Below are 144,179 nucleotides of genomic sequence, written 5' to 3'. Positions count from 1 at the left end.
GGGACTCGCCTACTTCCTGTTGAGCAACCTGTAAACGGCCCTGCGCGGTGGCGGGGAGCTCCCTGGCGCCAAAGCGCTCCTCACAACGATGCATTAGCTCCTTATAGGGGAAAATTTCCCTCCCTTCAGTTATTACTGCATAAAAATCTGACGCTTTTCCAACCAAACACCAAACCAACCCATCGGCGCGCTAATCATCTGACCAGTTTTGCATCCTGTCGTAGCGCTAAAACTTGCCCCGGAAAAACTGGCCAATTGCTACGACCGTCAAACTGCAAGTTTTTAGGTATCCGGGTAATCACATCCCGATTAATCGGAGTAGCAGGGTTTTGTGTAGTTGCAGGCGGGATTGCAACAGGAAGGCTCGGTATAACAGGCTGGTTGTTGAGCGCCAGAGTAGCCGGCTGATTCGGTATTATCGGTTGGCTGATGCGTACCAACGTAGCAGACTTATTTGGTATGCTAAGTTGGTTAACGGGCGCCAGGTTAGCAGGCTGATTGTCTATGCTTGGTTGGTTGATGGGCGCTAACGTAGCAGGCTGACTGTGCATGCTAGGTTGCTAAATAGACGCCAACATAGCAGGCCGACTGTGCATGCTAGGTTGGTAAATAGACGCCAACGTCGAAGGCCGACTGTGCATGCTAGGTTGGTGAATAGACGCCAACGTAGCAGGCTGACTGTGCATGCTAGGTTGGTAAATAGACGCCAACGTAGCAGGCTGATTATGCATGATAGACTGGTTTATCGGTACCTGGGGTGTTGTAAACAGGGGCAATGGCTCCCTCATTCTCATCTGAAGCTCTTCCCAGCAAGCCGTGATATCCGCCTCCAAGTCGGATATCTGGGAAGCAAGCTCGGCCTTTACTCGATCCTGAGCGTCAGGCCCCTCCTTTTGGACAGGCATACTTACCCCCCACCTTTCGTGTGAGTCAACTGATCCACCTAATAACAATCGCCCCATCCCCTCATGGGTTTCTTCATCTTCCTCTAGCATACTTGCAAATAACCTTGGATTAGGACGGAAGTCCAACAACCGCATATCCTCTCGATCCAGAGGCCGCCGAATAATTATTCCCAATGAGTCTGGGGACAGGTTCCCAGCAATTTCCCTAAAATGTATAATTCCCTTAGCCAATATTGGCCCCACCCCCGGAAAGATGTCAATATGTGGGGAGGGTCAAAATTTACTCGTTTTAATTGTGGCCCCGGTGAGCGACTCTTGCTGCCCACGCAACTCATCATTGCCACTTTATTTAATTAAAATTAAAAAATACTTCGAAAAAATAAAATTCCAATCAGCGTAGTACTGGACGACAATTAACATAAAATTGCTCACTAATAAACGATAAATAAAATCGCTACCGCTGTTGTTCCTATAAATAATCAATAAAAAAATGCAAATAACAAACACGTCGCTTTAACTTGACGTTAAGCACCAATTTCTCGGGACCCAGTTTACATTCGCAATAACACTGATATAAAAAAAATTGCCAAGGACAAAACTCGTGCCCGTAAACTTCTATTTCCTCGGACTTTACCGATACATCAGCAATTTACACTGCTATATAAAGCAGTCAACCAAACACGTTTATCATGAGCTGCTGCGCACAGAATTCGCGCTAACTAATAACGGGAAAATTGCTAATAAGAAAAAACACGTGGCCGTCCGTTGATTACACAGGCAATGAAACTGTTACAAACAGCATTGGGCAATTGTGGCTTGTAATTGTGTTCCTTATATTATAAATGATGAATATATACAGAAAACACACAAGCTGGGTTCATTACATGTCCATTTAATTTAGTTATTATCTCAACACAACTTATAAATGATTACATAATTGTAATACAATCTTTGGAATAACTATGATAAACAGCTTATTCAAAGCGTCTAAGAGATATCACAAAGGCGTCGCAAAGTTGTCAAAGCCCTGAAATAACAATAACAATAACAATATTCTACAATAATACAAATTGATACAGACTTACAGTAACATTTAAGTATATTATCATAAATAAATACTATGTTATTTATACATATCTAGTGGTAGTTAATATAAGGTCTCGCTATATTGTAGCACAATACCACGAAAACTTACAATAGATCGACAACTTACAATAGATCGAACAAGCATTATATTCCCAATGCTAATCATCAAAATAATAAAAGATACAAATCTGAACTTTATAAAAAAATACATCCAATAACATGACATACCAATTGTGGATTGCCTCCTATGACAGCTTATGAGACCCCAGTCTTGACTGCAGATGATGCCCAGTGCTGTGACTGCAATATTAGCTCATAGGTGCAAGCATACAGAAAAGAAGGTGATCTCTGTTATGACTTTTAAATATAAAGAATTATGCTGCCATCATAAACAATACCAAGGTCAATGAAAACAACCATATTTAACTGATAAATACAATACCGACAAAAGCACTATTCAATGGCCATCTAAACTAGCATATTACTAATAAATTTACATAGTTAAAATACAACATACCTTTATATAAACAGAATAAAAGTGAGGAACAACTGCTTCAACCAATATGGATGACTGCTTTCCCGCAAATCGCGCTGAATGCTGCGCTTGCTTATATACACTCATTATAATCTATTAGGGTTACACCCAACTAGTTAAAGTTAAACCGGTTACACATTCCCCCCCTTTGAAAATGACGTCCCGTCATAGTCATAATGTATCTATAATCAGTTCTTTATTTTGTTCATTGTCAACATATAAAACATAGTTCAAGTGCTACAGCATACGCACTTAACATTCAAATATACATGTACACAATAATTATAGATAAAACCTGAAAAACGAAAATAATCAGTAATTATTTTATAATAAATACAGATGCAGCATCAATGTACCTGTCTATCTGCAACAAATTTACAATACATTATAACATCACGGTTGAATACAGCACCTAAACAATTATTCAATCTCTCCACCTCTCTGAGAGAATTGTGTCCTCACAAATATCTAAAAATCATAAAAATTGTTAAAATACCTTTATACAAATTTTCATATGACATTCACTTCATGATAGCCTGAATTATCTTTCTAGCAATTTCACCCTCCATATTCTGTAAAATTCCAGAAGACATTAATACTTCTAAAGCATAGAATCCATTATCAAATGGTCTGTTAACAATACTAAGCATATGAAAATCCTCATATTTTGTTGGTTGTTTCCTTTGCCGTTCTGACTTTCTAACAGGTTGTAGGGGTAATTTTCTTCTTTTCTTTTGAGATGTATTATTAAAATCTAATTCGTTAACTTCAGTGTCCTGATTCATGTCCTGCTCCGTTGTGTCAACACCTGGCTCCAGGTTTTCATTCCCAGCTTCTGGGATAACCTCGCCACTTCCAACTTCTTCGTTCGCCTCATCTGTACTTCTACCAGCTTCTCCAGCTGGACGGTCATTCCTAATCTCACTTTCCACCCTCTCCGTTCCACTAACTTCTTCGACAGTGGGTATGTTCTGAATATGTACATCACTCACATCTTTGCAAGCGGGTATGGGCTGAGTTTGTTCCACATCACTCGAGTCCAATATTCTGTTGCTGTACCTCTCCTCGAGTCTGTAGCCGTCCCCACATATACTTGTTCTTGGAACATGTATGTAACTCATACACTCATCAAAACTGTCACTATTTGACTGTTCATTTTGTTCATTTACAACAATCCCGAATGCATCTTTATTTATTCCTGTATAAATCCCTGCTTGCTCAATCTGAATCACCTCCTGTATAGGCTCCTTTTGCACATCTTCCCAATTTCTCACTGCAAATAAATGATTCCTGTGAAGAGTTTTCATCGCACCACTTTCTATACCTTTCAGCCTGAATACAGGGATATCCTCGCGCGGTTTTTCTGTTATGACATAAAGTTCTTCTTCATATTTGTCAGCAAGTTTATGTTTCCCTTCACGATGAGCCATTATCTTCACCAGGACAAGATCTCCTACTACAACCTTGGCTCCTCTTACTTTAAGGTCATATGAATGTTTCTGCTTTTCCATTGCCTTTGAAATATAACTTTCTACAATTTCTCTTGTCGTTTTAATCCTATCTTTCAAATCTTCAATATTTTCCTGACTTGTCTTATTACATGATTGTTCTTGTGATCTTTCAAATTTAGCATCAATAGGCAATTTAGGTTTCCTTCCAAACATTAATTCAAAAGGTGAAAATTTTGTTGATTCATAAGGCGTACAATTGTAGGAATAAACTAATGAGTTAATGTATTTCTGCCAGTTACTTTTCTGTTCGTTTTCCAAACTTCCCAGCATGTCTAGTAGAGTTCTATTAAACCTTTCTGGCCCGGCATTATCCTGTGGATGGTATACAGATGTATGTGTTTTCTTCATGTTGGTGATATTACAAAGTTCTTTGATTAAATCAGATTCAAAGTTTGCGCCTTGTTCAGAATGGAGTCTTGTTGGGATACCGTAATAAATGATAAAATTGTTGTAGAAAGCTTCTGCTGTCGTCTTGGCTGTCTGGTTTCTGGTCGGAATAGCTAGTCTAGCGTACTTGGTAAAGTGATCTTTAATAACTAATATGCTGTTGAATTCTCCTTTTGCTGGTTCTAATGAGAGATAGTCAAAACAAACAAGCTTTATTGGGTAGGTTGTGTGTACGTTTACCAGAGGTGCTCTTGTGTTAGTTGCTGTTTTCCTTCTTAAACATCTGTCACACTTAGACACATATTGCTCTACTTCTGAAGACATTCCTGGCCAAAAAATGACCTTTAAAATCTCAGCTTTATTCGCTTCAGGGATAACTAATTGTTCAATATGTACACCTTCAACTTGAATATCTCTAAACAAAATACCTCTTTTGATCTTCAAATGTATAAAAATCTTCTTCATGTTAATATCTTGCTTACTATATATATGTTTTGGTAGCATCTTATCTATCACTGCTCTTCTCCATTTGTCGACGGTAGGGTCAGATCTCTGTGCTCTCGGAATTTCACGCATTTCTATCTGTGCCAAAGGTTGTCCGAAATTGTTCGCTATGTGAACTACATTCAAAGAAAGACATGGAAAAGTCTAAAAATAATATTCAAAACTTTGAAGGGAATTGCATATAGCTTTAACTACATTATTATCAATTACTACATGATTGTTGGAGTCTGCATCTTTTCCTTGAGGATATCTACTTAAAGCATCAGCATCTGTGTTTTTCACGCCTGGTCTGTAAAAGATATAAAAATTATACTCTCCAAGTGCTGCTGCCCATCTTTGTCCTGTGGCATCTAGTTTAGCTGAAGTTAGAATATAAGTTAGTGGATTATTATCTGTGTACACTGTAAAATGACTATGTTATAAATATTCTGAAAATCTCTCCGTAATGGCCCACTTCAACGCTAAAAATTCTAGTTTAAATGCGGAATAATTCTTTTCTGACTTTGTTAGTTGTCGGCTGGCATATGCTATCACTCTCTTCCTTTTGTCATCTTGTTGTTGGTATAATACTGCCCCTAATCCTTGTGTTGACGCATCTGTGTGAAGCTCAAAAGGTTTCTGAAAATCAGGATATGCTAAAATAGGTGGAGATGTAAGAATTATTTTCAATTTATCAAAGATCTGCTGGTTTTCTTCTGTCCATGTCCATTCTTTGGCATCTTTCTTCTGCTGTGCTGTCTTGCCTGTGGGGTGTGGAATTAGTTCCGAAAGAGGTTTTGTAATTTTACTGAAATCTTTTATAAATCGCCTGTAGTAACCTGCAAATGCTAAAAAAGAATGAAGTTCACTAGGGTTTTGAGGTTTTGGCCAATTTCGTATCTTCTCAATCTTCTCGGGATTATGTTCTATGCCTTCGTTGCTCACAATGTGACCTAAAAAGTTAACACGTTGTTTAAAAAATTGACATTTTTCAGGACACAGTTTCAAGTAACACTCCTGCAATCTAGAAAGAACTAATTCTAACCGTTCTCAATGATCAGACACGGTGCGGCTGAAAATAATCAGGTCATCTAAAAAAATAACACAAATTTTCATATCAAAATCACCTAAACACTCCTGCATTAGTCTTTGATAAGTAGCGGGACTGTTGCATAACCCAAAAGCCATCTGGTTAAATTCAAAGAAACCGAGTGGCCCCACTGTAAATCCGGTGCGTTCCTTGTGTTCTTCTAGAATTTCTACTTGGTGATATCCTGCTTTCATATCGAGGGTTGTAAAGTACTTGGCCCCTTCTAAGCAGTCAAATATTTCTTCTGTTCTTGGTAAGGCAAATGAATCTTTGATGGTTCTGTCAATTTACATACGGTAGTCCACACAAAGTCTCAGTTTTCCATTCTTCTTTCTTACAAGGACTATGTTGGATGAAAAGGGAGATTTAGATGGTCTAATGATGTTGCAGGCTAGTAGTTGTTCTATATGTTGTCTTACTTCATTGATCATTCCAGGGGGAATTCTTCTGTGTCTCTGCTTAAATGGCTTTTCATCATGCAAATCTATTCTGTGTTTGATTGATGTACAGTTTCCAGTATCTGTGTCGCTCGTAGAGAAAATGCTCCTGTGTTTCATTAACGGATTAGTTAATGCTCGTTTTTGTTCAGAATCTAAAATGTTATCTTCATCAATGCTGAGTTCCTTTACTATATTCTTTTTGTGATGTCTAGATTTTCTTCCTCTAATCCGTCAAGTACTTCTGCTGTGACTTCTACTGGATGTAGCTCACATAGTATAGCCATCGGTGCCAAACATACTGTGTTGGTAGATAGATTGGTCAATGTGACGGTTAAACTCTTCTTCCCAGACATAACTAATGCTGGACTGACTTCTACAGTACTGGGTAGATTACTCTCTGTACATTCCTGAATGAGAGCTGATGTGACTGGATAATCCATTTCTTTGTCTGTGTAGGCTTGTACTGTCACTGTTTCATTTGGTTTTATGATCACTTGGTGTGGCACTCCGTTTCTGACGATAGCTATTTAGTTGTTGTTCTGTTTTAATTTCTTCTCTCTGAGTACTATGCTTCTAAAACATAGATACCATGGTACATGCAGATCTGGCTTCTGTAAGAACCGTTCTCCTAAATTTCCTTTACATTTACTTAAAAGTTCCGATAATACATTAGTTCCTAAAATAACAGGTGTTCGTGCTGAATAAGCTATAACCGGTTCAATCAAAAATAAACATGGCTGATTTTCAGACTTTGGAATACTTTCAACTGTTAAATCTGCTTCAATAAAACCTAAGTAGGGCAATGTCTGTCCATCAGCACATTCCACATGTAAAATTTCTGTCAGAGGCTGTAACTTGATTTCTTTAAAGTTATTGGTGTAGAATGAGTTGGAAATCACACTCAGCTGCCTGTATCCAATAGTGCTTGGGATTCAATGTTGTTGATGGATATGCTTGCTTCGTTGGATTCTCCTACTGATTTGGGATCTTTAGATGAAGAACCCGCATTCGATCCCTCAATAAGAGCACTTACTCTTTTAAATTTCTGTTTCCGTATTTTCCCTTCTGCATATCATTGGGACAGTCTCTCGCAAAATGACCCCGATCACCGCATGCATAACATGGTCCTCTAAAATTGTTACTACCAAGTGGTCTGGTAGGTCTGTACATCCCTCTTCCTCCTCTTTGTAGTGGTGGTTGTTGAAATCTGCATCTTCTTATAACTCTGCCTACATAGTAGTTGGGATTGGTGTTTCCTTTCTGAAGGTCTTCTATCTGCCTATTCAACTCATGAACCATGGCCTTGTATTCGTTGATTTCTGACTTTTTTTCTTTTTCTGGCTTCTGGGCAACATTGCAGGTCCTTTTCTTGTCTGTCATTTGAAGATCCCTTTCTAGTCTTCTTAACTCTATCTTAAATCGATCATAATCATCAGTAGTGTCATACTTGTACTGGGCGATGTGTTTCAAGTCTAACTTCAGCCATTGAAATAGAACTTGTTTTAGGATCTCATCATTTCCTCGCTTGATTGCCTTCAATTCTATCGTTCGGGCAAAGAGATCTTCTAGTCTTGAAGCATATGCAGTCACTTCTTCTGCGCTTTGAGTACATGAGTAGAACTTTCGCATCACAGACTCTTGGGACTCTATGTTACCATAAGTGCTCTCGAGCTTATTCAGCACTTCGTGTAGAGATGCACCTGGTCCTAATCTTCGTAAAATATCACCTGCTGAACCTTTCACCGATCTTCTCAGTCCCAGCATAATCTGCTTCTCTGTAAATGTTCTTTGCTGTCATCAGTGCATGTATTTCGTATCTAAAGGCATCCCAGGTTGCTTCCCCTTTGTTGTCTTCTCCAGAGAATGCTGAAAACTTGGGGAAATGGTAGGTCCCTGTTTCTGGATAACTTGAAAATCTTGGCATGGAATACTCAAATGGACTCACCATAGGTTTCCTCTCCTCCTCAGTTTTCTTGGTCAGTCCTCTCAACAATCGACCTATGTCTTCTCCACCGTCTATCCGAGGATCCGTGTTCAATTCTTTGAGGGCATCTAGCAGCTTCTGTTCCTTGTCTGTAAGTGTACGCTCTTGTTCACCTCCACCACTTGCTAGTCCACTCTTCTCCGATTCATCTTCTTCCTGTGACCTACTAGCCATTATTTCTAAATCTAATAACTAATGAAGAAACAGACTGTAATATAAAATTAAAATTATATAAACAATATAAAACTGTGTTACAAAATACACAAATTAATTTCTGGAAACCTGCAGCTATACAATTGTGAAAACAATGTTCATACTTAATTCATATCCACACTGCTGACAGCTGGTAAGAATAATTAAGTTTAAAATAAAACTGCAAAACTGCAAATAATACACTTAATGAGTTATAAACTCACACAAATTGTGTACTTTCTGAAAATAAAATGTCAAGGTCAAATAGTTGTCAACAATTTTCTGACAAGGTCACCATGTACATGTCAATGAAATGTCAAAACCAAAACGAAAAATACTAAGCAAGTGAATCTTTCAGCACGATTGAAAATTAACTACCTGTTAACTTAATAGCTGTGTGATTTGAATGCTGGTCACCACCTCCAGACAAACAACACCTCTGAAATAAACTAGTTGGCCACTGAAAAGTACTGCAATAACACAAAACCAATCAAATATACCCTGTATGTAAGGTTTTCAATATGATGGCAACATTACGAAGTATTTAAGAATAGTATAGTTGCTTCAAATAGTTAACTAAATAGACTTGTTAGTTAAAGAAACCATCACCAAGGAGTATGTTTAAAAATTGCTAAGGTATCATGCAATTGTGACACTTTCCCAATTAATTGTTTAATAAAATAATTTCTTCCCCATGATATTTAAAAAATTGCAGTTATAAACAAAGTTTTAAAACAACAACAAATTATTTACAGCATATGGACCACAAAGGATTGTTTACAATTAAATAAAGTCAACTGCAATTTAATAAATACTGGCCTTCCACTATTGGTACTCACAAATACAAATGTGTTTTTCAATCACACGGAAATGTCAATGTCACACGCTCCAGTCACTTTGCAGGCACTGATGTTCTACTCGCTCCCAAAGATCGCTCGTCGCTCCAAACAAATGATCGCTTGTTGCTCCCAATGATCGCTCAGAATGCCACCTGGATTGCTTCACTGCACACGCCAACTGCTCCGACCACTGGCTACCGAATAAGCTGTACGTCCTCCATACAACCAAAGATTTTCCACAATCTTTAACAATTATCAATACTCATTTATTTATTTATTTTTTAATTTAATGTTCAGTTCTTTAATGAGAGAAATCTAAAATTGAACCACGTTGGGCGCCATTTGTGGCTTGTAATTGTGTTCCTTATATTATAAATGATGAATATATACAGAAAACACACAAGCTGGGTTCATTACATGTCCATTTAATTCAGTTTTCTCTCAACACTATAACTTATAAATGATTACATAATTGTAATACAATCTTTGGAATAACTATGATACACAGCTTATTCAAAGCGTCTCAGAGATATCACAAAGGCGTCGTAAAGTTGTCAAAGCCCTGAAATAACAATAACAATAACAATATTCTACAATAATAAAATTTGATACAGACTTACAGTAACATTTAAGTATATTATCATTAATAAATACTATGTTATTCATACATATCTAGTGGTCGTTAATATAAGGTCTCGCTATATTGTAGCACAATACCACGAAAACTTACAATAGATCGACAACTTACAATAGATCGATCTAGCATTATATTCCCAATGCTAATCATCAAAATAATAAAAAGATACAAATCTGAACTTTATAAAAAAAACATCCAATAACATGACATGCCAATTGTGGATTGGCCTCCTATGACAGCTTATGACCCCAGTCTTGACTGCAGATGATGCCCAGTGCTGTGACTGCAATATTAGCTCATAGGTGCAAGCATACAGAAAAGAAAGTGACCTCTGTTTTGACTTTTAAATATAAAGAATTATGCTGCCATCATAAACAATACCAAGGTCAATGAAAACAACCATATTTAACTGCTAAATACAATACCGACAAAAGCACTTTTCAATGGCCATCTAGACTAGCATATTACTAATAAATTTACATAGTTAAAATACAACATACCTTTATATAACAGAATAAAAGTGAGGAACAACTGCTTCAACCAATATGGATGACTGCTTTCCCGCAAATCGTGCTGAATGCTGCGCTTGCTTATATACACTCATTATAATCTATTAGGGTTACACCCAACTAGTTAAAGTTAAACCGGTTACACAATCACGTTTTTTTAAACAAATATTTCGCCAACTGATAACACGGCAGGCGAATGAGAACAATTAAAAAAAAATATGATGCCGTCTGTTTTTACACACGACTAAAATAGACGAAAAATGCGTGCAACTGTTAAATTATAGAAATAACGTTTTGTTTTAAAACGAACATAGAACTTTAAATTAAATTCGATGCGACGGTCCAAACTAAATTTCACGATGCCCATTTATTTGCAACAAAGTTATATATAGAACTAGCCTAACCGTTAAACACAATGTTCACTTAAGCCCATCCGTACTACCATTGTAGTGTTTTTCCCGGTTAGCTATTCATGGGTTTTACTACAACAACAACAATCACTAGCAACGACAATATACTAGACTACTCACATGGGCATCGACTGGAATCCTAGTCAGGATGGCACCAAACGTCCTCGTCGTCTTCGAGGGAACTCGTCGGCTTCACGCGTCGGCTCGTCGGGTAGACACTCGTCGGCTACGGCTCGTCCACGTCACGGAATGGCACTTTACTTCTGGGAATGACCTTCCAGGGAAATACGTGTCATTGACACAATCAAAGGAAAACACTTACAACTCACAGACTCACATACACAGTCACAGACTCACTTATACTTTCTGGGAATGTCCCTCCAAGGAAATACGTATTGAACACACATAAAATACAATATAATACAATATAACCTATACACAGGCTCACAATTTCACACACAATACTCACATAGGCTCATAGGCACATAAACACATCTACTCACCTCAACGTCCCGTGCACAAGAGACCGTACTATCTCGTGCTGCCCAGCATGCACTATACCGATTTGTCGCTGGTTCCCAGTCACGAGGTATGTGCGCGTTTTTTAGGCCGGGCAACGGCACAACAGAACTAACATCGCAAAATTCAAGAATTATCGAATATGCAGATATGACGATCTTATTCACAGTTTTTTTATGTTGTGTTACCTATTTAGAATGTGTAACGCAATCTTTTTAGCGGTATTTCATATTTTATGTTTAATGAAGTCTATATTACCATTCCGTCGTGGCAATACATGAGTCACATAATGGATAATTAAATGCCAAATAGTGCCGGCCTATACAACTTGATATTAAAAGCCGTCTAATGTGTGCATATAAGCTGTGCTTATTCCAAATAACCAACGGGATCTAGTTGGTTAAATAACGAAGAATCCGACACTATAAATAAGTAAAGTTCATCTCGAAAACGACCCAATGGTCAATTATATATTACAGCAAATGCATATTGGAGAACGTGAACCACAATGTAATGGGGTTACGTAATGTAATAATGTACCCTTTATAAATTGACCGATAGATTGTAATGCGTGTATATTTCGATACATTACATTATTTCGATAAATAATATTGACAGAACGTCATAAGCGCCATATCCACGCCCCCTCCCCGGAAAGTATTGAATATACAACGATCTTACAGGTAACGCGACACGTCCATAAACTTGTTTTGGAAGGAAGCTTAAATAACACTGAAATCGTATCATTTCAGTAGTTTGTGTAACACACATTATTTTATGCATAAAAAGTGTCTAAAACAAATAAAATTCAACGAAGTGGTCGATGCGTTCCACTTGATCTTCATGAACACTAAATAGCAGAACTTTTTCCACGGCAAATGTATCAAAGCGAACAAATTTCGATTTAATCGAATAATCGTATGCAAATCTTGCATGGCATTAGCTCGGTAAATTCTGTTTTATTTGTTGGAAAATAGATAAACAATGTGACATTTTATTTGCTTGGTACAATTGAACTTGTATCGTGCTTAATCAGAGTGGCATCAACAACGAGTGTGGTATTTAATATGGATGCGCAGTTTTTTGAAAGTACATGAGTCTTCAACGCTGATGGAATATACTATTAAACGGAAAAGAAATATAACATGTTTAATACATTGCAAATTTACGTTTCATTTATATGATATCCAACACAAATGCCTTAGGGAAAGGTAACCTTACTCAAACACTAGACGTAAGTATACAACCTGTTCAGTTATATGGTCATGTCAGTAATGTATTTTTATTTTCAGATGGCGATTTCAACCGCAATAAAAGCACTATTTTTACTACAAGGTAATGTTGACACTCTGAACGAAGTGAAATACTCAGTTATTATATTTGTTTTTCCACTTTATTTTATTTTGAATAACTTTGGTAATGACAGCGTTATTTTATCGACTAAAGGCAAATAAGTTTTTTTTGTGTTCACATATGGTCTTAATGCTAATACATTTCAGTGGCAAGTCTTGGTTTGAGCGGTATTGAACTGCGTCGATTAGAAAATAAGACGTTCGAAGGCTTCAAGTGCATTTCGAACAACGATATTATTATACAGTTTATAAACAATACTTCGAATGAAACACATACATTTGCAGAGTGCTCAACTGATTTGAAAGGATGCTATTTGACCGAACAATCTCTTGGAAATAAATATTCAGTGTTTTATACTGGAAGCGGAGGAAAAGTTTATATCAACACGTTTGTGGACAAATCACATGGGTCATATAAGTGTTGTGAAAAGTACGATAGCCAGTTGTGTTTTAGCACGCAATTTGTAACAGAAAACACAACAACTAAAAACTCAGACTGGGACATTCCTAAGCAAATAAACTTCAGTTTAGGTTGGCACTTATTTTATATAACTTTATATAAATGTCGTATTGTAAATGCAGTTAAATTTTACCCATACACACCCTGATAAATATTTGCTTTTTATATTCGCACTTACTCTTAATAAGGAGACAAATCGACAGCACATTACGTATAGATCAACGTTTGCAAGTATAACTAATTGTTTACCTGCGAGATTATATATTTTGGCAACTATACCAATGCATCACAGTTTAAGATTTTAGTTCTTATGCGTGTTCCAATACTTTTATCTTTACAGATCCAACTGCACAACAATCAAAAGAAGGCTATGCAGTCATAGTTGCACTTTCGACAATTCTTTGCATTTCGTTCGTGATTAATGTAGCATTTGTGTGCCATCAGATAAGGAAGAAAGGTAATTCATTTGTTATATTAAATTTCAATTACCGGTAAATTTCCGATATTGGAATCTCGAAATTAATAGCTCCGAATGTTCTTTTACTAGACAATTTATTGCCTAAAAATTTCCATTTGAAATGCCTGTGGAATACGAAGGCCGGCCTGTAAATACACATTAGAAAAACACAGACACATTTCTATTTATATATTGTTTGAGTTTAATGTTACAGTATATATATATATATATATATATATAAATATATATATATATATATATATATATATATATATATATATATATATATATATATATATATATATATATATATATTTATTTATATATATATAAATTTATCTATCAAATATAATCAATATATATATTAGTTATATTTGAATGATAAACATCTTTTCAGGATGCATTACGCTAGAAAAGCTCGGGTGCCCTAAAAGCAAGATATGTTTATATTAATGACGTGACAGTAATAATAGTTATTTGTATTATTAATATGTGTATGTCTGATGAAATACTGCCTTTTTACTACACCATAAATAACGATGTAATGCTTGCAGAGGTTCTTGCGTGATATACAACCATTCTACGCACTTGCAAACTTTTACATTTATGAGTTGCGATATGAAAAAAGTAATGACATTTAAGACGATATATCGTCTCTTTGCGCTAGTGTAAAATCGGTATAAGTAAGTGAAATGTATATGAATGGAGTCACTGTTTACAAATAAACGCTGACTTGAAGTTCGAATTCATTTTTAAGAATGTATAAATATTTGACAGTATAATAATAGTACATATTTCATTACACTATAACGACAACCATTTGACTACGCTTGCTATTACACGCAAGTACATGTAATCAACACATTAACTTAGAGCGGTAGATGTCCTTAATGCACAGCCGATAACACACACGCAAATGCATTCATTTACAAATGCTCTTGCTAAATAAAATAGACAATTTATGCCTTTGCACATTAATACAAAGTTGCCAACTATTTTGTACAATTGTCGATTTATACAATTATTTTGTTTTTTAATTGTTGTATAGGTGATTCTTATATGAATCCACTATCAGCACAGAGAATTAAAAGGTTCCTAAAATTATCAACCGCCATAAAAAACAGGTGCTTAATTATCGATTTTTTTTTAAATTTTTTTGTTATTTTTGCTATGGTTATATTTATGTCTTGTATGTTCCTTTACTCAGTTCTACCTGAACACGATAGATGGACACAGCTTAATTTAATAAGTTAAATTAAAAAAATATAGCTTGCTTTTTTCTATAAACTAAGAATGGACTCAAGTGTGTTTTATGTTAAAATAAGCATGAGCCTTAGAATTTCGGAGGATTATAAACTAACAGCTCTAAACGCGCTCAATCAAACTGATTACAAGTACAGGTTCCAGGATCAAGTGACTGTGCGGGGCTCACAATTGAACGTTAATGCATGTAAACACACAGATTTGTGTTCAAATAATTGTTTAAAAAAATTTCTTAAGAATTTTAACTAGTGCATAAAAGACAGTTTTTATGCTGCTTATGGCACAGTGAAATACATCAGAGTTACTTTATTTAATAAGCCTGTGTTACTGGCCAAAAATTATATGTGTAACGCATTTATGTACACGGGTATGCTGCACGCAACGTGAAATTTCGGCACCGAGTTCAGACGTTTGCAATGATTTTTTCTTCAATCTAAAGATATCGACACAGACGGCAAGAAAAACTGCATTATATGCACTCAATAATTTTGCTAATGTTGATAAATAACTTGAGATATTTGCAAAAATATTCTTCTTAACGGTGGGTTTATATTCTGTCCAGGCCGTGTTTAAACCCATGTGAACCCCGTGTATCCTGCATCCTGAGTACGGTTCCTGAAAACTATACAAAAGCAAAAAAACATAATAAATAAATATTGTTTTGTTATGATTAGATACCACGATTGCATAAGAAATGCAACAGTTGGGCGAATAATAGATACATTAAATGTTCATGTATTGCCTGTAACAACACGGAGAAGACAAATAACAAGAGCACCGCCTTGCGGGTGAAGACCGCTCATCTATTTTTTTTTAAAGGTGAAGGGACTCTCAATTTCAATCACAAAGGAGGGAGGGGTGGAGTGAAGAGGGGTGTATAGTGTGAGGGTGTGGACATTTATAACATTATCTTCCAAAAATGCGGAAAAAAATGCAAAAAAAAAAAAAAACATTGGGGGGGATGGGGGGGCGGGGGTATAGTGTGAGGGTGTGGTGGTCATTCTTGGGTGCGATGGTTGGACGGTATTTCAAAAATAAAATAATAAAAATAAATATTTGTGTTTTTTAACCTTTAAAAAAAATGGGGGGGGGGTGGGGTGGGGGGATATAGTGTGAGGGTGTCATTTGTGAGATGATCTTAAAAACAAAATTAGGGGGGGGGGATTCGGGGGGGGGAGGGGGGAGGGCACGGGGGATGGTTTGGGTGGAGTCTATTGTGGTATGTCAGGTAAGAGTAGTTTTGTCAAAGTATCAATCAAATCTAATCATAAATAAAGAAGTTATGGCAATTTTAGCAAAATTTAATAATTTGACCTTGAGAGTCAAGGTCATTCAAAGGTCAAGGTAAAATTCAAGTTGCCAGGTACAGTAACCTCATGATAGCATGAAAGTATTTGAAGTTTGAAAGCACAAGCCTTGATACTTTAGAAGTAAAGTGGATCGAAACACAAAATTTAACCATATATTCAAAGTTACTAAGTCAAAAAAGGGCCATAATTCGGTAAAAATGACAACCAGAGTTATGCAACTTGTCCCTTTACTGTCCCCTTATGATAGTTTGCGAGTGTTCCAAGTATGAAAGCAATATCTATGATAGTTTAGGGGTAAAGTGGACCAAAACACAAAATTTTCTAAGTATAAAGGGCCCATAATTCCGTCCAAATGCCAGTTAGAGTTACATAACTTTGCCTTCACAGTCCCCTTATGATAGTTAATAAGTGTTGCAAGTATGAAAGGAATAGCTTTGATAATGTAGGAATAAAGTGGACCTAAACACAAAACTTAACCAAATGTTCAATTTTCTAAGTATAAAAAGGGCACATAATTCTGTCAAAATGCCAGTCAGAGTTACATAACTTTGCCTGCACAGTCCCCTTATGATAGTTAGTAAGTGTTGCAAGGATGAAAGCAATAGCTTTGATACTTAAGGAATAAAATGGACCTAAACACAAAACTTTACCAAAATTTTCAATTTTCTAAGTAAAACAAGGGCACATAATTCTGTCAAAATGCACGCCAGAGTTATCTATCTTTGCCTTCCCAGGCCCCTCATGATAGTAAGTAAGTGTACCAAGTTTGAATGCAATAGCATTGATACTTTCTGAGAAAAGTGGACCTAAACGCAAAACTTAACCGGGCGCCAACGCCGACGCCGACGCCAATGTGATGACAATAGCTCATAATTTTTTTCAAAAAATAGATGAGCTAAAAATTGCAAAAAAACACAAACATCATACACTTGTTCTTGAATAGTTTCGTGTATCGGAGAGAAAAGATACGGCAACTGCTCGAGAAAGGATCAGTAGATTCTTATTTAAAAAACAGCATAATAAAAATAAGATAGAATAAGAGCTGTCTCCATAGGATGACATATGCCCCCGATTTTGATAGAATTAATGAGCATTTTTCGAAACCTTAACGCATTTTTCGAAACCTAAACGCGGACCCTAAGTTCAAGGTCAAGGTAAAAGGGTCAAAATTTGTGTGCGTATGGAAAGGCCTTGTCCATTTACACATGCATACCAAATATGAATGTTACATCTGAAGCGACATAGATGTTATGAGCATTTTTCGAAATCTAAACGCAACTTCTGACGGACAGACAGATGGACCGACGGACGGACGGACGACAGACAGACGGACAGTGCGATCAGTATATGCCCTTCTTCGGGGGCATAAAAATACGAGCTTTTGATGTGGAACTCGCACGCTCAGGACTTCAGATGATTGTTATCAAATCACTTTCTCTCATTCCTACTCATCAATACTCCTGATCGCATGTTAAAAAAGATTTTTTTGTTTCATAAACATTATCCTTGAAGATCTTGAATGAAAGACGCGGCATACGTGATAGCTGGGTTGAAGTACGCCCTGTACATTCGGCAGGTGAGTTAAATGTAAACCTTATAAGTCGTGTTTATTTTTGCTTTAATAGTCAAATTTTTGCGTAACATTCATCATATATTTAGTGTTGTAGCATTTTTATTAAAATATTTTTGAAATTTATTTGGAAGTAACACCAACTATTTCTTCTAATCTATTCTAAACATTTATATGCATTGATAGTAGAAAACAAGAATAAAAACATGTTGTAAACTACTTTATGTTTAATTCTACTTTTGTCTTGCAGATTTCAAATTGCTGATGAAATTGTCTGATATTAGAGTGACACAGCTGGTAAGAGACAATTGAATTGGTCATCTGAAACGCATGTTTTCTTTAATACTCCACTGACAAACCATTAAATATTTTAATCACGTCGTAAACCTTTATTTCATTACTGAGTTAAACATACCGTTAGTGGTTAAGTATTTGAGATTGTATTGTGTTCCTTTAAGTAAACGTGTGAACGCACATAGTGAGACTATTGGGTGGCATTCAGAACTATAAAGATCGTAATTCGGGATGCATATATATTATAATAAAATTAACAATTGAATGTTCTCTGCATTGTAATATGTATTTAAAACACTTATCTCTTTGAACAAACTTCGCAAATGGTTCAATAATTAATTGGCAAAACAGCATTATTTATTTTGTTTGTGGTGTGCATGCTGATACTGAGAGAGATTTAAGACAGCAAAGACTTGTTGCATAACAATCAGAATTGCATAGCATAATTCTTCGTATATCATTGCTTTATCTATCTGCGTCTATTTATTAGCAATGTTATTTGATTTTGTCAAAAGCAGTTTTTGTTGATAATGAAAATATAATCACCAATTTACAAAATTGAACTTTTACAGTCAATCTTTTTGCTGCGTGGGAGAGGTACGATGCAGTTTTATTTAACTGATTATGTGCATGATTAATCTTGTTAAAGTATTGAACAGGACATTTTTGTTAAAGATCGATTTAACATAATTTGAACAATGCATGAGAACTGCACACTTTGCTATGGTTATGATGATTTACATTAAACAAACGTATTGCCAGTTAGGTTTACATCAAAACACGATGATTGTAATGCGGGTCACGAAATAAAACACTAAACCATGCACCATGTGTCCACCAATTTAAACGTTTATTTGTTTTCCTTTACAGAATATCTAAAACATTTTACACGAAAAGTTTGACAGGTAAGACGTATGGAAATATTCATTTATTCGAATTATTATTTGTATGCTATTACTGTTGACATTCACCAAACATTACTGCTTACGAGCGAGCTATTCACTGGTACAAAATGAACCGTGTATTCATCCTAAGCGTGGTCTGATGAGTTAAAAAAAATACATAATTGTATGCACTTAATATGCTCTTATACGACTGGATGTTAAACCGAATCAAACTGCCCTGATAGTTATAAGACTATTTAAGCATTAAGTCACAACGGCGGGGAATACGATCAATAACATAACAGTTTCTTAAGAGACGAACTTACATACACAAAAAAGTAAGTTAGAAATTATAATGGAATGGATAAGTAAGTAACCAAAACTTATTAAACAAAAGTCTTATGTAAATAGCAGTTTGACGAATCAAAACAGGGGATAAGGAAGTTTTCACAACATTTTGTTTTTATTCACAACCTTTTAACATACTCAGTAAAAGTTCAATAATGAACTATTTACCAGTAACGATAGCAATCAACATTAAATAAGTTTCCTGTCATAAATTAGACATGTATCCGAAAAACTTGGATGCCCACACCCCACAAAGATTGCACTTTTGTACCAAAAGGTAAAGTTGAAAAAGCACATGCGTGTTGCTATTCTTGTAAAGTCCCATTATGATAGCAGCAGCTTTTTGAGATTCGCGCGATACGCGTTAACATAATTCTTTGGCAAAAAAAGCAATCGCTGCAACAAAATTTGAATTCATTAACACGATTACTTTTTAGTTACGCGCATCACACATATAGCTATATACTAATATATGTATTGGGCCATGGAGAACGAGCTAGAGTAGATCGAAAGTGGAGGATGCAATTTCAATTTTAACTAACAAATATAATTTTTGTTATGCATTTGTAGTCCTATTGATTACATATAAGTATTTAATAGATAGGAAAGGCTTGATTAAAAAAGAAAGATACAAATGTCTTCCATGCGTGTATTGGTTGTGATGTAAAGAATTTATAATAAGTTAGAATGCAAGCTACTATTTTAGACGTAGATATGTATCCCTTAAGGAATTGCCAAATCATTTTAATACAGATAAATGTTCTTTTACCAAATCATATTTTTAAAATGAATGAATAAGAGTCTCCTGCTAAAGAATTTTTAATTTTGTGTTTTTTTTAACAGCAAAGCCAAAACGTAAATTTAGCATATTGAATTTATATCTGAAAGCAATGAACATAAATTCGGATAATATTTTCCCGAATATCATAATATTGAGAGATAATTTGACACTTTTTTCTGTTGATATGAAATAAGATCGAAGATGATCACGAGGAGCGCTTGCTTTATCATCACGTAATAGGTTTTATAAGAATCATCTGAACGATAAAATGTTGGTAATTAACGCAATACAAACTATTAGCTGTTAATTATTTGTATGCTTACACCAATTTATGTAAAATTTGTATGTGGTGATGTATATCTTTTAAATATTTACTTTGTCCTTTTAATCTGCGCACAGCATATACACGTGAGTCAAATTAACGTTAAACAATTTAAAATGAGACCGGCCTTATTCCTTCACATTGAATGAGTACTTTATGTGACATCATAAGTATTGTGTATAGTCTGTATTATTTAGTGCGGTAATATCACACATCTTATATAAAAAACACTGTATTCAAGCTAACGAAATATGATAACGTTCAATGTATTTATCAATTTAATTATGAAGAGTTTGTTAAAAAGCCCATTTTGCTCGTACCTATAGCTTTATTCATGGCATATTCTTATACGTGTTTATAGTTTTATGAGATAAAATTAGTGATTGCAGTGGGAACATTTATTTTATTTCTATACATAGTCGAAACGTGTAAACGTGTAGATTAACAATACAGTTTAAATTAAAAAAATAGTTGTGCTGATAATAATCACTATCTCATGCATTAGTCCAGCTGCGCTGATCATCTTCATGTTTTCATTTTACGTCGATAATTTGATGTTCATTTATAATGAATTCGATCAAACATTTTGTCTATTTAATTTTTAAAGATTAGCTGACATTATACTAATATCATACATTGATCACAATGAACTCGCTCAAACATTTTATTGGTTTAATTCTATCAGAGTAGCTGATAGTATACACTGGTAATATACATAAACATTATTGCGAAAGGAAATGGCATGTCCACGGTTGTCAAGTCAGTTGGGTCGGGCTTTAATCAATATTGTATTTTCTCTCCTTTGCTCACGCAGAAGCACGGCGGTGGTGAAGTATCAATCATGTTGGGGAACGTAAATTGCTTATCGATAACAAAACGTCATCTTTAATTTTTGTAAATTCTTTTTGTTCCCGTGCTTTATGTTTGACACTTGGATTTTCATGTGTATCAATTTAGGTTGATATTTGCCTTTAAATTTCTTCATATACATACTCGCAGAAATAGGAATGGGATTATTGTGTGTATTACAAAAGAATTAGTGGAAAGTATGACTAGTAAAAATTGTTATGATACAGTTATGTTGTTAAAACTTTTCCGCATATGTTTTAATACCTCAGATGATATTTATATATGTGCATCTAAAATGTGGGATCATCAGACGCATTATTAAACTTATAAAATGCATGCATGCTTGCGATTTTAGAGTATAATATTACTTTTTATCTGAATTTGCTCAATTTTTGTTGCCGGCGATCTCAAACTTAAATGCTGCACAACAAGCCATTATATTGTACAATCGATTGAACAATAATGTATGCGATGTCGCTAATTACTGCCAATGTAATTCCTCTGTTATGGCCTGAGAATATAATTCTCTTCTATATCATGGAGGAAAATTACTAGATATAGGTTTATCGGTATTTGTATGTATTGTTTGTCGCAGGCACATTTTTTATGCCCCCGGATCGAATGATAGGGAGTATATTGTTTTTGGCCTGTCTATCTGTCTGTCATTCTGTGGAAAACTTAAACATTGGTTAAACTTTTGCAATAACTTTTGCAATATTGAAGATAGCAACTTGATATTTGGCATGCATGTGTATCTCAGGCAGCTGCACATTTTGAGTGGTAAAAGGTCAAGGTCATCCTTCAAGGTCAAAAGTCAAATGTATGGCTTCAAAGCGGCGCAGTAGGGGGCATTGTGTTTCTGACAAACACATCTGTTGTTTTTGTATGATGTAAATTTTGAGGTCAATATCTCAGATACCATACAAGATTTCAACATGAAACTTTATGGGTGTATTGATATCAATAAGGAGAATTGCCACTGAGGACAATTGCCTTGCACAAGAATCAAAACCCTTTACTTTCCTAAATGAGAGTAATTGCCTTTTGTTGTTCTTGTAGGATGTAACTTTTCATGGCTATATCTCAGATACGATACAAGATGTCATCATGAAACTTCATGGGTGTATAGAATGAGGAGAATGAAATGCATAAAATAATAAGCCTGTTATGGTAATACCATATATCAAGGGATTTACACCAATCCATAAACACAGTTTATTGGTGTAGAATAAAAATGTGCTTGTTACAATAAGGGTCCCTGTTCAATATTGTTTATTGTTTAATTTATTCTTATTCCGTTTTCAAAATTTCCCTAGTGACATCGCAGACTTTCCTGGTAGTGTTTATGTTAGAATGTTTATAGTTTTGATACAACTGCTAAAGTCTGTGTTGGTACAAATATCAGTTTTAATATTACAATATAACAAAGAGGTCAGTGAACTTAGGCTGGCATTTCAAAGTCAATAGTCCTTTAAAGGAACATATATGTAACCAGTTGTTCAATAACATCACCTTCCACCCACATTTTTTGCGACAGTTTACATACGGCTAAGAAGTCATTCACAGTTTGTTTCATTTTCTATTTTCAGATCCACAACATGTTGTATGTGAAAATATTCCTCACAAAGTACTCAGAAAACAAAGAAGAATTAATCTGAAGTTAACAAAATCGAACCGATATTTTATATATCACTAAGTCCTCTTGTTATGAATAAGATATAACTACAGGTCCAACTCAATTTTATGGCAAATTTATACAAAAAGCATTCACAAGCATTTGAGTTGTTTATAGACATGATGTGGTTTTGTGCAATCATGTGTGATTTGTTTACGGCCTTGCACTTCAGAATGTTCTTCCTTTTAGTATTTTTGGCTTAAATTTAATACCAACATGAAGTTACGATTTTAAACTGCATGTAATTGGTTGTTTTGATAATTAGGCTTTTTTTAATCCGTTATACATATACCAGGCAACTTTAATTATTCTATTCCTCATGTCTTTGGATTGACTCGGCTACCATTGTTAGAGTGAGAAAAAGGTACAATAGTGAACAAGTTGTGATGATAATAATTTTATCATTAAATTATGTGAATCACAGTTTTAAGTTTCAACCAAGGCTAATACTTTAGATATGAGCTTAATAAAATTAAAACATTTGCATAAAGTTATGCGACTTTGGCTTTACATAAACATATTTGGTGACAGCTTTTTGTCTGGCAGCCCGCATAAATTCACATTTATTTGAAATAAAAAACGCCAAAAGTACCAGAAGGACAGAATAAATGTAATAAACAAACAAAAACAAAACAGACTGTGCAGACATTGGGCCTCCCTCAAGGAAACGGTGGCGTGCATAACTGTGGCTGAAGTTAAGAATGCAATTAAATGCTTAAAACGTAATAAAGCGGCTGGTAATGATTTTATTTTAAATGAATATTTTGTTGAAAGTATGGATATTTTATCCAACCATTTGTGTGATATATTTAAAAGCATTTTAGTTTCTGGCTTTTTTCCCGACCAGTGGACGGAAGGCATTATCATCCCTTTGCATAAAAAAGGTTCTGTCGACGATGTCAGTAATTATAGAGGGATAACACTTGTTAGTTGTTTTGCTAAGTTGTTTACAACCATTTTAAACAAACGTATTGAATTGTTCTGTACCGAAAATCATAAAATTTCGGATGCACAATTCGGATTTAGAAAAGGTTGTTCAACTGTTGATGCTATTTATATAATGATGCCTGTTGTGCAACATGTTTTATATGAAAACAAACGTTTGTATGTTGTTTACGTCGATATACTTAAATGTTTTGATAGTATATATCGTAATGCGTTATGGTTAAAAATGTACAAATCTGGTATTAAAGGTAAATTATTAAGAATAATTAAGAATATGTATGAAACTGTTAAATGTTGTGTTAAGTCGTGTACATCATACTCTGAATACTTTAGTTTTGCTGTCGGTCTAAGACAAGGAGTGGACTGTCTCCGATTCTTTTTTCACTGTTTGAGAGAAGATTTGGAACTTTGTTTACAACATAGCAACCTGTCTGGCTTAAATATAGACGACATAACCTTAATTTTATTGTTATTTGCAGATGACATGGTCATTTTAGGCAAATCGCCATAAGAATTACAGAACCATCTAGATAAACATTACCAGTATTGTAATTCATGGGGGCTCAATGTGAATACTGCAAAAACAAAAATAATGGTATTTCGCAAAAGGGGTAAAATTCGAGATAATGAAAAATGAACATATAATGGACAGAATATAGAAATCGTCGATAATTTTAATTATTTCGGCACTGTTATTAACTACACTGGTAGTTTCACTTTAAATCAAGAACATTTGGTTGGAAAAGCTCTAAAGGCGATGCATATTTTACTCTATAAATGTAAGCAGCATGAACTTAAGCCAAAATTATTTTGTCAGTTGTTTGATTCTATTGTTGGGTCTATTTGTTGCTATGCCTCTGAAATATGGGGTTTTAATAAATCAAAAGAAATCAAACGCATTCATTTAAAATTTTGCAAAAGATTGTTGAATGTAAATATAAATACATGTAATACTTTATTATATGGTGAGTTAGACAGATACCCGCTGTATGTGAAAAGATATGTACGAATTGTTAAATATTGGTTAAAAATTGTTAACAGTAAAAATATTATTATACAAACTGTATATATCAAAACATTGAATGATTGTATTAAAGGATGCACAAATTGGGTTGCAAATGTTAAACAATTGTTAAATGAATACGGATTTTCCCATGTGTTTGAAACTGCAAATATAACTAATAGTAGTTCTTTTTTATGTGAATTTAAATGCAGACTTATTGACACCGCTAAGCAGGAATGGTTTGAAAATATGAATAGAAGTTCTGTTCTAGATATGTATAGAATTTTTAAAACCTCTCTTGAATATGAGAACTACTTGGATTTTATGCCTAAAAATCTACGTGTATACTTTGTTAAATTAAGGGCTTCGGCCCACCCGTTGAGAATTCAGACCGGAAGGTACTCACGCGACAATATCCCTCGTGAGGAACGGTATTGCCTTTGTTGTAATCGACGGGACATAGAGGATGAATTCCATTGTATTTGTGTTTGTGCATGTTTTCGTTTACTACGGCAAAAAAACATTAAACGTATTTATTACATGAACCCATCTGTTGTAACAGTCTGTCACATTTTTGCATTGATAATATGCGAATTGTTCAATTGTTCTTCTGGTGTTGTACTTTGACACGTGACATTGTTTAATTTATAAATATATGCATTAAAGACGATGTACATATGTATACGTGTGAATAAACTGTCTTCTGTTCTGTTCTGTTCATAACCCCACCCCCTATGTATCTCGTGTCGAGTGTATATACCGTTCATGATTATTGCGACTTTTATGATAATTATTGTGTATTTCCGCATGTGCATTGGGACACAGTATTTGGTGAAGGAATGGATAGTTGTACATTTGAACGATGCCATGGAGATGGCGTTTTCAGGATGCCTGTGAGGAAGTAGAATATTAAAATCCATGATGAAGAAACTGAATTTACCCATCATAATATGTAAATATATTTTTTTATTCAATATAAGACATACAATGTATACATGCATATGTAACTCACTGGGATTTTATAAGGGAATATCCCTCAATATTCCCTGTTAATGTTGCAAAATAAAGAAAAATATGCGATTTATTTCTCATTTTATTGCCCATAAATTTCATTCTGACAAACTTTTCAAAATACAGTTGTTGATTTTTGCAAGCACTGCATAAATTTACGCACTTAAATCTTCATAATTTTACATAGAAATCGAAGAACTATGCAAAAGCTGTCCCAAGCACTGCGTAAATTTACGAACTAATTTATTAAAAAAGTCATGCGGAAGTTTGAATTTCACAAATACAATATTTTTTCAAAGTATCTTTCAACATAAGCCTTGAGTACGCACTTAAATGAACATCAAAATACCAGATAATTTTACAAACGATGCAAGGTAATAGAATAAACATTCCCGAGCACTGCGTACATTTACGAACTAATTTATGACAAAATTATAGCTTCAAATTCAAATATACGACACTTTTAACTACAATATATGATCTTTCTGCATAAGTCAAGCTCTTCGTAAATTTACGCACTTTAATTCAAATAAAAACCCTGGAAATTTCTCAAGTGGCAGTGCGTAAATTTACGAACTAATTTATGGCAAAAGATAGCAATATTATAGTTTGAAATTCAAATATACAACGCTTTTAACTAAAATATATGATCTTTCTGCATAAGTCAAGCTCTTCGTAAATTTACGCACTTAAATCAAAATAAAAACCCTGGCAATTTCTCCAATGGAAGTGCGTAAATTTACGAACTAATTTATGGCAAAAGATAGCAATATTAGTTTGAAATTCAAATATACGACACTTTTGACTCAAATATATGATCTTTCTGCATAAGTCATGCTCTTCGTAAATTTACGCACTTAAATCCAAATAAAAACCCTGGCAATATTTCAAATAGAAGTGCGTAAATTTACGAACTAATTGAGGGCAAAAATAGCAATATTATAGAAATTCAAATATACAACACTTTTAACTAAAATATATGATCTTTCTATGATATTTCTGCATCAATCAAGCTCTTCGTAAATTTACGCACTTAAATCCAAATAAAAACCCTGGACATTTTTCAAGTGGCAGTGCGTAAATTTACGAACTAATTTATGGCAAAAAATAACAATATTATTGTTTGAAATTCAAATATACGACACTTTTAACTCAAACATGTGATATTTCTGCATCAGCCAAGCTCTTTGTAAATTTACGCACTTAGATCCAAATAAACCCCTGGCAATGCTCCAGTGGAAGTGCGTAAATTTACGAACTAATTTATGGCAAAAGATAGCAATACATGTTTTATAGTTTGAAATTAAAATATAGCCTTGCGTAAATTTACGCACTTAAATGAACATCAAAATACCAGATAATTTTACAAACAATTCAAGGTAATAGAAAAAATCCCAAGTACTGCGTAAATTTACTAACTAATTTATGACAAAAGATAGCAATATTATAGTTTGAAATTCAAATATACGACACTTTTAACAGCTAATTATTTGGTAAAAAGATCAGTTATTATCCCCACGCTTATCTCCGCTGTCCGTCCGTCCTGGTCACTATCTCCTCCTACACTATTAGCACTAGCACCTTGAAAATTACACACTTTGAGCATATGTGCGATGGTGATAGCGACGGAATATTGATCTGATCCCTGGGTCAAAAGTTATGGGGGTTGGGTGGAGCCAGCCGGATCAGAGATTTTCAGACGTCATACTAAAAAAGTTTTGCCAGAGCATAAAGTGAATCGCAGTCTTTACAAATTGTCCATATTGTATAACGTACACAAATAATACTCAAACTGTTATGTGGGCAGAACTTGACAGAGTAAATCATTACCAGTACAAATTTGCTATCACATTAAATACACAGAATCAACACTCAGAATGTTCATAACTAAATTACAAACGTTTCACCAATAATTGCACATTTCTTAGCAGTCATACAAATATTCAATCATCTCTATTATTTCTAATTAACATATGCTCAGATATTTATAACAAGAGCACTGCCTAGCGGTCGCAGACCGCTCATTTATTTTTAATTTTAAAGGCAAGGGGGTCTATCTCAATACTTCAATCAAATGGGGGTGGAGAGGGGTGTATAGTGAGGGGGTATGGTCATTTACGGTATTACATTCTCTTTCAAAATAGAAAACAAATATATCTTCTTTTTTTTGGGGGGGGGGGGGATTATTGGGTTGGATAGTTGGTAAGTCTTTCAAAATTAAAATACTAACAAGAGCACCGCATAACGGGTGCCACGCTCGGCTGCGAAAACTTGTCAGCATTGTTTTTGTTTTTGTTTTTTAAGGTCACAGTGACCTTGACTTTGACCTAGTGACCCAAAATGGGTGTGGCGTGTAGAAGTAATCAAGGTGCATCTACATATGAAGTTTCAAAGTTGTAGATGGAAGCACTGTGATGATAGAGGCAAAGTTAAAGTTTTATATTAGAGGTCACAGTGACCTTGACCTTCGACCTAGTGACCCAAAAATGGGCGTGGCGTGGTAAACACATCAAGGTGCATGCACTTATGAAGTTTAAAAGTTGTAGGTGGAAGCATTTTGATTTTAGAGCCAACGTTAAGGTTTTAGCACGACGCCTACGGGGGACGGCTGACGGCGGATGACGAGCTGGCTATGACAATACCTCGGGTTTTCTCCGAAAACAGCTGAGCTAAAAATAAATATTTGTGTTTCTTTTTAACCACGTTTAAAACAATAAAAAATGTGGGGGGTGAGAGGGGGTATAGTGTGGTTTGGGGTCATTTATAAGTTGATCTTACAAAAATAAGAAAAAAATGGAAAAAACAAATTTGGGGGGGAGGGGGATTCCGGGGTGGGGGATGGTTTAGGTGGAGTCTATTGTGGTATGTCAGGTAAGAGTTGTTTTGTCAAAGTATGAATCAGACCTTATCATAAATAAAGAAGTTATGACAATTTTAGCCAAATTCAATACTTTGATCTTGAGACAAGGTCATTCAAAGGTCAAGGTAAAATTCAACTTGCCAGGTACAATACCCTCATAATAGTATGAAAGTATTTGAAGTTTGAAAGCAATAGCCCTTATACTTCAGAAGTAAAGTGGATCTAAACGCAAAATATAACAAAACATTCAAAGTTACAAAGTCAAACAAGAGATGTGTTTGTCAGAAATACAATGCCACCTACTATGCCGCTTTGATTAAAAAAAATATCCCTTGAAAACATATTACTTTCCTTGTGAAAATGATCTGTGCCGCCCAAATGATACATAGAAATCATCTCCCTTTAAAGCTTGTTACTTCACTTGGATGTTTTTTGTTTACCTTTGACCTTGAAGGATGACCTTGACCTTTCACCACTCAAAATGTGCACCTCCATGAGATACACATGCATGCCAAATATCAAATTGCTATCTTCAATAATGCAAAAGTTATGAGCAATGTTAAAGTTTTTGGACAGACGGACAGACAGAGGGACGGACGGACAATTCAACTGATATATGCCACCCTACCGGGGGCATAAAAAGGACCATAATTCCATCAAAATGCCAACCAGAGTAATGCAACCTGTCCTTTACAGTCCGTTTCCGACCGCCCATTGGACCATTTTCAAAATAATGTTTGTTAACCAAGAAATATAAAAGATGTGGCCTTGGCGAATGTTCCAAGTAGCTATGATACTTTAGGAGTAAAGTGCACCAAAACACAAAACTTAACAACATTTTCAATTTTCTAAGTAAAAGGGGCCATAATTCTATCAAAATGCCAGTAAGAGTTACATAACTTTGTCTGCACAGTCCCCTTATGATAGTTAGCAAGTGTTCTGAAAGCAATAGCTATGCTAGTTAAGGAATAAAGTGGACCTAAACACAAAACTTAAACAAATTTTGAATTGTCTAAGTATTAAAGGGGCCTTTTCACAGATTTTGGCATTTTTTAACTTATTCATTAAATGCTCTATATCGATAAATAAAAACATTGGATCGTAAAAGCTCCAGTAAAAAATCAAGAATAAAATTAAAAAAAGGAAAAGAACATTGCCCGGACCAGGTTTCGAACCAGTGACCCCTGGAGTCCTGCCAGAGTCCTGAAGTAAAAACGCTCTAGCCTACTGAGCTATTCCGCCGAGTACATACACGTGAAGTATTTTATACCTTATATAAGCAATCTGCGTAGTTTCACAAAATTTAACGACAAAAACAGAACTCTCCAAATTATTCAATCGTTTCGCGTTGCAACGCTTTATAATTTTTAGGTTTTAAAATCGTCAAAAGATGCATATAATGGCTATATTAGACCATGGTAAATGTTCAGTATTACTGTTTCCTCACAAATATCATAACTAAAACGAAAATTTGCGAATCTGAAACAGCTTTTTTCAATTTTGTCAATTTACCAAAGCGTGAAAAGATCCCTTTAAAGGGCCATAATTCTGTCAAAATGCCAGTCCGAGTTACATAACTTTGCCTCCACAGTCCCCTTATGGAAGTTATTACATGTGTAAGTATGGAAAGTATGAAAGCAATAAGTTCGATACTTTAGGAATAAAGTGGACCTAAACACAAAACTTAACAAAATTTTCAATTTTCTAAGTATAAAAAGGTCACATAATTCTGTAAAAATGCCAATGCAAGAGTTATCTTACTTTAACTGCCCAGTCCCCTCATGATAGTTAGTAAGTGCACCATGTTTAAATCCAATAGCTTTGATACTTTATGAGAAAAGAGGACCTAAACACATACCTTAAACGGATGCAGACGCCGACGCTAAGGTGATGACATTAGCTCATATTGTTTTTCAAAAAATAGATGAGCTAAAATACAATGATTTACATACAAAGCGTTCACAGTACACAAAATATCTACCTCCACCAAATGAAATGCACTTTGTTGTTAAAATCTTAACATGTCTGCAGGGGCAAGTGGTATGGAAGGCCTAACCTGTTGAATCTCATTTTGCCAACAAAGGTGATCCGCTTCTGCTTTTCCTGAGGAACAGTATTGTGTTGTTACCCCATCATCATTCAATGCTGCAGCTGTAAACAGCAGTGAAAATAAGTTCTCTTTAATAGAGGACAGCTTGCTATGTCCTCTTCTGAGCCGTCATTTGAGAGCTTCCCTGGGGTGGATTCCTCCTACTCCTAGGCTAAACTTACAGTGTCCTCTTCTGTCGCCACCATCTCCACTTCACTATCGTCAGAAAGATCCATGTTGTTCTTATCAACAGCAGAAACTATTGACAATAGAAGCAATAAAAGGATATGTTATTTAATGACATGCATATTAGTTTCTGTGTATGTATACCAATCATGCACATTAATAATCTTCATGCAAAATTTTACAATTTAGCCTTAATAATTATACAAAACCCTACATGTGATTACCCTTCAATTCTCCAGTTAAACCAGTTTACCTTCACTTAAATGTTTGTTGTTAGGAACTTGTCAAGATTGGCAAAGCTTTCAACAAAACAATCGTTCATCATTTTAAAAAGTAAGGGATAGTATTATCAACACACGAACTTAGTCAATTACCTCTAAAATTCAAAACTTTAACAATTGGCAAAATAAGCCTTGGTTGTACACAAAAATGTCATTAACATGTAAAATCACTTATTGTTACATGTAATTCAAGCATTTACCATTTAATTGTACTTCTACAAAGAGTATTTATATAATTTGGACCTCATATTTAGCCATTATTATTTATAAGCTGCTGACTGTAAAGTATCTGATGTCCTTTTTTTAATAGATCTGATCTACACAAATATTTCTTGAAGCACGCCAATACACATTAAATTTAATTTGGCAAGAGATTCATACAAGGGTACTTAAAGTAACAAAAATCAAAATAAAATACACATATAGCAATTTAACAAACATTTCTATATACTTGTATTTTGAATGTAAAACAGTTTAATATGTTTGACCAAAGATGGACCACTTTTTTAAGAATGGCAAAAAGTTATCCTTTCCTTCATTCATGTAGTTTTCCATGTCCACAAGAAAACAACTTGTTTCAACTTCAATCCGAAACATGCCCAAGCACACATACTGTAACGACATCTCTGACGCTGTACATACATTTCATAATTACCTAAAAGTTTGACAAAAATAGTAATGATGTAAAATGTTGACCTTGCTAACCTACCATTTTGTTGCTGAACATAACAATAATATTGCTGTATGTTATTTAGTTACATAAATAACCCTTTATCAGTGTCATACAGTTGATAAAAAACATTTTTGCAATTTAGTAATATTTCGGTACCTGAGCGAGCATACCTTGTTGTATTTATTATTGAAATCCTGATGTGTTTGTGGCCAATTCATATGCTTATATACAAAATAATCAATACATTCATTTTTTAAACCAATACATTTCATCATTTGAACCGTTTTAACACTGCAATATTGAGGTTTTACTGGGTCAAAAAAGCTGTCGCCACCACATGTATATTTGTTTGCTTGAAATAAGTTTGAGCCAATGTTTTGACAATAACAATAACATTAACCCTTTCCCTCTCTGAAGCAATTTTGGGAAAATTTCCCGAATGAATTTTTTTTCTGAATGGCAGCCTTCGGTATCCGGACAATCGCTCCCACGGACAATCGCTCCTACGCAAATTTTCACAAGGCGGACAGTCGCTCCAACGTTGTTTTGACAACCCGGACAGACGCTCCTACATTATTTTGACAACCCGGACAGTCACTCCTACATAGTTGTAACACCATGGCGATTGGTAATAAGTTATATATCCTACAATTAGATGCGAAACCTTAGAACATAGTATACACCGATCAAAGCCTAACACCTATAATTAGCCGACAATTAAATGAACATTTTAATTAATAAATGTAAATATGAGCTAATTTCCTTTCTGTACATTCGTGTGCAAAATAGAATGAATACAAGTTAAATAAAGAACAACATTTCAACTTTTCATGCGTGTTTTTATGTTTTATTCCATTCGCAAAATTGGCACTTATTCCAATAGATGTAATGTATTAACGGTTGTCCGGGGTGTCCATATAACGTAAGAACGAATGTCAAAATAATGTAGGATCGACAGTCCGGGTTGTCAAAATAATGTAGGAGCGACTGCCCGGGTTGTCAAAATAATGTAGGAGCGACTGTCCGCCTTGTCAAAATTAGCGAAGGAGCGATTGTCCGTGAGAGCGATTGTCCGAGATTCGCAGCCTTCAGACGTTACCCTATGCATGCAACCTAAAAATCATAATGATAATTAAACACTATTCTCATTGACATTTTTATGTTGAAATTTGGAACAGTGTACATATTCGACATCGTTTTCGAATATTACGTTGAGCACACAATTGTCGTACTGCCACCTAAGCGATATAGGGACACTTTTAGTCGGCAATATTACGACAGTTTTCCAATAAGGTGGATAGAGCGTACGAAAGAATAACAAAGTAAATAAAGAGCAATTATTTATTGCTTTAATGGTACCATTTGCTTTGTGCTTTAGACAGCTAAACATAAATAAGTTTTTTCATAATCAGTGTTCCTTTAGCCTTGCAGTGGTGATCAAATTTTGCACCTTAGGACAATAGACGAGTTAACGCGTGACGTCACACGCACCTGTAAAGTTTAGACTCCGCCCACTGGTTGGCAAAAAGAGGTGGAATTCATATAAGCGCATATAGAAAAGGTTGACATAATCATCGTTTTTATTGATAATCATGAACTGTATCAAATATAATTTTACTATTTATGTCTGAATAAAACATAAGCATGCGTGGAAATTCATTTTTGGATTGCTTATATTGTTGTTATTATTAGTTTTTACTAAAAACGAGCTCTGGAGTGGAACACTATCTACGAGCTCGGTATGTGGTTACCACAAAAATCTCTACTCAACACGTCCATTTTAGATACAAAATTTCAGAAATGGAAATTCTTAACAATAAATTAAATTTAATGAAAGAACACAAATAAGGATGAAAACAAACAACAAATAGATCGCTTTTTGTTCGCAACATATAGTAACTGATTTTAACCTTAATATATCTGTACAAACTAACCTTGATACACAACAAATAAATTCATAAATCTAATTGTTTTTTTTAAATTGTGCACACCAATTTTGACACTTTTGTTTCAGCATTTATAACCTGGTGTTTATTTGCACCGTTTTTCGTCACAAGCATATTAACTCGTTATGATCGGAGACTGCCCAGACAATTACACAGAAAACATGCCGGTGTCATAAACATAGGGACCTATACTTTAATTGGGTCCCTGCATAGACCACATGCGGCAGACTTTATGATACCTCCATGCCATCTCTTGGCATATTGAGCAGTCATATTGAGCAAGCCAAATATTAAAGCCAAAATACGTAACATTTGCTTTAATAAATAATTTAACATATTAAAAAAAGAAGATATTTGTCCGAAACGGATTAAAGGAACATGTGTATTTATATGTTAGCCAGTTTAATCATAATAATACAGTGCTTTATAACTTTAAATTTAAACTATTGTGCAATATTACTGCTACACAATTGATGTATTTAATGCGGGTACCGGCAAATGTAAACTCGGCAATTTAGTGTAAAGATTGTACGTTCTTGCAGTGCATGTAACACCATCATGAAACCAAGCAATCACAATGGGTAAACAATATTTGCGTAAAATAAATTAAATAAATATATATATATATTTATCATAAAATGCTAGATTGTTACATGTATCACTCCTTATTACTTGTTTAGAGATTTCAATATACATGCAAAGACAGTTCAATTTGCACAAGATGCAGGTTTTATTTCCATTTGTATATTAAAATTTATTAATATTGTAATTCAATGGAAACGAAACGAATATTCATTCAATGGAAAAGAAAATTACCACAACATTTAACGATTGGAATGTTTCCGTTTTGTATGGCTTTGTTTTATAATTGATTAAATGCGCCTCTTATAATACACTTTCGATCGCTGATGAACAATAACAATATCCACACCGTTTATAGTTATAATCAAATTAATATGATTATAGGTGCTACCTAATTTACGGGCAAAAGCTTTTTAAGTTTTTTTGATAACCATTTATTTTTTTAAATAAATATATGGACATGATTGTGTTCAAAATATTATAATTTTTGCAATAATTAAGTAATGCATCCAAAAAAATCAATCTTAAAACGAGTAACATGTTCCAAGCAGGGCTCGAAATTAACACTCGCACACTCGCAAAATGCGAGTGAAAAATACCGATTGCGAGTTAAGTTTTAAGCTACTAGAATTTTTTTGCGAGTGAAGAGATAGTGAAAAAAAAGAGTTATATTGATAAATGCGCTCGACGTTGTGAATGGTAAACCGCAGGTCAATTAATAGAACGTCCGCATACCCATATGCGGAAGCTCGCACCTTGTATGTAGACTGGTATACTTATAGCACATATATGCGGATGGTATTGGTACAAAGATAATGAAAAAGTCGATTATCTACACATGTTCACTATAAAAGATAAAAAACCTGTACAGTCATTTCGTCGAAGCTAAAAATAAATAGTTTCTTTTTGCCCACAGATTGAAATAACAATACGAAATATAAAGCAAAGTTAACCGTTGAGTTGAGAGAAAAAAACGGAAATTAAATTCTTCCACGAAAACAGTGAAAAAGTGGAAAAAGAACTTCATATATAACACCAAAACTTGTGGTTGATATCATATTTTATTTAGTTTTAATAGTACTAAACTAATGTCCAAACTTGCTTTTATTTATGTTTCCAGCAAAATTTGCAAGAATGTTTTTGATTTTGCGAGCTGGTATTTAAGCTGCTCGCAATGTTTTGCTAGTAGAAAGAAAAGTTAAATTCGAGCCATGCCAAGCTTAAAATTCTAGCATCTTATTTTTTTTTTGTTTTCTAGCCATAGGAATTTATAGCTGGTTCGGTGTCTGTGGTATAGTGGACGGGGTGTCTGCTAACTGGCTTAGTCACTGGGAGGTCTCTGTATTGATCCCTTAAGTGGGAGCATTCTTTAGATAACCCTAAAGACATACTATGGCGTACCATTTGGGTTGAAAGTCAAGAAGACCTACAAGGTAAAAAGAGAAATGTACGTCGAAGTACAATAATTGTACGTCGACATAAATATAAAATACACTTCGAAGTATATATTTGTACATCAAATTACCATTTGTACTTCGACATACATGTTTGTACTTCGACGTACACATTTCTTAACAGCCAATCAAAACACTATTCTCTTGAGTCGCTTTTCCTTCAGATTTATTTATAATAAATGTTTAAAATCTCTTTTTTAATTGAGGACAAAATGAATAAAAATATCAGAATGGCAAAAAAAAAAAAAACGTATAGAAGTTTCAAGTATTTAATGCATTGAAATAGATTATATACAAATTTGAAGAAGATTCAATTGTTGCCTTTTAAATATTAAAATTATTCAGCATATGGTGAGTATTTATTGATCATGCGGGCGGAGTATCACGACCGTCCAGCGCATTACTGTGTAGGAAATTCCCAACGGTAACCAAACAGTTACCAAGCATTAACGGGATAAATAATGTTTAATAACCTCCCCGTTGGTCGTATTTTGTGATAACCATAACTTGCATAAGTCAGAGGTTAATTCCGCCACATCAGGTCAATAAATACGCACAATATCTATGAGTTAGCGGTCGATAGTCGCACAATTTGGTATAAATTATAATAATAATTATGTTTAATAAATACGCACAATATCTATGAGTAAGCGGTCGATAGTCGCATAATTCGGTATAAATAATAATAATAATATTGTTCAATGTCAAATATCTCTAAAAGCAACAGATGTAAGGTGTCGAAGTACATTTCTCGTTCTACCTAGTAGGTCTTGTAGACTTTCGACGTCATGGTACGTCATATAGACACTAAGTACTGGTCATGTCCAGGAAACAGTTTGTTTCATCAAATGTCTCAATTCAACTTGACAGCTTGCTAAAGCAGTTGCATTTAGCATACAGTACACTGATTGAACATAATAAAAATCATGTGATGTGTCAAATCAATTTTGATTGACAAATTTGACAGGATTTTTTTAATCGAATACGTTTTAGACTGTCAAATAACACACACTACGTATTGAAAGCCATACCTGGAGCTTTCGTCTGTATATCACTGACTTCATCAGAAGAATGATTTCTACTGTTGGGAAACGTTAACACCACTAATTGTCTTCTTATTTATTATCAATGTATAATTATGTGTAACAGCATAACAACATACTTGTTTCGCAATTAAAATATTTAATAAATACAGGTATTGTCGCGGTTTTTGCGCGTTAATGTAACGCCGCCGTAACGCCGCGCCAATTTATGTAACGTTGTTTTATAAGTAACGTCATATCCTATTATTATGTTATTGTTAGTTGAATTAAAGGAACGAACCTGAACACAACGTGTTATAACTTACATCGTCTTTATATTTTGGTGCCGTGACGATTACACTAGAAGAACGATGAATTTACAGAAGTTACGATCAAACAGGGGAGGTACTAAACGCACAATCGCTATTTTGCTTGAAAAAATCGACGAAAAGTAAGAGAATGGAACGCGGATAGAAATCAACTCACTTCTGAAAACTTTGGAGACAAAAGTGGAAATGCTAGAGACACTTAACGAAAAAATCTTATCAAACACTGAAACTGACGGAATCGAAGATGAAATTGTGGAAACAGAAATTTACATGTAGCGTCAGAAAGGCATTTTTTTATTTGCAACACATATACAAGTGTTATATATCATTGGAAAGATCTCACTGAGACAAACACAATGGTACCACTGGTTTTAAATTAGACCAAACCTGAAGAGAGTTATGGCCCTTTGAAATTTTGCGAACATTAATTTTGTCTGCCAGATTATGGTGCATACAATTGTCTTACACCATCGTAAAGGTCTCAATGAAAGGAATACAATGATTACTCAAAATTACTGTAATTTCAATGTATAAACACTCTATATTGAGTAATTGCTATTTAAGGCACTTTATTCTTTGTGTAAATTGTGTAACTGTAGTAAAAAAGACACACGAACACAGATCCACCACAGTAATTCATCAAGCTTTATTTTCTAACACTGTTACACATTATATTACAGCAAACGTTAATAAATAATATTAATGCCACTTTTCTCAAAATCTACGAGAATAACTAACACCTAGTTGCATTTACTATCAACAAAGTAAAAAAAACTGCGCCCCAAGCTTTTCGGCCAGCATTGATGACTTATTAACATTTCCCAACAATTCAATGAACAGTAAGGACATCAACTAAAACATTTAACAGCTTATTTCTTGTTTGCTCACATACTTAACATTATTAAAATTAACATCAAGCCTTGATGACTACATCTCCCTCTCGATAATCATCACCAAGCTGAATAGAATAGACCGCCTGATCATCAGCATAAATGACATTGAACCAGGCAGGATATCCAGGAACCTGAAAAATAGCACAAACATGTTTTAAGTATGTTTTATATCAATATAAAGTATATTTATGAAAGTTGTATTTATGTTATTAGTATAATGTTGTATACAATAAGTTGTACTGTTCATTTTTTATTAATTAAGGTCGCAATGGTCAAGTGGATATGGTGTCCACCCTGTGAACGAGAGGTCATTCTGAAGATCTTTCTACTGAATCCAAGTACTGGTCTTTCCCAGGAAACCGACTCAAGACTTAGCCGAAAGCTGTTGATGCAATCAAGCTAAAATAAATTGGTTAAAACTAACTGTAATGGTGCATTTTTGACGTTGACGTATTAAAACAAGTTCAATGTATAGCTTTCAAGAAATAACATAAAATACCCATGCACATTTGTCATATACCTGTGATATGACTTTCCCTTTGTACCATTTCGCCTGCTCATCTTCTATCCACTTATGCTCAATGTCATGGCCCACCAAAAAGTGTTCGCTTTCTGGTGGGGTTTCGTAGCTTTGACCAATTAACGTTATAACGTTTTCTTTTAATAGTTCTATTGAAAGTTGCTGTCTTTTTCCGTCCACTATTTTTGAAAAGGCATATACATCTTTTTTGTTACATTTTTGTTTAAACACGTCTTTTCTAAATCTCAGTTGTGATTTTAGGGCATTTTCCTTTTCTTTTACGCTGTTAATTTCTTTAAGTTCTTTTTCCACTTGCCCTGGCGTTTGCCACAGCCCAAAGAACAACATTTCGCTTGTTGTTTTTTCAAGTTTTTGTACTCTATTCCTTTCTTGTGTTTCTTTTTTCTTAAAATCTTCTTCTTGCTTTTCAATTCTTTTTTTTTAATATTGATTTCGCTCTTTCTTTAAAACGCTGTCTTTCTTTAGATGCTTCTTTTCTGCTTTCTAATATTATTTGATTTATATTTTCCTGTTCATGCAGCCATTCATTTGTTTTATTTAAAGAAAATGTTATTTGGGCCTCCATAGCAAGTGTTGATATGTTGGGCTTTGCTGACAAAATGTGGTCGACAAGTGAAAACACACGTTCGGGAAATTTATTGTGTTTGTCAACGCTTAAAGTTTCATTTTGATTAAGGTTTTCATGAACACCACCAGGTAAATGATCGCCGTATTGGTGTTGAATCAATTTAGCCAACGCAGGAATTATCACAGATAGAATCAAAATCACATTGTCATCATTTTCACTTGGTTGCAACAGTTTTTCAAGCATGTTGTCAGTTTTAATTTCAACCTCTTTAAATGGGAATAATTTTCCAGCAATAAAATCTTCTAAGTTGTTTACAATGTCATTCAAAAAAGTTAAAAGTTCAAGATATTTATTGTTCATTGCGGATATTGTGATATCTTTGCTTTCGATGATTCGCCATAAAGGGGTTGTTATAAATTTTGATATTAAACCAAGAGCTTTACATCCACTTACAAAAAACGGTGTCTGCAAATCTTGTAAAACGCTTTGTAAAAGACCATTTGTGCAGCTCGTTTTGGTTAAATATTCTATCATTTTTTCTTTCAAAAAGTAAACATGGCCAGCATTTGTAAATAAAATATTAAAACGATTTCCACGCAAAGGTTGTAGGGGCAAAGACAGCATATTATTTTCTTTCAAAAAGTCACAAATAAAAGTTTTAAATCCTTGGTAACAGCCATTGTTTTGGTCTCCTCTGCGTGCGAAAGCTTTGCATGCTGTTAGAACAGTCCTGACAGTACCGGAATTACCTTGTTTTGAAAAACTTGTATTATAAATAGGAACTTCATTTTCAAAAAAACTTCTTTCAACCTCATATAAAGCTTTTTGAGAAACATCGGCCATATGCACTAGGGTATGCAGTCCACAAAAGAAATTGTTCATATGACTTAAAGCTTGTTGTGATTCTTCATTCATTTTTTCATAATTCTTATAAACTAATGGTAAAATTTCATTCCTATATTCCTTCAGCAAAGTATTAAATTTGGTTTCAGTTGCTGCCCTATCACTCATAGTATTTTTTATGTTGGTTAAAATTTTTGCCGAAGTTATCTCTTCAGTTTTACTAACTAAATCAATGTCCGAAAGAATTTCCTTAAATGTTTCCAGAGTATCATGCGATGATTTTGTTGCCATGTCTCTAAGGCCTAACAGACGATAATTTCCTTCAGAGTCCCTTGTTCCAAATGCCCCCCATTTTTGTCCATATTTGGAAGCCTCGTCAGTGTGCAATGTCGTATTTATATTGGCTGAAGTTTCAGAAATTTGTCGCCTTGCAATTACAGAACGTTCTATAGACCAATTGTTTACTGTTCGTGATGTTGGTAATTTGTGTGGCTCTTTACCTAACAGCTGACAAACAGCTTTAATGACGTTTGACACATTTTCACAAGAAACCTGAGAGTCTAAAAGAGCATAAACACAAGCATGCAGCTCCGGAATATATGTATTGCTTGTTTCATCAAAAAAATCAGCATCATGTATACTTTGTAAATGTTTAATTTCAGATTTGAGTTCATATATTTCTGTTTGTAGTTGTTTAATTTCAATATCTTTACATTTAAGCGCTCCTTTACGGTTACAATTTTCAACTTTCATAATCAGGTCATCATTTGAGTTATCAACATTACTCCTTTCACATAGCTTAATAGTTTTTTCACGCCAGTAGCTTTCACGATTTGCAGTTCTTTTCAGATTTTTCTTGTTCATTTCCAACTTTGCATCCATTAAAACACTTTTTTCCGTTAGAACATCTTTCTTTAATATCACCCCACTGAGTTCTTCTTTTAATTCATTATTTTTTATTTTCAAGATAGACACTTCTGATGCCAGTTTGTCACTTACGGATTTATATACCATGGCTTCACTAGTAGAACTAGAAGCGCATTCAGATGGTGTTGGACAGTCATCAATGGTATTATTTATTGTGTCCGGGAACTGGTACATGTCATTTAGGAATTTATCAAGATTTTGTGTCCCTTTTACTCGGTGTTTACTTTTGTTTAAGTGCTGGAATTTTTGGAATAGTCTTGACAGATCTTTGTGCAGTGTGTTAAAGGATGCTTTACAACCGATTTCAATCAAATAATGGCACGCTACATTCACAGACTTCTCTTTTATTAATTCAATTATTTTTTTGTGACTTGGTTTGTCAGCTGCATCCATGTTGAGCAATGTACCTGAAAAATCAATTAATTGATACAAATCAATACTTACTGGATGTTTAATACCATGAACTGATATACGCATACTCCATAGATGTCAACTGGTGAACTGCCAACCTCAACTGGAACTGTCAACCTGTATGGAACAACAATATAAACAAACTTAAACAAAGAAAAACAAAAAAGTCGAAAGAAACAGATTAAAATATGTGAACTGAACAAAATAAAACACAAAATTGTTGACACATTTTGACATGCAAGTATGCACATGCAGCATAAAAAATGACACAAACATATGACAATTGCAGACTCAGTCTCAACGTAAAAGTCATCAGAAATCAATTTAAATTTACTTATTAAAATTTATCATCAATCATTTATTTACATGGTTAAAACATTTCAAAATATAAATGTGTATTATTCTTCTATAATAACCTCGTAAATATGTTACATTATACCATTTCGAAGTGAATATTTAAGTGAATATATCATTGTTGTTGACATATCCGAATTCAAAAACACATTTCGGGAGAAATTCGGATGACTTCCGGTTTAGTTTTGTTAACGACCTTAACCTTTAAAATACCCGCGCAATGACATGCGCAGCGGAAATGAACTTTTTCTTAAGTTGTTTTGTATAGAAAAATGGCAAATTTCTTCATTTCCGTAAAAATATCAATGCCACAACCAAGTCAAAGGGCAAAAATACCTGTTTTTCCACCAACTAAAACCTATTTTTACGATTTAAATCGAGTAAATATTATTATTTTGCAACTTTTTTATCAGCGCTAGGTGCGCACAGAAGCAGACTATCGAATGACGTCACAGGATTTCCCAGGAATTTTAAATCTCGTGTAAAAAGCGTTGTTTAGTGACATCATGTCAGGCATCAAAATGGCTTCCTCAAACCCGGAAGCAAAATAAATCTTGCTTTTTCGTGAAAGATTGACGTCATATTTGATCACAGTAATGAACCAAAACTAACAAAACCTAGAAATCAACTTTCATTTAAAATACTAAAAAGAAATAAAACTTAAAAACTTACCTTTGACTGTCTGAGATTATCCTATCAAAAATACCGGTTTAACATTACAGTAGAAGCGAAACAAAATGGCGTCCAAATCGTTTCCGACGCTATTACATGACTGATTTACGCATGAAATTAGACACACTTATCGCCGAGCGTGATCAACGGGATACGAGCATAGGGAGTCAGCAGCCGACATTTCATCCCATGGATACGCAGCGTGGGCGAGGGGATACGGGTTTAGGAGGTCAACAGACGACATTTCATCCCTTAGCACAGCGTGATCAACGGGATACGAGCATAAGGAGTCAGCAGCCGACATTTCATCCAATGGATACGCAGCGTGGTCGAGGGGATACGGGTTTAGGAGGTCAACAGACGACATTTCATCCCTTGGATGCACAGCGTGATCAAGCGGATACGAGGTTGGAAATTCAACAGACGACATTTCATCCCGACGATACACCAACTACACTGAAGAACAGAAATACACATGCGTTACGTAATCCAGTCGACACCATTCATCTGACAGGTATAAATTCTAATTCTTCCCAATTTCATAGATTACCTAAATTGTCCTTACCCACATTCAACGGTGATATTCTACAGTGGCAGTCTTTCTGGGATTCCTTTGAGTCCTCGGTCCATTTTAATATCAACTTGTCCAACGTCCAGAAGTTTAGTTATTTGAAGTCACAGTTGGACGGTAGCGCCGCGCGGACGATTGAGGGATTTGCACTTACCAACGGGAACTATATGCAAGCTGTAGATTTACTCAGGGAAAGGTTCGGTAAAACTCACAATATTATAAATGCGTATATGCAAGGATTGTTAGAAACACCATCGCCCAGTAACAATTTACAGAGCTTGAGAATTTTCCAAGATAAGATGGAGGCATATATCCGTGGGCTTGAATCGCTAGGACAGAGCCAGGACACATACGGGACATTGTTTGTACCAGTTATTATTGGGAAGCTTCCGGCGGAAATACGACGAAATTTGGTTCGTGATCATGGAGATGCAAATTGGATTCAAAGTGATCTTAGACGGGCGATTAGTTAAGAAATCAATATTATAGAAGCGGGAATGCCACAGGGACATAGCAGTGAAATGTACACATTTGACGCTACAGCCTCATTTTATACAGGAACGAAGCCTAAAAGGATGAACGGACGTCAGAGACCTAGCAACGCAGTCCATTCTACACGAACACGAAAAGATGAGGTGAAATGTGTATTTTGCGACGACAGCCATTCTACAACGGAATGTGAAAAGATCACAAGCGTAGACGAAAGGCGGAGGATAGTCAAAGGGAAACAACTGTGTTTTAATTGTCTAGGAACCCATTTTGTTGCTCAGTGTACGTCAAACGGAAGATGCCGTAAATGCAAGCGAAAACATCATACGAGCATATGTGACCGGATATCCGAATCTGCGTCCCGCAATTCCACGTCCGAAAACCCTTCCCATGATGCTTCAGTGCTACACACTACTACAAAAGTACAGACTGGAGTTTTATTGAAAACAGCGCAAGCCACAGTAAGTTATAATTTCAACGATGCTGAAGCTAACATTCTGTTTGATGAAGGTGCCCAAAGATCATTTATAACCAAAGAGCTGGCCAAGAAATTGAACATTGTCCCTGATTCAACAGAAGAAATGAGCATATCTTCGTTTGGAAGCACAACGAACCAAGTTCAGCACATAGACAACGCTACTATATACCTACACGCAGAGGAAAGTAAGAAAATTCCTCTTAAAGTCCTGATTGTCCCACTCATTGCCACGCCCATGAACACTAGATTACGAAATGCTGCATCCAACTTGCTTTATTTGCGAGGATTGAAACTTGCCCACCCTATTACAGACGGCTGTAATTTTGAGATTTCTCTATTAATCGGAGCAGACCATAACTGGAATGTGGTAGAAGATGACGTTATACGCGGAGACGGGCCTACAGCAGTAAAGTCCAAGATCGGATATCTTCTTTCTGGCCCCTTACACAGCAATTATCCCAATAGACCAATGAACACTGTCCTAAATGTCATGATATGATACCCCAGTCCCACAAATCTGAAGAAATGTCGCTTGAACGGTTCTGGAATTTAGAGAGTATTGGAATACGCGCAGCCGAGAAAGATGAAACAGCCATTGAATATTTTCAATATTACCAAGACAACTTCATATCGTTTTCCGATGGCAAGTACTGTGCAAAATTACCATGGAAACAGGATCACCCATCGTTACCAAGCAACTACGGTGTCACGAAGAGAAGGACTGAAGTCACTATCAAGCGTTTTAGTGAAGACCCCTTCATCTTACAGAAGTACGCACAGATTATAGAAGAGCAAGAGAGACGAGGCTTTATCGAGAAGGTCGCAGAAGATTCCCAACCGTCCCAGCAAGTCCATTATATACCCCACCATGGCGTCAAGAAAGATTCCCTCACTACACCCATCCGATTGGTGTACGACTGCAGCTGTCGACAAGCACGTGAATCCCCGAGCCTAAACGACTGCCTTGAATCTACCCCACCTATCCTCAATGACTTGTATTGTGCTGTTTTGTACTGTTTGGGCAATCGGTCACTTGCCTTAAATAAAGGACCAACTAATTGTTTTTAATGAAAATTCAATACTGCTCCAGCAGCTGGAGTTTCACTTCTTTATATTGACAGCTATACTCCTGAGATTTCGAACACACCAGTACGCCATAGTCACAGATATAGAGAAAGCGTTTTTGAACGTGAGATTACACGAAAACGACCGAGATTCGACGAGATTTTTCTGGCTAAGTAACCCCATCGGCCATGAAAGCCCATTAATCACCTACAGGTTTAAAGCTGTATTGTTTGGGGCAACTTGCTCGCCATTTATACTGAACGCCGTCCTTCTGAAACATCTACAGACGAATTCCCATGTCAGCGCTGCAGATACATTGAAAAGAGACCTGTATGTAGACAATGTTTTGTCGAGCTTTGCGCACGTGATGGAAGCATAAACCTACTTCCGGGAAGCACGCGATTTGATGACTACAGCCGGATTTAATCTGCGGTCATGGATGTCAAATAGTCCCCGTCTTAGAGAACTCGCGGAAGCAGAAGGTTGCCTAGACAACGACACAATCACCAAAGTCCTGGGTATGCGTTGGCATGCAGTTTCAGATGATTTGTCATATGCACCACGTGATATACCTGCCATAGAGAACGTTACTAAGAGATCCATCCTTCAATACTCCTCCCGCATATATGACCCTCTTGGACTGCTGAGTCCAGTGACCGTGCGTGCCAAGATTTTGATGCAAGAGATATGGAAAGAGAAAATTGATTGGGACATCTCACTTTCGAGCAATTTTCAAGAGAAATGAAAATCACTTGCAGAAGATTTCAACGAAGTGACTACGATTTCCTTCCCCCGACGATATTTTCATCATGCAGACGACAAACATACCTCCCACCATGAAGCAGACGATCCCCCCATAATGCACGTATTTGTCGATGCCAGCATTCAAGCTTACGGAGCAGTAGCCTACCTTTGTAAAGGGAGAGAATCTTCGTTAGTTATGGCGAAGAACAGAGTTGCTCCATTAAAAACGCTCACACTTCCGCAGTTAGAACTAATGGCTGCTTTGATTGGCGCTCGTCTTTCTTCACACATACAAGGAATACTCTCTACAAAAGATGTGGTCTTCTGGTGCGACAGTCAAATCGTGCTACATTGGTTGAAAACAAATAAACCACTAAAACGGTTTATTTCAAACAGAGTGAGAGAAATAAATGACCTATCTGCGACATACAACTGGAAATACTGCCCAACTTACGACAATCCTGCAGATCTACTTACCCGTGAAATTCCAGCGTCACAGTTCATGAACAATACCTTATGGAATAGTGGACCGATGTGGATAGCTGATGAACAGAAGTGGCCGCATTGGGACCAACAAGAACAAGCAGCGGCAAACGAACAGATGACATCAGATGAGCAGACGACCTGTAAAACAACAGTTGTGACCACGGTACACAATTAATCTAGTCCTCAACATGGATTACACCTAATCATAGACATGAACCGGTACAACCGTTACAACAAACTACTGAGAGTACTTGCATACGTGCTAAGATTCGTGAAGAACTGCAGATCCCCAAAAACTGAAAGATACCAAGAGGATCGTTAACCGTGCGTGAACTCCATGCAGCAGAGACGAAAGTGATTCAAAACTGCCAAGCTACAGCGTTTCACGAAAAATACAAAACATGAGATCCCCGTCATCAGCACGACTTACCCTAGTGAAACAGTTACGACTTTTCCATGACGCGGATTTGTCCGATGTGGTGGGCGAATACATAATGAACCGTTGGATGACCAGACGAAATTTCCGTTCCTGTTGCCTCGACGACATTCTGTAACACGACTGATAGTACATCACGTCCATAAAAATCAACACCATGCCGGAATAAACGCAACAGTTACGCATATCAGGCAAAAGTTCTGGATCCCGGCTATACGTCAATGCGTTAAATCGGTACTACAAAAATGCACCACCTGCCTGAAAACGTCTGGAAAATCCTATGGAACGCCTGAACCGCCTCCACTTCCAAAGATTAGAGTTCAAGATGCCCCACTCTTCACAGTGACTGGTGTAGATTTCACTGGGGCCCTTTACGTTAAGGAGAAATCCGGAAGTGAATCCATGGCATACGTCTGTTTGTTCACGTGCGCTTGTACACGCGCTGTACATCTTGAAGTGGTTCCGAACCTTTCGGAAGAATCTTTCCTCAACGCATTCCGAAGGTTTTCCAGCCGGAAATCGTTACCAACAACAATGATTTCGGAAAATGCGACTACGTATATGGCAGCAGCTTCTCATCTAAAGAAATTGTTCCAGTCCCCCTCCCTACAAGAAACGCTACGTAACCAGGGCACAGAATGGAGATTTATACCGAAACGAGCACCGTGGTATGGCGGATGGTGGGAGAGACTGATTGGCTTAACCAAAACTTCCATGAAGAAGACACTTGGACGTGCTTACGTTAGTCTTGAATCACTTCAAACTATCGTAACGGAAATTGAGGCTACGATGAATGATAGACCAATAACCCATGTATCGACCAGCATTGACGATCCAGAGCCCCTGACCCCGGCGCATCTTTTATACGGCCGGAGAGTGACGACCCTTCCATATCCCGACAATTCTGACGATTCTACTATGATTCCAACCCTAGACCATTCCCAGATCAACAAAAGAGCTAAGTTACAAGCTCACATCATAAGTCAGTTCCAAAAGAGGTGGAAGTTCGAGTACCTGACGGGTCTTCGTGAATATCATAGGGCGACCGGCAACAATACACAGAGCATTCGATTAGGCGACGTGGTTCAAATCCAAGATGACTCCCCGAGGATACGTTGGAAACTCGCAGTTGTTGAAGAGTTGCTTACCGGAAATGACGGGTTAACACGTGCCGCCAAAATACGCACGTGTAATGGACACACAACTAGGCCAATCGTAAAACTCTATCCGTTAGAAGTGCTATGTGGAAGCGAAACCGAGAGAAACTAGTGATGAACATTGTGATTAAACATGTGACAAACAGCGCGATAAACAGTTGATAAACAATGTGCTTAATATGTGATTGTTACAAATGTGATACAAAGTGAACTTTCAAAGACAGTGCAATCTATTCTGGGGTTTAGGTGATTTATCGATACTTTGGCAGTAATTGAGATAATTATTTTGACTAATAATTTGTTCTTCATGTATTTTTGTTGGATTAACATTTTTGATCAGACTCATTGATATATGTTGCCTAATCATTTTGAGGCCCCCAGAATGTCGCGGTTTTGGCGCGTTAACGTAACGCCGCCGTAACGCCGCGCCAATTTATGTAACGTTGTTTTAAAAGTAACGTCATATCCTATTATTATGTTATTGTTAGTTGAATTAAAGGAACGAACCTGAACACAACGTGTTATTACTTACATCGTCTTTATAGGTATCTTGCAGGTTTCTAATTTTCTTTCGCAAACTATTGTTGAAAAGTTTAAATTTTGTCGACACTTAAAACTAGCCATTTTGTAGCAATTCTACAATCACAGTCTAAACTGCATACACTTAGCTCTATAGTTACAAGTTGAATGCAAATATTAGAATGCATCATGTTATATCATCCATATTTTTTTATTTAAACATTTAAATATATACAGTACATATATAAATTGGTATGTGGTATTGTGTGGAGATACAAAACCCTTCACATCATTTATTTGCACATAAAATAATAGTTACAAAATAAGTAATCCTAAAACACTGTCATCAACCGACAGTACATGAATATTTACGTACTAGTATATGAAATTACAAAGTGGTGTTATTGTATTACCTTTTACAAAATTAACATTGCTGGTTTTGTACTTGCCATAAAACATGTATCATGGATTAACAAGTAACAACAAATGTATTTATTACACAATAGAACGGAAATCATATTAATTGCATTATGCATTTACTAAACAAGCTTTTTGCTACTGTTTAGAATTAAACTATCTTACTAAAAACTTAGTGCTTTTACATACTTGTGGTAAGTTTTGTATTACTAGTTTGCCATTTATTGGCAGACACTTGTCGATATACAGACAAAATTTGCATGGGAACTTTCATATTTTTTCAGCATAATTGCCTTCAAATTGTTAATTTAACAACCCTTTGACATTGTTTGCACATCTGATCTTATTATACCATAGCTGATTTGTGTTTATAGATAGACATAAATAGACTTTTCAAAGTTCTATAAAAGTTCACACATGTTCCATCCAAGTAAACCAACAGAACCAATAAAGATCACCACAGACAATAACTGTGTGTATAGCTTGGAAATTTTGATAGTTCAGGAACCCGTCCTTTGTTGATTTCTGTAAACCAAAACTGTCAGTATTGCTGGATAGAATGGCTTGTATGATGCGCAGCTCTTGCCTTCGCAGAACAGCTTCTAAAAACGGAAAACCAACAAATATCTTAAAATTTGATCAATAATGAAGACCATTTATAAATGTCTTGTTTTTTGTTGATTTCGAATCTGGAAGATTTTTTACGCAAGATTGTGGTACGAAAATCCAACGGTATCGGATTTTGTGGTTTTAGCCTAAACTAATCATAGTGATATGTAACCTTTCGGGATATCGGTAAAGTGCGAGCAGACGAGGTGTAAATACGTTAAAAATTAAAGCTAAAAGACTAAACAGTTAGATCGGAATATCTTTAAATTTTGTTAATAAATGTGTTTCTGGTGGATAACAACGACAACTTACCAGAATATTGGTCATGATCACACGTAAAACTTCTTTCTGAGAACAATGGAAAATGTGTCACAAATTCTGACAAATAAACAGTAGGGTGTCGTTATTGAAATACCGCGAGAATACTGGAAGAATAGAGGTGCCAACTATAATGTTTAAAACAAATAATTTTTTAACAAGCGTTTGTGATTTGTCAGGATAATAATAACAATAAGATTTCGAAAAGATCAAAGCAAATAAATTCGAAAGAAATCTGAGATTCGGCAATATATTAAAGACGGGTTATGTTCACCTAAATTGTGTTTTGTAAAGACTGTCACTATATGTAGTGAACCAGTCTTCGGCTGAAGATGAGTATTCAGGGGAGATAATTGAGTAATGACTTAATTCTGGAACGGTTGCGAAGAAAAACAAATAATGTGAGAATATTTAGTGCAATTCGCTACACAAATATGATGTCATTGATATAATTTTTCCTGAAGTATGTATTTACATGTGATTTAGCATATGTCAAAGTGTTTTTGATTAGTTCAAGGTCATAAATAGCATCGCGAAAATATATGTCGCGTGGCAAAATTGTTTGAGACGTCTCCCTATATGGTATTTTTATGTAATTTTATGGTCTAAATTTCCATATGTATGAAAGGTCAACGCCCGCTTCGCGGGCTTTTGCCCGTAATTTATGTTTTATAAGTTTTGAAATATCATTTTTTAAAGTCTTACTATTAAAAAGAATACGGCTTACTTATTGTTTTGTTGTGTGGTATTGTCAGTATTTAGTCTTCCTACCACGTTTACTCTGATGCTTATAACTAATTTGTATTTTTATAAAGAGGAAATTATATATATGAATTTACATTTATTAGTACTAAATATGATATATTTGCACTATTGTTTAAGAGTTGTAATGTTTATTTCGGATTTTTTATCGTTTAATTGACTAAACAAAAGCCTTTTATACATGTTTTACGTGACTGTAAATAGTGTTTTTGCCAACCAGTCAGTGCGCATGCGCGGAAAATCCCGAATGTAAACAATAACAATTAACTCGTCTATATACGACGCATTGCAACTCTCAGCAACCCTTAGGGTTATAAAGCTGAGTGAGAGCTGAATTATAATATGCAACTATAAAACAAGTATCTCTTAACCTTTATTTATATGCAGAAAGTAAAAAATAAAATAAAAACCATAAGTGCATACCGAAATCAGCCGACCGACGCCATTTTAAAATCCTGGATTGAAACCGCCCATGTAGACATTTTGGTCAAGGCGGTCCAGACCATAACGGTCTGTCTGCAAACGGTCCAATAAAAATAATAAAAAGGACGTAAAGGATTGTTTTGTAGCATGAAGTCGTTTAAACCTTTTGCATAACTTTTTAAAGTGGCTTTCTGCCTTGGACAGAAGCGGCAAGGTCGCTAGACAACTCGCCCCATTTCCAACTCGCCCCAAGTCAACTCGCCCCAAAAATAGGACAAGTCTGATTGATTGATTGATTAATTCGTGCATATGTATATATGTCATACAAGTACAGATCATACAATACATTCAATTTATAACATTTAACAATTGGAAAATAATTATCACAGGTTTGGGATCACAATGCATTGTTAATCACATTTTGGATATCGCAGACAAAGTTAATCAGTTAAATTCAGTTACAAGTAACTAGTCATTATATTTGGCAGAGACATGAAATAAAAAGAAGTTACAAGATGTTGAAATCATGGCATGATATATATATACCACAGGATGTCCCATGAAAGTTTTGCAACTTATTTTTTAATGGGGTCCTATATATGGGTGGCAAAGGTTCAAAAATGGTGGGTTGAAAGGACGTTCTTTAGGATTGTTTTTACGAAATTCCGCTTTGGAAATCTGAAAATCGTTGGTTGGTTTGGAGTACTGTAGACATATTGAAGTGGCACAAAAAAGTGGTACAAAGCTTTAAATAAGTTGTGTGTTTTTAGAATTATCGATTTGTTTTATGTAATTTCAATTTATTCAGGTATCTTGAGGTTTCTTTAATTTTATAATAATAAAGGACTATTGGATATCGGCACATTTGATTCATGTCATACTTTCCTTCATATTAATAAAAAGAAGCAAAGGCTTAGATCATATCGACAATTAAAGATTCCCAGGTTTAATTACTCAAGAATAAAGGGATTATCGTTATAAAAGAGACCGATCAATTAACAACATAATGGACACGTACATTACAGCGGGCGGGTGATGACAACCAACAATACACGTGTCATAACCGCGAAAGCGTGATTACCTTGCTTTGTGGTAAAGATATTCTCAACTATACAGGTATTGAAATGAAAACAAAAGTGAAAAAAGGTCTTTGCCGAAATTACATTTTTGCCAAAAATTGCCTCTGATATAGATATGGTCCTCTTAATGATTTTGCAAATATCATTGTTTTCTGATTAAGCTCGTGTACTTTGAAGTGATTCTTTATTGACACCACTCTACTTAACATTACGTCTCATTACTACATGATTAAGCTCGTTAACTTTGAAGTGATTCTTTATTCACACCAAACTACCAAAAAATACGTCTCATTAATACATCTGTGAACAGAAAATGAAAGCATACCGTAAAATTATTGTTTTACAATTCACACGTTTTTAAAACAGGGCTGACACAAAGGCATTCCTTTATGTTTTAATAACACCAACTTAGGATGCAATTAAAAAATATTTCTCATTAATAAACTCGTGAAAAGACAATGAACGCATGCCGGCAATATTACTGTTTGACAATTCACACGTTTTCAAAATAGGGCTGGTACAAAGGAATTACTTAATGGGTACTAATAATAATCAAACACATGTATGTGAAAGCTAATAACAACTTATAATTATTAGCAATCATATTAACTGAAAAAGCTTAGCGCCTACCTTCCGAAAATGTGTCGGAAACGTATTATTGAATGTGTCATTATACTTTATAAGTATGTCCGTGAAAATTAGTCGGTTGTAATCCTGACTCTCCACTTTATATATTCATTCGATTATGCAAAAAATCATAATAATAATATATTTCAAAATTCAAATTAGAATAGTCGATTGTAATACATACCTTCAAAAAATGTAAAATTGCGAATTCGCATTTTTTTAGTGCTTGACAACAGCTGTCAACGAGAAGATAATTTGTAATTATCCATAATTAAAGAATCTAACTTTTCGGACAGTCAATTTACAGCACTATTTTATCAGATTTCGCCTCTCTGTTCGCTTATCTTGTGACCCTTCGATCATCGTGTTTTTAGATGGTGGCTTAGCGAGAAATAGTTGTATAATTTATGCAAGAGGTTTGCGTTCTCCAATTATATTCATTCACAAATGGAAACATGATATTAATATCGTGTTAAATGCAATAGTTTCGAACGGTGCTTTTATAGAAAAGAATCAATAAACAATGATCGTATTGTACGTGTCGCGGAGGAGATTGTTTATGAATGAATAAAATAGTCCACTTTCTGCAGCGTCTTCATGACGTAGTATTTTTGCTCAGTCCATTCGTAATATGAGGCTATTAATAGATGCGCCCGTCGATAAAACAAAGGAAAGTCCACGGGCGATAACAACGCAATAGGTTACGCTCTCACATACATCTCAATGACGTAGAACAGGTCATTCGTAAATTGAGGCTATTAATAGATTCGGGAAAAGGTTAACGCTTATTTATATTCTCAATTTATGAAACGTTGAACATAAGTTCAACAATAACTTCAGCAATACGATAGACAAAAACAAAAAATGTTTCATAATCACTAAACCCGAATATAACAAACAATTTATAATAATAATACGAATGACCTGTTTCGCAACCTCGTTCATGCTACTACAGCGGGTATTTCTGGAAAACGTTCTTTGGTTCTCAACATATAGCGGCGATCTTGTGTATTTACGTTGGCGTTCCCGTTACCGTAAGCGGTGGAATATTAAAGTTTGCATACCACCTCAAATATTTCCTATGCCCCTTGACATATTGCTTTTATATTTTGCATACTTCTTTACCAACATGACCCCAATCAATAAACAAGAGCAGACAACTATATCAAGCATTTTGTACGAATTATGGCCCTTTTTTCACTTAGAATATGCATATTATTGATAAATCTTTTATATTTTGCATACTTTTTCACCAGCATGACCCCAATCTATTAAAAAACAAGAGCAGACGACTGTATCAATTATTTTGTAAGGATTATGGCACTTTTTTCACTTAATAAAAAAAAAATTTGTTCAGTTTTGTGTTTAGGTCCACTTTTTTCTTAAAGTATCAAAGCTATTGCTTTCATGCTTGCAACACTTACTAACTATAATAAGGGGACTTTGCAGGCAAATTTATGTTACTCTGACTGGCATTTTGACAGAATTATGGCCCCTTTTATACTTAAATAATTTAACATTTGGTTAAGTTTTGTGTGTTGGTCCATTTTACTCCTAAAGTATTATAGCTATAATTGCTTTCAGACTTGGAACACTCGCTAACTATCATAAGGCTTAGAAAACTGTACAGGAAAAGTTGCATAACTCTTGTTGGCATTTTAACGGAATTATGGCTCTTTTTTTGACATAGTCACTTTGAATATTTTGTTAAATTTTGTGTTTAGATCCACTTTACTACTAAAGTATCAAGGCTATTGCTTTCAAACTTCAAATACTTTCTTATTATTATGAGGATACTGTACCTGGCAAGTTGAATTTGACCTTGACCTTTGAATGACCTAAATTAATAAATTTTGTTTAAGTTGCCATAACTTCTTTATTTATGATCAGATTTGATTCATACTTTGACAAAACAACACTTACCTGACATACCACAATGGACTCTACCCAAACCATCCCCACGCCCCACCCCAGAATCCCCCCTTAAACATTTTTGTTTCCTAATTTTTTTCTAATTTTTAATATATCATCTAATAAATGACCACCCCCTCCACATTATACCCACTCTCAACCCCATCCCCCCACCAAAAAAAGATTTTTTTTGAAACATGGTATAAAAACACAAATATTTATTTATTTCATTTTTGAAGGACCATCCCACCCAAGCTAAAGCTATCAAACTTGAAATAAAATCTTATTACTTTGTTTTATGTCTTTAGAAATTTTCAATAAATTGTGGAATATATACCTGAACTCAGAATCGTCTATAAAGTACAACTTCTTTAAAACATAAGCGATCAATATGTTTCAATTATGGTCCTCTTCCACATTGAATATGACTATATTACCTTGACCTTATTGAATATGAACAATTTCCCCATGATGGCTTACGTTATACTGTCAAGCACTTGAATAGTCGAGCGCACTGTCTTCTGACAGCTGTTGTTTAGTTGAATTGTTGTGAATTGTGTTATGCGAGCGTAATACTTGAGTTTGGATCTGTAAATAAGAAATAATTGGAAATGCAAGAGATTTGCTTATGAGTTGAAATGTTTGAAGTTTTTATATGCCAGCATAACATTTTGAATTTTTGTCTCTAAATAGGGAATGTTTGCAAATTCATGAGCCACTCACTTTCTGTTGAAATTTTATGAATTTTGTTTCGCTTGCATAACATTTGAGTTTGGGTCTGTAAATATAAAATTGTTGGAAATACAAGGGATTGGCTTATGAGTTGAAATGTTTGGAGTTTTTTTTTACGTCGGCATAACATTTTGAATTTGGGTCTGTAAAAAAGGAATGATTGGAAACTTGAGAGCAATGCACTTTCTGGTTAAATATTACTTATATTGTTATGCCGGCATAACATTTGAGATTGGGTCTGTAAATAAGTAATGATTCCAAATGTGAGCGATTTGCTTTTGAGTTGAAATGTTTGGAATTTTGTTACGCTGGCATACAATTTTAGGTTTTGGTCTGTAAATAAGAAATTATTCAAAATGCAAGTGATTCGCTTTGGAGTTTAAATGTTTGGAATATTGTTTCACTGACATAACATTTTAAGTTTTGTCTGTAAATCAGAAATCATTTGAAATGCAAGTGATTCACTTGAGTCACTTTGGATTTAAAATGTTTTGATTTTTGTTACGCTGGCATTACATTTACAGTTTTGGTCTGTAAATAAGTCTAAATCATTCGGAATGCAAGCGATTCACTTTTAATTTGAAATGTAATGAATTTTTGAAATTCAAAGTATAACTGATCATTTTTCCAAATAAATACAGTAGTTCGTAAATTTACGCAATTTATGTTTACAACTTCAAATAGTCTGTAAAATTGCCACGGTTTTATATTGATTTAAGTGCATACATATATGCAGAGCTTGGCTTATGTAGGAAGCTAGTCAGAAATCTGTTGTATTTCTGAAATTCAAAGTACAATATTACTCACCTCTTTACAATACTAGTAAATAAGTTCGTAAAATTACGCGCTGCTTTTGCCATAAATTAGTTCGTAAATTTACGCACTGTCACTGGAGAAATTGCCAGGGTTTTTATTTTGATTTCAGTGCGTAATTTACGAAGAGCTTGACTTATGCAGAAAGGTCATATATTTTAGTTAAAAGTGTTGTATATTCAAATTTCAAACTATAATATTGCTATCTTTTGTCATAAATTAGTTCGTAAATTTACGCAGTACTTGGGGATTTTTTTTTATTACCTTGAATCGTTTGTAAAATTATCTGGTATTTTGATGTTAATTTAAGTGCGTAAATTTACGCAAGGCTTATGTTGAAAGATACTTTAAAAAAAATATTGTATTTGTGTAATTCAAACTACCGCATGACTTTTTAAATACTCGGGCTCGAACCTTGGGCTCTCACATGTGAAGCGAGCGTGTAACCACTACACTACGGAACCGCTTGAAAAATCACCTTCTAACTAAGATATTAATAAGCTATTAATAGTCGGTTTAAATGTAAACCCGGAAGTTTAAACGTTGGATAGTTAGCGGGGTTAAAGGTCCATACCAAAGGGCCCATACCACTGGCAAGATACGGGTCACGCCTGCGGCCTTCTATATGTGGTTCGTAAAAGAACCTGTAGGAGGACTTGATAGTAATGAGACTGGGGTGCTGTGATGGTGCTCCTCATTGATAAGCGGCTGCTTCAATAATCAAGACTCATTATTACATTAAATAATACGTGTCACGCTTCGCGCTCTATAGCGCCTTTATTAGTAACTAGGTGGTTGCTAGGATAGTGGAACAAAGAAGTTTTGTATTTAAATAAATTAGTTCGTAAATTTACGCAGTGCTTGGGACAGCTTTTGCATAGTTCTTCGATTTCTATGTAAAATTATGAAGATTTAAATGCGTAAATGTACGCAGTGCTTGCAAAAATCAACAACTGTATTTTGAAAAGTTTGTCAGAATGAAATTTATGGGCAATAAACTGAGAAATGAATCACATGTTTTTCTTCATTTTGCAACGTTAAAAGGGAATATCGAGGGATATTCCTTTATAAAATGCCAGTGAGTATGTATTTCCGTGTACAGTTCTCAAAGTTATTTATTCTATTGATGTAGCTTATGGCAGACACATGTTGGGTTACTGTTGAACTCGCGTATTAACCGAAAGATAAAAATGCGATATCTTCGGTAACAGTCTCCACAGACGTTGGCCATACGGGAATCTTATTGGTGATCCGACAGAACTCTTCAAACATTGATAAAGCTCATTGATAGGCTCTGTGCGTTCTTTCGGCTAGACCGGCATTTATTGATTTTGGATTTAAGATCCTTTCAAACGACTCCGGAATATTAAGCGGCATCCTTTGGACGTGTGTCGGAAGAAGGAGTATCAGCAGGTCCCACTGAAAACGACTGATGGCGTCAGCAATTTCGTTTTTGATGCCACCGATATGAGTGCATTTCACCATTATATTTAATTCAAGAGTTAATAATACAAGGTGTCTTATCAAGTACATAACACTCTTATTTTTGATGAGTTTTCGTTTCTTATCTCAACTAGAGCCTCGTTATCCGACCGCTAAATAATATTCTTATTTCTAAGTTCGGCATCCCATAAATGCAGGGATAAAATAATGTGTACTTATTCCAAAAATTGAACGTTTCTAAATAGCTCAATCCCAAAAGTTACTGGCCATGGGAAACATGACCATTCTGTCTGAAAGTAACAGCCGCACACCAAGTCTTTATAACCACTCGCGTCTTCGAAAAGTTCCATGACGTAACTATAAAGCAAATCAGATTCATGAAATAAACACGTACAATTAAACTCGCGAAGGAATCTTATCCAAACTCGAGCGTCATCTTTTAGCGAGCGTAATACGTTTTTTTTTTCGCTTATGGGAGGAGAAGTTATTTTACGGATCAATGTATATATTTTTGTTGTCATAAAATCTTGCATAGTGGTGATTTTTTGTGTAAATTAGTGTAAATAAGTACTGCATTTGTGCCTATTACATTTACTACAACATGTATTGCCAATAATGCAACGCTAATAGTTTTAATTAATAACTGATCGCAGGGGATAGATCACAGGGACTGGGCAAATATGCGAACCGGTGAAACTTTCTGGTTTTGTATAAAAACAAAACTTCTTTGTTCCACTATCCTAGCAACCACCTAGTTACTAATAAAGGCGCTATAGAGCGCGAATCGTGACACGTATTATTTAATGTAATAATGAGTCTTGATTATTGAAGCAGCCGCTTATCAATGAGGAGCACCATCACAGCACCCCAGTCTCATTACTATCAAGTCCTCCTACAGGTTCTTTTACGAACCACATATAGAAGGCCGCAGGCGTGACCCGTATCTTGCCAGTGGTATGGGCCCTTTGGTATGGACCTTTAACCCCGCTAACTATCCAACGTTTAAACTTCCGGGTTTACATTTAAACCGACTATTAATAGCTTATTAATATCTTAGTTAGAAGGTGATTTTTCAAGCGGTTCCGTAGTGTAGTGGTTACACGCTCGCTTCACATGTGAGAGCCCAAGGTTCGAGCCCCAGTAGAATCAAATTATTTTATTTGTGTTCAATGTTAACTTTTCGTTTTGATGTTGACATTTTAGTTTAAATAAATATGCTGTATTATTTTAACCACTTTTTGTTTTTAGTATGCCCATGAAATATATGTGTGAAAGGGTGGGGGGGGGTCGTAAACACATTAAAACTTTTACAGTGTTTTCATATCAATGAGTACTCAACCCCTATCGTAAATGAGCAACGTAAGAATAAGTTCAGAATCATCTCCCCTTGAAGTTGAGAAAAATATCAAATTAAGCTTACAAGATGAAGCTTTTTTTTTAACCTTCACAGTTCTGTTCCATTAATGAAAACTGCAAACGGATGCCAGTAAAAAAAGGAAACCAATGTAAATAAAATGAACTATGAAATATTTGGGGGTTACACCACAAATCATAGAAAATGGTTATTTGGGGGTTATAACACAAAATCATAGATAATGGTTATACCAGTATCCTTTTCTATTTTTTTTTTAAATAATCGGCCAATATATTAATATTTACAGTAGAAGAAAAATCGTTCCATGTAACTTCATTGAGTGCCTTTTACACTGAAATTCCCGATGCCATTTGATGCTTTGCATCAATACTTATCTTGTAGAATCTTCTATTGAATGCACGCCCGGCAGGTATGGCACGGGTGATAAAGTTAAGTAACCCCACGATCGACTCTAACGACTGCTGTTGAATTTGTTAGAGTTGAGAAGTAATTCTGATGATTGGTGAGACTTTTCAATCTTATCCTTCGGGATTCGAATTAACTGATTACGCGCGTCAATTTCTAGGCCGAGGTACTAGTAAGTTAATACTTGTTAGGGGTCGACACCTTTTTCGGTATTTAATGTTATGTTTAAATCGAGCATTATAGATTTGAATTTTTTGATCATGAGAAAACACTCGTGCTTAGTTTTCCCTATCAACAGAAAATCGCCAAGGATATGTTCAATGATAATGGTGCAGGCTTTAGTTGCCACCAACCAATGCAATAATGTAGAGACTCTCTCAAATATTGAACAAGCCGACGAAGCACCAATCGGACGAGATTTCTGTATCCAATAACCTATATCCGTTTTAATACTTAAAAGACCGAAATCCGTTGGATGCACCGGATATTCCGGACTTTATCGATAGCATTGTCAAATTTTGCGTATTGTACACTGCTGAAAACCGGCGCCCGATGGAAAGGATAAATTTGTGATTAGACTCCAGCCGCCCGATGACTTTGGAACAAGACCAACAGGATTTATACGTAAATTTGAAAATGAAGAAAATTTGAACGGCCCTATCAGTAGACCCCTGTGTTTTAAACTAGTTGACTTATCATTTAGAACATCCCTGTGCACGCGGGCTGATACAATGTTTATAGAATTAATAGGTAATCGAGGCCCTTCATAATGTAGTGAAAATACATTACTGAAGCCGTTTAGAATATATACTGAATCAGGTTGGTTAGGATATTCAGCCAAGTGTGAGGCCAATTTTGAATATTAATAGGCGCTCGGCCGTGCTCCCATATACTTTGTAGGTTCCCCGGGTCGCTGAGCTGGACTAAAGGATCTGAAATTATGATAAGCATTGGGGCCATGAGGTCTGAAACGTAATGGTTGTTGGGTGGACGTGGGTCAAACCGGACGTTGGTAGCTTGAGAGAAACATACAAGGATGGATGCCGAGAGCCACATCGATCGAGCAATTGGTGAAAGAGCAGAACACTTTGTTGTTGTAAGCAAGACATGGCCTAGCGTCGACAGTAGCCATACCCAAAATAGAATGCATAGATTGCATCCACAATTCAGGGCGATTATGTCCCAACGACACATTAGTTCTACTTCTATATGCGTATTCCCGTGCCGAGCCAAAAATATAGCCATGTTAATCAAAAAGGCGTCGGACCAAACTTCTATGCGTTAAGTGTTTTTAATCACGCTGGGATCTGAAAAAAATATCTCCCCATTCCTAATTTGAACTTTTTGCCGAGATATTTCTCTGAATTTTGGTAAAAGCGATCTCAAGTCGACAAATTCACCTTTACATTTTTTTGTCTCGTCTGCAAATCTACATGGTCGTATATGTATAACCAACCTTGCTAACAACCTTGTGCGCTCGTACCCGGTTCGGACGTATCCTCGTGCTCTTTTCCGGCGCCGGCAGCTCCGGTTACGCGCGATCGGTGGTCTCTTCCTGGTCTGCGCCCATGGCTTGTAGCGACTGGGCAACTTCAACACGACGTCTTTTGGCCCGTGGTGGTACAATAAAACAATCAAAGCGCTGAAGGCACAGAAGTTGTTCGCTATTGCATAATCTTAGACGCAACTCAGTTTTCAAAATTATGTTAAAACTTTTTGTTTCGCAAGTTTGAAATGACAACCCATTCAAAAACACAACCCATTCAAATTTATAAAGAGTGTGCCCTTAAGCACAGGTCGAGATGTGTGTGCACTGTTTATCATTACATTTATGTTATAGAGAAAACTTAGACAAAACAACAACAATATGTTTCTTTTTTGCAATTGGTTGCTGCACTGGCAACCATCTTTAGAATTTTGGTTGCCTTGCTTAAGAATTACAAACCTATAATCATGTACATGTTGTGTTATGTACGGTGGCACGAAGGTAACTTATTTGACAAATGTTTCATTGTACAGTGATAAAACTGTAAACATTGTCTTAACACATTGAGTGGGAATGGTCAGATTGTGTAAATAATAAAAACACCCAATATATTAAATTCGTAATGTTTTACGAGGAAAACACGCAATGAACTTGCCAACATTATCTAAAAACTCAACTAGTGACCTGAAAATCAACAGGGGTCATCTGTCAGTCACGATCAATTTACCTAAGAAGTTTCATGATCCTAGGCCGAATTATTCTTGAATTATCATCAGGAAACCATTTTACTGTTTCGAGTCACTGTGAACTTGACCTTTGACCTAGTGACCTGAAATTAATAGGGGTCATCTGCCAGTTATGATCGATGTACCTATAATGTTTCATGATCCTAGCCGTAAGCATTCTTGAGTTATCATCCGGAAACCATTTTACTATTTCGAGTCACTGTGACCTTGACCTTTGACCAAGTGACCTGAAAATCAATAGGGGTCATCTGCCAGTCACTATCAATGTACCTATGAAGTTTCATGATCAAAAGCGTAAGCATCCTTGAGTTATCATCCGGAAACCATTCTACTGTTTCGAGTCACTGTGACCTTGACCTAAGAACCTGACAATCAATAGGGGTCATCTGCCAGTCACTATCAATGTTCCTATGAAGTTTCGTGATCCTAGGCATAAGCATTCTTGAGTTATCATCCGGAAACCATTTTACTGTTTCGAGTAAATGTGACCTTGACCTTTGACCTGAAACTTGATAGGGGTCATATGCCAGTCATGATCAATGTACCTATGAAGTTTCATGATCCTAGGTGTAAGCATTCTTGAGTTATCATCCGGAAACCATTTTACTGTTTCGAATCACTGTGACCTTGACCTTTGACCTTTGACCTAGTGACCTGAAAATCAATAGGGGTCATTTGCCAGTAATGATCAATGTACCTATGAAATTTCATGATCCTAGGCGTAAGCATTCTTGAGTTATCATCCGGAAACCATTTTACTGTATCGAGTCAATGTGACCTTGACCTTTGACCTAGTGACCTTAAAATCAATAGGGGTCATCAAGCCAGTCATGATCAATGTACCTAGGAAGTTTCATGATCCTAGGCCTAAGCGTTCTTGAGTTATCATCCGGAAACCATCTGGTGGACGGACCGACCGACGGACCGTCCGACCGACCGACATGTGTCAAACAATATACCCCCTCTTCTTCGAAGGGGGGCATAAAATATATATAATTATGCATACTTATTTTCATATACTATAATGTACATGCGACAAAACAATTATAGAGGTGCTCATTTGAAAAGAGCTAACTAAACATTTCACAACCATTTTATATACATGTACTAAAATGTACATGCGACAAAAACAATTATAGAGGTGCTCATTTGAAAAGAGCTAACTAAACATGTCACAACCATTTGTTATACTAAAATGTACATGCGACAAAAACAATTATAAAAGTGCTCATTTGAAAAGAGCTAAATTGAAATTTCACAACCACGTGCAAAAATTTAAAAATTTATAAATTAGTGACCAACTCGGATGATCGACCAGCACATGACCAATCTAGAAAAAAACATGCGCTTTTAAATAGTGGACGAGTCCAAGTGATGCAATAGACTGGGTAGAAATGGGTTATACCATAGCATTGCATTAAAAAGGGGATTTGGGAGTTTTGACGCGGAAAATAGCCTTTGCGTTGAATAAGATTTTTTTTCTTTAGCGAATAAACAGTATTTATGTATGAATTGCACTAACTGATTAGCAATGCATTTACAGACATTTTCATAAAAGTAAGGGTACGGTATAAAAAGAATGTGTTTCAAGTTGTAAAAACTAAAAAAATTGGAGATGAAAAGATGCATATGCAACACATATAAAGTTATCTTTACAATACAACTCAATGCCATTAGTTGTAAAAGGTTGCAAAATATACAACACTCAATAAATGTTAACATTACGTTGTGAAACATAGAACTTAGCAATTTCTATTTGCTTTCAATGTATTTTTTTAAACTGATATTTTTCTAAAGTTATCGTTTTCTTACTTCAGTATTTTGTTGCACCTTGGTATGCGTTTTATTATTTTACAAATACAGTCTTATGTACAAAATACCATGATTTATGGCTCTATTGGACTTTGTAAAATATTCCAGTAGTAAAATGGTCTTATTTATGAAAGGGAAAGATTGTCCTGGTAACATTTCTTCAATAATTGTTTAGATAATTCACATTCCCAGAACAAATGTTCTAAATTGTCCTAACGTTGTTTGCAAAATTTACAGAACGGATCTAAAGGAATCCTCCACATACGTATGATTCACGTTTGGCAATCGTCGGTAAACGGCGTAAATGTTTGCATATTCCATATCAATTCAATCATCAGCAAATCCCTCGCGAGCGATCAAGATTAACCCCATACAAAATAAACCATCGATGTGCATACTATGCCTATATGCTATCACTCTGATTGGATATGTCAGTACCACTGTTGTGTCCATACAAAACGGCTCCTTTTAGCACTGCTAATTTCGGATCTTGAGGTATAATCACTTTTAATTCTGTAAATGCATCGCTCAACATGTTTTGAACATACATCGATTCGGCAAATCTGTCGACTAAAACAATATTCGTTAACTCCCTTAAACTGAGATTAGTATTTAAAACAGTTTTAATGTGATCAATAAAACTTGAAAGTTCGCTATCAAACCATGTTTTAATCTTCGCTGTTTGTATGCGATGTTTTTTTACTTCTTGGGACAGTGAATACGGGAGCCTCACAACACAGGCATCTTGTGAAAAAATATATCTTGATCGGGTTTTATCTTCAATTTCTTGTAAAAGTTCGTAATAATCTCCTATGTGCTCTCTGCGTAATTTGTCTAAATTTCCAACTCCTAGTTCTTGATCTAGATTTTCCAAAAGCTGCTGCTCGACGTTTGTAAAGCCCCAGGCTCCGCCGCTCGCTTTTTGTATGACCTTGACTTTGCCTTTAGGTAATACTTCGTATGCTAATACATTTGCAGTCCCGCCTGGTAATGTGACAAGAGCAATAACAAAAGTCATGGATAACAACATGTACCTAACACATAAGGGGACAATTAATAACAATAAATAATTAATAAAATTTTGTCTCATTATATTAAATAAATACCACACAAATGCATTTTTATGGTATTTTAATATAGATCTTGTCGGCATGGTTAAACCGGACTTTCGATGCATTATCTTACCTCCAATTTTTACAACCAACCATTTGGACCCGGATGTCTGTAAATTAATGTCTGGATTGTCTTTTATGTTTACACCTGTCCACCAAGTGGCCGCCGCTTCCGAATCAACCACCAATTCCAGTCTTTCTTTATTGATTCCAGCCTTCAAATTAGACAAAAGCATGACAATATGTATGTTTCTAAATATATTTAAGCGGACTAACGACGCAGCATTATAAGTTGAATGTTGCTTGCAAAAGGTACATTCGTATTCGAGAAAATAGTAAAAACTGATGAAACATATAAAGTTATTTCCAATATTCCAGCTTTGTTTGTGCTAAAAGGTATGGGGGATTTTCTGAAATCAAGCTCATATCAGAGTAAAGATATTCCATAAGACTACGCACCCTGAAAGCAGACTCTTTCATAAAGTGTCTGGCCTCATCAGTCCATACGGCAGGCACAGTTATAATATACTGTATCTCGGTTTCAAGCACTGTCGATGATTTTGTATGCAAAGCTTTTAAGAGGTGTCCGTTCAGAAATCGCAATGTAGTGGTAAATAATTCTATCGCGGGATACGGATTGCCTTCTAGGTCATCGATAGTCGCATCCAGGGAACAGTTCTTTTCAAATAAATACCATACATTATTACGCAGTTAATGTAGATGAACAAGCGTTCAACATGTTTTCACATGTTCAGCATCACACTCAAGCTCAAACATTATACACCTAACAAAATATGTCATGATCATATGTTTATATTTAATACCTCACGAAATATGTGTCTTCTATATGCAAATCTTTTTAAATACATAATGTTGGCAAGTTCATTGCGTGTTTTCCTCGTAAAACATTACGAATTTAATATATTGGGTGTTTTTATTATTTACACAATCTGACCATTCCCACTCAATGTGTTAAGACAATGTTTACAGTTTTATCACTGTACAATGAAACATTTGTCAAATAAGTTTCCTTACATATTTTGATACTCTTAATGTCAAGAATACTCGTTGGTAAATTAACACAATGTTCGCCACCTTATACATAAGCTGATTTTCATCCTATCCATATGAATGATAAATTAATCTATAATATGCAGACAATTGGTTGAATAATGAAGAAAGCATTTGAAAGGCAATTATAATGCGGTAACAAGAATAACTTCAAGACATACTTTTCGATAGCCTGAAAGACATAGCGGTAGCGCTAAGATTTTGCTTGCTATGGTCCCCTGTTGTAATCCCGCGGATATCAACATGTTTGGTTAACCGATTTACTTGCTAATAAAACTACTCAAAAATGATATATAGGTAATTAAATGCATGTAATGGCTTTTTTGCAACATACGAACATATGATAACATTTAGGCACACTAGATAAAATACGTATATAAATGTATTTGAATTTTAAAATGCAATCTTTTTATAAGTCTATGTGTATTTATTTACTGTGGTTAATTTTTATTATTCTTGGTGTATTTATATACTCTAATTCATCACGATATTTCAGTAATATTTATATATTGTGATTATTCGTATTAGTGTCTGTTACAATTGTCTTTGATAAATCGTACCTTATGCAATGCCATTTTAAAACGTCTGAACAATCTCCAGCCTTGGTGGTTTGTAAGCGATAAATAATATTTTTCTGCATCAAATCCAAATGAGTGAAAGTCGCCTTTGTTGTCGAGAAGAACAATCGTCGGTGTTTTAGTCGCTATTTCGGTTGATGAGCCACCATATAACCAGTTCGTGTTGATAATCACGTTATTCGGATCGTGGGCGAACGAAAAGGCATACCCACTGTATGTTGTACCAATTTCAATGGCAGCAACAACTTTAACACTTGGTCTGGATTCTTTATGCTGCGTAAAACAAATTTTATACTATTAAACTTGTGAATTCATAATTAACTTTAAAGAATATCTATAAGTCAAGTAATTTAATATAGACAATATACATTAATCTTAAATGGATTTTACTAACAAAACAAAATACACATCGTTCTGAGTGTATGTCAATATATTATTATCTATTGCGTGAAAACCTTGACTGAATGTAAAATCTGGAGTGTGAATTATATATATATATATAAAGTACAAGGAGGCGAACATGGATGGCCCTAGATCGATCACCAGTGTAAGCCGGCATTGCAAGTTTCGAACCATGGGTCAAGATTTCAACAATCATTTTAAAAGACCATTCAGATGAATCATACTTAATTTCGAAGTTACACATACAAAATAAAAAACATCCATAATGCTAAAATCCAAAAAACATGTTTTGAATACATTACACCTGCGATTTCACAATATTATTGTATCTCGTAGTATTCGCAATTGTCTACATGCGATTTTTAAAATTTTTGTCGTTCACTATAGCGCGATCCATAAATTATGTGTTGAATAACTTATGTGCGGTACCCGCTGATTTACACGTGTATCATGATAATATGGTCAATCATATTTCGTATTGTGATGTGTGCTGCCGCTATTCGATGTATTACCGTTAATCTTCAGTAATGGCGTGTAGTAAAATACCAATATCATTTACACATACAAAATCTTAACAAAATACATAAATAAATTACATTTAGCAAACATATTTATCTGGATGTATGTTTTTTGTATGTTTGCGTTTTAAAAAACTGTACAAAGACATCCATGGATAAGGTTATGCGTGAGCTAACTGTTTTATTGACATCTATGTATGCTAGTTACTTCTTAACAATTATTAATTGTATGTATATGAATTTCTTATTTGTTATGTGCATGATAATAAAGATGTGTTGCTTAATAGTTTTATGGTGATGCAAACACGTATTTATACATGATGGATTGATACATGCGGAATAAATGCCAACGTTCAACATTAATACGTGAGTGGTGCAAGCATGTAGAGTAATGCCTAATATATATCTGTAAATTTTGTTGATGCCACTTTCTTTGATCGCGGTTTTTAATTCATCACGCAAGAAAGATAGTACCAACAAAATCACTTTAAAAAACGAACGTACTAGATCAATCGGCCATGTTAATATTACTTACAGTATTATCATGATCTTCATTCACATATGTTGCTGTGGCATTTAAACCAGCGAGTGGCTGCAAAGACAAAACAGATACAATGAATGATATCGATATAGACTCATATGCACTTAGTATCTTAAGCTATAAGATTAACATGATTTTAAATAATCGAACCTATTTTTTTAACTTTAAACGACATTGCTACGAGAAGAAACCAGAAAGATATTACCATTGCAGCATCTTCTGTGTCATAAGCAGCTTCGCTGGGGAAAGCTGAAAAATATAATTACAGGGAGATACAGTCCTGTCTCAAATAAAATTAAACACCAGTGTCGTCCGTAAGATATCGTTCTTGTCATCACTGCGGGGTCCTTTATTCGAGGAAAATAACTAATCGCCATACATTTAGATACAGATCAAACACAAGGGAAAAAAACAAATCCCATTGAATAAAAATAGGGTAACCTCCTTCGAACGATCCATGACAAGCATATCGTTGGGGGTTCAAAACGTGTTTAAACAATTTGTAATATACATACGTGAATATAACTTGCTTTCTTTTCTGTTGATATAGGTTTAAGTTTATTTATTAAACAGTAATAATTGCATATTTAAAATTGTCCATGTAGTTTCTAAATTATATGATCCGGAATCTTAAGTAAAGAAGATTTAAGAAACATAAAAGTACCTTTCCTCTTTAACCGAACAATGACGCATGCGATCCCAATAATGGCCAGAGCAGACAAAGTACAAGGAAGTACAATGTGCACTACTTTTGAAGAATTATTTGTTGTGCCTTTATCCCACTGGATTTCTAAAATATAAGTTGTACACTTTTATTATACTTCTTACTTTAAAACGTTAATGATAGGTTATAAATACTTTATTCGAAATTTTGAGGAAACACATTTAATAGTTTATGACCGTGAATTGACCATGACATATATAGAATGTATTTATACTTTATATCGCAATATATAATAATATGTAAAAAAAATAATGAGGAAGACCAATCATAACGCTTGTAAATAACTTGATTACTATTTACCTGTATTATTCTCGCGCAGTACAGTTACATTATAAGTGTCAACCGCTGACTCCATAATATGTGCAATCATGTCAATACGGACAAAGATACTTGGATTATACGTTGCACAACAGATATATGTTCCAGATGATTCATTGTTAAGACTGTTGATTTGCAAAACTCCTCCGATTCCTGTGTAAGACAGAGTGTATGTGTTGTGAAAACTTGTTTTCGATAAAGTGCATGATTTCGTCGATAGGTCACATTCTGCAATAGTTACTGAAGCGTTTGCTTTATTGCCGATGAATTTAAAAGTGATATCGACATTGGAAGAGCATTCTATGGTCTTATCTCTCAATACGCCTAATACGATATGCCCAAATCCTTCCGGAAGACCTGACTCTGAAATCAAATTAAGAAAATAACATAAATCACTGAATAAGAATATTTGAAATTGTTATGTTTTAACTCCGATGCCCATTATAATATCAAGTACGCTATTTATTTATTTGACATATTTCGATTAACACGGTGTGGTTATTAACGAATGCGCAATAAGTATTAAAACTTTGTCTCATCCACATTAACTTGCATTAAACGTTAATTGTACAGCTCTACAGTTTGAACCAATCGAACCTTCAGTACAGCATAATTAATTAGTCACAAACTGACAAACAAAACAACGCTGAATGCATTTCTTGCCTTAAACTACTTAAAATGAACTTACCAGTTATATACATTGGGACACTAAAATTATTTTCCTTTGTGGCTGTATATTCCGACGTTGAAATGTTCGTGCTCACTGAATTCTGAGGATTATACGTTTCATAGCATTGATAAATACCAACGCTTTCTCCTTCTATATCTCTTATCACCAGGTTACCACCACGTCCAGTGTACGAAATATCGTATACATGTGTATGGAGAGTTGTTAATAACGCACATGATTTTCTGTGAAAATCACATTCTGCAATCGTTAAAGACTTATTTAACACGTTGCTATAACATTTGAAAGAGAGATCGGTGTTTGAGGCACATTCAATTGACGTTTCCTTTCTTCTAACGACCTGGATGTTTCCGGAAACCGGTGTACATTCTGAAATAATATGACACACATATGATTTACTCTACTTCAGTGATTGTGTGAGAGTTTTTCTTCTGGTGTTAAACACAGTCGTATTAGAAGATAAGTGAATATTGACAGGAATAAGTTAATTTCATATGTGCTGCGAAGATTATATGTATATTCATTTAAAAACGAAACATTGTAACGAATATAACTAAAACGTCCCGAGCAGTTTGATCACTTTTATATGTATGTGGTTTACCTAATGTAAGGAAAGTCACGCATCCGAAGAACGCGGTCCACATATTCTGAAAATGTATTAAACTATTTTATTGTTTTTTTTAACTAAGGTTTTGTAGAAGAAAAATGTTAAGCTATCTTAAGTATTGAGTAATTTTGTTCACTTTTTTGACATGACGATATATTTATCCTTTTCACATTATATGTTTGTCAAAACTGAAATGAATAAGCTATCCACACAAATGTCTCTTTGAAATGAATAATTAGTATGACCCATCATAATAACAATAATTCAATATGTAAATAACATTATTGTATATGTATATTTGAACACGATTTGGTGAAATATGTTGGCATTCGTATTACTATGATCATCGCGAGCTTTAATTGAAAAATCCAAATTTTGGGCTACAAACTATATACAAAATATGTATGAATTATAGCACAACACACTAATCTTTATTTATCAGTAGATGAATGTAGCTCCTTACAAACGAATCTTGAACACAGTCCCGCTAACCAAAATGTTCACGACCTATCTGAAATAATAAAACAAACACACTGTGTGGCGATCTGCATTGTATTAAAACGTTTACGGCACTGAAACTAAAATCAATGTGACGATTTAATTAATGGTTGGTTAATTTTCCCCATGTATTTGTTTTCCAATTAAAGCCCTGACTTATTTTGCAATAAGTATATGTATACAGGCCTTTTCCACCCTATGTCAAGGGTCCGAATATCGGCCCCATTCCTAATGCAAATCTGGTTGTTTTTTTCCCAATTGAAAAAATCCCAATTCCAACTTCCAATGATTGCAAAGTTTACTTTATTTCGTCCGCTAAAAATGCGCAAAATAATGTTATCTTAATCCGCAAGCTAAACGTTGGGGAAAACCCACTTGTTTTGAGCACGGCTTTGTATCGATCAATACTGCGCGCACTGTGCAGGTAATCATAAATCATCAAAACGGCGTCTCGCAACAGCAAATATTACGTTGTCAAAATAAGAAAAAAAGATTCGAAAAATATGCCAACAATTTCGTCTCTTTTCAACAAGCGAAAAGAAAAACAAACAACATCGGGTGAGGTAAGTATAAGAATGCATCGAAATATTTCTAGTAATAAACGAAGATCGTTATAAATGATTTCCGAAATTCAACAACAAGATGCGACATAAGATTTTTTATTTATCTGAACATGCTTATAAATCGATTCATTTGTTAGCAATTTTGTTATAAAATAACTTTGGTATTCTTCTTATTTTAAGGCATTAAAGCAGTCCTAAAATGTTAAACATCCATGCATTATGCCCAATATAAAATGTAACTATTTGTTTGTTTCTGAAGCTCTTAGAGGATTTTGTTGAAAGATAGGCATTGTTTTACAGATTATATTTGTTAATGCTGTTATCTTGAACATTGTAATATTATTTCACAGACGAAATTTTTTCGGTGGACGATGCTACATAAGCTTCAGCAATTGCTATTCTTTTGTTACTTTGTGGCTAAGCAATTTTGAATACTGACACTGTGTTTGTTTATATTTTATTAACATAGGCATGGTAATGTACACTTATCACAAATGTTCATAATATTTTGTAAAATTTTAACAATATGATTACAAAATAGTCGTTATTTACCTGTTAACTGCTTCTTTGAAATATAAGAAACACTATTTACATGCGATTTTTTTCCCAATTAAGCCAGTTTTGCGATTATTTATTTTTCCCAAAACGGGATTTTTTTACGACGCGAAATTCCCAAAATTCCAGTGTGGAGTTTCACCAAAATGGAGCGGAAAAGGCCTGGTATAAGTATTGCTATTTTACAAAAAAGCCAGTAAATGTTATATTTTGTACAAATGTACATAATATAACCATGTTAGTACTCTAAATGCTCTTAACTTTGAACCATTGCTCGCTTTCGATAAGGTATATGCCTGTTTCTTTGTATGTCCCCCAGTCTATACTGGGGGACATATTGTTTTTTCCCTGTCTGTTTGTTGGTTTGTTTGCGTCAAATTTTAACATTGGCCATAGCTTTTGCAATATTGAAGATAGCAACTTGATATGGTGCATGCATGTGTATCTCATGGAGCTGCACATTTTGAGTGGTGAAAGGTCAAGGTTATCCTTCAAGGTCAAAGGTCAAATATATGGGGGGACATAGTGTTAAACAAACACATATTGTTAAATATGAAAATAATGGTCTTATTTCTCGAAACCTCTAAAGCCTTAAGCTCTGGTTGTATTTCCAATAATATATTTGAAAACTAAAGCGATCTTTAAATGAGTGTCTATTTCAATGAAACGTTATTATGACCTTCTAGTAACCGTGATTCAAATTGCTGTGTGTTGTTTTGCTTAAAGAACAAATCACGCGAACTATAGGAGCATTGAGCAAGCAGGTACTGTTTCAGTTAAAAGGGAATATGGAAAGGCAAATAAACTAGATGTCGATTGCATTGTAAAGTATATTTTCTGTGACGAAAATGCACGTTATGAAATATCATATTAATCATGTTAACCAAAATAATATATTTGATAGAAGACCGTACATTCGCTATATACGTACTGTTCAAAGTAAAACGTCCTACTGTTCAAAATAGTAGGTGCCTACTTTTTCAAAGATAAGCTACCTACTGTACAAAATATGAGCTGCCTTCTGTTAAAACATGAGCTACCTAGTTTAAAAAAATAATCAACATACTGTTCCCATAATTAACTTCATACTGTTTCAAACATTAGCTAGCTATTGTTCCAAACATAAGCTACCAACTGTTCAAACCACTAGATACTTACCGATCCAAGTTTACTTTTTCAAACATTAGCTTTTAACTGTTCTAAACATGAGCTGCCTAAAGTTTAAAATATTATATACCTACTGTTCCAAGCATTATACACCTACTGTTCCAAACATCATATACCAACTGTTCCAAACATGTTATACCTACTGTTCCAAACAGTATATACCTACTGTTCCAAACATTATATACCTACTGTTCCAAACATGAAATACCTACTGTTCCAAACATTATATGCCCACTTTTCCAAACATTATACACCTACTGTTCCAAACTTTATATACCTCCTGTTCCAAACATGTTATACCTATTGTTTCAAACATTATATACCTACTGTTCCAAAAATTATATACCTACTGTTCCAAACATTATATACAGCACATAACTACTGTTCCAAACATTATATACCCCCTGTTCCAAACAATAAATACCTACTGTTCCAAATATTTTATACCTTCTGTTCCAAACATTGTATACCTACTGTTCCAACCATCAGCTACCGTCAGTTCCAAACAGTAGCTGCCTACTGTTAAAAACATTAGCTTAGTACTAGGACTTGTTTAAAACAGATGTTTCCAGGGGGGTTAAATGTATTCAATGTATTTTATAAACCTAGCTATATATGATTATTGCATCATAATAAGATCGTCAAATTCCCGGACATATTGTATTCACGGTGCCGCATCCTCAGAGAGGAATTGTTTAAACCATACGTGTACGTATTTGCCGCACTTAATGAATTCGCACTACACAAATGTACGGATAAATAATGGTTTTATAGAAAACAATACGGATCAGGAAGTTCTAATACGGGTAAGCAAGGATATGTTACGATTCTTCGATCCCTGGACACAATTGAAGCATGTCAATGATATATTAGTACAGCTATGTTGTATGGAATGCTATAGATCAATACAGACTGCCACGAACTATTCCCGATCCTTAGCAATCATCCGGTGACAATGCATGTGAACATATGATCTGTGCATTGATATAAATATGAAACGAAAGTTGAAAAATTTGTGTCTTAGGATTAAGAAATACACTTTCATTAATAGCTTTTACAATGTTTAATATTAACTGCACATGAAAAAATATCTAAAAAATGAAATATAAAAGTTAAAGTTACTTTTACGCAAACCACATTTCTTTGAGCCACTTTATCTTATTATATTGTAAAGTGGATGGATGCAAACGCGGGCTAACGGTGGTTTGTAATGTTGAAGATTTGTTCGGCTAAACGACTTTTATATGACCCGAGTGATTATTCCATGTGCTGCAGTAATATATATTTATTTGCCCAAAAGCAATTGATTCTTCAACATTAATATCAACGTAGTATATGCATATTTATGATGATTAACAAATTTTGTATGTAAAAAAGGTTATATTGTAACAGATACAGTAAGACCGGCTAGCTCAGGTGCCAGAATGCTTAACTAGAAATCCGATGATCATGATTTCTATCACAGGCCAGTTAATTGAATGGGTGTGCTTTTAAGTCAACGACCATTCTCCCCCTACGTTTAGGCGTACGTTTATGCTTTTAGAACGTGTTAACCAGCTAGACCAGGACGAGTGTGAGTTAGTTAACTGACCTCCGTGATATGACTGAAATATTGTTTAAAATGCAAACAATCAAATACAAAACTATTTAGTACACGTTATGTTATGTTATAGAAAGCATTAATGAATAAAAACACAAATATTCAACAGTATGCCTGTTTCACATTTCCTGTACAAAACTATAATCTGGCTTGCTAACTATATAAAAATATTAAATAATACAAATAACATACATTTTGAACAATAAAATATGACCTTTATCGAAGTTTATCCTGCATCAAGTGTTTATATATAGCATATAACTGGGAATGTCCTCCTTTCAAGTGATACGTATACCTATTTTTAACCATTTAACATAGCAATCTTGATCGGCTAACATTATAACAAATATACTGAATAAAAAAACTATTGAAAATAAACTTTAACAAATTTAATCATGTAAATAGTGTTTATATTGCAAATACTAAGTTAGGAATTTCCTACTTTCGATTTATGTGTATAGTTTTGTTTTCACATTTAAATAATAAAAGAACTGCTATTTATGCTTCCAAAACATCATTCGTATAGTAAAACGGTGAACACAAAGTTTAAAATTTCATTTTACGCGTATTTTTGGAATATAAATATTCAGTCCGCTTCAAATCAAGAAGATACCCAGAAATACATATATAAACACAACAACAAAATCAAATGCATCTAAACTCACTTATTTTATTTATTAAAAATCCAAGTCTATCAACGCCAACATAATGAACGTTTGTACTCTTTAATATGACTTAGTTTTCATTGGTAAAGTGCCTTACCTCAATCCGCTGATCAATATCCAATTATCTTACTCACATGCTTTAAAACACACGTCTAAACAGATCAACTGCGAAAGATGAAATCCGTGAGTTTAAGTGTACACGGTCTCAAACGAGGTCGTTAAGACCCGTATGTGAAATAACGCAGTGGCATAGCCACCCTGTGTTCTACGTGAGTACGCTTATGAGGCTATCATTATAAAACATTTTCGTTAAAATCATATATTAAAACTTGTGTGATATACATACTCTGAAACATGTATGCATATTTATTTTTGTTTGTTTCTATAGCTGGGACAAAGAGAGCGCATATCGTATATCGTATATTTTCTGCATTATGGGTTTACGCGCGCGTGCATAATCAAATACATGATTATTATTTTGCACACAATCAACTCTTGTTGTTTTTATTTGAGTTTAAAAATTATTGCCAAAATCCTTCTTTATCCTGATGCGGTAAATTGCGATACATTACTATGACTTTGTTCATTTTTATTATGCAAGTACAAATCTTTGCCTAATATAAGAGACATTCTTCAAACAGCCGGTTACTTATCTTTTTCGACATTAATGGAAAACCAGTTATAAACAAGTTTTTTAATTTTTCATTCAATGTTATTTGCATTATCTATTCTCCTATGCCCTAAAGTATTAGAACTGTATTGCACTTTCTGTTAGTTCGCCTTATTTCGTGGCCGACCCTCCGAGCAATTTATAAGTGCGTGCGTTAAACTATGAAAATTCGGTCGAAAATCACACGAAGATACATATAGTTTTTAAACTGTTCAAGATATTATAGTTAACTTAATTTATGCATTACAAGACATTTACAAGATAAGTATTAATGCAAAGCATCAAAGGGCGTCGGGAATTTTAGTGTAAAAGGCACTCAATGAAGTTACATGGAAAGATTTTTGTTCTACTGTAAATATTAATATATTGGCCGATTATTTATAACAAAATAGAAAAAGATACTGGTATAACCATTATCTATAATTTTGGGTTATTACCCCCAAATAACCATTATTTTTGATGTTGTTTAATAAACCCCAAATAATCATTATCTACGATTGTGTGTTGTAACCCCCAAATATTTCATAGTTCATTTTATTTACATTGGTTTCCTTTTTGTACTGGCATCCGTGTGCAGTTTTCATTAATGGAACAGAACTGTGTAGGTTTTAAAAAATCTGCTACATCTTGTAAGCGTTATTTCATATTTTTCTCAACTTCAAGGGGAGATGATTCTGAACTTATTCTTACGTTGCTCATTTACGATAGGGGTTGAGTACTCATTGATATGAAAACACTGTAAAAGTTTGAAAAAAAATGAATGAAAACTGTAAATTGCATAAAGAAGCTGCATTTCACAATACTTTGAAATTCAGTAAACGATCATAATAGATTTATTGCTCCGATATTCATCATTTTCAATAGGGTTCGAGTAATACTGATATTAAAACACTTAACAAGTTTGGAAAGATTCAGACAAAAGTTGTGAAATCTTTTAAACAAGTGAAAATTGTTTATTATGTCAAATTTAATAGAAAAAAATTCTGTCTTATTGTCCCGATGTTTCTCATTTTAAATAAGGTAAAAATGCTCATTGATATGAAGACACTGTAAGTTTGGAAATAATCTGATGAAAAATGTTGACATAATCACCTTACCAAGCAGTGTTTCACTTTTATTTTTAAATTCAAAGAGACATAATTCTGGACGTATGGTCCGATATTGCTCATATAAAGTTTGGGTTGGGTCCTCATTGATAAAAAAAAACCTGTGCAAGTTTGGGAACAATCGGATGAAAATTTTGGACTTCGAACAACGATTTCAACATTTCTCTAATTCTAAGTAAGATAACTATGGACGTAATGGTCGGATAATGCTAAAGGGCCCATAAAACCTGGATAGTAATACGTGTCGCTCCGAGGAGTGCTTGACTCTAGGGAAACGGGTTGCTGGGACACAGCTCCTCCTTGATAAGCGGCTGCTTCCATTATCGCAACTCATTGTTACAATCAATAATACGTGTCGCGCTTCGCGCTCTATATGTGGTAGGGATAGTACTTAGGGCCTATGTTACACAGCCATAAAAATACATGGATAATAGATGTGTTGTTTGCATTTATTTGTTAAAATAAAAACTCGTGTATTTTTTATAAGATATTTAAGTGATGTAAGAAATTTTAATTAACGTTGTCACCACGCGGCATCCATTAATTTTAATAAAAATGTCCAATTGTAGTAAAGTGGATTTTGAAATGTCTACATAAAATAAAGCTTTATTATATTTATTAACCTGACTGAAAAAAATTGTCAGCCGCCGAACTGTTCAGTTCGTGCCGGAACTCGAGATTGAACCGGGGGCCTTTAGATGATTGTTGCGTAAACAACTTCAGTCTAACGCTCTCCCAACTGAGCTATTCCGGCTGACATCATTAGTGTACTTCTATTTGGTCAAGTTGTGCATAGCGATCGTTATTAAATGTCTATTAATAAACTAATACATTGTACGTTTTCGTACCACTACGCCTTCCAATAAACTTGCTTGCGCAATAGGTCGTCAAATATCGTACTACATTGATTCTCCACTAAATAAGCAAATTAGAAAAACCACAAAATAAATATAGTTTGATTATGTTTTGTTTTAATACAAAACCAGAAAGTTTCGCGTTTTTGCCCAGTCCCTGTGATATTTCCCCTATGATCAGTTATGGATCAGTTATTAATTAAAACAATTAGCTTTACTTTATTGGCAATACATGTTGTAATAAATGTAATAGGCACAAATGCAGTACTTATTTACACTTATTTACACAAAACATCACCACTATGCAAGATATTCTTAAAACAAAAATATATACATTGATTCGTAAAATAACTTCTCCTCCCATAAGCGAAAAAAAATGCATTACATACTAGTCGCCGCTCTCCAGAGCGACGCCAAAAATAGGGAAAAAAGTAAACAGTTCGAACAAGACCTTTTATTTCTCCAGTCTAAATTTTCCCTGTATCTCACATGATGAAAAAAGGCATTTCGAATTGCAAGCATTATGCAATTATTTCCCTACCGTTTATAGATTGGGGTCATGTTGGTAAAGAAGTATGCAAAATATAAAAGCAATATGTCAAACGACATAGGAAACAATTGGGGTGGTACGCAAACTTTAACATAGATTAATCAATAATATATGCATATTCTAAGTATACAAGGGGCAATTATTTTGTCAAAATGCTTGATACAGTTGTCTGCTCTTGTTTATAGAGTGGGGTCATGTTGGTAAAAAAGAATGCAAATTATAAAAGCAATATATGTCAAAGGACATAGGAAATAAATGGGGTGGTACGCAAACTTTAACATAGATTTATCAATAATATGCATATTCTTAGTATAAAAGGGGCAATAATTCTATCAAAATGCTTGATACAGTTGTCTGCTCTTGTTTATAGATTGGGGTCATTTTGGTAAAGAAGTATGCAATATATAAAAGCAATATGTCAAAGTACATAGGAAATAATGGGGGTGGTACGCAAACTTTAACATAGATTTATCAATAATATGCATATTCTAAGTATAAAAGGGGCAATAGTTCTGTCAAAATGATTGATACCGTTGTCTGCTCTTGTTTATAGATTGGGTTTATGTTGGTAAAGAAGTTTGCAAAATATAAAAGCAATATGTCAAAGGAAATATTTGGGGTAGTACGCAAACTTTAACTTTGTACGCAAACGCCGACGCCGGGGTGAGTAGGATAGCTCCACTATATAACTTTCATAAATAATAAATGAATAAGTATCTTGTTATTAGTAAAATTAGACATATCTAATTTATATGTATACTTATAAAATTGTTGACTTAACGGTTAAAAGTTGACACTATCGAAATAGTCATAAACAGTTAAATACATACACATCTCTGTTTTGAAATTACAATTAAATATATACCCATGAATGATATACGATGGATAAGTAAGTTGAAATAAAATTAAATATGTATACCATTTCCAGACGTGCATTGACGGTATGGAATTGATTAGCCTCTTATAAATCCACCTTGTTGAATAAACCTGTCGCGTGCTATTTTTAGATCATTTATGGGTTTTTCCAAAAATTGGAGAATCTGCGTTTGTCAACTGCGGAAAAACGAAATCGTCCTTAAATGCGATATTTGAACATTATTAAGGTAAAAATGGAAGAAATAATAGGATAAATAGAATATTTTGTGATTTTTGGATTAAGATCAATCAAGCCTTGCCATGCGAGTCGAAATATACTTGCAAGATACAGGCATGATTAAAATTATTAAATTAAATAAAACAAGAGATTGCCAAGCAATATGGTCCCCTACCGGTGAAACTCCACCATTGTCAGAATATTTATTTTTTATATATGTGTTGCCATAGCAACCAGAATTCTTGACTTGGGAACACAATGATATGACGTACATAATCTCCATATTGCCATCCGTCCATGTTTCATGAAAAAATATAAAGAACTTTTAAAGTTATCGCAGGATCCAGAAAAATGTCACGGACAGACAGACTGACTGACTGACGCACAGAGCGCAAACCACAAGTCCCCTCCGGTTTCACCGGTAGGGGACAATTAAATGAAAACTCTACTCGTATGCCGTTCTTTAAAACAATACGTAATACTACTATTAATAGCATTGTTTGGAAATTCCAGTTCTATATTTGAAAGATGACATTATTCTTGTTTAAGCCGAAGCGGGAATCCCATATCACTTGCTTGCGTTTTATTATGAATTAACAGCAAAAGAAGAGCATGAATATAAGACGATTCGTACGAAAATAAACTTATGTAGATAAATGCATTTGTTCTTGATTTATAATGACCCGATTTATTTGTTTTTTTTTTCGTTATAAAAAAATAAAATTGTTTACGAAAATAAATACTTGTCACTTTTCGGCACGCAGCACATCGGTTCAATGTACATGTATATACTATTTATTAATATTCGCAAAAGCTATTCAGGCTGTATTGGTCATTGTCGGCTCAGGTACTTCTTAAATGTACCCCGGGTACACTTTTAGAATAATAAAGTACAGAAAATAGTACAGAAAATATACGTTGCTACCCTAGGAGCGCACTTTGAATTAAAACATACGCTGACCCGCCAGTGTGGCAGTGATACAGCAGTTTTGTCCATGATTCACTGTCTATAGATGTTACGTTGTTAAACTAATGTTTATTGTAATATTTATTCACATCAGTTAGTAAGAACAAACACTAATTTGCACTATAATATGTATTGATATCACCCGTGCGATTGCCTTACATTATGTTATATAGGCATTTCAAACTTAAAAGAAGGCTACATGTAATTAAGCCAACAGCTCAAACCTACTTCACAAATTAGAGATAAATTAATATGTGACTCAATAAGGAGAAATTTGACCCACGCATAATAGGACAAAATTACGGGATCATACACCTCATCATTTTTGTGTAACTAGCTAGTATAACAAAAAACATTCAAACGTATTTAAATAATTATGGGAATTATGGAGCCGTTTGATCGGCGTGTGTGACACTTAAAACTATTTGTTTGCCACTCCTTAATGCGCTATAAATAACAACAACATTGGCGATTTATGTGTCTAAGACTTGCATAAAACAGCAAGTAGCGAAAAGTGATAAGATTGAAGACTCAGTAAACAATATTACGCAAAAAAGTGGAACAATTGGAATTACAAGTTAAATGCATGGAAACCAGTTAGAAATTCATCAATGAGCCATTCGAAGAAACAAAACATAAACTGTAAAAATCAGAGGATCAAATCAAAATGTTTAACGAAAAATCAAACAAGATCGAAAAATGCATCGACAGCTTCCAGACAAAATTAACTCAACTTGAAAATGCCAACGACAATCTGAAATTCCATAATCTACGAGAGAATCTGCTTTTCCATGGAATTAAAGAATCACATAAGCAAGAAAATTGTGAAGAGCTAATCAAGACACTAATTCAAGATGTAGTGCATATCGAACAAAACATCGAACTCGATAGGGTCCATCGAATAGGCAAGGAAACACTGGGGAAAACGAGACCAATAGTGGCGAAGTTCCATCATTATTCCGACCGGGAACTCGTTCGCAAAGCCTCAATCGAAAAGAATCAATATTTAAGGGCACTGCACCAAGGCGTTGGGATACAGCAGACGAAGGCTACCATGAAAAAGCTACGAATTAAACAACACATTGTTGACCGGGAACGAAATGCAGGTAGAACAACCAAATGGGCAGGATTAACACGAAAGCCACCATTAGAACAAATCGTAACGTTGTTTGAAATGACGCTATAAATTACAGATGACAATCGCCTTAATGCTCAATTAGCAATCCTATTGCTGAGACTAGTCTGTTAGTTTTTGAATGTGCTTATTATAAAATCGTCTCTCTATCTATATTAATGATGTAAATACTAGTTGTAAATGTGTTATGCTCTCCATGAATGGAGGAAATAAAAAATCTATCTATCTATGCAAATCAAGCAACCATATCATAATTAACGACCGTAGGCCCGGAGATAGAACAGGTAATTACACTTTCATCACCACGTAGATAGATAGACTTTTATTTTCCTCCATTCACGGAGAGCATAACATATAATACAAGCAAGGAAGTACAATAAAGTATATACACACACATGAGATCATAAATGAAACAACTCAATACATTCAGTTAGATTATTTACAAAGATAAGTATAACTAACTATGTAGATGATAAATAATTGTTAATTCCTAATGAGAATAATCACATTGAAATAATAATTAAAATCATATTTTGTTCAGTGTAACTTATTCGCCGAGGATATATCTTAAAGCGAAAGCGAAAATAAAGACATAATAGACGAATATACTTAACATGTGTCATAGGTTTTGCCTTCCACGGAAGGCTGCTATATAGTGTTAAAATACACTAATATAGATTGGATAGACATGTCAACATATGTGTAAAAAACACAAAAGACACACAAAACCTGGCTCAGAGCGTCTAACACTAGTTCAGGATGCAAACAGCAGCCTTGCACAATTTAAAATGCACAAAATATGAGGCAACAGTTTCAGATATCATTTTCAGCAACGATGCACTTTGTTCTAAGCCACTTAAGTGGATGAAGCGCGAGAATTCCGTTATACCGATGCATTCAATTAGAGTTGTCCATAAATGTTTTCGCTTATCCTCTAACAGGTGGCAATAACACAACTTATGAATTACGAGATTAACGGTTTTCAGGCAACAATGTCTGCATTCTCGTACATACTTAGCGTAACCAATTATTTACTAACTCACCACGACATATTCCTCGTGAATGTCATTCGTGAATTTGAAATACTTGATTGGAGCGAATTCTCTGATCATGCTGCACTTTATTTTAGTTTTCAAACAGTAAATAATATTAACTTACAAAGACATAAAAAGGAAACAAAACGACAAGAATTACAAATATTATTTGATAATGATAAGTCACAAGAATTTACTTTGTAAATAGATGAAAAATACATGTATTAAATACAATTTGTACTGAAATTAATGTTAATAATCACATTAACACCCTAACTCAATATTTACACGAAAATAGCGTTAAGATATTTGGAAGAGTATTTACAATTATAAACAATAAACAATCACATCCAAAAGCGCCAGAATAGTTAGATAATACTTGTTAAACTGCAAAATGCAACTTCCGTAACGCAAAAATAATTTTAATAAGAATAAATCCAACCAAAATAGACAACTATTTGTACATTATAAAACACAATATAACACAATTCGTAGAAAAGCAAAATATAGATATAAGATGAATGAAAGTACGCGGTTAAGTAAAATTGCAAAAACACAACCAAAAACGTTTCGGAAAACACTTAAAAAAATGTTATAAACCTAATAATAAAAATGCAGATCATACAAATATTAACGAAATATTCAATCATTTTAATAACTTAATCGGAAACGATGCATTCGATAATACAGATTTTGATCTAAATGAACAAAATTTAAATACACCACAAACCGAGACTGAACAGCTCGATTCGCCAATTACAGAGTCAGAAATATATCCAGCAGTTTTCAAGCAAAACAACGGCAAATCAAGTGGACCTGGTAAAATTTCAGCTGAAATAATTAAAACAGCATATACTTTTATTAAACCGTAGCTAACAACTATATTCAATAACATATTTGATACTGCACAATATCCTGAAAGATGGGGAATGGGTTACATCACACCAATATTTAATGGCGGTGATCCGAGCGATGAGAAAAATTATCGCGGAATAACATTAAATAATATTTTATCAAAGATATATTCCCAAGTACTATTAAACAGACTAACGAAATGGTGTGATGAAAATAAAATTGTATCTGACTGTCAATTTGGTTACCAAAAGGGAAATAGCACAGTCGACTGTATCTATATACATAACAGTATAATCAACTAAGTTCTAAACTCTGGTCAAAAATTATATTGCATTTTTATTGATTATGCTAAATGTTATGACAGCATAAATTGATCACTATTATGGCAAAAATTAATCACCGAACGAATAAGCTCTAAAATTGTTTCCGCACTCAAAGCTATATGTATTCATCGGTAAAATCAGCCGTCAAGTTAAACAATCAAACATCAGAATACATCAATTCACACGCTGGTGTGAAACAAGGCGATCCATGCTCAAACATTCTGTTCATTATGTTCGTTAATGACATAATTGAAAATATTGACTGTAATATTGAAGGAATCATAACGATCAACGATATTTAATTCTTTTTTTTATCTTATGCCGATAATCAAGTCGTATTTTCAACTTCGCCAACATCAACCCAACTTATGTTAAATGATGTTGAAAACTATTACAATAAATACAAACTGAAAATCAATTTCGCCTATCATCACATAGATTAGAAAAAGAACGAGGTCGATACCACAATATTCATCGGAATAACAGGAAATGTAAATTTTGTAATCTTAACGTCGTAAAGAGTGAATACCATTTCTTATTAATATGTCCAATATACAAAGATATTAGAAAAACTTATTTAAAGTCATATAATCAAAGATTGTCAACGTTAAATAAGTTTGATTTGTTAATGAAAAAAGAAATCATTAATCTTTCAATATATATATATATATATATATATAATGCGAATTGTTTATGGAACAATTTAGAAACAAATTTATTTATCTATGTATACTATATTTTCCCATAATTTGATAAGTAATAATCAATATGAATGTTAAAATGAAACTAATTGCGTAGAACAATTTACTCTTTGTCTCATTATTTTATTAACAACTATCATTTTCGATGTTAGAAGAACATATCCTATATGTTATGAATCAGTAAAATAACTTCCTCCATTTCACAATTTTTTATAATTATTACCTCATTTCATAATAATTATCATCCATGTAGTTACACTTGTGTATAATGTCTAATTGTATAATGTATTTGGCTAAAAAGCAATTGTATACTTAAGAGCTCATAAATGTTGTTGTTGTTGCATAAACTCTAGGGATCGCCATGTTGTGGAAGAATAAAGTGACTTATGGTGCATGTTCGTGTACAGAGCTTCAATTGTATGATTGATTATCTAAAGTCAAATGCGTTTCCGCAGATTTATATCACTGGGCTTAAACTGGCTTAATTTCTAATGCAGAGTTTACTATGAACTTTGTTTATCAGTTCGGTGCTTTATCTTTTTTGGGCGTTGTTGATAAGACAAATAAAATCTTAAACATCATTATTATTTGTATTTTTATAAATGTGATTCTGCGCTCCTGTTTAACAAACTTACTAAAAACAGTTGGCCAAAATGTGCAAGTCTAAAGTGTGTAGGTAACCAGTGAATTTGACAATAGACTGGTGACTAACTTAATACATCAACCATAGCTTAGCTAACATACTTGTTATATTAGTTGTTTGGGGAATTTTTTATTGTGCAAATATTGTTGCGCACGAAGATATACAATTTAACAACCGAACTTTTATGTAGCCCGATTAAACTCATAACAAGGATTATCAATCTGTTTCCAAAAAATGCAGAAAAAGTGCTGTAAATGCCAAATACCGTCGAAGTATTTTTTTTAAACTTGTTATCATTACCTTTAAAATTAGGGATACACTCACAATCACAGGCATGCACGCACACACACAGAAACACACGCGCGCACACTCACACTAACACAAATATATATAAAAAATGTAACGTCTGTAGTTATGTGTTTTTCTTTTGACCTTGCAGTATATTCAGCACATAACGCGGGAAAGACTTCCGAACCGAAAGCCGGACGGAAGGTCGTGACGATAAGATAACAATATATCTTCCTTCAAGTGCACACGCTCAACAACTCACCACGGCATAATGAATACAGCATCACTGTAACTGCAAACTTCCACCTTTATTGTTTAAAACTTGTTACCGGTTTCACCGAACAATTAAGAAAAATAAAGTATATTTGATTTTTTATCTTTTTCACATTTCTGTAGAGAAGTTCGCGTGTATATGCTCGCACTAAGAAATGTTCAATATGACGAACGTGAATCGGGTGTTTGGAATGTGCGCAATCGCTTTAATTGCAGCAATGATTGCACGTAAGTCTTACGTTCTCCTTATATATGCATTATAAAACGCAAAATAGATCAACTTAATAATTATGAATATGATATATACGTTATGAGATAAAATAAAAGTGTAGCGAATAAAAAAGAAGTATGAAGTTTTGTAATATTAAGTAACGCTAAGCAATTTAGGTGAGAAAAACCCTCGTAGCAGTAATTCGCATTCTTATTTTCATCTTACATTCGATTCGTTTCAAAGGATACAACAATAATTACTATACGTTTCAGAGTCCGATAAACCTCTAATCCACCTTAGACTATTGTGCAGATCGACCATTGAAGTAATGTGCAATATGAGTTATGGGAGTTATGGAATTTGGACGCTTTACAGGACCCAATATGGTTTTGATGATAAGCAAAATATCGGAAAAATTGTTTCCAGTGAACGAGAATGTCGTTTATTTCCCCTGCAAACTACTGATATTCAGTGTGCATGCATCGAAGACAATAGTGTCTTATGCAAAATATCCGCTGACATGATTGTGAAATATGGTGACCAATGGCAGTGTAGTAGATACATAAATGGAAATACACATTTAAGCATACCAGTAACGGTTCCCATTCGAGGTAAGCGTATTAGCCATTTGAAATATGCAGATACACATACCATGCCTGAGTTAACAATTAAGCGTACTCATTTAAACCAGTGACTTATTGTCTATGGTAAGTGTGATTGTTACATCCATTTAAAGTACAATCGAATGTTTAGCTTAGATTGTTCCAAAGCGTTTACTCGAAATTGATTATTAAAATTAAAATGCTGTGTTTTATGTATTCCCCCCGTCATGAAAAGGCAGTTTGGTCTGGCAGAACAGAAGTTTTATTAGCGATCTCCATTCGTAATCTACATTAATTTTGCCGATCTTAAATATTAACAGCGGTTTGGTTTCATATACATTGCTGCAATTGGCTTTTTTCAAGACAAGAAATATAACCTCAATTACGAGTGATGTCAACGGTTCACTTCCGTACTCTTTCTTTTAGGGGATGGGGCGTATTCAAAGAAAGTTCATACCAAATAAGTATCAAAACAGTTTCGAGAAGGCATTCCATATGTATGATTTTGAATCGTGATGGGGGTTTATGCCATAGCAAAGAACTTAGAAACGCCGTAACATTTGAGTGTTCTTATTTAATTGAGTAGAACTATAATAATTGTGAGTGTTCTGATTATATCATACAGAGTTTATTCACATAGACTAACACATGGTGAAAATTACATTTTTTATCATTTAAATGAGATAAATATATCAAATTATTAAGTTTCATATTAATAAAATATACAAAAGTTAAGTAATATATTATACATTAATATTTTATAACAATGATTTGTCTGACAAAATGTTCACTGAAAGTCAAGCAAAGGGACATTGTAATGTAATTTGTTTTACCATTCAGTGTATTTCTTAATTCGGATGTAGCTTCAATACAATGAGTTATTCAAACAGTAGGAATAGCCTAATTTTATTTTTTCGTTTATGCATCTACAAGTATTCTACTTGTTCGATTGAATTTTCAAACAAAAACACTATGCGTCAAAAATATCTCCCTTGACACAAGATGTATTGATACTTTATTTACAAACTTACGAAATTAATACTGATAATATTTTCATGTCTTTATATACTTTACTATGTTATGAACATGTATAATCGAGTTTGTGTTTTACAGTTTACATCAATCATCTTGAGTGTTTTGTCTCTTCTTGAGTGTTTTGTCGTCTCTTATTAGTGCATGTTCTACCTTTGGTAGCAAATTGACACACATAAATGAAGGTAGGTGACCAAATAAGTGCAGTCCTTTTGAGGACATTGCTCGCATGCTTGAGGTGACGACTAAATAAAGCTAGTGCTCCAGTGCTGTTTAAATCATGTATGACTAAATTGCGAAAAAATTGAAACATTGCTGGAACTGGCTTCCACGGTGCACCGAACGGAGAACACAACATTATAATTATGTGATAGATATCCATGTATTACTTGTTGTACAATGAATGCTAGGACATTCTCCACGAAACCTCATGCAAACCATACAGCACTAACAATCAAGTCACACAACACTGCTTTGGGTTTGGTTGGTATTGCACTGATTGGATGTATTATGTTTCTGTCTGATTTGCAGTGTGATAGAACAAGTTATAACTGTATCACTAAGTTCAGTGAAAATTAAAATAATCTACTTATTGTTGACGAAGTAATGACATATCGAGGGATGATTTTATAATAATTCGTGTGCTGCTATTGGACTGCTATTCTTTTTCAGAAACAACATGTCAACACTGGTGTTAAACTTGTCATCTAAGTTGTTTTAAACATACTATACATCTCCCCGATTTCTGCTGTCTTGCAGCTTCTTATCGATTGAATCCGTGCCTTAAAGCAATATTGGGCCAACATGGCCTTTTGATGGGGACTTTATCAGGTTATCCGAACGTCTCGACACTCTTTCCATAGATCAGTATGTTTTGCGCTTCCATATTTTCTCAAACGGATTGAATATGTGCACTTTCTTAGCACACATGTTTTTGATAAATGTTATTGTACTACGTGCATGACACTGACGAAGCCTTGTTTGTAGTAAAGTTGTTTAATATATTTAGTTCCGTCGTAAGTTCTGTCTGGAAAGTAAATGCTTTGAACAACATTAAATATGTTCAGTTAAAATGTTTCTTTATTGATAATGACTCGATATGATCTGACAGGTCGCTGTGGTCTAGAAACTTCTTTATGTGTGGTAATGATTCATTGTAATTGGCTAGTATCATCTTCAGTATGGTCGAGTCAAATGCACTTGGTTTCTTAAACTTATTTCTGACTATTTACAAAGCACCGCATCTTGGGAACACTTTTTCACCAACAACTTGCTATGTTAACGTTTTTCCACCAACTCCTTGTGCCAACCAAGAGTCCCTGCATCTATCACTGATAAAATATCACTGAAAATTCATTTTGCTTCGTGGGGAAAGTATAATGCCATGTTAGTACAGCACCAATGTGGAGTTTAATTTTCGTAAGTTTGTTGCATGTGCGTTTCTAGTGCTTTTTGCTAGGCCACGATGTTTTTCAATTGACCTATCTCCCAAATAAAGAGGCACTCGATATTATAAGTTTTACGTTTTACTTCGGTAATACATTTTCGTTTGTTAATATTAAATTAGACGACACTATGTTTGTGATCCTATTAGGTAAATGTTATATAATAACATGTTTTATGGATAGCTCTGGGCAATGTATGAGGTAAAGAGCTCCTTAAAACCGGCTGAAGCAAGCACTATTATTGTTCTGTTTTTTGCGTTTTCGTTGTAGGTGGAGTTCTTCATGTTTTCAAATGTTTTAATATTCCATTTAAGTGAACGGCTCAGGAATAAGTGTAGTGTTTACAATGTGCGCATTTTAGAAACAATTGAATGTACAACGATCACACGTCTGCAGCCAATGACCGAGGAAGAAACAACACCTGCGAAAATTACAAGTTTAACCGTTGTCTCGGAAACTATTAAGCAAGAAGAAGATGTGATAACAGTCGCGGAGGGTAAGACATATTTGACATTTATATTTTCAATACATATATATATTTTAAAGCAGTTATCATTCATATATTGGTTCTCACAAACATTCCCCGGAACAATATTAGAATGCTGCGATTATTCTAAATATAAAATAGTTTCCAATGTATAAACTTGGTTAAGACATTAAAAGCTTCCAACATTACCTTTACATTACTTTATTTGATTATGGGCATATATGTATTATGCTATTATATATTAACTGAGGAAGGTCACAGCCATGTCACAACAGAAGCATTTAACAAGTTTACAACCACGTCTGGTGCCAAAACTGAGACAGTAGTTAAAGTAGAATCTGAGCATGGGCAAGATAAATGTAAGTATAAACAAGTTTATTTACGAGTATGATATATCGTTTTAATATCTGTTTGAGAATAATCTCGCTGTAAACCGTGCTTGCATAATACACGTTTATCGGGCCTTTTATGTATGACATAAAAATAGTAAATACCATGGAAGAACTATTCAATTTAATATGATGAGTGGATTATCAATAATACTTTCCTGTCTGCCTGTATTTTATTTTTGATGTCTAAATAGTTGCCTGGTGAGTGAAATGCTTGATAAACGGCCAGCCAAATATTAATGGAAAAGCACGTATTCTTACTAAAACTAACATCATATCATGATAATTCATATGAAACGAAAATTAAAAACAGTACTAGTTATATTAATTTATATAATTGTCTGTGCTAAATTATTGATAATATTAAATTTACTTCAATTGATTAATAACGTTAACAAAAATGTGTAATTATAGTTATGGACAAAGTACAAAATAAATCTATGGGGGATGTGTTTTAATAAACATTATATACGGATTTTAAGAGAAAGTACTTTATACAATGGTACCGAAATACTGTTTCAACAACAAGCGCTGTACTTAATGTATTTTAGCAGAATGGAACAAAGATTCTACTAAAATCATAGCAGCAGCAGCGGGAGTAGCGATTTTCGTTGCAATAAATGTGTCCTTCTGCGTGTATTGGAAATATAAACCTCGCCAAATAGGTAAGAAAATACATTTTTTAAAATATTAAATCCTGCGAAAAGGTGGATTTATTATGTATTATTATTACATTCAAATACAGTTTCAAAAGTTTCTTGAATATTTTTTTATCAGTGTTTCAGTAATCAACAATACAACGATAGCCAATGACGATACTACACCTAAACACATTGTGGTGATGCCATTGGATAGTCCTGATATGTATAACGACGTGAATTACCATGAAATATCGGATATACAGAGACAATTTGTTGAATTTGCTACTGTTACAAATACATCGAGCAAAGCAAGAACTGAAAATGCAAATGATCCAACATTCGAAGACAACGAAACCATGGAACTAGCTCCTCATATTCTGAAACGGGCAGATTTGACTTTACCAGAGTCTGACACTGATGACATGGACGAAACTGCGCCTGAACAAATTTCGTTTTTGGCTTTAGCCGAGATTAATATGTCTGATGGTAAGCACGGAGTTTGGGTTTTGAAAAACATTTTATTTACTCTCACTCAAATACATACTTCACTTTCAATTACACGCATTAACAAACTACTACTAATCATTATATTGGGAATAGTATTGCTAACACTTTTACTGTTTTAACTTCATCATCATGTTAGATACTTATTTTATATATATTTTCAGTTGCTGCGCTTGAATCACAATTGAATAGGTATATTAAAATTTATATTGTCTTCTTACTGAACAATACTTTTGTTTTCAGGAATGTCATTCTTTATTTTACTCAAGGTCTGTGTGCACATTAATAGAAATCAACATGGTTTTAATAACATTTTAATTTGTGCCTAATGATTATTGGCTGATACGAAAATCACATAAATGCACAAAATAATGTTTGTTTTGTCGTTTAAATGTTGTAGGACGGACGTGAAGAGTGTCCCTTACGAAAGTTTAGAGTCAACACTCCGAGCTGATAAAGATCAATACAGCAAACCGGTATAAACCATCCGGGCTGGTGGTTCTTTGTACACTTCATACACAGCAAAGCGTGTTTCGCATTTGATATTTGAATTAAGCACAATTATCTAACAATGTTTTTACGGTTGGATTTACGACACGTCAATCGTTGTGTATTGTCCGTGACACATAATTTATATTGCCATAATGTGTTGATATATTTATAAATGCCCAACACAAAGTATAATACTCGTGGCTTCTGTGTGTATGGCTGTTTCAAATTGTGTTCATGCGACTGAAACAATACGCAGTAAGTATATTTAAGTTGAGCACGTAATCTTTGTACTAATTGTAGTGCACTTTCTAGTAAATTAAGGTCAGCTTTGTATATCTTCTTTTGCAGTGCGTTTCGGCATGTTATTTGAAAGATATGTGTTAATTATCTGACTTACTACTTACACATGTGTAATTGATTCTCATTGTGCGATTCGGTCAGTGATAATTTTGTTTTAGACGTATATTATTGGAAAATTATACACTATACTTGCAAATAACACAAATATGATCGGGCGTCTTTTAATGTGTTATAAACGTATGTAGTCAATCGCAATGGTATGAGATGCAAACATGACATGATAGCTTGTACACGACTCTTATTTGTTCTTCATAGTATACATTAACAATTGACTTATTAATATATACACTTAAATACTAATATAGGTGGCTGATGCGTTTAATGCAATAATGGATGACGTAATTACAACACAATACCTATCGTTAAAACGGTTTGAACGGTTCCTTAATATCTCGCGAACATAAACCCTATACTTACTTAAAGTAATACTAAATGTAAATATATTTGTTTCAACATAATACTAAATTACGTTACTTAATGCCTAGTTGAAAACACAAGAGTCGTCACAAGTACGTCAACAAAACAAAATTTGAATGATGTCTTACAATTCAGTCCCGAATTGTATACATACTTCAAATATTGGTTTGCTATATGATATAAGTAGGCGCCATATATAAAAGTGAATTTCTGTAAAAAGTTTACACTTTATTTAGAAGACGAAACATTAATTTAACACTAATACACATAAAGCAAAATTTCAGCTGCAAAAGCAGGAGAGATATATTACTTTCGGTGTTCGTGTTCTGCGATAATTTGATTTTATGAACGCAGATAACATGTTAATATATTTTGATTGTTATTTGACCATCATCCGATGTTATGAATAGGGATTTTTCTGAAACTAATATACAAACAAACAAGAATGAATATCTTTAAAAAGTGATTGAAAAATACACATACACGTAGAGTAGGTACGGCGAGTCGTCTATGAACATTTAAATACAATAAACGCATTATTTATAACGACTTCGAAAAATACAAAATAGTACATACATGTCACAATAATATGTAATTTAATAGTTATAGTTAATAGTTGGTCCAACATTATTCATTACACATTAAAGTGGGTATGCACGATTTGTATATGTGGTAAATTGTAATATATTGATAAAAATATGTTACAATAACACACAATAGGCAAGAAAAATTATACATTGAAGACACATTTCATAAAACGCAGCAAAGATAAATAAGCGCCCCGAGCCGATTGTGACGAAGATATTTCGTACATATTTTCCTACAATAACCGACGCATTCGTCTTTTTATAAGGATCGGAGTTAGTGATAGTGTGTCATATGAATAGATATCGTTGCAGGAAATTAAAATGATCAGTCAAACAAAATTGTGTCTTTGTGTCGTATGAACGCATCTGCATAGAAACTAAATTTAGATTCACATCATACATGCATGCTGGCGAATTCGACTGTACAGACAATTATTTTCGATTACAGAATCAAATATCTGGCTTATTTCGCATTTTTCGACACATGTTCTTCTTAACTTTTATTTAATTTATTTTCAAATATATGTTTTATAAGTTTTTTTACACATTTTATTTAAATTCATACATATTTGACAAAATAGTGCATACCCACTTTAAAGGGGCCTTTTCACAGATTTTGGCATTTTTCAACTTATTAATTAAATGCTTTATATCGATAAATGTAAACATTGGATCGTAAAAGCTCCAGTAAAAAATCAAGAATAAAATTAAAAAGGAAAAAAACACTGCCCGGACCAGGTTTCGAACTAGTGACAACTGGAGTCCTGCCAGAGTCATGAAGTAAAAACGCTCTAGCCTACTGAGCTATTCCGCCGACTACACATACTTGACGTATTTAATACCTTATATAAGCAATCTTCGTAGTTTCACAAAATTTAACGACAAAAACAGAACTCTCCAAATCATTCAATCGTTTCGCGTTGCAACGCTTTATAATTTTTAGGTTTTAAAATCGTCAAAAGATGCATATAATGGCTATATAAGACAATGGTAAATGTTCAGTATTACTGTTTCCTCACAAATATCATAACTAAAACGAAAATTTGCGAATCTGAAACAACTTTTTTCAATTTTGTCAATTTACCAAAGCGTGAAAAGATCCCTTTAAAGTATACATTACTTTAACCACATAACACTGAACTTTATATTAAAAAGCAATAAAATGATGTCGAATAAATTACTATTTATCTACACAAATAATATTAAAATACCAGAGCTCCAGAAAGGTAACTATCACTCTCTGTGGCACAACGAAATAAAACCAAGATTATAATCGACTATATTATTTCAAAGCGTATGATACACAGCATCACATAGGGGACAACATTTAAAACAAAATGATTAAACCATGGTCTTATCTTATTAAAATAGTTTAATATGTGCATTGGGGTTGAAAGCCAGTATGCAGCATGAAAGCAATACCTACAATCTCAGTCTACGAGTTGATTTCATACAAATATCAATACCACAACAAAACAAATTCTCATTAATATGGTATGGTATTGTATTACTTAACTATGATTGAATATACATAGCAGTAATCGCGTCGAGATCGGCATCAAACAAATACAATTGATTGGAGCGATGGTTGTCAAAAAAATGTTGTGTAATTGCTTTATAAATGTTTTTAATTAAAACCCTCGAAATACATTCTATTTACGGAGACTATATGTTTCATTTATTTTAAATATAAAAAAAAAAACCAGACCTATAGGCGCAATCTATGAAGCGTGTATACCCGAATCCCTAATATACATCTCATTGGAAATGTAATCGGCATTTCCGTGGTGTCAATTTACAAAAGAATACGAACCAAACACATGCAGTTACTTTGCCTGACAAGTTTAATTTTCAACATTGAAACAAAAATAATACAATAGGCTTTGATCTAGTTATGTAAAATGTCCCATGTATAAATGTCAGTATAAGTTTGTAATCACACACTGGTCTAACGAGTATCCACATAAAGCCCTTTAAAGGGAACTTTTCAAGTTTTGGTTTATTGACACTATTGAAAAACTAAATGTTTAAGATTCGGAAATTTTCGTTTCAGTAATGATATTTGCGAGCAAACAGTAATGTTGAACATTTGACATGCTTTCAGATATCCATTTTATGCATATTTTGACGAATTAAAAACCTGAAAATGTTAAAACCTTACAAACGCGAAACGATTAAATAATTCGGAGAGTTTTGTATACCAGTCAATGTATCAGCATGGATGGCCGAGTGGTGTAAGTGCAAGACTTTTACTTCAATGGTCAGTGGATCAAGTCCAGTTGAGGATTTTTTTTTTCTTTAATTCTTGTTTTGATTTTACTGGTGATATATAGTTCCAATGTTTACATTTATAAATGTAAAACATTTGATGACAAACATCAATACTTGCCAAAATCTGTGAAAATGTCCCTTTAAGGCATAATAAGATATGACAGTCTTTTGGGTACATACATCCTTGATTTATGTAATTGATATATGTTTGTATAAGTGTGATCTGTGCATTTTATCATAAGACACAATATATGAGTAAATGAATGTATATGAAGTCATAGTCCAATAAACAAGTAAGGTAATCTAGACAAAATTAAATGTAAGTCGAGTGTTCTGAATAATGTTCTTAACAAACATAAATAAGGAAACCGTTCCACAATATGTATCGCGTTTTTTAACGATTTAACCAAATACATTAACACACACTCAACGCAGATATGGAATAAAGGAAACAATTCATAGGTATAATTTGAAATTATGTAGCGCAGGAGTGCCACGATAATACTGGCTTGTCATAACCAATGCACTAATCACATTTCACGACTGGATTAACATCCTTTGTTGCAAAAAAACCTGGAGCAAGACAATAATAGTTAAAAATACGCTAATGCGCACATTTGCATATCATATATCAAACAACAATCTGGATAGATAGATTCTTTATGGATAGATTCTTTTCACGTTTTTAAATTGTCAAAAGATTCCTATAATGGATATGTGAGAGCATGGTAAATGTTCACTATTACTGTCGTATGGAATGTGTGTCCAACAACAATCTAAATACCGCTTTAAATCAAGCTGTACGTGCATATTTTCGTAAATCTATGTATCTATTTCCTGAGAAATCGTATGGAATAATAGAACATAACACACAGTGTTAATCTTCATAAATGGATCTATATCGAATACCACGGTTTTAAACTAGAAACAATACACTTAGTTTACTTTTTTTGTTTGAGCTGTTTATGGATACGCGCGTTATGACATTAACTTAAGATAAGAAATATAGTGTAAGATATGATATAATTTATTTCAATATGTAATCGACTTTTGATGAACCATATGAAGTACAGGGATATAACAGTAGGTAAATCGCACTGATCGCGAATCAGAACTTTTTTTTTAAATAACTCTGTTACTGTCATAAAAATGCCAAAATCGTCATAAACAGATATATGGAAGAAACAATCTACAATATTAAAACTTTTTATTTCTATGGATTAATTGAATTTGTTAATGTATGCTTAAACTGCTATTGTTATAAATAGGTGAAACAAGAGGGCCTGAAAGGCCCAAAGTCGCTCGCATGAGATAATAAGAAATGACCTGTTCTTTGCAATATCAATAGAACAAATGTTCTAACCAAGTTTCATGAAAAATGAACAACAAATGGCCCCATAGCAGATTGGAACTATTTTTAAACTCGTCCAAGATATTATTGGGACAAATCTTCTGACAAAGGTTCATGAATCTCCAAAAATAAATGTGGCCTCTACATTGTTAACAAGGCAAATATTCATGACGCACAACGGAAGAAGACAATTGACAAAAAGTAATGACAAAAGTTCACCATGAGAAAAAAATATTATGCTCATAAAGATTGTCACCATGTGTAAAGATCAGCAAGTGTCATTCAGATTGAACTAAAAGTGTGACTAAAATTATTCACAATGTTTCACTATAAAGAACTGTGGAAGTACGGTCTCGTTCGCTTACGCAAGTGAACCGGTCACGGGACGGTTACGAGTTATGTAACTTTGTGAGCACTTATGTAATACGGAAATATTTATCGAGTCTAATTAAAGAACGCTTATGTCCGGTCCGGATGACACCACTGACTGGTTGTTATTCAATTAACTAAAGGCGTCCAGTCAGATACGACTGAGTACACTCAATCAAAGCAATGAAGGCACTAAAGATGTTCGCTATTGCATACTTTAACACGCAATTCGTTTTTCAAAATCAATCGCAAGTTTGAAATGAACACACGCCATTCAACTTTATAAAGTGTGTCATAGCGCACGGGTCGAGTTTTGTGTGCACTTTTTATCATCCTTATTATTTCTTAGAAATAACTTAGACAAAATAAACACAACATGCTTTTTGGACGTTCTGAAAGCATAGAAAGTATGATGAAAATGGTAATTAGAACTTTATGTAAAGAAAATTTGCAGTCACCATTATATTAAAGGAATATTTTTTCTAATATCAAATAACTATCTCACCAAGAATATAAATTCATAATAAAAGTTCCGTGTACGAAACTTTTGATTTTTGACACCATATACAAATTCGAAATATACAATAATCTTCGTATCTTGTATATGGAGGAATAAAAGTATATAAACATTGCTGTTTATGCTTTACTTGTTACCCTAGCAGTTCACAAGCTGTCAACAACGCTGACATAAACATAGGTATAGAGCACTAATGCGCTTTTAGGCATAGCTGTTTTACTCAGTTTTCATCTTAGTGACGTTTACATTACGCCAACAGACACGCATTTCGCATATTTTCGAACTTTTAATAAGCTGATTCGAGATACAACCTCTGAATTTTTGCTACATCACTGTGTATGTGCTCAATTCAAAGGATGTAGCACTGTTCAGTGTAAGGAATTCCGGACTTCTCTCTGTATGCTCAAACAACACAAATTGTGGCCCTGTTACAATTACGCGTTACAATCCATCTCGCAGAATTTCACTTTCGCCTTCAAGATGAGAAAACAATCATTAGCGAAATAGTATAGTGTCACGATACGAGAACATCGTTTAATTATCATACCACAATGTTTGCCGTACTTGGTCAGCACGTCTGGAAATCATTCCTTAATGTGTGGATAGGCTGCCATTATTAACAGGTTTGCTATTTTTATTTCAATTTTGTATCAAAAAGGATTGTTCTTAAATGTGGCATTTTCAATTCGCAATGAGATTTGTAATGACCCTTGTCATGCGAAAATGGGTCTTATTCCATATGCGCCCATCATATAAATAGCCCACTCAGCTATCTCTCCTTCTGGTAAGGAGAAACATAACATATTGAGTGATTTTATACCAAACAGCATCGCCTATGGCCTGACTGCGCAAAAGCACATGTTGGGTTTAACAAACGCTTGCCGAAACGCATAAGACCAATTTTCGCATGACGGTGCTATTGACGTGTGATTGATGTGTCGAAAGAAAACTGCGTTTAAATCAAATATCAAATACGATATATTTCGATAGTGAAGAAAGATACTCCTAACAAGGCATATGAGGACACGTATGAAGTGCTCTCCCGTAGTATATTTTTATTTATTCACACTAATTTGTGGTTTCACAATGCTAACACACATTTCAAGCGGTGAATATGCAACTTACAAGTGAAAAACACAACACAATAGTTTAACTTTTGTTTAATTGTATTTATTTATTTAGAAAAGTAAATTGCAAACTTTATTTTAAAGTCAGCGTATACGCCGACTACATTTTTAAAAGATATTTATAGTTATAAATATATTTAATATAATATATTTAGTTGTGTTCGGTTTTAGCGATTATAAAGCATTTTCGAGGTTGCCTATATTATGCCTGTAGTAATTGATGAACTCATATCCAACTGTCTATGCATTGAGAACTGTGAATATAAACAAGCTGAACCTTCTACTAACCTTCTACTATTGCGTTGCTAGCACCCGTAAATACAAAAGATCGCCGCTATCTGTTGAGAACCAAAGAACGTTTTCCAGAAATACCCGCTGTAGTAGCATGAACGAGGTTACGAAACAGGTTATTCGTATTATTATTATAAACTGTTTGTTATATTCGGGTTTGGCGATTACGAAATATTTTTTTTGTTTATGTCTATCGTATCGCTGAAGTTATTGTTGAACTTGTGTTCAACGTTTTACAAATTGAGAATATAAATAAGCGTTAACTTTTTCCCGAATCTATTAATAGCCTCAATTTACGACCTGTACTACGTCATTGAGGTGTATGTGAGAGCGTAACCTATTGCGTTGTTATCGCCCTTGGACTTTCCTTTGTTTATCGACAGGCGCATCTATTAATAGCCTCATATTATGAATGGACTGAGCAAAAATACTACGTCATGAAGACGCTGCAGAAAGTGGATTATTTTATTCATTCATAAACAATCTCCTCCGCGACACGTACAATACGATCATTGTTTATTGATTCTTTCCTATAAAAGCACCGTTCGAAACTATTGCATTTAACACGATATTAATATCATGTTTCCATTTGTGAATGAATATAATTGGAGAACTCAAACCTCTTGCATAAATTATACAACTCTTTCTCGCGCGGATAAGCGTAGTAAGCGGGTATTGGGCTCCTAGTAGCTAAGGCGTATCGACCTGAATTTTAGACTAACCACCTTAGACGGTCGCTTAGCGACCATCTAAAAAAATTATCTATAAGTGAAAACCAAAGCAGCTTAAATGAAAATAACTTACTTTAGTCTAAAGAATATATGCATCGTTAAAAATGAACAAATACAGCAAATACCGTAATGAATGTAAAAAGAAGTTCACAATCTGTAAAAAAAAACTGATATAAATATTAGTAACTGTTAGTCTAGAAGTTGCTTCAAAAATTTATAAAATAAGTCTAACTTAATCTAAAGAACACAATTTATGGAGAGTGGAAAACTCCAGTGACTGAAATGTTAAACATACGAAGAATTTACAAAAGTTTTTTCAATCAAAAGAGTCTTTCTAATTTAGAAAATGCCAAATAACAAGGTTGCCACGGATTAAGTTTCATAGCATAGTAGTCTACTGAGATTATTGATTTTCTCAATCCAATTGTGTCATAGGCTTCAGAAATCAGTACAAATGAGGAAAAATCACATTTTCTTTTTTTGTCATTTTTTAAAAGATGAATGCAAACATAAGTCATAACTATCTATAATAGTTTTTGAGATATTGAGTTTTGAACACATGCACCCTTATACGATCTTATAGCTAAAGAATGGTTTTCTATATCAATTGACATTGACAACAAACTCTTTTGTACATACATTATACATGTATTTACCGTATAGCATTCACACATAGATTCAATGCATTAGCTAAACTTACCATGTTTTTCATAATTTTATGTGCAAACAAAAACAATCATTTGAATACAGTGGTTGCTATGGTAACGAATTTACATAAAATACATGATTTTCATTAAAATTGTCTAAATATCAGGAAAAAGACTAAATATTTACGTTTTTGTCAAATATATAATAAAACTGCTTACAGTCAATGATCTTTATTTCTACATGATATTTATTTAATACATAGTAACAAAAAGAATCTAAGAAAATAGGTTGAGCCATAGTGCAACATGTCATTTTTTATAGAAAAGATCCACACATTTTACAGTGTATTGATTTCAATTCATTAAAGATTTCGCACAATGTAAACATCATACATGTAATTTAAAAGTGCCATACATATATGCTGGTAAAAACTTTAATGTACAGACATTTTGCAGATGGTGACCATTGTTACCATGGCAACAAATAGATAAAATATCGATTTTTACTGTTTGTCACGGTGGCGAAGGTTATGACGCCAAATTAAAGAAATTTTAGATTTCAATTTAAACTTTTTGAATGAGTTGTTACAATATTAAGTAACAAGTGTGGCCTCTAGTATAGGAACGAGCTAACTGTTGTCAATCTAAACATTTGTTCTAAAATTGGGCCTTACGAACTTGTTTTTGATTTTACTTTACCCAACGTCCAACAAAACCGAGATATTGTCATGATAAATATTGTTGCCAATTTTCACCAAGAGAGGGTAATGAATGTGGCTTGTAGAGTGGTATGAAGGATTTCCTAAGATTTTACTTTTTGATCTTGATCATTCGACCGTGGCGTAAATTTCGTCAAGAAATACATTTCGACCAAATCCTATCAAGATTAAGCCAACCTATAGCCTCTAGTGTGCTGGCGATGAAAAGTCTAATTTATGAACTGATTTGCATTACATTAAAACAAAGTTTCAAACTATTAATCATGCAATATATTAGAGGAATATACGAGTGATTGCATTGGTAACCGTAATCCGACAGGATAGGCAAAAGTTGCAAGGAATTTGTAAGAAACACATAACTTTAAACTCAACATAAAAGCAATCATATGGCGAATAATGCCAGATAATTCTTTATTTTAAACTCATATTCTGTGCGTTCTCATACAGATTAAGAAGGACGCAGTTACAAAATATAACTGTACATGTAGAATTTAATAATGTGGATTCATATCTTATTTAACGAAAATGAGCTGTTTTATTAAATTGCCCTGCACACATGTAATCTGTTTATACATTATTTTACAAATATTTTTTTCTCAAGATAAATTAATTAATTTTTTATTATATTGCATTTAATAATAGTCAACCATGCGTGTGTTCTTTTCTAAATCTTAAACAAGAACAAAAGACTGTGACTTATCCCAGTGATCAAGAATGCGTAAGTCATGAACATTCACATTAACATTGCACTCATAATCATAAGCGTTTTCGCAATACATTTGTTTGGTAGACAATCAAATCAAAAAAGCGGATCTAAGTAAAGTTTTTATGACTGAACTTGAAATGAAATATCGTAATTGAATATTACTTGCTTTTCAAATTGTTGAGTGAAAAATATAATGGTAAAGCACTAACAACGGAATATCCCAATGAATATGTATTGTAGTTTGAATTGCGTCACATGCCCCCACCTAATTGTTTGGTCGTCTTTGTTCTAAACAAATAAGGCATTGATTGAACAAGTCACATGAGACAAGTTATCGATATGCTTCAATTAAATAAAGGATTTTAACAATCCGTTGTTTTCATTGAATAACATTCAGTGCATTGGTATTATGCTGCCGAAGTTCACTACTTTAAACCGTCTGTTGGTATCTTTCGACAGCGTTTTTTTTACCGGAGCCAATGCTTGGCTGATCACACAATAGAAGGACTGGTATCAGTATTACAACAACCAGATATTGTGATTCTTTACCGCAAAAGATCTGTGTGCATTACTGTAAGGCAATCTCGGATGACATGTCATTGTATCTGTTAAACGAGAATTATCAACATTCAATGCACCGTATTGACAACAGTCTGGTTTTGGCAGACACGATAAGCTGGGGGCATTTCATTCTTCGAAAATATGCATATATCCATTTTTATAACGCCACGTTTCAATCACGCGTAGCTCAAAATAACGTCGACCGCATTTGTACGGATTTCTGCTGACGACATCACAATTGATCTTAGAAGATGTTCAATCAATACACCAAACACAGTAGGTTAAATTGGCTTATCAGTAAAGATCAAAGATAAGGCTCTACAGTGCATTAGTACATGTACAGTTATTTTATTACATAAAAACAATAGGTTTATTAAATTGCATGCAAACTACTTTCTTTATGTACACCACATTTTATGAAAGAAGTCCCAGGTTTATACAAGGGAGTTAACTATTAGTAAGTATGTACAGGTTATCTTTCTTTAACATTATGGCTTATCACAACTAGACTGTTCACATGTTTTCACTATAAACATAAAAAAAACTGCCCAACCCCCTTGCGGCCATGTTTTTCCACCAATCATGACTATTTTCGAACTCGTCCGAGATATCCATAAAATTGATGTTTAGAAAACAAAATATGAAGATTAGGCAAAAAATGTCACTTCTAGAGTGGTCACAATCTTTTTTACTAACTAAATATAAAAAAAATGACCCCCACCCCCTGGCGGCCATGCTTTTTTACCGATTCAAACCATTTTCGAACTCAACCGTCATATCTAGAAAACACATGTTCTGACCTAATTTCATGAAGATTGGACCACACATGTGACTTCTAGAGTGTTAACATGTTTTCACTATATACATATACGACCTGGCGGCCATGTTTTTTCACCGATCGGGACCATTTTCGAACTCGTCCGAGATATCAATCAAACCAATGTTTTGACCACGTTTCATGATGATTGGCAATTTTGTGACTTCTAGAGTGTTCACAAGGTTTCTCTATAGCCATATAAGGAATACTGCCCGCCCCCTCGCGGCCATGTTTTTCAAGGGGCCGGAACCATTTTTGAACTCAACCAACATATCATTTAGACAAACATTTTGACAAAGTTACATAAATATTGGGCATCAAATGTGACTTCTACAGTGTTCACACGGTTTTTCTCTTTTTTTTTACCTAGTGACCTAGTGTTTGACCCAGCATGTTCGAACTCAGTCGAGGTATCAATGGGACAAATGTTCTGACCAAGTTTCATGAAGATCAGACAATAAATGTGGCCTCTGGAGTGTTCACAATGCAAATGTTGACGCAGGACGGACGACGGACAAAAGGCGATCACAAAAGCTCAACATGAGCAAAGGACGCTTAACGTGTTTTTTTTTAATTAACGATTCTCGAGATATGAAATAAACCATAGTCAACTCTGCCTTAAAGTATTGTACATAATTGTACATAATTGTGAAATTGAATGATCACAAAGACGTGACGCAACGACTCAAACCAACACAATTGTATAAATATTATATAGATATTATATTTTTGTGACACAAATTTAAATGATCTTGTTATAGCGTAAGAATGTAAAAGTTTCACGTGTTTCAATGAATGTTTGTTAAGTGAATAAACATCGGCATATTAATTCATGAATAATAAGTACAACCATGTTTAATAAACGTAGAGCATGCAAACAAACGAAACGGCATGATTTTCCTAAAGGATTTCCAATATTATCACCTTCAACACACCTACCGCTCGGCTTACACAAAATATGCTTTCGTTTGAAAAGTATGCTTATTACCTTGATATTAACTCAAAGAGCATATACTTATGTTTTGCAGCATATTAAAATATTCATGAACTCTATTTTAAGCATTTTGCATATCGAAAGTAATGTGGTTTTCCGTGATTGCACAATAGTTATTATTCGGAACTCTCCAGTCTGGGTTTTTCCGATATTTGAGCACGCGCGGTAGGTATCAACAAAAGCTGACTAGTATATTTTAAAAGAGAGTGAATCAATAATTTCTCGTTAATAAGACAGTGACCCTATCGTATATATATTATACTATTGAAATATATTAAAAATCATACAGACAAGTACGAAACATCAAAACCTTACCATCCTCAGTCCATTCGTAGTACTAGAACTACTATCAGATGAAAATTTATATGTTTATTGATATAGCTCTATTTTGATGCTTTACATTAATCTAATCTAAACAGTAAAGAAAATTAAAGACTAAGACCTTAAGATTAGAAGGCTCATCACTAACGAGCTTTACCATACATTACTGTTATTTGATATATCTATAAAGCATGCCGAAATAACAATTTCGGAATAAATATTGCATATGCCAAGCCGTTTGTATAGGTTCCTTCATTACCATATAGCTGACAAAGTCTGTTTTTCATGTCTTTTACTGATGTTAGCTACTGGACGCATTCGTATAGGCGGCTGTACATCTGAACGGTGTATTTAGACTTTTATCCTGTATTAAACGTCTGACATACGTGTATATCAGTGTTAAATTTGTTATGTGTAATTATTAATAATAATAGAAATAGTAATAACAACAAAAGACTTGAATTTTGACATTTCCTAAAAGACACACTTCAGTCGTTTAAAAACGTATTATCCGCTACTGGATGTGAAGCACGTCGGTATTCGACGTTACTGGTCATTACTGTATTAATGACAATGTTTGTACCTATCGCGCGCGCTCAGAAATCGGAAAAACCCACAGCGCGCGAGTTCCGAATTAAATCTATACTTATATTACTCATCGGATAGTCTAGGTCTAAAATAAGATTCGATATCAGATTTAATGAAGAAGTGTCACATCGACCCGACTACAATACTGTATAAATAAAGACACCAACAGGTAAGGCCCAACAGCAAATACTCGTGAATGCATTGATAGAAATTTAAATAAAACGAACATTTGTGAATATCTAGTTGATAATTTAAAAAATTAAAAAAATAATAACGAAAACACAATAATAAATTGATAAAATGCTTCACCGATTAAGAACGACCAATAAAAAAAGACATTTGGGAAATACTTGTAAGATTCATCTAGAAATACAATTAATGATACACCAGAAAAAGAAATAACGAAAAATTAACTTTTCTGAAAAAAAAAATTCACTATCAAATATAACATATATTTGATAGTGATTTTTTTCCATAAAAGTTAATTTTTCGTTATAATATGATTATTTATCATTCAAAATGATGTTTTCACTATTTAATATCATAGCCAAACGCTAACCACCTGTGAGTTCGTATACAATTTACGGAAATGTTCACATATAGGCATTTAAAAAAAATGTCTACATTATCTATAGAGCAATAAGATTGGTCAACACGTTGTCTATATGGCAAAGTAATGTTTATAATAAAACAGGTAAACTTGGAGTATCAATAGAAGTATTACTTCATGTTATAACTTAGGATAGAGAGTATTTTTACTAGTGCAATAAAAACACTTTACATTTTCAAACTAGTTTGACTTTATAGGCAGGGCAACATATTTCGATTTAAAATTGCCTACAATTGTTATAAGAATGGCACAACTGAAGCGGAAATTATGTACTATGTCGCATGGTTTGAATGTTTCTCGAATTGACATATGAATAAGAATGCAGTAAAACAATTAAAACAGGAAATCTTCGAGTAAAACAGAATTGAATACATCAATCGTATGACGTTGATCAAAGCGATTGTTCCTCCGTTGGATGTGGTTGTTTTATACATTGTTCATAAGGCTACAACAAATTGATGATTTGTTCTACGGATTTTTGCTTCCCAAAAATGGAGTGAGCGAGCGAAATAAAAATAAATTTATTTTTATTCTATTTTTTGTTTAATCACAGGCGAGCGAAAAGCGAAATATAAAAAATGCATACATTGTCTATGTAAATTGATATATTTTGCCAAATAAATGCATGACATCTGCAAAATACCAGTACAAGATCATTTAGAAGTAATAATTAAGTTTAAGCCCTTATCAAATGTTTGTAAAAATAAATAAAAATGTCTCTAATAGCTGTTCTGCTTTCTCATACCAGGTAGTGATTACTTAAATTTAACATGGTACATGTAGTTTTCATTATCAAAGTTATATAGGAAGCTCAGTTTTCTGTCAATAATGGTTTAATAACATGACACAATAAATAATAAATAAATATCAAGCATAAGCAGTGATTTTTCTTCGCGTCATATTTTACAGCCTGTGCCTTTTTGATTGGGGATAACGTGCAATAAACCATGAAATTGGGAATATTTAATCAGTATTATTATGATTATAGATATTAACAGTATACCAATTGTTAATAAGTGCATGTTTAACTGCTTTCTAACATATATATTATAAAGTGCTAGGACATTAAACTGCTGTATGATAAACTCAATAAACCAATTGAGTTTATTAAAAACAATTGACTTATTTTTTTGGAAATTTTGGCGAGACTTTTAAAAGGAAAAAAAAAAGTTACTTTTTGGGAAACAGCTTTTTTTTACAATTTTCAATTTGAACACAGCCTATAAGAGTCTGTAATTTGGGGCAAAAAACACTGATACAAAATATCTCGAATTTGTATTAGTTCTATATATCATAGGTTATGCTCGATGCATTACGTTTGTTATTTTAGCACTGTTAAAATTAGAAATGAGAAGCTTAAGGTTTGTAAAGTAAAAAAAAACACATAACTTCCTTATAAAAGAAAAATAAGAAATTGGCAGTTAAAGTATTGTATTTTGATATACATAAAGTCAATCAAATGCCAGTAAAGTTGTTTAGGTCCAAAAAGTTTCTTCACTTTCTTACTTATGTTAAATTCATGTTTTAGGGGCATTATATATAATGTACACCTTGCACTTAGTCATCAACAGTTTGAACTAGTAGATAGGTGGCTCTTACAATTTATATTTTACTCGACATTTTTTGTCCAGTTCAACGGCGACACTCCTTTGCATGTTATTTTTTAATATTTTAACTTAATCAATACCAACAAGTGTATTGCAGATTTTTACCAATTGAACGCATACCGGCGACATTTCACATCTGATGTAGATGCGATTAAAATTATAAAATAACTCAAACATCTGTGATGCAATGACTAATTGTCCCGGTGAAAATTAACATTGCCATGTGTGTCTTTTGCAGACATGACAAGACATACGAACGCTGCCATTTGTTTTTACCATAAACCAATCTAATAACACAAAGCGTTATAACACTCTATGTCGTAAAATACGTAGACTAAATACAAATAAATTATTTAGTAAATAGGTGCGCAGCAATTTTGTTTGCTGCGGGCGCAAAATAAATAAAAACATATTTTTATTTAGTTTTAAGATTTTGAGGTGCGGCGAATCCATCGAACATTTAATCAATTTGTTGTGGCCTAAATCGAACAGGAAGAACAAGCGTAGTGTATGATAGAAGTGCGCATTGTAGAAATCATTGTTCATTTTCAAAAGGCAAACAATCGTTTTCAAATAAAATACACAATTATTATAAATAAAAAATACCAAATATATGTTATATTATATAACATGTCAAAAAAGTCCGTATGCGCCTCCAGATGTGTTCATAAACAAAAATACATAGTGCTGCAAAATTCGTTTTCTATCACAATGGGTGACTGATTTCAGGTACAAAGTACGGTGGCATAGAGGTGACATTCGTTCCTCTTTTTTTAAATTGCACTCCTCTTTTATTTAGTTTTGCACTCCTCTTTTTTCTATCTCGTGGCCACGAGTTAGCTAAGTCGGGATCTCGAGATCTCGAGGTGACATTCACTCCTGTTTTTTTTGTAATTGCACTCCTCTTTTTTCTATCTCGTGGCCACGAGTTGGCTAAGTCGGGATCTCGAGATAGCTATGTCGTGGCCACGAGATAGAAAAAAGAGGAGTGCAAAACTAAATAAAAGAGGAGAGCAATTTAAAAAAGAGCGGTGCAGTAAATAATGGAAGGGTGCATTAAACAAAAGAGGAGAGAATTTCGAGATCTCGAGATTCCGACTTAGCTAACTCGTGGCCACGAGTAAGTCAGCCAATCAAATACTTTCTTGTTCCCTCAAATTAATCAGCCAATGAAAACGTCCCAAAATCAAGACTACTATTACTACTATTACTACTGCTGTTGCTGTTGTTGCTGCAGCTTCTACTTCTACTACTACTACTGCTACTACTACTACTACTACAACTACTAATACTACTACAACCACTACTACTATTACTACTATCGCTACTGCTGTTACTGCTCCTCCTCCTCCTCCTCCTACTACTACTACTACTGCTACTGCTACTGCTGCTGTTGCTAGTAGTAGCAGTAGTAGCAGTAGTAGTAGTAGTAGCAGTAGTAGTAGTAGTAGTAGTAGTAGTATAAGTAGTAGTAGTAGTAGTAGTAGTAGTAGTAGTAGTAGTAGTAGTAGTAGAAGTAGTAGTAGTCGTCGTCGTAGTAGTAGTCGTAATCGTCGTCGTCCGTCGGTCGTCGGTTGGTCGTCAGTCGGTCGGTCGTCCATCGTCCGTCCTCAGGTCGTGGTCCGTCGGACGTCCGTCGGTCGTGGTCCGTCGGTCGTTCATCCAGCGTCGTCCGTCGGTCGTCCCTCGTCTAAACATCGGTCGTCCGTTGGTCATCCATCAGTCGTCCGTCGGTCGTCGTCCATCGTCCGTCGGTCGGTCGTCGGTCGTCTGTCGTCGTCGTCGTCGAAGTGGTAGTCGTAGTAGTTGTAGTAGTAGTAGTAGTAGTAGTAGTAGTCGTAGTCGTAGTCGGAGTCGTAGTAGTAGTAGTAGAAGTTATGTAGTAGTCGTAGTCGTAGTCGTAGTCGTAGTCGTAGTAGTAGTAGTAGTAGTAGTAGTAGTAGAAGTAGCAGGAGTAGTAGTAGTAGTAGTAGTAGAAGGAGTAGTAGTAGAAGTAGTAGTAGTAGTAGTAGAAGTTGTTGTTGTAGTAGTAGTAGTAGTAGTAGTAGTAGAAGTAGTAGCAGGAGCAGCAACAACAACAGCAACAGAAGTAGTAGTAGTAATAGTAGTACTTATAGTAGTATGCTATGTTATATCAGAGCCTTGCCTGCTTTGACCAGCTATATATATGCGTACAGAATATTTACACTTGTTACGCAAAATTTGATTAGCTGACTAACTTGGGATCTCGAGATAGCGAAAATTCTCTCCTCTTTTGTTTAATGCACTCTACCTTTATTTACTGCATCGCTCTTTTTTTAATTGCACTCCGCTTTTATTTAGTTTTGCACTCCTCTTTTTCTATCTCGTGGCCACGACATAGCTAACTCGTGGCCACGCGATAGAAAACAGGAGAGCAATTTAAAAAAGAGAAGTGAATGTCATCTCTATGCCACCGTAACATAGAGCGATCAAAATGTTTTTGAAGATTTAAAATTACATACGGTCCATTTAAATGGTTTCATTTGATGAGGCCATGATGATGTCAGGTTTTCATTTATTTATGATTTGTCCAGTAAATATTTGAAAACAATTAAAACATTTAAAAGATATACAACATTATATATTATTATATAATGTTATATAATTAAAATAACATACACGCGTAACAATAAGAATAATTAATTTTGGTGATGAATTCTTGAATACACTCAACGGTAAGCGCGAACATAAATACGACTGTACCAATAATCCCTGAGTGAATATCGATCATCGACCAACAATTACACACATGCAAGACAAGATAAAAGTAGTAATCTGTTGTAAACAAAATTATTAAACACATTTTTAGAGAGGCGCACGTTCATTCAAAAACAAATCTTCTGCTCCCACCCCCTTAAAAAATAATTGTGTTTGACTTCATTACATAAAATAAATGATTTCTCGTACATAAGTAAATGTTATAGTAAATTTTAATGTGCCTCCTTGTGTTTTATACATGATAATGTCTAAGGAAATTCCACAATGTATCAGTAAGTTGCTGGTTTTGGGATCTGGAAGTTTCATATACTATCACGCATAGACAATTAAGCCCAACCATCACCATGCAGTTAAAGTGGCTTTTTCACAGATTTTGGCATGTTTTGAAGTATGTCATTAAATGTTTTATATTGATAAATGTTAACATTGGGTCTAAAAATCTCCATTTAACAAGAATACAATTTAAAAAAATAAAAAAAGTAACCCTCAGCGGGACTTGAAACACTGACCCCTGGAACCATGGAGTAAAAGTCTACCGCTCTATCCACTAGACCATCCGCTCTTAAACTAAGTTCAATGTATTTTTTACGTCATATATGGAATCCTCGTAGGATCAAAATATAAAACGACAACAACAGAATTTTCCAAATTATTCAATCGTTTCGCGTTGCAACGCTTTATAATTTTCAGGTTTTTAAATCGTCAAAAGATGTAGTCCGGCAGAGAAGTGGCCATTTTTCACTTAACCCGACATTGTGGTGTATAGTAAATGTTTAAGTGTTTTTTTGTTAGGGGACATGTTACTGATGAAGAATCTTAATGATGCCGGGCTGGTATCTTTGAGGGTTTTGAGAAATTCAAGATGGCGTCCAAGATGGCGGCATTTTTTAGTCTTCTTTTCTTAAACATATAAATATGCATTATTTTATGTGTTATAATGTAATTTTTATATTGTTTTACATCTTAAATATGAATAATGAAGTGCAAACGTGTGTTACATAAACTAAAATGAAAATGGCGTCCAAAATGGCTGCCAGAGTCAAGATGGCGGCTTAAAAATTGCTCCTTAAACCAAGATAAAATGTATTGAAGATCTAGATATTAAATTGTTCTCATAAGAATAATGAATATTGAAAAATAAAACAATTTGGTCGCAATTTTATGTTCGATAATGGTTCGAGTAATGAATTTTAATGTAACATATGTAGAGTATAATACATGTGTATAACAAGAACATATCGGCCGACTCCTGACCATTGGAGAAAAGTTATATTATCTTTGTGTACAGAAGCAGCAATTTTGTAAAAGTTATGGTTTGTGTGATGACAAACACTGTTCTCATGAATGTTATAAAGCACGTTATGTTTCAATTGAAACACCATAATTTTTATTATTCAACCTTTGTTCGTACTGGGCACATTTTTCAAACATCATGGTATAAAGAAGTATGTATACTAGTTTAGCTCATGTTGTGAGTTGTCGTCTAACTAACGTTATGTTCTTATGTAAATATTAGTTCAGTTCGCATGTTTGTTTTTTTGTTATACCAGCAATAACATAATACATCTTTCCGTTATAATCGACACAGTAAGTAATCTAACGGGCGTGTTTTGTCCGCTCATTGTTACATTGTATTACATCAACCTGAACCTTTGACAAGAGCGGAAGATAGTACATGGAAGTCGCGCTTGATTACATGAGCATGGAAGTGTTGAACATGGACTATCGCTTGTACACCAACATTTTATTATTGAGTGGAGCTAAAGCAACATTTGATGCTATTGTAATGGGTAAAAGGGAGTTTGACACCTTGTCTTTTCGCCAACCATAATCACACGGATCCAGATCTGGTGGGTATGCATCTTATGAGTGTTTACAAATACACGCCTGAATGTGAGCACGTTTCACATTTTCATAGAATGCTTCCGTGGTTGGCGGCAAGCTTGCTAGCAATGGCATAGCCTTACCCGACTTGCCAACCCTGGCTGCCCAAAGGGTTTGTCTCGTAATAGTCATTTCCTCTGTATCATGCTTTCCATAGCATGCTGAGACAAATTTAGTCGCTTCCTTCACAACTTCTTTCATACAAACTGGCATACCGCCTTACAGTCTGATGGACTTGCCTGTGTTCAGCATCTTAATAACTGTACCCTTACCGATACCAAAATATCCAGCCACAGTGTCGCATCCAGATATAGCGTAAGCAGACAGCAAGTCGGTCGCGATATTGATATGCTTTTGTGCAGTTTTGCGAATGTCTATAACTGCTCTTTCTTTCAACGATTATTCCATGATAACCGGAAATGAAAGTTTAAGAACAACATAGTATGTAACAACAAAACAAACACGTCGGTTTCATCAGCTACTGCCTGTACAGCATCAATCATTTGCCTTATCATAATAACGTCAGCTTCTTCTTGTGTTGTTTTTAAATCAGCTGGATTGATTATGACACCTTTATATATTTCAGTGGGCGTATCATGATCTCCTGTATCGACTAATATGTGTGGTTGAGTGCACAGGTGGTGAAATTCTTAATCCGGGCTGATTTCAGATTGCACTCCGCTTTTATTTAGTTTAGCACTCCTCTTTTTCTATCTCGTGGCAACGACATAGCTAACTGGTGGCCACGCGATAGACAAAAGGAGAGCAATTTAAAAAATAGAAGTGAATGTCACCTCTATGCCACCGTAACATAGAGCGATCAAAATGTTTTTGAAGATTTAAAATTACATAAGGTCCATTTAAATGGTTTCATTTGATGAGGCCATGATGATGTCAGGTTTTCATTTCTTTATGATTTGTCCAGTAAATATTTGAAAACAATTAAAACATTTAAAAGATATACAACAATAGGTATATAATTAAAATGAAATACGCGCGTAACAATAAGAATAATTAATTTTGGTGATGAATTCTTGAATACACTCAACAGTAAGCGCGAACATAAATACGACTGTACCAATAACCCCTGAGTGAATACAGATCATCGACCAACAATTACACACATGCAAGACAAGATAATGGTAGTAATCTGTTGTAAACAAAATAACTAAACACATTTTTAGAGAGGCGCACGTTCATTCAAAAAACAAACCTTCTACTCCCACCCCCTTAAAAAAATAATAGTGTTTGACTTCATTACATAAAATAAATGATTTCTCGTACATAAGTAAATGTTATAGTAAATTTTAATGTGCCTGCTTGTTTTTTTATACATGATAATGTCTAAGGAAATTCCACAATGTATCAGTAAGTTGCTGGTTTTGGGATCGGGAAGTTTCATATACTATCACGTATAGACAATTAAGCCCAACCATCACCATGCAGTTAAAGGGGCCTTTTCACAGATTTTGGCATGTTTTGAAGTTTGTCATTAAATGCTTTATATTGATTAATGTTAACATTGGGTCTAAAAATCTTCATTTAACAAGAAAACAATATAAAAAATTTAAAAAGTAACCCTCAACGAGACTCGAACCACTGACCCCTGGAACCATGGAGTAAAAGTCTACCGCTCTATCCACTAGACCATCCGCTTTTTAACTAAGTTCAATGTATTTTTTACGTCATATATGGAATCCTCGTAGTTTCAAAATATACAACGACAACAACAGAATTTTCCAAATTATTCAATCGTTTCGCGTTGCAACGCTTTATAATTTTCAGGTTTTTAAATCGTCAAAGATGTAGTCCGGCAGAGAAGTGGCCATTTTTCACTTAACCCGACATTGAGTTGTATAGTAAATGTTAAAGTGTTTTTTGTTAGGGGACATGTTACTGATGAAGAATCTTAATGATGCCGGGCTGGTATCTTTGAGGGTTTTGAGAAAATCAAGATGGCGTCCAAGATGGCGGCAAGTTTTAGTCTTTTTTGCTTAAACATATAAATATGCATTATTTTATGTGTTATAATGTAATTTTTATATTGTTTCACATCTTAAATATGAATAATGAAGTGCAAATGTGTGTTATATAAACTAAAATGAAAATAGCGTCTAAAATGGCTGCCAGAATCAAGATGGCGGCTCAAAAATTGCTCCTTAAACCAAGATAAAATGTATTGAAGATCTAGATATTAAACTGTTCTCATAAGAATAACGAATATTGAAAAATAATACAATTTGGTAGCAATTTACTGTTTAATAATGGTTCGATAAATGAATTTTAATTAAACATATGTAGAGTATAATACATGTGTATAACAAGAACATATTTCCCGACTCCTGACCATTGGAGAAAAGTTATATTATCTTTGTGTACAGAAGCAGCAATTTTGTAAAAGTTATGGTTTGTGTGATGAAAAAACACTGTTCTCATGAATGTTATAAAGCACGTTATGTTTAAATTGAAACACCATAATATGTATTATTCAACCTTTGTTCGTACTGAGCACATTTTTCAAACAGCATGGTATAAAGTAGTATGTATACTAGTTTAGCTCATGTTGTGAGTTGTCGTCTAACTAACGTTATGTTCTAATGTAAATATAAGTTCAGTTCGCATGTTTGTTTTTCATACCAACAATAACATAATACATCTTTCCGTTATAATCGACACAGTAAGTAATCTAACGGGCGTGTTTTGTCCGCTCATTGTTACATTGTATAACATCAACCTAAACCTTTGACACGCGCGGAAGATAGTACATGGAAGTCGCGCTTGATTACATGAGCATCGAAGTGTTGAACATGGGCTATCGCTTGTACACCCACATTTTATTATTGAGTGGAGCTAAAGCAACATTTGAAGCTATTGTAATGGGTAAAAGGGAGTTTGACACCTTGTCTTTTCGCCAACCATAATCACACGGATCCAGATCTGGTGGGTATGCATCTTATGAGTGTTTACAAATACACGCCTGAATGTGAGCACGTTTCACATTTTCATAGAATGCTTCCGTGGTTGGCGGCAAGCTTGCTAGCAATGGCATAGCCTTACCCGACTTGCCAACCCTGGTTGCCCAAAGGGGTTGTCTCGTAATAGTCATTTCCTCTGTATCATGCTTTCCATAGCATGCTGAGACGAATTTAGTCGCTTCCTTCACAACTTCTTTCATACAAACTGTCCTACCGCCTTACAGTCTGATGGACTTGCCTGTGTTCAGCATCTTAATAACTGTACCCTTACCGATACCAAAATATACAGCCACAGTGTCGCACCCAGATATAGCGTAAGCAGACAGCAAGTCGGTCGCGATATTGATATGCTTTTGTGCAGTTTTGCGAATGTCTTTAACTGCTCTTTCTTTCAACGATGATTCCATGATGACCAATAATGAAAGTTTAAGAACAACATAGTATGTAACAACAAAACAAACACGTCTGTCTCGTCAGCTACTGCCTCTACAGCATCAATCATTTGCCTTATCATAATAACGTCAGCTTCTACGTGGGTTGTTTTTAAATCAGCTCGATTGATTATGACACCTTTATATATTTTAGTGGGCGTATCATGATCTCCTGTAACGACTAATGTGTGTGGTTGAGTGCACAGGTGGTGAAATTCTTAATCCGGGCATAAAGCTTTACAAATCAGAGAGGTCAGCTGTTGTTTTTTCTCAGTGACACCTAGCATAACATTCTGTGTTGGTAATGCCATATCATCCATTAGTTGTACACCCTTGAGACATAAGATTGTCTCCCTGACCTCGCCACACTCTTGGTGCTGAACTCCATGTATCGGTCAAACACTAAGTAGACATCACATTTATTCAGAATATGTCTTATATAAGATTTAAAGTTATCTATAGAGTCACGAATCTTTCCGTCTAAGGGCCAGTGAATGATAAACAGGAGCAGATCCATCAATTACTGAACATATGATCTGGCTTTAAATATGCCGCTCAGACACTTCTACTTTAAATTGATTCTTTAGCATAGATTTGGTTTTTCCTATTTTAAGTGCCCCTGTTTCAGTAAACATAGCAGTAGGTACTGGAGCCAATTCATGGTTTAGTATATCTTGAATGTCAATTTCCATAGAACTAGCTTGTAAGCTAACCAATCTTGAATAAATCAGGTTGATGTCATACACTTTGGTGTCTGCAACCCTAATGTGCTTTCGAGACACAACCTGGGTCTCAACCTTTTAAGATATTGACCCATTAAAATTGTCTGGCCATGAGTTTTCGAATTCAATCATTAGGGCTTTACCAAGATTTATTGCTTGATCAAAATTAGCAGACGGTGGTGGCTATTGCTCAAGTCACAATTTTCACTAGACTGTGTGGATGCTTGCTTGGATCCCACGGATTAATACATTCTGTCAACTTTCTCCGAATACTTGCCTTATCTTTAGCATCTGCATTAATCCTCCATCGCTTTTCTTCTTTGTGTTGCTCATTAGTGTCCACAAAATTGGAACTGCTCATTTCTCTCAGATCTTCTTTCAACCTGCTGAAAATATGCAGGCTCAAACTTCAAATCTTGACAGTTTCAGGTTTAAGTGTTGAACCTATAATTCCCTTCTTGCCATGGCCATATCTTATTAAAGTTGTTTCTATGAACATGTCGCTCCATATGGCATTCCATACCGCCGGAAGATGTCTCATGACGTGCACACCCTTTAAGAACTTTTTTTGTGCGCGTTCAGGCATTTTCTTCATTGACCGCAGGTCATAGAGGCCATATTTCGCATAGTTGGGGTGTGCAGCGGCAAAGAAGTAGGGTAACATTAGCTTACCTGATTCCAAGTGCAGCGGCCAATCAGCTTCTCTTTCTGCCCGATCAAACATCATTATAAGAAATACTGCCTTTATCAAACAATCAACCCACAATTTAGACGTACGACTGGCAGATGCATTTCTAGATCGTCAACTGTCTGAAAATTATTTTCGGTAAATACCTTGCAAAACAATCCCTCTGTCACAATTCGTTATGCCCGTACAGTTTGTGGATATTTCTTCCCATTTAGGAGTTTGGACACTACAGCAAATGTTGACTCAAGCAATTCTTCCAACCCACTATTTGCCATAAGCGTTCTCCCTTACCCAACAAAACTCATCAGGAAGTGCATTCCACCGAGACGTTTTATTACATCCTGAAACTGCTCTGGGTATGCCCAAATAATATTGACTGCAACTCTATATAGTTGTAGATCACCTGTAAAACACAGTGAAGTTCTGACCATACTGTGATGATAAACTATAATTTAATATATTAGGAACATAATTAATAACTATTATTAATGTATTTGTGTAGTCCATGCTAACCAGATGTTAATCAAACCGGTGTAAATCATTTGCGCTAAATGAATATGTGTTAATGATGTTTGCACATTTCGCATTATGCATTATGCAGTACATGTGAATTTTAATATGTTTTCTTATTTCACATGTCTGTAATATCTTTATGTTAATGTAAAATAATATATTTAAGGGATTTAGTTGCTTATATTGAATGTTATTTACAAAATGCCATTTTAGTTCAGTTTGAAGAGCATGAAATTCCAATTCAACGATGTGGAATCGAATTTTAAATTACATTATTTAAATATGCGACCATAATGGCAGCCATGTTGCGTATAATTTTATAATTTGAAATTTTATTTCGATTAATTCACTTCCAAAACATTAGCCATGGTAACAATATTCAATTTTGGCGAAAAAGATCCAAAATAAGGATAAAATCATTATCATACCACCACTAACGTAAAAAAGCTGAAAACGGCGACCATCTTGGACGCCATCTTGGATTTCTCAAAACCCTCAAAGATACCAGCCCGGCATCATTTAGATTCTTCATCAGGACCATGTCCCCCATCAAAAAACACTTTAACATTTACTTTACACTTCAATGTCGGCTATATGTCTGCCGGACTTAGAGCATGGTAAATGTTCAGTATTACAGTTTCCTCACAAATATCATAACTTCAAGGAAAATTTGCCAATCTGAAACATTTTTTTTCTTCAATTTTGTCAATTTACCAAAGCGTGAAAAGGCCCCTTTAAAGTGATATTATGGGCAGTTTTCACTGTTCAATTGAGCTGAAAAGAATTAACAAGTCAAAAGAATTAGTTAAAATGTGGTAACTGACCAATTATCTACCACTCATCTTGCTACCAGTTGTTTATAAAATACATATTTATTTTCAATATTGTACAAGACTCACCCAGTCCTCTAAGCCGAATTGATCCGTAAAACAAAATTTTGCCTTTGTGTCGTATGAACGAATCTGCATGAAAACTATATTTAGACTCACATCGTAAATCGAATCATTTCTGTCGTCAGTTGTCAAAACGAAAGTACGGTTGACATTCAAATTGATTATCTTTCTCTTCCCGGTATATTGTTTTAGTATGTTGATGAAGCTTTAAAAAATATAAGTGTATATGAAATGAAAACACCTAAAATAAACAACTGTTGCGATAGACACCTTTATACGGTTAGATGCCCATAATATCACTTTAAATAAATTGAACATGTTAGTAAAACGGGGACCAGCCATCCTCTAAGAGTATAAGGAACCTGGCGGAGAAATGGAAACCGGTCAACATGAAAACCTTTGAGGAAATATGGAACATGTGAGGGGAAGGGGAAAAGGCGAGTGAAATGGGTATATGTGAGGGAACTGGGAACCTGTTAGGGAAAAGAGAATCATTGAGGGACATGGAAATCTATGAGGGTCACATTAACCTTTGGAGAAAATATAAAACCAGGACAATCGAAGCATTTAAGAAACGGAAACCTGAATGACGATGGGGCCTTTGATGGATATATTGGAGGCTTTGAAGGAAAAGGGAGACTTGAAGCTAAACCCGTGAGGAAAATGGGTGCCTGTAAGGGAATTCAGAATCGGTAAGAGAAATGGGACCATGTGATGAAATTGGCAGCCTGTTAGGGAATTAAGAACCGGTGAGATAATTAAGAAAACGTGATGGAAATAAGGGCTTGTGTGGAAAAGTTGTAAGAAAAATTGGAGAATTTCAGGGAAATCAGCACGTGTGAAAATTATAAAACGTGCCTAAAGTGTACTATGGGCTGATTTTAAACACAAACTCTTATGTGAGAGATGATAAGTAGAATACAGTTGTTTATCTAATTCAGTCCATAAACGGAGTTAATACTTTTATCTTTTACTTTCATATCATCACAAAAAGGCGCCCGCCACGCCAATACGAACACATGTACGTGCCAGAACGACACAATACATAATTGTTTTATCGGCAATACGTATGTGTTGCGTGCGTGTAGATATGTCATTGTTTCGTGCTGGTGTGTTTACGACCTTTTTCACGTTCATCATCACACCAGATCTTTTTGTTAGTAATTCCAACAATATACATTAGAAACTTAGGCAATCCATACGTTTTGCGGATAAATGTCACGATATTATAATGTTACTAATTAGTTGAATCCATATTGGCTTTGTTATTGAGCTGAAGACAGCCGTATTGGCCTGAGGCCGAAGGTATTTCGTACCTATTACTTTTGGGGTATTTCGTTACAGTCGATTCTAATATTTTGAGTTATAATAGTTATAATTCTTTTTTTGCTTCATCTTCTAACTATTTCCAATTTCAATTCTTACTGTTTTGCGCATATTGCACACTTATTTTTTTGTTCGAACTCAGTTACAAACATAGTTGAATTTAACCTCCAGTTCAAGGGATATAACATGAACCTTTACTATAAAAGGATTTATATTGGATGAAACAAACTCGAAATATAGTTTATTAACAGGTAAAGTTCGATATATTTTGCTCAATATATACTATTTAGGCAACGTTCTTTCACATTTGCAATAATCCAACTCCCAGCTATTGACCCTCCGGGTCCTGAGAGTTGCAACTGGTTTCACGATTTACCATAGCAATTTTACCGCCTGGATTCCGGGCGCTGATTTATTGGTAAAATTAGCAACATAAAATATATTCTGGCATGAATTAACACAAATAGATCGTCAATATATCTATAATGAGAAAATTAAGATAACTTACATGATATGGTGTGCTCGCAGAAGAAAGATTTTAATCAAAGTTTAAAACACGTCAACCGTAAATGTAAATGTAAACTTGTTTGCATATGGAACAGTTTTTATTAACCAAAAGAAAAATTAAAGGAACGCACGCGTTGTGTTTACAACAACATGTACCAATAAACGGTTTACCTATGCTTTTCTCCGAACATACAATTTATGTTTTTAAGAAAGGTTATTTTCAAATATTAAATTTTTGTTTTAAATGGACAGAAATTTTATATATAATTTGTTCAAATTTTAATTAATACTTATGTTAATTGTATATGAATAGCGGTCAGACAACAGACATTAGGAAGAAACAAAAGGAACGATGACCCTTAGATCTGCCGTAAGGGAATAATAATACAACATCTACAGCAGCAACATGTATTAGCTCTAAAGCATACAATTGCTTTTAGCCATATACAAAATAGAAAATAACAAAAGTGTAATGCATGGATTATAAGAATTATGATTTCCCCAGGCGATTTTAGCCCAGCGGGCTAAAATGCGTGCACTTGAAATTCTCACAAGCGCTTGCTGTCTGCATTCGGCCAATGTTCAATCAAAACATGCACGCTCTTATCAGCGGTGTGTGCATAAGGGGCTTAGATAACACGTATGAACAATTTACGGGTCGTTCATGGGGATCAATTATGGTGTTTGTCCCCTAATAATGGCCGATAATGATCTAGTATTACCGGTACATGTGGAATAAGAGCAATTACAGATATGCTCAATTTTTTTGTTTTATTTTAATTAGTTTAAACCTGTTTATTGTAGCTCGATTGCATCGAAAGCCATAGGCTTATATAAACGCTTTCGAGTCCGTTTCCTGGGACTAGAACCAGAACTTAGTGTCTTTTGGGGGAGATCAAAGGAATGCTCCCAGTGGGTTCGAACCCGTGGCCTCCCGATCACTAAGCGGACTCCATATCCACTACGCCACAGCGATCTTTTATAAATTTTAATTGTTTACGTTATTGCAGAAAATAAAAAAGTATAAAGAATTTGCTTCAAAAATAAACCGTAACTGATGTGTGTTGCGGTTGTGCATAATTTAAGTTGTAAATACAATTAATTGGAATCAAACGTCTTATTTGATTACTACCGACCATTTAAAATTTGTTCACATTATTTTCTTAACGTCGACTATAACTTAACAGTACCAATATTTAATATATTCAGATCCAATAGATATATAGTTTCTTTCATATTTACGAAATTCGCTATATACCTGCAACACATTTTTCTTTAGTCTTTGTGCATGACAGAATACAATCTGATAAACGACCAGTAGTTGGAAGCAAGATTTTCCATGGGTCACAGACTGTTTTTCAATAATTTTTTTTTGCTTTCTGTTTATTTGGTTGTTATTTAATATTATAATATATGACTTGAATGAAATGAACTGAGGAGAAATACATTAATATTAAAAGAAATGGTGTGATTTGGTAGCTCCAAAGTAGTGTGGATTTTGATTAATAACATTTAGAAAGTATACAAAGATTTCGACACCAACCGCCTGTCGCAGTGCCTGACCAAATTCCTGGGGAAATGCCAATGTATATATATATATATATATATATATATATATATATATATATATATATATATATATATATATATATATATATATATATATATATATATATATATATATATATATATATATATATATATATATATTCGCTTGTTATTCTTGTCTGTTTATCATAACATTTCAATCAGTGACAATAATCAAATAAAAAATCTCTCCAAAACACCAGCACGTCCGCATTTTGCACAGCACCTCGAACAACACTGACAAAGATCACACTCACATACAGAACAATTCTTTAAAACGCAACCTTCCCTACGCGTAACACACGTTCACCCATTTCTTTAGTCAACAAAGTCTTTAATACAGACGGCCTCAAGCACTCAACACTCTTAAACGTCTCTCTCAGTCCACTGTCTCCCACTAACGAACGACTATACGGATAGACAACTGCAAGGGACGGGTTCTATATGCTTTTATTTTAATATGTATTTTAATATTAACACACATTATCAAAGCAATATGTACACAAGGAGACATACATCTATGCACTTTTATTTTAATATTTATTTCATAATCACACACAGTATCAAGCTTTACAATATGTACATAAGTAGACATACATCTATATACGTTTATGCTAATATTTATTTCATTCCGTTAATTAATTAAATACTAAATTGTACAGCATAAAAAAATAAAATATTTATTAAGTATTCCATACTACAGCCTTATCTGTAAGAACACCCGACACTACATCCAGTTTTTTTTCCCAGATTTTCAGTTCAATTAGTATACAGCGCAATAACTGTTTCTACAATGCCGTATCTAAAAGCACGGACTCTACCACTTATCCGATCGCAGCGAGAATAATAATAAGAATGTGTCCTAATTCAAACTACACTGTTATACGCAATACAATTTCAACTGCTACCATAAGACCAGATCGTCAGATACTACGGTGAAACAATTTGTGCAGTGTAACCTTTTACTTTCGCTTTGCACTAATCGACAATTCACAACTTCAGCCATAAACGATTTGCTATCAAGTTTATGTTTTGCGCATTTCTCAACAAAATACACGCAAACGGGTGTCGATGGTAACATTTATTGTGTTTGTTACGATGTATTAGGTTGATTGAACTCGATTTTATGGACATATGTGAGACATTATTTTTTTACGTTGTTTTGCCTTTGACAGGAAGAACTATGAGCTGTACGTTTGTACTCATAAAAGCTCAGAGCATTCAAGACAAACTACGTTCTTTCATAATAGTCACAAATACGTGTGTATTTAAATTCAGGAGTGATGCGACCGAAAATCGCCAAGAGTCTGTCAAAGCAAAAATCATCAAAAGACTCTATGGCGGCAATTTATATTGACTACGGCGGCACCACAACACCTAACGCAACACCTAATAATCCTTTTTATCCTATATATTTCTTGAGTATCGGGGTCTACCACCCCAAACCCCCCGCTTTGTCGATAGTGGTAAACAACTGCGTACCAGTAAAGTTCAATTTAGCTTACCTTTTAAGACTAAGAGATATCTTGTTAAGGTTCATGTAGAGGCTTCAGTTTGAAAAATGTGGGACCCCTAGCATTGAACTCAAATTTGACTAAACGAAGAGTGCCACATTGAAAATGTATATATATTTGATGGTTTTCCTTCAAACTGCTACCAATTTTGTGCAGCAACGTCTCATACCATCGACATAATCAATCAAAATACAAAGCGATTTTAACACAAAAATAGACATTATTTTCAAAAATCTGAATGATGTTTATTCAACGTATTTCGGCGGAAAATTATATAACTAGTTAATAATATCGACATTGATGAGGGCAAGTTAAGCTTAAATAGCAAAAAAAAGTTTACATATCTAGAAATATCAAAACTCGAACACATGTCATTTCATGACGATGGGGGCAGCCATTTTTAAATAAATAGAATCGAAAGAAACATGCTAAAAACTCACTCATCGCGTTATAATTGTAATGAATTGTATAGACCATGAAAAAACCAATGTGTTTAAAAAATATAATTGGTGGAAAGGAAAAGACACTTTTTGCTTATACATCAAATGTATGTTAATGAACATTGTTTAATTTAAACGTGTAAATACTGATATGTAAATAAACGGCTATAATTATAATACAAAATAACACATATAATTAACCGTCGATACTAGTTTAATGTTTTTCATCATACGTGCTTTATTCTTAATACATTCAGATTTGGAAATAATTGACTAAAATGCAAAATCCTAATTTACAATATCGACATAGTCGCTGTCGTATTTTGTTAGTATCATCCGTTTAAGTAGCGCTGAAACAACATTCACACACTGTGTAATATATAATTTACAATGAAATGATCTGCTTGATTACACTTTAATGAGTTAACTATAAGAGCATCAATCCCTTTTAGAGAAACCGTATGATAAAGTCTTCACAAAATATAATTTGCTTATTTCAGTTTGCCGTATTCCGGGAATACTGAAATTATGAATTGAAAATGTTAATGCTACAGTGTCGTTGAGATTCGTTTTTGAACGGAATAGAACAAAAGGTCAGTTCCGTTCAGAAATGAATCTCAAAAACATATTTGTCCATTAACTTCGAAGGAAATTAGAATCTGTATACGATAGGCCGGACAAATCATGTCCTCCTCTGTTGTGAAGATCATACTCCATCTGACATTTCATATTTACAGGCAAATATCACATGTAGTCGTATGCTTATATGTTTTAATAATTGATTCTAAATTCTAAGATCTGTAAAACGTCCTTAAACGTGAATATCTTCAGAATATGCGGACCATTAGTGATAATGTTTAATCAATAAGGAGATAGTTAGAAGAGTAAAGAGTGATTGATACGATATATTAATTGAAAGAAGTATGAGTGAGAGAATATTTATAGAACTATTATTACTATTATTATGACTGACCCAGAAATATGTTTGAGTTAGAGCAAAATACGCAATATGGAGTGTACACAAATATAAGTGAGAATGCAGAGTAAAATAGAGTGAAATTAAGTCAGAGGACAATAAGGTAGGCGTAAAATAAGAATATTCCTATAGGAAATGAATACAATAACAAATAAATCTGCCATAGTAGAAAGGCATCTCTCATAATTCTGCTTCTCGTTCATAATTAATTTAGAAAACGACGATTGTGTTACGTGTAAATGGTAGGAGACAACGTACATAATAGAACAATCTACGTTAACTATAGACTCATATAAATGTTTCCTGTAAAATATTGAATACATGCAATTCTTATAAATTCACGGTTATGACATGTATATAGGGCAATTCAACGTATGGTGATCAAGTGACAAAAGGTATTTCCATCTCGACCATTTACCTGATAAGAAACTATCTATAAAACGCGCTTAAACCCCGGTTAGCGAATCACATTTTGCGATCTTTAGTACTTAGCAGATCGTGTATGGTCCTTAAATTGGCATTTAATCCATCCGATATTACAAGTGAGTTTTAAATATCGCGAAAAGATCAGCAGCGTCAACCTGATAGGACAATGTGTGTTTTAAAGGTTTGTGCCTTTGCAGCATTGCAGAATGGATTTGTAAACGCTGGTAAGTGCACCTGTGTTCTTTTCCTTTGAAAAAAGGAACACAGCTACAACATTAACACAAATACAACTTAAATAGCAACACTTACACTAAGTGGAACAAGAATTAAAATATTATTTATTGTTATAAACATATATATTTGAAATGAAAACAACACAGAGCTGTGTCGGCAAGCGGTGATAACATTGCTATGTGTGGATATAACTACATATTCCTGTGTTTATAGTATATATATATATAAATATGTATTCAAGATTGGCATATTTAAATTGCTTTTGGCATGAAAACTGTTTTGAAATTCTCTTCATACATGTATACTGAAACTTTTTAAACACGTTTAATAACGCGTATTTAAAGTTACTGGTAGCTTGTACAAGCGGGAACTATTATATTGACACTTTTATAATAACTTCTTAAAAATATATCCCCAAAAACATTTCAATATTATATATGATTAGATAAAACTGAATTTATTTGTAATTCCTTCGGTGGAAAGTGTATGGTAAAGCTAGATGTTAACCGTGGTTTATTTTTTAATAACTGTTGCAAGGCAGTTACCCTAACTTATTTTTTTTTTGTTAAATGCTGTGTGTTGTGTGACTTTTTTTGCATATTTTTAAGACAGTAATATGATTTAAAATTAACGAGTGATATAACATGGTTATGCCCGTAAAATTTTGTGAATATCCTTAATTCAATCATTCATTAAATAAAATATTAGTTAGAAAAGCAGGTTTTTGTTTTGAATTATAGTATAATCATAAGATTGCAAACAATAATTTATTGTTTTGTCCATGAAACATATAATTTTGACAAAAAAGATATCGTCATTTAAGTTTACGGTTTATTTTTCTTTAAGCCTATTGAAAATCTACTTCATCGAATAATTATGATTTATTTGCCCAATGTGTGCAATTGAACGCCAAGGACGTCATCATCTTATTGGCGTCGCACTGAAGTGCGGCGACTAGTATATAATACGTTTTTTTTCGCTTATGGGAGGAGAAGTTATTTTATGGATCAATGTATATATTTTTGTTGTCAGAATATATTGCATAGTGGTGATTTTTTGTGTAAATTAATGTAAATAAGAACTGCATGTGTGCCTATTACATTTACTACAACATTTATTGCCAATAATGCAAAGCTAATTATTTTAATTAATAACTGATCACAGGGACTGGGCAATAATAAAAGATCACAGGGACTGGGCAAATACGCAAACCGGTGAAACTTTCTGGTTTTGTATAAAAACATAATCAAAATATATTTATTTTGTGTTTTTTTCTAACAATAGCGCAGACTTTTGCTGTTCGAGTTTTGGTTAACGCGTATTTTCTTCAATTTTACAAGACGACAGCGATTACACGGTTTATTGCTTTATCATTATGAACTCACCGGTCTTACTGACAATAACGTGGTGATGTCACCATCTATGTATAGAATGAATGCTTTATTGATAACCGTTACACAACAGTCACTTATTAATATCTTAGTTAGAAGGTGATTTTTCAAGCGGTTCCGTAGTGTAGTGGTTGCACGCTCGCTTCACATGTGAGAGGTCCAAGGTTCGAGCCCCAGTAGAATCAAATTATTTTATTTGTGTTCTATGTTAACTTTTTTGTATTGATGTATACATTTTAGTTTAAATAAATATGCTGTTTTATTGTAACCCTGTTTTTTTTTATTATGCCCATGAAATATATGTGTGAGAGGGTGGGGGGATTCGTAAACACATTACAACTTTTACAGTGTTTTCATATCAATGAGTACTCAACCCATATCGTAAATGAGCAACGTAAGAATAAGTTCAGAATCATTTCCCCTTGAAGTTGAGAAAAATATGAAATTACGCTAACAAGATAAAGCAGATTTTTAAAAACCTACACAGTTCTGTTCCATAAATGAAAACTGCATACGGATGCCAGTAAAAAAAAGGAAACCAATGTAAATAAAATGAACTATGAAATATTTGGGGGTTACAACACAAAATCATAGATAATGGTTATTTGGGGGTTATAACACATCATAGATAATGGTTATACCAGTATCTTTTTCTATTTTGTTTAAAATAATCGGCCAATATATTAATATCTACAGTAGAAAAAAAATCGTTCCATGTAACTTCATTGAGAACCTTTTACACTGACATTCCCGACGCCCTTTGATGCTTTGCATCAATACTTATCTTGTACAATTGAATTGGAATAACAACATAAAACATGTGTTGAATATAAATAATTGACATACTTTTGATTTGTCCTCTATAAATCGCTAAACGCTGAGCAACGGCGTGTCGAAATACCAATTCATAGACATATACAAAGGGAATTAAACATAGAGTTGGTTTTTATTTGATAGTATTTTAAACTATTGTTAAAAACTAACCGTTATTCTTACACTGTTTTCATGTTATTAAGTTAAGTTTATAAATATCAGTTTGATATTAAATACATACTTTCAAAATCACAAGTTGCTAACCATTATATCTTGCCACTGACACTGTTTAGACCAATGCAGAGATCAATGTATCAATGATTGTACCGAATCGCTATCGTTTACAATATTGAGTGTCGTGGCTTATCACTTTTATAATTAATCGTTTAATATATATTCTTCTGTTCGAGGGGACCAAATACATAAGATTTTTAATGCATCTCGATTAGTACACTACCAAAAATAAGGAATATGTTCATATTGTTATAAAATAGAGAACTCAAGGATTAGTTAGTATCTCTTTTTTCGTTCATAGACTAGTTCTCGTCATACAAAAAAATGTTTGAATTACATATGAATACATTTCAGCATTCTCATGGGGTGATCCGGTGATACAGACAGTCGGCAGTCCTTCTTACGCATATTCCTTCAACGGGCATGGGGAATACGTGTTCCTGAAATCAGAGAATGGGTATGACATCGATATGATACAACAAATGCACTAAATAGAATCTATATTAACCATTTGTGTGTAAATTGATTTTAACAAAATATAAATGTAGCAATAATTTAAGCATAAAAAAGCATTTTTAGACGTTTGATATTCGCCATTCATATATGAGTTATGACGAATATTGTTTTGACTATTTTGCCTGGTACGCTGTTCTTATGCGATTACATACAAAACAATATGTACAAAAATAAATCTGATAATTAATTATATGAGGGGAAAAAACAGCACAATATAAAACACACTTAGACCTGTAATATTGCGCTTTCGAACACTTGAATATTGTGTCTGCCTAGCACCACGAGATCCTAGGTTCGATCCCCACCGGTGGAGCGATTCTCTATCTCCCCAAAATTAAAAGAGTTATAAATTACATACACTTTGAAAATTTCAGACTCGAAATACAAGCACGTCTGGATTACTTGGTACACGAGATTACTGATTCCACAATATTCACGGCGTTTACATTCACGGTGTGTGGGTTATTAGTATTGATATATTAATTACGTAGCAAAGGTTGAAGTATCGCTGTCTGTTAAAAAGTGTCTTTTTAACATCATGCATTTTTTGCAAACATGTTTAATATCGCGAAATAGAAATACCCACACAAAATATCTCTTGTGCGTGTAAGGCTCTGATAAATGTTACTGCATCCCAATTTAAACCTATTTCACAAATTGAAAGTGGAACTCACTTTTGTATGTTTTTGTCATACTAGTAAAATGTTTATTTCTCACAGAATCATCACGTCAACGAAACCGTTCAAATCGAATTCGATAGAGCTTCGAAGCACATTTCACTATTCTTAAATAACGGAACTCTGTGGAAGACATCGCCCAACTGTACGATTGGACCTCCTATACGGACTTTCGGATTCATGCTGGTTTGCTTGCGACCGCCTGTAGATGGATTTCACATAGCACCAATTATGTCATTGAACAACATATTATTGGTAGGAAATATTAAAATCAAAGATGTGTTCGTAACTTTTGCTGAAAGAGAACACGCATTAGGCATTGCACAAGTATTCAACTTGTTTTGTCAGGTCATATTCAATTATTGTATTTATTGATTATAAATGCATTCGTTTATGTAAATTGATAATGTTATAGATACCAATTATATGTTACATATAATAATTCCGAATTAAACCATTCGCAATGAGATATTAATGCTGCTCATTCCAGAATATGTACGAACCAACATATAGTTAGTAGCATATCAATTTATCTGTAAAATGTGAAGATAAGTTGAAACTTATTTTGTATACAATATCACCGCACAGGATGTGATGACCGATGGAGAGTTCATGAATATAAAAGTGCTTGCTCATCCACCACTTATGAACACCACAGGGTTGGCGGGAAATGTTCATGATAGCTTTTATGTGTCAAAGAACGCAACGAAGTTCCCGGTGAATACCACCGAAGATGACATGTTCGACTATGGCGAATCATGTATGCAATCAGCTAGTATTTTTCTTTGATTTAATTTGAAATACATTTAATTATGTCACTTTGAATAAAATAAAGAAACACACGCACAACTCTGATAAAGTATTTAAAATCTTGCAAGATTAGGTATCACATTATCCGAAGTTTTATGGCTAGTTCACAGCTTCAATACAAAAAACTTTGAAAAAACTTGATCCCTCATCTCATTTAAACTCCGAAGGTGTATTTACATTGTGCTTGAATTTTCTGCAGTGATATTGTGTGACATTTGCGTTTTTCCTTTTCAGGGTATCTTAGAACTCAACCTAACTTGTCGCAGTTCAACTACAATTTGACAGGGGGCAATTTCAGTTACTTCAACGCATTTTCAAAGCCACGTTTTCTTCAACATCTTCTCAACAATACAACAGCATTGTTTGAGAAATGCAATGTCACAAATGTGGAAGAAATGACAGGTGTATGAAAGAACAAATGGGACAGTTTGTTCAACGAAGAATGCATGCTGACCATGGCGAGAACATGTAACAAGTCCCTTGCAGAGGCCATACACAAAGAAGTTGAACGACAGCACGAAGATCTCATGAGAAAAAGTAAAACAATGTTTTGTATTTGGTTCAACCATTAGTTGATATAAGTAAATAAGACATGTTGATTTACAAATGTGTTGTACCCTGATTAAACATGATATAGCATTTTTCTACGTTACTCGTCATATATGTTTGGTCTTTATATATGTTGTATAATTGGTTTTAAAATATAAAGCCAAAGATGTAATTAGTGTATATTTAAGTTTATTATACCATGCATAGATGAACTGCAAATAGTTATTACTGTTTAATTAGTGAACTTATCTCACGACGATTATTCAATTCTAGAAAATAGACCTCCAAGCTTTCTAGATTCTATGATCAATTCGACGACGATATACAACGGGAACTCTTCTTGGGTATTGAACTTGACAAATGCTATTTTTGACGAAATAATGACTGAACTGCGGTTCGAAGTGGATCCGTTCATATCAGACGAAATGAAAATAGGTAAATACATAGCACGACAACATAACACATCAATCAATTGTGTGCATTAAATGTATGAAACCCCAAATTTTAAAGAGTCAAAGCAATGTATCAATAGTCAGAAAATAAAAATAAAATAATAAAGAAATAATTATTAAAGTAATAATGATAATACATACTATATCTGAAATGTTTTTAATATAGGAATACAAAATACAAATTAAAATAGGAATACACAATTTAGTTGTTGGAAGAATTTTGTCTGACTACGATCGTGCAGACATGCCATGTTTGAGTGAACAAGCAATCATAGTAGCTTCCTAGATAATTGGGTTAATGAATAGTGAACAATAGACTATATTATAACTATTTAGATACGAATCAAACATTCATTTATTTATTTCTTTTCAGCTAGTTGTTTTTATTATTTGTATTGTTGCATCGATTTTGCGTTGAATGTTTGTTCTATACATGTGTCCACATGCGTCTTGGACTACTGTATTAATCGAAAACAAAATCATACAATTGTAATATGAATCGCAATTGATATGCAAATAGGTATACCATAATACATTTTTATAAGGCACTGAATAAAACTGTTAATTAACTTTATTTTAAAGGACAGAAGCACGACAAAAATAATAAAGTTACCAAAAGCAAACAACGAAGTCAGGATAAAAAATTAATTTCGTTAATCTACTTGTTAATAATTATGTGTTGTCACAATGTCTTGTTTATATTTCAGTAGTGTAATTCTTAAGTTGTGTATAGTAGTAGAGTATTTGCCGATAAAACATTAAACATTTTAGTATATACACAACATTTCACCATCGCATTCACAGAGCCCTAAGAAACATGAGCGAAAGAATATTGCGCTTTATGGTGTATGACAAATACAACTTATCAGATGATCACGCCGTCAGTGTCCGGTACTGCGGGTGTGAGAGACCAGAGATGTGTAGTTTCAACAATGACGTTGACGGTAGGTTTATTTAAGATCGATCATATTTATTGAAGAAATATGGCATATTGTAAGTGGTTGTTTTGGTTTGTTTCCCCAACAATATACACCTAGCACAGATGTACATTATTTGTATTTGTTTAACATTATTGCTATAAACGATTTATAGTTGGTACCTTTAGATTTATTTTAGAATTTAATTTGAATATGTCAGTAAATGGGTGAGTAAGTCAATCTCTAAGTTACTAAATAAGCGATAAAATATGCCCATACGTGACTGAATAAATAATAGCATAATCTCTTCATCACTTGAACTAGCTTATTATTAATCGTTTGTAGCTTAGAACTTCTGCATAGTTTACTCACTAAAACTCTCACTAAACTTTTTTACCAAATCTACGCAAACCCTATTTTTGCTATAGATATGTAAACCATGCATTCATTAGTCAGTAAACAATTATCTAGATACTGCAGAATGCAGATGCTCAAATCAATACACGAATGGCGCATTCTGCGAAATCCATACAAATCCCTGTGAAGTAAACAGGTGCTACGATCAGCCCGCTTGCAAACATTCGGAATTCAGTGGAAACCCGTGCTCATCTTGTCCTCTAGGATTATATGAAGAATTTATGGGGCATACACAGCATTGTATAGGTACATGAGCAATACTTATTTAGGAATGTGCTATGTGGAAACATGAACTTATATGGGGTTAAACACATAGTTTACATATGTTAAATCTTTATTACAATCAAATTTTTTACAAACTGTAATGGTTTCATTAAATCTTACCTTGGCAAATGTAATGAGCCAGCGTCATGTTTTCGATTCGGATTATATTAGTTCCCAAACGTTTTATCCGGAATATCTCTGTTATTGTTACCTCAGTATTGTGACTATATTCATGCACACGATACTGTCAACACTAGAATTGCATATGATCAATGCATACGCACAATCCGTTATATTAAATCAAAAGTAGCGTTTGAACTGATGCACAACACTGTCGATGAATGTATGTTTGCTCTTTCAACTGAACGTGTTAGAATGCACGCTTATCATTAAGTTACCATAATGTTATCTCATTTCATATTATTTTATTGTAATATTGTATGTACCTTAGTGTTTTTCCCAGGAGGGCAAAGGGGCATGGCGCATTACTTTCAAAAAGGGCATTTTAGCGCGCAGTTTAGGCAAAAAAGGGCAAAAACGTTCCATGTTATTTGCTCCACGAAGCAGTTGTGGAAAAAATAACATATAAACAAGCACATTTAATGGTAATAGATGTATTTAACTTACTATGATTTATATTAATATATTTACCTTGCAATGAACATTTAAGTTCCATGCTGTTTCAATAAACTGTACAGCACGACAAACATAATAAAGCAATATATGCATATGAATCTGATTATACACAGATCCACTAACATATAAATTAAACCATGTTTGTCTTATCCCATTTTCTAACAATAATCTCGACAGATGTTTAAAATAACATTGCGAGTAAATTGATCTCTAACAATATGCAAACACTCGTTTCCGTGACATACATCCACCGAGTAGATTACAAATAAATAAATTATATTGTTGCTATCTAAAACATTTTTATGCATCGTTGATTATCACAGACATTTCATTGATTCCTTCTTAATGTATAATCTCCATCGTTAGTTCGATCGTTTACGACGTTATTTGCCATTTTTGCCGAGTCACAATTTAATTCTGCATAGTCCGCCATGTTGATAAAATGTCAAATGATGTAAGCGACAGGTGCGCATAGCAACGTTAAATCGTATACGCGATTAGTATTTTGTTAAATTGGTATACGTCTCGGTAATTATTTCAATAATTAGATCTAATTATCTTAAAGACGAAATCGATAAAGAATAAATTTGTTTGTGAATTTAAAAGTAATTTTGCGTAAAAGAATATGTTTTGATATAACTGAATAATGCATGCAAAGCACAATTGCCACAAGAATAACATTGAGTTTTTCATCAAATGTCTCCGAAGTAATGATTATATCGTGGAGGAGTACACATTGCCGAGCGAAAAGTGCGCTTGGTATAACATAGCCTCCGGCATTATCGATTGATACTGACACGGGGTTATTCACGCATGACTAATTCACAGCTTTGGGGCAGCCAGTAAGACCTAATCGAGCACTGTTATAGATTAAATCTGCTCAATTAAATATAGTCGATTAGACGTTGACGCCTCTCGAGTAAATCAAGCACAGTCGGAGCGTCACAGACAATCAAGGAAGCTGATTTTGCGGACCAAGTTAGATCGTAAGGCAAATTTCGTGGCGAAATTTGCCTTTGAAAAAAAGGGCGCGTGGCGAAATTTGCCTTTAAAAAGGGCAGCGTGGCGATCCGGGAGGGCGGCGTGGCTTTTCGCCACGCTAAAATGGCCTGGGAAAAACACTAAGTAACCTGAAATTGAAGAAGATGTATGATATCATTTACTTAATTCTTGCTCACTGGATGCAGATTTAAACGAATGCGACGATACCAAAATCCATGACTGCGAACACGACTGCCTAAATTTTGTGGGATCATATATATGTTCGTGCCATGCAGGCTATTCTTTAAACGAGGACAACAGGACATGTTCAGGTATTTCAAATAAATAACACAAATGGAAAATAAGGGATCGTATGCTGGATATGTGCTACGGGCGTTGCATCCCCAAACATTGGTTTTATTGTTTATGATATTATTAAAGTCAGTCTCGAAACACTGATCCAACCGTATACAAAGAGCAACGTAATACATTAAAAATGACTAATTGATTTTTGTATTGCCTTTTTCAGATATTAACGAATGTCATGGAGACACGCATGTGTGCACGAAACAACACGAGATGTGCCAGAACCTGCCAGGAAATTATTCTTGCGTTTGCGATACAGGATATAGCAGAAGTACACTTGATGCTGATTGCAATCCAACAGGTGACAACACTACATAAGTTAAAAAAAAGCTTTTGATAATTGATTTACCTCATATTTATTATAAACGTAAATTTCCAACGCACACAGTTATCTTTATAATTCTTTTATTGAAAAATGGCGTCAATAATAAATACATTGTACTGCTTTGTAGCCTCATCCGTATTATTTGGCAAGTTGAGCTACAGCATCGAAACCAGCATCAATATCAACATATCACGCGTAGAAAAGGAAATACTTTTACAGGTACAAATCTCGATCTCTTTACGTTGTATGGCAGTATGCATAGAGTTGATTTTAGAACAATATTGTATATCTATTCATTTACTCTTGCTTTAGCAAGTTACTAATTTGTACATCATACTAAATTTTGCGCAAACTATTTCTAATTATTATTTATGTTTAAAGTTGGTTCATGTTCATTTCTCATGTAAATATAATAATCGCCTTGTTGGCGAAAGAGTATTATTGAAACATGGTGCTATAATTAGGTTTTTCTACTTCTAGTAAAGAGGATGTTATTTTTGTTGCTTTTGAAACTTTCTCATTTTTGGAATAAAGCTTAATTAGCACGGCATTCATGTATCGTTGCAGATTAATTACAGCTGCATTACCCGGAGAGTTCTGCTCTTTTGGACATATTTTTGTGCAACCTACTTTTCGACATCAATAATACACAAATTCTAATAACGTTATTATTTTTACAACTTCAAAAACAAGCGGTTGCCATTATGTGAAGTCTTCTGGGTTTGATTTGTTATACTTTCCTCATTTATATGGCTTGGTTCTTATAGAATGCTGGTATTGACGCCGGACAGCTCTCCAATGGAAATCCTTTGATAGAGCTGTTAAGACAACTGGGTTGTGCTCCTGGCCAGACAAAAAACAGTCGGTAAGACTGGTCGTACGATTTGCCCGTTACGCATACATATTCTCCCATGTGTGGGGCTATTACTTGTAAAGTACCATCGTCTGTACCGTGTAAATGAATGAATAGTGTTTTTTAAATACATAATTTTGTTCCAATGATGTTTTAATTTAAATGATTTTTTAAGTCATTAAACAATTAGAAAGCCTTATAGTATTATTGCGAAAGATTTCATAGTAATATATTAATCAATCAAACTGTTTATATTTACATATTACATATCAACAGTTATAGCATATGTTTCAAATTTATCTTTGTTAATAAAAGTAATTAAATTATATACATCGTACTGTTTCGACTAAATTAACATTTTAGCAGTAATATGCTAAGGAATGCATCTATGTTGTTTTATTATCTGTGTAGATCAGGTCTTATAGATGACGTTGGGGCAAATAAAATACCATAGGTTTGAGTATAGGTTGGATGTTACAAACATGTAAGACTGATGGACAATCATTAACAATGTATATGTGTTTTTTATACAAGCTGTTGATGAATGTATAATAATTGGAAATGATTACTGAGTATTTGAAATACAGACCATATGAACAACTACTTCATTAAACGGGATTAAAACAGGATAAGAATATCGGTGGTCTTAGTTTTGAATATTAATATACATTTACTGGTTATTGTGGTTTGAATACTTATATTTTATTGAGCATGTTGTTTTATCAAATGCAATTCATCACACGTGTGTCTCCAATAATTCTTATAGCTATACTCATCTACGATTTTCGTGCATGAATTAATTGAATTCAGTCTAAGAAGGCAATACAAATAGCAATATAAATGCATCAACGTACGTGTACAAGAAGAATCATATTAAATCATTTAAAATCATTTTAAACGATTCCCTTACATAAAGGTCTCGTTTTATAGACGCTAATCCACATATGCACTTCCTGCGGAGGCTTTAAAATACATGAAGTGCAACCATGCGCATGCGCAGTATTGTGAGCCGTACCATAGAGATATAAGATACTTTATCATATAAAACTATTCTGCAGTTAATTACTCTGACTTCATTAATCGCTCACGATACCTGTTTTTTTAAATACATTACGTTTGAAAATTACCAAAAAAATCTGCACCCTACTACTTTTTTAATTAAAGAATGATGTCATTGTTTTGCGCGAATATTAATGAAAACGCTTGTACAGTCACCAATAGTGAAATTACGGCATTTCTTGGCGGGAAACATGAATATGATGTTATTACTATGATGAAACCGAACCTGAAGCACCACCAAATAAATTATGTTGTGCCTCGTAAAGCTCTCAAATTACAACCAAAGAGTCCATTAATGATGAAAATGCAAGAATTACATAAAGTTTTTTTTTGCATTTCGCCGGAATTAAACACGACATCATCGATTTATTATCTTTACTTTATAAATAACTACTACTACTACTACTACTACTACTACTACTACTACTACTACTACTACTACTACTACTACTACTACTACTACTACTGCTGCTACTACTACTACTACTACTACTACTACTACTACTACTACTTCTACTACTACTACTACTACTACTACTACTACTACAACTACTACTACTACTATTACAGCTACTACTACTTCTATTACTACTAATAATAACAATAATACTAGCAACTTAGCTACGCAACATTTGAGGTTATGTTGTCTCTGTTGAAATGGTCACGTACACATTTTCAGCAGGTTAATTTTAAATATACACATACATTATATGCAAATAACTGTTGATGCAATTAAAAAAAAGATAATAACGATTATAGGCATGTAAACATTGTACACTGCGCTGTCGAACAGAACTGGCACACCGTTGACCTTTGTCTTCCCGGAAAGGCAGCTTAATCCTCGTTTCCCTTGGTCATATTGGCCTGTCAAGACTTTATTAAGAAATATTCTACATATTCGGGTTTCGTCACGTGTGGCATACTTGTTTGGGTACTGTGAGGTGATGGCAAAATAAGCGCCATCCACGTATTCCGTTCCTGTGGACAAGATCGCAATTCAACATTTCAATAACATACCAGCAAACACGTGAGATATATAACTAATAATTAATCAAACGAGCATCAATACAACATAGTTCAGTTTTCTAGTTAAAATGAATACCAAATTTCCTTAATTAGTAAAGTATTGAGTTGAACGCTTATCGCAAGTGTATCTGTTCGAAATAACACCACATGTACCAGTGTTCAAGTCGGTAGCTCTACATGAGAATGTATTTTGTAACAATTCGGTTCAATATTCGAATTCAGAAATATTATTTGTAATATTGTTGCGGTAAAAAATGCAAAACTTGATTAAGACATATACTTGTATACGAGTATAACTAGATCCGCGTGTTCAGCTTCAATTTGGAAATGCACACGCAACCTGCCTGTAATTTTCTGGTAATTCTTGATGACAGGAACGCTCAAATAATAGGAAAGTAGTTCGGAATTCCGACCGAAAATTGCAAACCAATATACAAGCATGTTCAAAAGGAACTCGAATGATTTCCAGTAGCTGATATTCACTTTTTAAGAAAAAGTCCGTATAAACAATATATTTAAAACAAAGGAGTTTTTATATTTTTTTATATAAATCGATGATACAGAATCAAAGCCTGCTTATACAATACAGCGCAATAAATATATACATAACACATTAATTTAGTAAGAATGTCACGACGGATGTTGGTGCTTCAATAAGTGGTATATGGCTTTCTTGCGCTGGCATTTTGGTAAAAGATTCATACTCGGTTAGAAAGACACATATGCTTTGATGAATCTTGATCAAATGGATCTTTGAAAAAATGGAACTCTTTTTTTAATTCGTTAAAGTTGTTTTATACCCGATGCTTGACATTAAATCGAGTACAATTTCATGACGATTACTGCGGCTTGAGTCAGTGTTTCGTTTGATATTTTGTCGTAAAAATGGCCGTGCCACGTATAGTAAATTTGTCACTTGCCTTTAATAGCGGATAAGAACATTGTTTCACATGATATCTCTACTGCATCATACAGTTTGGCAATGAGTGCAATTATTGCACTACATAAAATAACGACTAATGTGCCTCCGTAGCTCAGTGGGTAAGGCGCTCGCGTTCAAATCCAGAGGACCCGGGTTCGATCCCCGGTCGGGGCACATACATGTTACAGCGGAATTCTGACTGACAACTAAAGGTTAAGCTCGGCTTTGAGAATCGTATTATAAGGTTTCTTTATAAGGCAGTTGTAGTTTCACTATGTTTAGTACATAATTTGCATTGTGATAACCCATTGTACCATATGATTGAATATCATTCATAAATACGTACAGATGTAATGTATATTTTCTTTATTATTATATTGTGGAACGGAAACCAAGAATATGGAGGTATATAAAAGCGAATTGAAATGTGTTAAGTTATATACGTTGTAGAGCTGTAACGATTCGGTTCGATGCATCGAAAAACCGGTTCAACGCCGCCGATTCGATTTCGATACCAATACGGCCAATTTCGATTCGATTCACTGCAATCCCGATAGATCCGCATTTTAAACCTTACTTTCTAAATCCGTCGTCTAAACGTTCTTGTCATTTGTAATACGTCTTGTGATTGGTCAATAGCCAATATGGCATCCTTTGAATGAATGAATAACATGCTGAGCATTACATCAGCCGGTAAAATGGCTTCTTCAACCACGACGAAAGACGCACAATCAAAATTAAAATCAAAAGTATGGGAACATTTCGGGATTCGCGAAGGTTCTGATGCAAGGGCAACTTGCAAAACGTGTTTTGTGGACGTAAGTTCCCTATATGGTTTGTTTTCTAAACTGTGTGCATTCTGTTAAGAAGTCAACTGGACGTTGTTTATATACTTGCATGTTACATTTGTTACTTATAAAACAATGTTGTGTTTTTAAATTTTATTTAAAACATTAAACACTTTAAATGTACAACATAATAAGTTAATAACAAATACCAAACATATTAATTCATGCCATGGACATACCAAACATGAAATAATTTGCAAAATAAGCAGCAAATAGTTTAATTTGAATCGAATCGAAAATAATCGAATCGGACCATTTGGTATCGAAATCGAATCGATTTGAATGATGGGTGAATCGTTACAGCTCTAATACGTTGATTTATTAATTAACTTTATAATTTTAGACGAGGATGTGTTCGATTTGTTCGTCCCATACAAGTTGAGCCTCGTCAATAAAACTCGAAACTTGCCTTATACGAGAAAAAGGCGGCCAATATGGAAAAACACGGCCAATACGGAAAAAGGTCGGCCAATACGAGATTCAGCCAATCAGAAACCAGGAAAAACTCGACCTTATATGAGAATCTAAAATTTCGACAATTTGAGACGCCATTTTAAAATTGTATGCTTAGCTTTGGTGCAAAAGTTGTAATCTTTAAAAATATATTTAATATAATCTAATATATTCAGCACCCCTTTTGACAATAACAATAGTGCAGTGTAACCAGTAACAGTAAGGTTCAATATTTGAGCGTACAGAAATAACAACTTTCAATATTTTCAAGCTACAATGAAAGCAAAACTAATTCGAAATCGTGGAGGATTTACACATTACAAATGCAATTCCTAATGACAATAAGTAAGTTTTCAATCCTTATTGTCTTTATGAGTTGTATTAAAAACAGCGGTGGTGGATCCAGTCTGGCTGGAATGTTATCAGGTAAATTTTGGATAATTTTGCGACCTGTCAAATTGTGTTCCTGCATCATGTTATGTCTAGAAAGCATATTTCGTCATATACTTAGTTTAAATGCTTTTGTTTCTATGCTTCATCAGTAATATCGCATTCAAATTACAATATTAATGAAATAATAATAATTCCTTTGAAATAAAATGCATGGGACATTTGTTTCCTCTTGCAACAATATTCAATTTTCGTTTTAAATTAACAAGATATCTCTTAAAAGGTTGGCTAGATTGAACTTTACCGGTACGCAGTTGTTAAACACTTTCGACAAAGCGGGGGTTTTGGGGCTGTAGCCCCCGATACTAAAGAAATATTTAGTTTAAAAAGGATTATTACTATTAGGTGTTGTGTTAGGTGTTGCCCGCTTAGCAACAATAAAATTATACGCTTTTCCATTCTTTTTTACACACCGGTAAAGTTCAATCACCCAAAAGGTATTTTGGTGTACATAACATTTTCAAAGCATTTTGCATGGGAATATAAACGGAAAATGTTGTATAGAACAGACATTTTGCTATTTTTCAAAACTTCATACACAATTTATTTTAAATAGCAAAAACCTGTTATTCGAAAGTGAAATTGAAGCTTTTCCTGCTGATAATAATATAAAGTTAATTAATAAAATTGTCATTAATTAGTTGAAATCATATTGGCTTTGTTATTGAGCTTCAGACAGCCTGCGGCCTCGGGACAATACGGCTGTCTTCAGCTCAATAACAAAGTCAATATGAATTCAACTGATTAATAACATTATATTATAAACTGTTTAAACTTGCACTTAAATTTATTAAGTTCTATATACAACATACTGCAAAACAAACGTATGCTGCTGTGGATACAAAACTTCAATGAAACAATATCAACAACTGAAAACAACACTAGCAGCAACAATAACAGTGTAGACTTTATGTAAACGTCCAACCTCAATGTTCAGATATACGCCAAATATCTTTTTGGAGATATTTATGGTTTGTTCTAATAATGTTTCCAAGAGTTAGTATTCCTTAAGTCTATAGTGTGTAATATTCATTCAGACAAAAATTAAAATTTTGAAGATTCCACGTTCAGGCTGTAAATATAAATTATTAAGACATCAAACTGCTCAGTTAATAAGTTAACGAGTCAATGCAAGCATGATCATAACAAAAGATAAATGCACATTTACAAATACATACACATGTATACAACCAAGGGGATGTTATAATTAAAAGGCATTACATACTGAACGATGTCAAATACTTTAAAAATACAGTCGACATCCAATGGCTTGAAATCGCCGGGTCCGACAACAAAAGTTCCAGCCGTCTGTGATCCGAGTCAAGCGATGTCTAATTTACTTATGTGATTGTCTTTGTCCGCTTCCCATGTGCCATACATGAATTTGCATTAGCTTTACATCTCCAGTTTAAGAGTATTCATACTGCCTAAACTAATTTCTACTTTCTGCCGTTGAATTTATCATGGTTAAATATATATTTTTACTAATCAATATGTTAAAACAGCAACACATATAATACAAAAAAATCATATTATAAATGTGTATTATTTAAGCTCGTGCTTACGTAGCACATGTTTGTGTACATGAAAGAAACAGAACTAAAACTCATGCATAAGCACTGTATACACATCGCTGAAATATGAAACATCAGTAAATGTTTTTAATTATTCGCTTTTTTTAAGAATGACATTATTTTAGTCTGTGGTTTGAACATGATGACGTATAGATACACACTTTTCTATTCAATCAAGTTGACATTGTACATGTTGTGATACTTCATTAAAAAAAACAGATTTGTCAAAAATGTCCTCTTTTACTCAAATTAGTTAACGATTGAGTTGTATTTCTTTGACCTTGCAGTCAAGGATAACCCATGAAAGTGCAAGCACTTATTTCCAATGGGTTCCTTTGGTTTTTGCTGAAGAGACAGCAAGCACAAAAGACGGTATTGGGATACAAGGAATCCGGGTGCGATACCATAGCTCTTTGAGAATAGATTCATTGGTTATTTTACGTGCTCAGTGTATAGCACCGATACACGCTAGAATGACCTTGGTTTCATACCAGTACATCTCTAGTTGGGTGGGAAACACTTGAAGCATTTCTGAATTTTCCAGTGCCCCGACCGGGCATTGAACCGGGGATCTCTGGAATGGTAGAACAGAGTGTTACCACTCGACCACCGCACCACCGCAACCGCGAGTTTAAGAAATGTTTGCAAATGTGGTGTATCTTAAATCAAGCGCTCGAAATCAGTTAATAGCTTTATGCGACCCGAAGCGTGTTTGCGCCTAACGAACAAAAGAATGTTTAAAAATTGTGACCTAGACTGTAAACACAGTTCGAGTTGTCCGAACATTTGAACCTCGCGAATGCGAGCCATCCGACAGAAATGTATATAAATATATAATAAATGAAAAATAAGTGCTTTGATAAAAGCTCGAGTAGCCAACCGGAAAATGGAACCAAGCGAGTTCGAGGCATCGGATTTCGACTCTACAACGATAGCGATGTCGTTTATAATGCAATTCATATAATCCATATCGGTCTTCACATCAGCTTATTGAATGCCATTTAAACATAAGAGATGTGTTACATTTGAATGCCAAATTATTACCAAGGCGCAAGTAAAGATTTGTTTTCAACAAATACACTCTTTAAACATTAAACATTTTCCATTTACCCATAGTCTATATGTTCGTTTAGTTTTATTTTCATTAATGTTATGTAAAATAATTAATGTTACAATCAATTTAATTATTCACAATCAAAAGGTATACGTAAAATACGGTTTAAGTTCAAAAGGCACCCATAAGCAAAACGTTAGGATCAGGCATAGAAGTTTCAAATGTTTAATAATTTTTTTATTTTTTTTTATTCAATATCATACATACAATATAAACATGTATATGATCATACAACATAGTGATTGTACAAAGCAATAAAGTTCAGACATGTTATACAAGATATGCTAATATAATATATATTTTTTTAGAGAGAAAAGAAAAGAACAACAGAGGAATAGTTATGAAAAATGATAAGTTGTGTAAAGGCGGAAGAAAGCATACTGGGCTTGTGTGTTTTGTTGTATATTCACAATGGTCTTGTCAGATTGAAAAAAAAAATAATAATAAAAAAAATAAACAAAACTATTTTAGAGAGATAAACTAGCATTTGAGTGAAATGTATATAAGTGGACAAAACATTATGAGAATTTAATCCGATTCCATTTTTGTTCAAAGATTTGTAATGTGTCATTTCTGAGGGCTATTTCTTTCTCAATCTGGATTTTTAGTTTAAGACTATGGACAAAACAATTAAAATTTGGTACTTGTTTTTTGTACTTCATGTTTAAGATAAAATATTTCATCAATATAACCATAAAATTCACAATATTATTACAGTCTATTGATTTCAATGAGTTAATTCCGAAACTTACATTTAAGAAAGATAGTTTAACGTTTAGTTGATGTTGTTCAAGAAAAGATATTAATTGATTCCAAATAGGCTGGATGTGTTTGCACTCCCAGAAAAGATGTTCTATAGTTTCAATGTTTTCACTGCAGAAGTCACACAGATTTGAGTTAGATAATTTGCATTTAAAGAGATATTTATTTGTAGCTATAATTCTATGGATGTATTTATATTGAAAATTTCTCAGTGTGCTTTCAATAGTTGCTTTATATGGCATGGTAAATATGTGTTTCCAATTAAGTTCATTTTCTCCAAAAAGGGCTTGCCATTTAATTTGGATTTTGGAGTTTTCTGTAGGGTTTTTAATTTGTAGTGTGTAAAATATTTTATTTGTTTTGTTTTTTCTTCCAAGTATGTTTTCTACAAATGTTGTTTGAGTACATGGTGTATTATTTGTATTGATTTCAGATTTAATATGTATGGGTATGCTTTTGATTAGTGTGTAGTATTTCAGAAAATTATTTGAAGGTATTCCGTATATGTAGCATATATTATCAAAAGAGTAGAAATCCTTAATTCTGTAGTCATATAATTGGTCGACATATTTTATGCTTCGTTCAAACCAATCTTTATAGAAAAACGTCTTATTGTTTGAAGTTATGTCTTTATTGTTCCATAAAATAGTTTTACTGCTGTTTTGGGTTTCTAGATTATGAGTGACATCACTCCATGCTGATAGAACATCAGACAGAAATATGTTTTCGTTTGCAATTTCATGTAGGATAGTATTGTTGATGTTACATTCAAAGAGTAAAGAGTCACCATATTTTTTTAGGATTTTCTGGTAGAATAGTTTCCATGTACTCGTATTG

The 144,179-nt window shown here is 34.2% G+C and overlaps 4 protein-coding genes and 1 long non-coding RNA gene across 6 annotated transcripts; 2 read left to right on the top strand and 3 right to left on the bottom strand.

Annotated features, from left to right (window-relative positions):
* Window positions 1-38,087: 38,087 nt before the first annotated feature.
* Window positions 38,088-42,768, bottom strand: LOC127851324 (uncharacterized). Its single transcript, XR_008035730.1, has 3 exons — window positions 42,683-42,768; window positions 41,690-41,773; window positions 38,088-38,497 (listed from the first exon to the last, which is right to left on the bottom strand). It is a non-coding gene; the product is annotated as an uncharacterized LOC127851324 (long non-coding RNA).
* A 20,665-nt stretch (window positions 42,769-63,433) lies between these two features.
* Window positions 63,434-67,851, bottom strand: LOC127851345 (heat shock 70 kDa protein 12B-like). The gene is made up of 5 exons (XM_052385069.1): window positions 67,802-67,851; window positions 66,329-66,619; window positions 65,157-65,375; window positions 64,771-64,912; window positions 63,434-64,569 (listed from the first exon to the last, which is right to left on the bottom strand). The coding sequence occupies exons 2-5, from the start codon at window positions 66,341-66,343 to the stop codon at window positions 63,989-63,991; spliced, it is 957 nt and encodes a 318-aa protein (XP_052241029.1). The 5' UTR covers window positions 66,344-66,619; window positions 67,802-67,851; the 3' UTR covers window positions 63,434-63,988.
* Window positions 67,852-68,823: 972 nt separating this feature from the next.
* On the bottom strand, window positions 68,824-70,655 carry LOC127849645 (uncharacterized). The gene is made up of 4 exons (XM_052382391.1): window positions 70,608-70,655; window positions 70,139-70,184; window positions 69,538-69,906; window positions 68,824-69,212 (listed from the first exon to the last, which is right to left on the bottom strand). The coding sequence occupies exons 2-4, from the start codon at window positions 70,179-70,181 to the stop codon at window positions 68,824-68,826; spliced, it is 801 nt and encodes a 266-aa protein (XP_052238351.1). The 5' UTR covers window positions 70,182-70,184; window positions 70,608-70,655.
* Window positions 70,656-124,803: 54,148 nt separating this feature from the next.
* Window positions 124,804-130,370, top strand: LOC127851478 (uncharacterized). The gene is made up of 7 exons (XM_052385285.1): window positions 124,804-124,923; window positions 127,726-127,828; window positions 128,262-128,340; window positions 128,607-128,819; window positions 129,153-129,324; window positions 129,609-129,911; window positions 130,197-130,370. Exons 1-6 carry the CDS (start codon window positions 124,866-124,868, stop codon window positions 129,782-129,784), a joined length of 801 nt encoding a protein of 266 aa, XP_052241245.1. The 5' UTR covers window positions 124,804-124,865; the 3' UTR covers window positions 129,785-129,911; window positions 130,197-130,370.
* An 816-nt stretch (window positions 130,371-131,186) lies between these two features.
* Window positions 131,187-136,054, top strand: LOC127850968 (fibulin-2-like). 2 transcript variants are annotated; one of them, XM_052384367.1, is made up of 7 exons: window positions 131,187-131,319; window positions 131,764-131,955; window positions 133,797-133,922; window positions 134,120-134,257; window positions 134,409-134,500; window positions 135,049-135,146; window positions 135,546-136,054. In XM_052384367.1, exons 1-7 carry the CDS (start codon window positions 131,193-131,195, stop codon window positions 135,586-135,588), a joined length of 816 nt encoding a protein of 271 aa, XP_052240327.1. In that variant the 5' UTR covers window positions 131,187-131,192; the 3' UTR covers window positions 135,589-136,054. The 2 variants fall into 2 exon arrangements, with proteins under 2 accessions (XP_052240327.1, XP_052240328.1); XM_052384368.1 differs by lacking the exon at window positions 131,764-131,955.
* The last annotated feature ends 8,125 nt before the right edge of the window (window positions 136,055-144,179 follow it).

This window comes from Dreissena polymorpha, chromosome 11 (assembly GCF_020536995.1).
Source record: "Dreissena polymorpha isolate Duluth1 chromosome 11, UMN_Dpol_1.0, whole genome shotgun sequence".
Lineage (NCBI taxonomy): Eukaryota > Metazoa > Mollusca > Bivalvia > Myida > Dreissenidae > Dreissena > Dreissena polymorpha.
This window is presented reverse-complemented; position numbering and strand designations above follow the sequence as displayed.

Bases quoted from the DNA above. Each gene is read 5' to 3' on its own strand.
- LOC127851345 (XM_052385069.1), bottom strand. The intron at 64,913-65,156 runs GTGCGTAGTCTT...TCTAATTTGAAG, and splicing joins TGAAAGAGTCTGCTTTCAGG to GCTGGAATCAATAAAGAAAG. The intron at 64,570-64,770 runs GTAAGATAATGC...TCACATTACCAG, and splicing joins GTTGGTTGTAAAAATTGGAG to GCGGGACTGCAAATGTATTA.
- LOC127849645 (XM_052382391.1), bottom strand. From the start codon at position 70,181: ATGTGGACCGCGTTCTTCGGATGCGTGACTTTCCTTACATTAG. The intron at 69,907-70,138 runs GTAAACCACATA...ATATTATTTCAG, and splicing joins CGTGACTTTCCTTACATTAG to AATGTACACCGGTTTCCGGA. The intron at 69,213-69,537 runs GTAAGTTCATTT...ATTTGATTTCAG, and splicing joins TGTCCCAATGTATATAACTG to AGTCAGGTCTTCCGGAAGGA.
- LOC127851478 (XM_052385285.1), top strand. From the start codon at position 124,866: ATGTGTGTTTTAAAGGTTTGTGCCTTTGCAGCATTGCAGAATGGATTT. The intron at 127,829-128,261 runs GTATGACATCGA...TGAAAATTTCAG, and splicing joins TTCCTGAAATCAGAGAATGG to ACTCGAAATACAAGCACGTC. The intron at 128,820-129,152 runs GTAGGAAATATT...ATCACCGCACAG, and splicing joins CATTGAACAACATATTATTG to GATGTGATGACCGATGGAGA.
- LOC127850968 (XM_052384367.1), top strand. From the start codon at position 131,193: ATGAGCGAAAGAATATTGCGCTTTATGGTGTATGACAAATACAACTTA. The intron at 134,501-135,048 runs GTACAAATCTCG...TGGTTCTTATAG, and splicing joins AAAAGGAAATACTTTTACAG to AATGCTGGTATTGACGCCGG. The intron at 135,147-135,545 runs GTAAGACTGGTC...TTATCTGTGTAG, and splicing joins GGCCAGACAAAAAACAGTCG to ATCAGGTCTTATAGATGACG.